General features: G+C 44.0%; 1 protein-coding gene across 2 annotated transcripts; it reads right to left on the bottom strand.

Moving 5' to 3' along the window:
• Positions 1 to 41,025: 41,025 nt before the first annotated feature.
• LOC309559218 (adenine nucleotide translocase lysine N-methyltransferase-like) lies at positions 41,026 to 114,781 on the bottom strand. Of its 2 annotated transcripts, XM_082262437.1 has the most exons (6): positions 114,731 to 114,781; positions 80,817 to 80,997; positions 75,989 to 76,093; positions 64,674 to 64,814; positions 46,707 to 46,757; positions 41,026 to 41,849 (listed from the first exon to the last, which is right to left on the bottom strand). In XM_082262437.1, the coding sequence occupies exons 2-6, from the start codon at positions 80,985 to 80,987 to the stop codon at positions 41,679 to 41,681; spliced, it is 639 nt and encodes a 212-aa protein (XP_082118563.1). In that variant the 5' UTR covers positions 80,988 to 80,997; positions 114,731 to 114,781; the 3' UTR covers positions 41,026 to 41,678. The 2 variants fall into 2 exon arrangements, with proteins under 2 accessions (XP_082118563.1, XP_082118564.1); XM_082262438.1 differs by lacking the exon at positions 64,674 to 64,814.
• Positions 114,782 to 144,179: the final 29,398 nt, after the last annotated feature.

The raw sequence follows: 144,179 nt of genomic DNA on the forward strand, positions 1-144,179 counted from the left end.
TCTGAGATCACAGCATCAACCTTTTTCAAGCTAATAAGTAAGCACTGTAACTTAAATAAAAAAGGGGTATTCCCTGGGGAAACGGTGACTATGAGTGTGTGGTTCCCACATAATTAGGGGTGGAAGCTTGCAGAAAATGGGTGTAATCTCCGAGGGACCACCCGGAAAGTGGATGTGGTCTGGGCACCTGGAAAGTGGGCGTTTTAAGTGTTTTAAACAGCAAACAACCAGCAGCGATGGGCTGAACCCACGCATCAGACCCACCATGGCCTAAAACATAACTTTTATGGCCGTCATGAGGGGGAGGAGCCTACCGGCACGCACGTAGGACGGAGGGGGAGAGGGCTATCTCCTGCTGAATGGAGGCATCAGGGATCCTGACCGCTCCCGACCCACCTCCGGCCAGACTCTGGACGCCTAAGCTCCCGGGGATGAGCGCGGGCGCTGCGAGCGGTGAACCCTGCTGACCCCCCCCCCCCACCCTCCCTGACGTCTCCCTCCACAGTCTGTAGCTACGACCTTACACTGCACCAACACTCGGAGGAACCCCGCACGCTTACAGCACACGGAGTCGGCGCTGGAGAGCCCTGTCTCCTGCACGGGAACGCAGGTGAGCAGCCATAGCGGCGACAGGAGAGACCTCCTTGCTAACCGCCAGTGCGGGGGGCCGGACACGGTCGGTAAACGTTACTAGGCGAACAGGTCCCGAGGGAGCGGACCCCAAGAGAGCTGCCAGGTCCATCTGAGTCAACCCATCTGGAGACGCTGATGTCCTGATGCCTAAGGGCTGGAAGCTAAGGAGACAAGAGAGTACACAGTCTAAAGACGAACGGAAAAAAGGAAAAAAACTTTTAAAAAAGGGACAGCCTACAAAACCGTGAGTCACAGAGGAGTAATCCCTCTTTCTATATCATACCTACTGTCATTTTACTGTTTATTAGAAGGACTTATAAAGACTTCCTAGAGACATACAACAAAGCAGTATGGTAAAATATCAATGTCAGCACACCTGAGACTGATTCAGCTGCTCCCTGTTTAAACCAGCAACCTCTTATAAAGTGTTTCTTATTGGATTAATAGCCACAACAGTCTTTCAATACCCCAAACCAGCTTATGTTTTATTCTATACGGTTCCTCAGCAACCGTGCACAGAGACTCATAAGAAGATCACAGGTATAAATAAAAACCTTGGGGCTATATATAAAATATTTAAAATGATTAACACTCTCTCTGTGGAATAATACCCGACAGTACTCAAACACCTTGCTATGACATACAGCCTGAGTTTCTCCCCCGCGCTATTGTTTTTTCTCTCTCCCACTTCTCAAACATTTAAGGTTGAGATTCACCCTAGCCTGTATAAGAACCTGAGCAGGGAGGTGGGAGGCTGGAAGTGCCCCATGCCTCATACCTTCTATAGCCGCCTGTGAACATTGATTCAAAATAGAGGCTACCCGGCTTGTCTGTGTCTCCCTCTGGCTTGAAGGTAGACAAAATCTTTTTCTGATCATTAATACGGTATACCTAATTTTGGAGCTCCATTATAGGAGGCTGCGAGACTTTATATAGGAACCGCGGAACAACTCTCTACATAATGAGGGGTAAATCCACAAGAGGAGGAGCCATTGCAAAATCACCAAGGGTATCCTCAAGCCCTAACACAATAAGGAAATTTATGACACAAGAAAATGCCTTAGAAAAAACATCCCAGGGAAAACAACAAGGAACAGACAAGAGGAAAGTAGAGAAAAATCCAAAAGCTGAAGTAGCTAAATCACCAATCAGTCCAGCAAATTCAGAATTAAGCATAAGGATTGAAAACGACGAGGAAGAAGAGGTAGAGCGGGGAGAAACAAAAGAACACGCACCCACAAAAGGTGAAATGCGAGAAATGTTCGCAGGATTGGAAAAATCTTTAAAAATCGAATTGGTTAAAATCCAAACCGGCCTAGGACGGGTCCAGATGGACCTGGGACACGCCCTGGGACGGGTAGAAGAACTAGAAAAAAAACAAGAGGACCAAAGAAAAATAATACAGGGAATGAGAAAGGAAATAAATGAGACCAAGAAAAAAGCCAGAGATCTAGCTTACAAACTAGAGGATCAAGAGAATAGAGCTAGACGAAAAAATTTGAGGATCCGAGGCATAAGAGATTCAACACAGGAAGAAAATTTAGAAGAAAAACTTCAAAAAATCCTAAACCCAGTATTAGGTAGAAGGGAAGAAGATCAATTGCTGATCGACAGAGCCCAATGCATAAGAAAACCGACAGGAGCCCCAGCAGAATCACCTAGAGATGTGATAATCAGGTTTCAAAACTACACAGATAAAGCACAAATATGGGAAAACCTAAAGAAGAATAAATCATTATTAAATGCAGTAAATACAGAAAATGACAAGATACAGATATTTACAGATCTGGCACCGGAAACACTGAGGAGGAGAAGAATTTTAAAACCCTTGACAGAAGAGATGCAAAAACAAGGAATCAGATATAATTGGGGGTTTCCTGCCAGTTTAATAGGAAAAAGAGATGGGCGATCAGCAAAACTCACTTTTCCAGAGGAAACTCAAGAATTTTGCAAAAAACTGGATATACAGGAACCAAACCTGCCTGGATGGTATGAAGGTGACAGGGAAGACGAACTAGGAAGAAACTCACAGACGGAAGAACAGCAATGGACATTAGCTAGAAAAAACAAAAGATAATATACGCGGAATACTGCCCAAATAATGCAAATCGGGAGTGAACCCCCCCCCCTTTCCCCCCCCCCCCTTTTTTTTTTTTTTTTCCCTTCTCCTGCTTTGCGGGGAGTGGCCTCTCTTACAGATGTGAACTGTGTGGGGGGACTAGGGGAGGGGGGGTCGGGGGGGTGGGGGGGAGGAGGAGGGGAGAGGGAGGGGAAGGGAGGTAAGCTATACAAAGGAAGCAGGATAGCCCCCCCCCCAAAGCCGGAACGTCCTTCCAATTGAGGAGGGAGGTATATCGTGCTAACCCACTAGAGCACCACCCCAAAGGAATGGGTATCAGGGAGAATGACCCAAAGAAACAACTAAATACCCTAAGATCAAAAATTGATCAGAAAAAAAATATCAACATGAGACGGAAGGGGACGGAGGCGGGGGGGAGGGGAGGGGGGGGGAGGGTGAGAGAGGGGGGGAAGGGTAGGGATAGTGAAACTCTCCATTGCCAAAAAAGAAAAGAAATTTTAAAAGCCTGCCAGACTAACAACATTGGTAGTATGCAGTTAGTAGAATTTAAATCGATCCGGTGCCCCCGTGTTCGAGGAGGAACTGGATCAAGTAGAAGGAAAAAAAAAAATAAAAGATGAACAACTAAAAATAATAACGTACAATGTAAGAGGATTAAACTCCCATACAAAAAGGTATAAGATATTGGAAGAGCTGAGGAGAGAAGCAGCAAATATTGCTTTTCTACAGGAAACGCACATCTCTCTTCACTCGAATTTAAAACTTTTCTCTAAACACTTTCCTAAATGGTATTACGGAGACTCACCAATAGAACGTGCAAGAGGAGTAGCAATAGGAATAGCTGGAAATACAGAATTCTCCTTAGAAGAAATGAAAACAGACCCGAATGGTCGATACATTTTCCTTAAGGGACAAATAAGGGGGATGGAGCTGACATTGGCCAATATCTATAACCCAAACAAAAAACCAAGCGAATATCTGGGGAGAATCCTGTATGACCTAGAGAGCTTTAAAAAAGGCTACCTGATAATGGCAGGAGATATAAATTTTTGTTTAGATCCAAACGTCGATAGTACATCGGGAGTAAGGACGCTAGGAGACCAAAAACTGAGGAAAATAAGGGTAAAGTTACACCAGAGCCAATTAGTAGATGCATGGAGGGTTCAACATCCAAAAAAAAGAGACTATACTTACTACTCCTCAATACACTCGATGTACTCAAGACTGGATTACTTTTTTATTGACCACCGCCTGTTGGAATTTGTAGAAACTACAGAAATAGGTACAATCACACTGTCAGACCATGCCCCCCTAACCCTAACAATCAAGACACCGACACACCACAAAAGTATGGGAACATGGAGGTTAAATGAAGAACTAATTCTAGACGAAGAAATAGGAAACAGACTAGAAAAAGAACTAGAGCTATACTTTCAAAAGAATGATACGCCAGAAATATCATCCGCTACACTCGGGGAAGCACACAAAGCGTATATCCGAGGGATATTAATAGCCAGTGCCTCAAAAAAAAAAGAAAGAGAGGTCCAACCAAATCAATATACTCATAAGAGAAATATATGATCTAGAACAAAAACATAAAAAAGAATTTAAAAAAGAAATAGAGGAAAACCTTATAATTAAAAGAGATGAATTAAAAGATCTATTGGAAGAAGAATCTAGAAATCACTTCAATAAGATAGCTAGATACAGATACAATTTTGGAAATAAACCAGGGAAATCCCTAGCAAGATTACTGAGGAAGAAAAAATTAAAAAATTATATAGAAAAAATTAAAAACAGTAAAAATGAAACAGTAAACCCAACTACAGAAATAGCTAAAGCGTTCCATGCCTTCTATAGTACGCTATATAACGTCCGGAAGAAAGAAACCTCAAAAACAAGGCAGGAAAGAATAATTAATATCCAAAAATATATTGAGGAAGCAAACTTGCCCAAGATCCCAGAAGATAAATTGGAACTTCTTGAAGCGCCAATTACTGAAAGTGAAATAAGAGAAGCATTAAAAACCATTCAAAATGGAAGGAGTCCAGGTCCAGATGGATACACAATAAAGTACTATAAAAGATTTAAAGAAATATTAATACCAAAAATGCTAGAATATCTGAATAAAATAGGGAAGGAAGAACTAAGAGAAGAATCTCTAATGGCATATATAACGGTCATACCGAAAGAAGGGAAAGATCAAACCCTATGCTCTAGTTATAGGCCAATCGCGTTGTTAAATACAGATACAAAATTATTTGCGAAAATTTTGGCAACGAGATTAAAAGATTTATTAAAAATGTGGATCCATCCGGACCAGACTGGATTCGTTCCAGGTCGAGAAGGTAAGGATAATGTTATACGCACCTTGCTACTTTTACAAAAAACAACAAAACATGAAGTCCCCTCCATCCTATTATCAATCGATGCCGAAAAGGCTTTTGATAGGGTTGACTGGGACTTCATGAAAGAAACCATAAAAAGTTTAGGGATTGGGCTAAGAATGAGGCAATGGATAGAAGCATTATATAACAACCCCACAGCAAAAATAAAAATAAACGGAAGCTTATCAGAGAAATTTGGAATGAGTAATGGGACAAGACAGGGGTGCCCCCTGTCACCCCTATTGTTCGTGTTAACCCTGGAACCATTACTGGCAAAAATTAGACAAAATGTAGACATAAAAGGAGTGAAGGTAAATCAAGAAGAACACAAAGTCGCAGCATACGCCGACGACTTGCTTTTCATTGTCACAAATCCAAGGATCACTCTCCCAAATATTCAAAAGGAGCTAAAAGATTATGGAAAGTTGTCAAACTTTAAAATAAATCCAATAAAATCAGAGATTCTCAACATAAGGTTAAATACTCAGGAAGAACAAAGTATAAAAACACACTTCCCATATACGTGGACAAAAGAAAAATTAAAATACCTAGGGATATATTTAACTCCTCAAACTGAAAAATTATATCAAGCTAATTATATACCGTTACTGAACGAAATAAAAACAGAAATAAGAAAGAAATCAAATGGTCAAATCTCATGGATTGGAAGAAACAATGTTGTTAAGATGTTTATCTTGCCAAAAATCTTATATACCTTCTCTCTATTGCCAATAAACATCCCCGCAAATTTTTTTAGGGTAATTAGAAACCTACTGACAAAGTATATATGGCAGTGGAAAAAACCCAGAGTACAGTACAAGACCCTGACAAGAAGCAAAGCACAGGGAGGATTAGCCACCCCAGACATAGAGAGGTACTATAAGGCGGTAATTATTACACGAATGGTGGACTGGACAAAAATAGAAAGGAGAGAAAAAAGATGGGTAGAGATAGAATGTACACAAAATAATAATCAGTTACACAAAACAATTTGGATTCCACCAAAATATAGGGAAACGCAGGGAGCACATGAATTGACAAAAGTAGTTTATAAAATATGGGATGGAATAAATAAACAACTGAAATGGGAATATAACTCACCAATGATAGCATTAAATGGCACTAAATATTTCCCACCCGGGGAGGAAGAACAGGGGGGAAACTGGATAGGGAACACTCAATTAAAAGATATTTTACACAAAGGGCACATAAAAACACTTCAGAAATTAAAACAAGAAAATAATAATATAAAAATAGATAATTGGAGATATCTCCAGCTGAAACATTTTGTCAGCTCATTACCACAGCCGATTAGGTCTGAAAAAAATCTTAACAATATCGAGAAATTGAGCTACTCTCCCATGCAAAGGCATGGAGTGTCTCAGATTTACAAAATGCTGACGGAATGGCACAGTATGGAGAAACCTCCATATATAGGAAAATGGGAGAAAGAAATAGGAACACATTTGCAAGGACAGGAGCTAGGGACTGTACTGGGGATGGCTGGATCCACAGCCATAGATGTCAGTACTATAGAATTAAACTATAAATGTCTATATAGGTGGTACATCACCCCAGAAGTGATATATAAATACCAACCAGGCAAGACAGATAAATGCTGGCGGGATTGCGGCAACATAGGTACAATTTATCATTTATTTTGGGATTGTCCCAAAATAAGAGACTTTTGGCTAGAGGTAAGACAACTGATTGAAGACATCACCGAAATAAAAGTGCCGGACGATCCATGGGCATGCCTATTTCACAAAACAACAATACCCTTAAAAAAATATAAAATGATCCTGGTCCCAACAATGCTGAATTCAGCAAAAGGAACCATACCAAAAAAGTGGAGAGAAAAGGAGAGCCCGAAAATAAAGGAATGGTGTAAAAAGATAAATAATAACTATAATATGGAATACCTATGTAATACACAAGAGGAGATTCCAAGAAATATGATAAGGAAATGGGGGAAATGGAAAGAATTTAAAAAATCAACTAAATACATTGAAATAAACAACTAGCATATCTACCATGGGGAGGCATTCTAGAGCGAAACGGCTGGCAAGAAGGGGAGAATCCTGGGAGGTCGGGGGAGGGTGGGAAGGGAAAAATGTATATGTATTTCTTTTGTGTGCCTTTTTGATGCATAATTTAAATTATGTAACTTGCGAATCTAAATCAAATTGGTGGAACTCTGTATATTGAGATTTTATATGCAAATAAAAATAAAGTAAAAAAAAAAAAAAAACATAACTTTTATTATGTCTATATATAAAACACCTAGTATAAAATGTATGGAGAATTCAAAAACAACTGCTGGGTGTATGACCTTACTTATTGTATAGGGAAGAATGGGTGTAGTGCAGGGGCATGGTATTATAATTCTGGTGATTGTGCATAAGTGTCTCCATCCAGAGGGAGATAACATATCACAAGCCAGCAGACGTGTTTTCTGCTGCTGTTGATGATTCCTGTTGTCTGAATGGCGCGGTGGCTGAGAAAGGGTCAGTGTATTAGCCAATCCCCACTACCTAGACACTTGGACTAGTACTAAAGGCCACTGTGGTTACTGAAAGGCTTGACTGCCTACCTGAAGCCCAACACCTCACAGTGTCCACTCCAGCCTGATAGAAGTACTATCCCAATCCTGAACTACCTCACACATCACATACATTGTTAGAAGTATTGGGACGCCTGCCTTTACACGCACATGAACTTTAATGGCATTCCAGTCTTAATCCATAGGGTTCAATATTGAGTTGGCCACCCTTTGCAGCTATAACACCTTCAACTCTTCTGGGAAGGCTGTCCACAAGGTGTAGGAGAGTGTCTATGGGAATATTTGACCATTCTCCCAGAAGCGTAATTGTGATGTCAGGCACTGATGTTGGATGAGAAGGCCTGACTCGCAGTCTCTGCTATTATTCATCCCTGAGGTGTTATTTTGGGTTGAGGTCAGGACTCTGTGCAGGCCAGTCAAGTTCCTCCACCCCAAACTTGCTCATCCTTGTCTTTATGGGCCTTGCTTTGTGCAGTGGTCCAAATCATTTGGTGGAGGAGGGATTATGGTGTGGGGTTGTTTTTCAGGGGTTGTGTTTGGCCCCTTAGTTCCAGTAAAGGAAACTCTTAATGCATCAGCATACTAAAACATTGTGGACAATTTAATGCTCCCAACTTTGTAGGAACTGTTTGGGGATGGCCCCTTCCTGTTCCAACATGGCTGCACACCAGTGCACAAATAAAAAGCCTATAAAGACAGGGATGAGCATGTTTGAGGTGGAAGAAATTGACCGTGCTGCACAGATTCCTGACCTTAACCCAATTTAACACCTTTGGGATGAATTCGAGCAGAGACTGCGAACCAGGCCTTCTCATCCAACATCAGTGCCTCACCTCACAAATGTGCTTCAGGTAGAATGGTCAAACATTCCCATAGACACACTCCTAAACCTTGTGGACAGCCTTCCCAGAAGAGTTAAAGCTGTTATAGCTGCAAAGGGTGGGCCAACTCAATATTGAACCTATGGACTAAGACTGGGATGCCATTAAAGTTCATGTGCATGTAAAGACAGGCGTTCCAATACTTTTAAAAATGTAGTGTAAGTATCATCCTTAAGTCTCCTACAGCGTAGCACAGTTTTCCCCAATGAAAAAATTGCTTGTTCAAAGTGGAAAACAAAAATAAAATATGAAAAATTAAATTATAGAAGATAGAAAATAAAAACCCTCAACCCAACATGTTTCGTCTCTGGACGAGGCCTCGATCGGGGTGTGACGTGTGATGTTGTGTTAGACAGAGTACATGGGAAATGGCCATTGGGTAATATTTAGGAAGTTATTTTATAATCCTGGACAAATATAAAGCCTAAATGAAATGTGAATAGAAATCAGACAGCCACATTCCCCAATGTGCAAAACGGTACAATGTAGATTTTTTAAAATGGAACTTGTAGAGTCAGACCACTTAAAGCGGAAATCCACCCAAAAGGGGTAGTTCAGCTCTAAGGACTTGCCCCCTCCTGCCTCCTGTCCCCCCCCCCCGCTCCTCTTGCACAATTGGCACTTTTTGAGGAGTGGGGGGAGCAGGTAAACGATTTTGACATGTACCTGCTCCCACTTCTGGCGATTAGCAACTGACGTTCTCCTCCCTCCCTCCCCCCTGCAGTCTTCTGGAACACTGACAGGTCCCAGAAGTCTGCATCCACCATTCATAATGCACCACGCAACTTGCGCATGCGCAGTGGGCACCCAGCTGTGAAGCTGCAAGCGGTCACAGCCGGGTGCCCATAGTGAAGATGCAAGCGCCACTGAGGGAGGATGGAGGATGAAAATGGCCAGGGTGAGGTCACTGCTGGACCGTGGCACAGGTGAGTGGCTGTTTTTTAAAAGTCAGCAGCTACACTTTTTGTAGCTGCTGACTTATTTTTTTGACAGGTGGCTGGAGCTCCTCCTTAACACTGCGCAGGAGCAGCGGTCTCTCTGCGGTGCTCCAACACAGCCTCTGGTCAATCACAGCTAGACCTCTCCAACCGGCAAAGGTCACACTGACTGGGGATCTCTACTGGAATAATGTAAAGTATAGCAATGTCTTTTCTTACAAATAAAAAGTTATAAGAATATGGTGAGGAGTTTTCAACTATACCAGTGAAAAGATATATAACGTGGCTAATAATTTGTTATGAAGTTCTTTAGAATTCAGTAAGCTGTATACTTTGCTGATGATAAAAGTATTTTTCTGTGAAATGTGTTGAATAAAAGATAGCAGGATACTACATGTGTATGCATACATACTTGGATTTGTAAGTGCAGTTTCCTTGGATACATAATCATTATATTTTACAGGACTTTATGAAGAGCCACTTAATGAATATGAATCATTCACATTGGAGGGACTGGTCATGCAATTTGACAGGTCAAATCACATGATAAGTTGCACCCTATTGCCAGCAATGGCACTGTTCAAAGCGGTGCGACGCCGACTTTGCGGTGCTACATCGGTTTGAATAAGTACTTCCTGCACTATTTTTGGCTATTTTGGGTGCAACTTGCTTGACTTGCATGAAGCCACACAGATGTTTTCCAAATCGCACTGACATGCGGCTTTGAAATCATGTGATTTCAGATGAAGTCGCACAATTTAAAGTCACGTTCACTGTGAATGAGTGCTTATAGGATTTCATGGTATCAGGTTTGCCTTGGTACAAAAAAAAAAAAAAAAAAAAACAGTCCTGTCAAATTATTTTCTTCAGTGTGTTGTCATCTTTTAACGAATGGTTAATAAGTAGCAAGCTGAGATGCTCGATCTATAAAATTTACAGCTTTAGAAAACTGTATTCTTGCTTTCTTCTGTTTTACGAAACCAGAACTATCCAAAGTATATGATACTTTGTTCCCTTTAGCTGACAGTGACATTCCATTGAAGCAATGTCAGACTAAATTACTTAGTAGAAACCCGTCATACCTGTTCTCATTTTTACAACCATTACAGTGATTTCATTTTTCTGTACTTTACAGTAAAACAAAACCATTTTTGTCACTGCTGGAGCGGCTTTTATTACTTTTCATCAATGTGCTAAGGTGGTAAATCACAGCCGCAGACACATTTAAAGTATAACAACCTAGTCACTAAAATCTCATATAATCCTTAACATAATATAACAATTCATTTTCAATTGTTTTAAATTTGTATCTTTTATTGAATGTGAATAAATATACTTGAATATGTATATCCCTCGCCCCTATGGGTAGGGTTAACCACTTAAGCCCCGGAGGATTTGGCTGCTAAAGGACCAGGGGTTTTTTTGCGATTTTTTACTGCGTGACTTTAACGGACAATTGCGCGGTCGTGCGACGCTGTACCTAAACGAATTTGACGTCTTTTTTTTCCCACAAACAGAGCTTTCTTTTGGTGGTATTTGATCACCTGTGCGATTTTTTGATCACGCGCTATAAACAAAAAAAGAGCGTAAATTTTGCAAAAATAACAATATTTTTCACATTTTTTTATATGAAATTCCCCCAAAAAAATGTAAAAATCAAAATTTTTTAACATTTTTCGGCCAATTTGTTTTATGCTACCTATGTTTGGTAAAAAAAAAAAATCGCAAAAAGCGTATTTTGATTGGTTTGCGCAAAAGTTATCGCGTTTACTAACAAAGGGAAAGATTTTTGTCATTTTTGGTGTTTTTTTTTAACGCGTAATGGCGGCGATCTGCGATTTTTTTTCGGTACTGCGACATTGCGGCGGACAGATCGGACCCTTGACTGACATTTTTGACACTTTTGGGGGTACCAGTGACATTACTGAAGTAATCAGTGCTATACATATGCACTGTTACTGCAAAAATGACACTGGCAGGGAAGGGGTTATCTTTATTGGACAGGGAGGGGTTAAGTGTGTCCTAGGGGCGTGATTCTAACTGTGCAGGGACATTGCTATTGGTGTAAAAGCAAAGATCAACAGTTCTACATAGTAGAATGGTCAGATCTTCACTTTTACACAGGGAGAACTGACAGGCAGCTTGTTTACACAAGCCGCTCTGTCTTTCTCCCTTCACAGGAGCGATCGTAGTGTGACTGGCGGACATCGAGTCCGCCGGTCACACGCACTGACTTGTCTGTGAACGAGCCGCGGCGGGCGCGCGCCTCGGCGGGCGCGCGCCTCGGCGGGCGCGCGCCCGCCCGCAATAGGCTCGCAAGTCAGTGACAGGCGAGTGACGTATCGATACGTCACTCTGCCTGGCCGTGGGGCTGACCGCCGCAGTATATAGTCGTGCGGCGGTCGGCAACCGGTTAAAGTATGTTCTAATAAAATAAATGAAATGAGCAATATTATAGAAATAAATAGATGATTGGAAATGCAGCTGCTATAGGGAGAGTAGGAGATAATAGGAGTAAGGCCACAATAAATTGGGGCCAACTATAGCGCTTGCTTCAGGTGAACCACTGCTGGATAATTTCTTGTCAATACAAAAAAGGTTAAAAAACGTGTGAGGTTGGTAGGCCTTAGAATATATATGGTGCATTAAACCTTAATAAAGTGCTTGGTGCTAATACCTTCAGAAGACGTTATGAAGACGTCATACGAATTGACGAAACGCGCGTAAGGTGGAACGCACGCTGCTTACGTCACGGGTGCCTGAGTGGAACGCAAGCCGTTATTCACCGTTCTCCACTCACAGGCACCATTGTGGCTGGCGGTTTTTTACTTTTTCATGTACTGTTTACCTACCAATTCTATTAAAAAACAATTTTTATGATAATACAGCTTTTTTTATCCTTCATACCCTGACCGGATCCCGTGGATCGAAGTTATCCAGGAGAGGGAAATCTACTACAAAGCCCAGCAGTGTCTACTCTGGCCCTGGTGGCCAAACAAGCGTTTACAGGTCTTAATACCATAAGGTATATAAGACCCACATCATCTGGTGAGTGTGTTCTTCTATTATCCCTCACGGTGACACCAAAAAGTACCAGCACTGGATCATTGGAGGATTCAACACAGAGCACCTGCACCTTTTTTCCCTGTTTGCACTCAAGATTTACCTGCATATTTTGCACCTGAGTCACATATGAACTACTATTTATGAACTTTTTTACCTGCATATTTGCACTTGAGTCACATATGAACTATTATTTATGAACTTTTATTGCAAACATTTTTTCACCTGTTTGATTTATTCACTTTAAATACAGCACCTTCCATCACCTTTATAATTTTAAAATTGCATTATAATATATCTAATTATCCAACCTTGTGTACCTATATTGTGTTATCTACCCTAAGCATTATTATAAGGCTATTTGTTATTCATCACACAGTGTGTATACACATACATATTCATCTTTGCACAATACTTAATTAAGGTATTAGCACCAAGCACTTTATTAAGGTTTAATGCACCATATATATTCTAAGGCCTACCAACATCACACATTTTTTAACCTTTTTTGTATTGACAAGCAATTGTCCAGCAGTGGTTCACCTGAAGCAAGCGCTATAGTTGGCCCCAATTCATTGTGGCCTTACTCCTATTATCTTTTATTGAATACCTTGTCATCTTGCTGCAAAGGTCCTTTGTCCCGGTCTCTCAGTTGTTTCCCTATAGGCAGGTGTGCCAAGGCACGCATCTGTGCAAAGTGCGCTGCAGTGCTATTCAAAAGGAATGGCAACAAAATACACCACACATCAGTTCATTACCATGCGTTTGTGGTAACCTGATAAAACCGCAGCACAATGGTGTGTGAACGGACCTTAAAGTTTAAGGCCCCTTTCACACTTGGAGTCCGTTGGCGGACTCCGTTTTTCTCAGCGAGGGATCGATTGCTGAGCAGGCGGATGGCAGCTCTGTCTCCGCGTTGTGTGCTGTCAGGTCCCCGCTGTTCTCTATGGGGGAATCGGATGAGAACGGACCGTCTGTTTGTTCCGATCCGATCCGCCAGACGGATGGAAAATAGGGTTTCCATCCGTCCGGATATGACGAACTGGATCAGATCGAATATCAGCGGACATGTCTCCGCTGCCATCCGATGCCCCATAGAGATGCATGGGGCATCCATTCAGATCAGCCTGAAAAACTGACAGGCGGATCTGAACGGTCCACAAGTGTGAAAGGGGCCTAATGGGATTGTAATTTTTTTTTTTTTAAATAAATAACATGTTAAACTTATAAAATCAAGGGGGGTATCCTGCGCTTAATGATGAATAAATAAAATATAATAAAATGACATAAAACAAATGACATAAAAATAGCAGCTAGAACACTGGATTCATAGTAATCCCATTCATATTGTGTGTCAAGTAGTGCAGCGCTATAAGCAACAAAATTAATTGTACTTAAAAAATTATATAAATTGATATACAATTAATAATGGTGCAATAAAAAATGAATCAATTGCACTAAGTCATAAGTCCATTCAGCATATAAAGATGGTGGAGAGTCCACTTAAGGGTGAAGATCCCAAGATGTGAAAAGCAATGGAAACAAACAGTCACCCGTGCGGATAGGCAAGATGGCAGCTTACCGCAATGAGTGGGCCTCCAAATTAATGGATGGGCCACTAAGAGCATAAGGTAATAACTCCTATGGACTGGGTTCTCTCCTCTGCATGAACGGACCAAGCTTCGCTAGACTGCATCAACCCCTCACTCGCTCATAGATCCAGAAACAACTCCGATATGTATGGCAATATGTAGAGGATAAAAGCATTCATAGCGTAATCCCGTTTGGCAATATAAAACAGCTTTATTTAAGGTTCTACTCACATGGCAGTAGATCAACACAAACGAGTAACAAGTAAAAAGCGGCGTCCCGCTATAGTTGATACAAAGCCGGCGTCTTGGGGGCGTGGCAAGCGCGATGTCCGGAACCTCCCGACCGGTTTCGTCAGAGTGACGTCGTCAGGGGCGTCACTCTGATGAAACCGGTCGGGAGGTTCCGGACATCGCGCTTGCCACGCCCCCAAGACGCCGGCTTTGTATCAACTATAGCGGGACGCCACTTTTTACTTGTTACTCGTTTGTGTTGATCTACTGCCATGTGAGTAGAACCTTAAATAAAGCTGTTTTATATTGCCAAACGGGATTACGCTATGAATGCTTTTATCCTCTACATATTGCCATACATATCAGAGTTGTTTCTGGATCTATGAGCGAGTGAGGGGTTGATGCAGTCTAGCGAAGCTTGGTCCGTTCATGCAGAGGAGAGAACCCAGTCCATAGGAGTTATTACCTTATGCTCTTAGTGGCCCATCCATTAATTTGGAGGCCCACTCATTGCGGTAAGCTGCCATCTTGCCTATCCGCACGGGTGACTGTTTGTTTCCATTGCTTTTCACATCTTGGGATCTTCACCCTTAAGTGGACTATCCACCATCTTTATATGCTGAATGGACTTATGACTTAGTGCAATTGATTCATTTTTTATTGCACCATTATTAATTGTATATCAATTTATATAATTTTTTAAGTACAATTAATTTTGTTGCTTATAGCGCTGCACTACTTGACACACAACATGTTAAACTTGCCTCCTCTGTGCAGTTGGTTTTGCACAGAGCAGCCTGGATCCTCCTCTTTTGGGGCCCCTCTTCTGTGATCCTGGCCCCTCCCTCCTGCCAAGTGCCCCCCTAGTAAGCAGCTTGCTGTGGGGGCACCAGAGCAGAGTCACAGCTCCCTGTGACCATTCAGACACAGAGCTGTAAACCGGCCCTTTCTACTGATTGGCTGTCTGACTATGATTGACTGCAACGGGAGCAAGTTGTGTCGCGCTGCTGTCTCAGCCAATGAGGAGGAGAGTCCCAGGCAGCTGAGAACATCGCTGCAACATCACTGGATAAAGATGGTCTCATGTAAGTATTAGAGGGGCCGCTGTACACAGATACAGCTGCAATCTATGCATTAGGATAAAAAACCTTCTGCCTTAACAATCACTTTAAATCTGCTTTAACCACTTAACCACTTAAGCCCCGGAGAATTTGGCTGCACAAAGACCAGGCCCTATTTTGCGATTCGGCACTCCATGAATTTAACGGACAATTGCGCGGTTGTGCGACACTGTACCAAAATATAATTGATGTCCTTTTTTTCCCCACAAACAGAGCTTTCTTTTGGTGGTATTTGATCACCAGTGCAATTTTTATTTTTAGCGCTATAAACAAAAAATTGCGACAATTTTGAAAAAAATTATATTTTTCACATTTTTTTATATGAAATTCTCAAAAAAAAAATGTAAAAATCTAATTTTTTTAACATTTTAGGCCAATATGTTTTCTGCTACATATTTTTGGTTAAAAAAAAAAAAAAAATCGCAATAAGCGTATTTTCATTGGTTTGCACAAAAGTTATTGCGTTTACTAACTACAGGAAAGATTTATGTAATTTTTATTGTTTTTTTTAAAACTAGTAATGGCGGCAATCTGCGATTTTTTGGGCGGGGCTGCGACATTGCGGCGGACAGATCGGGTCCCTGACTGACATTTTTGACACTTTCGGGAGTACCAGTGACATTACTACAGTAATCAGTGCTATAAATATGCACTGTTACTGTCAAAATGATACTGGCAGGGAAGGGGTTAACTTTATTGGTGATCAAGGGGTTAAGTGTGTCCATAGGGCATTCTAACTGTCAGGAGGCGTGGCTTGTTAGATCATCACAGAGACATACGATCCTACATAACAGGATCGCATAGCCTCTGTGATGATCTAAGGGAGAATGACAGACAGCTGTGTTTACATCAGCCGTCTGTCTTTCTCCCTTTCCTGAGGGAGATTGCGAGTGGCCGGCAGACATCGGAGCCGCCGGTCACACGCGCGGGGATGGCAGGGAACGAGCGGGGGTGGGAGCACGTCGGCGGTACGCGCTTGCCCCCTACAGGCTCGTGGGCAAGTGACGTACCCATACATCACTTTGCCCAGGAGAGGCTGACTGCCGCAGTATATAGTCGTGCGGCAGTCGGCAAGTGGTTAACGTCTTCCCATCTATATACAGTTGCAGCGCGGACTCACATTTTCGGGAGGCCGTCTTTATACGGCCTCCCAGAAACAGTCTCCCCGCGCGCTCCCGCGAGCGGTCGCATCGGGGAAAATCTGTGTCGGCCGTGTCCCTTGGACACAGCCGATCACAGATCGTGGTGAATGGCCAATCACAGCGGCCATTCACCACGTGATCGGACCGTCCAATGAGAGATGATCTCATATGTAAACATATGAGATCATCTCTCATCGCCAGCGCTCCTTCCTCACACGGAGCCTGCAGTGTGAGGAAGGAGGGAGAGCTGCACAGCGCCGGGGACACAGAACAAATGTAATCAGGTCACCAATCACCAGTGCCCTGATTACTAGAGGTAAAAAAAACATACACACAGTGCCCGCCATCAGTGCCCTCCATCAATGCCCACAATCAGTGCCCATAGTGCTGTCAGTCAGTGCCCATCAGTGCCTGCTCATCTAGGCATTGATGAGCACTGACTGGCAGCACTATGCGCACTGAGTGTGGGCACTGATGGTGCTGCCCATCAGTGCTCATCAGTGCCGCCCGTCAGTGTCCATCAGTGCCATCCGCCAGTGCCCATCAGTGCCGCCTCTCAGTGCCCATCAGTGCCGCCCGTCAGTGCCGCCTCTCAGTGCCCAGCAGTGCCACCTCTCAGTGCCACCTCTCAGTGCCCAGCAGTGCCACCTCTCAGTGCCCAGCAGTGCCACCTATCAGTGCTCATCAGTGCCGCCTATCAGTGCTCATCAGTGCCGCCTATCAGTGCTCATCAGTGCGGCATATTAGTACCTCCTCATCAGTGCCCATAAGTGCCACCTCATCAGTGCCCATAAGTGCCACCTCATCAGTGCAGCCTATCAGTGCCCATCAGTGCCGCCTCATCAGCGCACATCAGTGAAGGAGAAACATTTATTTTCAAAATTTACTCGCAGAAAATAAGAAAAACCTTTTTTTTTTCCAAATTTTCTGTCTTTTTTCTTTTTTTTTGTAAAAAATAAAAAACCCAGAGGTGATTACATACCACCAAAAGAAAGCTCTGTTTGTGTGAAAAAAATGATAAAAATTTCATATGGGTACAGTGTAGCATGACCGCGCAATTGTCAGTCAAAGTGTGAGAGCGCTGAAAGCTAAAAATTGGTCTTGATGGGAAGGGGGTTTAAGTGCACAGTAGGCAAGTAGTTAAGGACCAAGCCTATTTCTGACACTTGTTGCTTACATGTTAAAACCAGTATTTTTTGCTAGAAAATGACTTATGTCATTACAAAATTATATATATATATATATATACATACATACATATACATATACATATACACACACACACACAACAGTGTAAATGTGCTGTCCCCTCAATATAACACACAGCCATTAATGTCTAAACCACTGGCAACAAAAGTGAGTACACCCCCAAGTTGAAATGTCCAAATTGGGCCCAAAGTGTCAATATTTTGTGTGGCCACCATTCTTTTCCAGCACTGCCTTAACCTTCTTGGGCATGGAGTTCACCAGAGCTTCACAGGTTGCCACTGGATTCCTCTTCCACTCCTCCATGACGGCATCACAGAGCTGGTGGATGTTAGAGACCTTGCGCTCCTTCACCGTCCGTTTGAGGGTCCCCCGCAGATGCTCAATAGGGTTTAGGTCTGGAGACATGCTTGGCCAGTCTATCACCTTTACCCTCAGCTTCCTTAAAAAGGCAGTGGTCATCTTGGAGGTGTGTTTGGGGTCGTTATCATGTTGGAAAACTGCCCTTCTGCCCAATCTCTGAAGGGAGGGGATCATGCTCTGCTTCAGTATATCACAGTACATGTTGGCATTCATGGTTCCCTCCATGAACTGTAGCTCCCCAGTGCCGGCAGAACCTATGAAGCCCCAGACCATGACACTCCCACCACCATACTTGACTTTAGGCAGGACACACTTGTCTTTGTACTCCTCACCTGGTTGCCACCACACATGCTTGACACCATCTGAACCAAATATGTTTTTTTTTGTCCCATCAGACCACAGGACATGGTTCCAGTAATCCATGACTACTTGTCTTCATCAAACTGTTTGTGGGATTTCTTGTGCATCATCTTTAGAAGAGGCTTCCTTCTGGGACAACAGCCATGCAGACCAATTTGATACAGTGTGCGGCGTATGGTCTGAGCACTGACAGGCTGACCTCCCCACCCCTTCAACCTCTGCAGCAATGCTGGCAGCACTCATACGTCTATTTCTCAAAGACAACCTCTGGATATGACGCTGAGCACGTGCACTCAACTTCTTTGGTCGACCATGGCGAGGTCTGTTCCGAGTGGAACCTGTTCTAGTAAACCGCTGTATGGTCTTGGCCAACGTGCTGCAGCTCAGGTTCAGGATCTTGGCAATCTTTTTCATAGCCTAGGCCATCTCTATATAGAGCAACAATTATTTTTTGCAGATCCTCAGAGAGTTCTTTGCCATGAGGTGCCATGTTGAACTTCCAGTAACCAGTATGAGAGAGTGAGAGCAATAACACCAAATTTAACACACCTGCTCCCCATTCACACCTGAGACCTTGTAACACTAATGAGTCACATGACACAGGGGAGGGGAAATGGTTGATTGGGCCCAATTTGGACATTTTCTCTTAGGGGTGTACTCACTTTTGTTGCCAGTGTTTTACATAAAAAAGATATATTAAAATATTTACAAAAATGTGAGAATGTACTCACTTTTGTGAGATACTAATATATATATATATATATATATATATATATATATATATATATATATATATATATATATAGCAAAAACTCTAGAGAATAAAATTAGTTGGAATTTTTTTAAAATGTCACACGGTATTTGCGCAGCGGTCTTTCAAGCTCAATTCTTTCTATTCTATTCTTCACTGAATTTAAAAAAAACGAAACAGTAAAGTTGGACCTACTTTTTGTATATTGTGAAGGATAAGGTTATGCTGAGTAAATAGAACCTTAACATGTTATGGTTTGTGCACACTTGTGGAATGGCAACAAACTATGGTACCTAAAAATCTCCATAGGCGACACTTTAAAATTTTTAAAGGTTACCAGTTTAGAGTTACAGAGGAGGTCTTTGGCTAGAATTATTGCTCTTGCTCTGACAATCGCGGTGATACCGCACGTGTGCATATTCTTTGGTGCGCGAGCACGCAGGGACGCTTTCAAATTTTTAATTTTTTCTTATTTATTTTAATTTTTTTTACACTGTACCTAAAAAATAAATAAATAAAAATCACTTTTATTGCTGTCAAAAGGAATGTAAACATCCCTTGTGAGAGTAATAGGCAGTGACGGGTACTCTTTATGGAGGGATCTGGGGTCTAAAAGACCCCAAACCCTTCCACTGCACTTCAAAGTATTCAAAACGTCAAGATCGGCATTTTTGTATACTTTGTATTTTTCAAAATTGGCAATGTTTTCAGCCGAGTAAATCAGAAGTGATGTCGCTTTTGGGTTACTACATGGGAGACCTGATTGAAGCCAGTTCCACCTTTGTTCAGGACTCCGACCAGCCGACGGATGTACCAGCTGGTTGCTCGTGTCTCCCGGTGGGATAGGAGACCCGGGTGGAGCAGCGGAAGTGGGGGATGTCCCCTCCCAATGCTTGTGACAATGGCCGAGTGGCCGACCGTCCGTCCACTCTAAAAAACGGTACTGCAGCTGCAGGCTTCACCCCGGTACAACTTCTTCAACAAAGTGACATACAGGTAGAGGTCATTTTGTGGGAAGTGGTTAAAGCAAAACCTCCAAAAAACAATCTCAGGAGTCTGGCCCACATCTGTGTCCTGCCTTAATCTCAATCTTACTATTCTTTGTTTTTTTACTCTAAAAATCATGGTAATAGTATCCATGGGATGGTGACCGATTCCACAGAAGCCATCTGAAATTTGCTCAGTGGTGGCTCTGTTGTCCACCTTTCGCCTGACATCCTTCAATTGAAAAATCAAAGGAGCCAGGGGGGGAAAAAAATAGTCTGTCAAGCAGCAGCTGCATCCAATCAGATGCCGCTACTACTTTGAGATCTGCTGGAGATGGAGGAGTCCACTGATGTGGCGGTTGTATTTCTGATTGGATGCAGCTACTTTTTGGCCAATACTTTTCCACTCAGCTCTTTGGATTTTTTCAGTTGAAGAATGTTGGGCGTGAGGTGGCCAACAGGGCTGCCCACTGAGCCAATCTCAGGCCAGATCCTTTTTAAACCAATGTTTTTTCGGACAGTGTATGGCTGTCTGTAGTCACTGCTCCTCCCCACGACTGCTGATTGGACTAAAGAAAGGAAGCAGCAGCACACTGAAGACGCCATCTCTGCTCTTTTTCCTTTTGTAATCACGTCCAGAATGTTTTTATATGTTTTCATAAATATATAACTTGAATATATTAAACCAAAAGAACTTGCACCACAGAGAAATTGTTATATCTAGAAACAGTGAAGCCAGGTGTATCAGCTATTTATATGGTACATATACCATTTATCCTAATAAATGTGCACAAACAGCACTATCACCAAATGAATGCATCAAATAAAAATGTGCTAATCAATAAAAGATTAGGCAAAGAAATCTTGTGTTACTTAACCACTTGCCGACTGCCTAACGCTGATTTACATTGGCAGTCAGCCCCTCACAGGCAAAGCGACGTCGCTAGCCTGTGAGGCTCTAGGGAGCGAGCGAGCGTGCGCCGCCGGAGGTGTGCTCCCGCTCGCTCACGGACCCCACCGCACGTGTGCCCGGCGGACCCGATGTCCGCAGGGCACTCGCGATTGTCCGTTACAGCGGGAGAAAGGCAGGCGGCTAATGTAAACACAGCCGCCTGTCATTCTCCCCTGTGTAAGACTGGAGATCATACGATTCTGCTATGTAGGACCGTTGATCTCTGCTCTTACACATCAAGCCACATCCAATCACAGTTAGAAGCACGCCTCTAGGGACACACTTAACCCCTCCCTCTCAAATAAAGTTAACCCCTTCCCTGCCAGTGTCATTTTTACAGTAACAGTGCATATGTATAGCACTGATTGCTGTAGTAATGTCACTGGTAGCCCCAAAAGTGTCAAAAATGTCAGTCAAGGGTCCGATCTATCCGCCGCAATGTCCCAGTCCCGCAAAAAAAAAAAAAAAAAACGCAGATCGCCTCCATTTCTCGTTAAAAAAAAAAAAAACAACAAAAATGACAAAAATCTTTCCCTTAGTAAACGTAATAACTTTTGCGCAAACCAATCAAAATACGCTTTTTGCGATTTTTTTACCAAACATATGTAGCATAAAACAAATTGGCCTAAAATGTTAAAAAATTTTGATTTTTACATTTTTTTTGGGGAATTTCATATAAAAAAATGTGAAAAATATTGTTATTTTTGCTAAATTGACGCTCTTTTTTTGTTTATAGCGCATGATCAAAAAAAAAAAACAAATCGCACAGGTGATCAAATACCACCAAAAGAAAGCTCTGTTTGTGGGGAAAAAAAAGGACGTCAAATTCGTTTAGGTACAGCGTCGTACGACCGCGCAATTGTCCGTTAAAGTCACACAGTGCCGAATCGCAAAATAGGCCCTGGTCAGAAAGGGGGTAAAATCTTCTGGGGCTTAAGTGGTTAAATTCCATGAAAAATAAAAATCAATTCATAATACATTTTAAAAAAAGTGACTTGTGGGCTGATGCTTACTCTCTTGGGTCTCTTTTCTCTATTTTATGCCAGGAAGGCGATAGTGCTCAAGTGGAAATCAGACACAGCCCCTAATCTACCCTTCTGGGAGCGTTTAATCAATAAGGTTGTACCCCTATACAAAGCTACTTATTTGTCCCGGGTTGCCCTAGGAAATTTGGGAAGGTCTGGCACTTGTGGACAGATTCGGAGTGTACAACAGATAATCAGGAGTCCACAGACTGAATTAATTCCGCCTGATAAGGTTTAGTTTATGATATGAACATGTATTCCTCTGCAGGGAGCCACATTACCTTAGTTCAGGTAGGATTCTAAACATGAGTTAATATTCTTCCGATACATTATTCTGATGGTTGAGAGGGAACAGGAATCTCCTTATAATTCATCAATCCTTGAAGTGATTTTATAAGAGAATTACAGAGCGAGATGTATGGAAGGTGTGTTGTTTCTTTCCCTCTTTTTTTTTTTTTTGGGGTTCTATAATAGGAGGTATTATTAGTATTTCAATGTTTTATGTATTAGCCAGGGAATGCCTAAAGGCTATGTTTTGTACATATAGATCTCAATTTTTTAATAAAAATACATTTTCATTAAAAAAAAAGTGACTTGTGTTCATATGTAAATGACACGTGTGCAAATTATATGAAAATAAAATCAATTTATAATAAAATATAAAAAAAAATGTTTTGTGCTCCTTAACCACTTTACCACTAGAGCATTTTGCTGTCTTACGTCTGGGCCACTTTTTGCGATTCAGCGCTGTGCGACTTTAACTGACAATTGCGTGGTCGTGCGACGCCATACCCAAACGAAATTTACGTCCTTTTTTACCCACAAACAGAGCTTTCTTTTGGTGGTATTTGATCACCTGTGCGATTTTTACTTTTTGCGCTATAAACAAAAAAAGAGCGTAAATTTTGAAAAAACAACATTTTTCACATTTTTTTTATATGAAATTCCCCCCAAAAAAATTTAAAAATCAAAATTTTTTTTAATTTTTGGCCAATTTGTTTTCTGCTACCTATGTTTGGTAAAAAAATTCACAATAAGCATATTTTGATTGGTTTGCGCAAAAGTTATTGCGTTTACTAACAAAGGGAAAGATTTTTGTCATTTTTGGTGTTTTTTTTTTTTAACGCGTAATGGCGGCGATCTGCGATTTTTTTTGCGGGACTGCGACATTGCGGCGGACAGATCGGACCCTTGATTGACATTTTTGACACTTTTGGGGGTACCAGTGACATTACTGCAGTAATCAGTGCTATATATATGCACTGTTACTGTAAAAATGACACTGGCATGGAAGGGGTTAATTTTATTGGAGAGGGAGGGGTTAATGTATGCCTGGTGCTTACTGACGTGTGGGGGGGGAGGTGACTGTGTGAGCCAGGGACAGATCGGAGTGTTCAGCTATGCTGAACACTCCGATCTGTCACTTGGGAGATCCGCCCGCTTGTGTTTACACAGGCGGGCGGATCTCCACACTAGATCCCCGACGATCGGGGCAGAGCAGCGGCGATCGCCGCTGCTTCTCCCCTGGCCCGACTCCCGCTGTGACTGAATACAGCAGGAGCGAGCCTCTGGCGGCGCGCAGCGCCGCCCACAAGGGGGAGTGTCTGACGACGTAGGTCTACGTTGTCAGACGATAACGAGCCACTTTGCCGCAGTAGTACTACGGTACTCAGTGGCAAAGTGGTTAAATTAAGTGAAAATGGGTTCATAATGAATTCCATAATATAAAGTAGTGATCGACCGATATCGTTTTTTTTAATGCCGATACCGATATTTTGGTCATCGGATATCGGTATCGGCCAATATTTACGGACATGTAAAAAAAAATGTATTATTTTTTTTCACAGGTAATCCTTGAGGAAAGATCAAAAAGACCCCAAAACCCTCCTCGGCACTGATAAACATTCAAAACGCCAGGTTTGGCTGTTTTGAATGCTGTCAGTTTTTTTAATTTGGCGCCGAGTACCGATCAGAGCGGAATGCGGCTTTGATCGGGTCTTCGGCGGCCGAGCAGGTAAGATGCCCGGGTCTCCTGGTGGGACCGGAGACCAGGGCGAGCCGCGGAAGGGGGGGGCATCCCCTCCCGCTCCCTGTAATGACAGCCGAGAGGCTTCTCAGCTGCATCGGTTGTCATTACAAGACAGCCAACTGTCGGCTATGGACGCCGGTACCGGGGTGATGCCTCTAGCTGCAGGCATCACTCCGGTACAAGCACTTTCCCGAAATATTGGCAATATCAGTAACCTCAGGGGCCGATTCCGATATATCAGGGAAAGTGCATATCGGCCCCTGATATATCGGTGGTGCCAATAATCGGGCGATTCCTAATTTAAAATGTCCTGTGCAATAAATATTCTTCACAGATCCACATCCAAATTGAAGAAATATGAAGCAATCCCCTCTCCAAAGAAAAAAAAAAAGCAAACACTCATTCACAAAAAACACACATAGCATTCTCCACCTTCAGTGTTGAAAACCACTCACTAGATCACTTACCAGAAATAATTTCTGAGTTTGAATCAGCAATTGCACATTGGTATATACACTATATTGTCGAAAGTATTGGGACCCCTTTCTTTACATGCACTTCAATGGCATCCCAGTCTTAGTCCGTAGGGTTCAATATTGAGTTGACCCACCCTTTGCAGCTATAACAGCTTCAATTCTTCTAGGAAGGCTGTCCACAGGGTTTAGGAGTGTACCATTCTTCCAGAAGCATATTTATGAGGCCAGGCACTGATGTTTGTCAGGAAGGCCTGGCTCGCAGTTTCTACTATAATTCATCCCAAAGGTGTTTTACTGGGTTGAGCTCAAGACTCTATGCAGGCAAGTCAAGTTCCTCCACCTCAAACCCACTCATCTGTGTTCTTAAGGACCTTGCTTTGTTTACTGGTCCAAATCATTAAGTGGAGGGGGATTATGTGTGGGGTTGTTTTTCAGGGGTTGGGCTTGGCCCCCTTAGTTCCAGTGAAGGAAACTCTTAAGGCGTCAGCATACCAAGAGATTTTGTATAACTTCATGCTCCCAAATTTGTAGGAACAGTTTGGGGTGGCCCCTTCCTGTTCCAACATGACTGCACACCATTGCACAAAGCAAGGTCCTATCTATGTACCTTACCCATAAATCTATCCACTAATCCACTATACCTTATGCTTTTACTTATATCTATTTTTATTTGTTTTTGTTTTTTATTTAAAAAATATCAACTATATCTAAGGCTGCATTCACACTTGAGCATAGCGTTTTCGCGCGTTTTTTACAGCGATTTTCCCGCGATTTTTAGGCGTTTTTTTCAGGCGTTTTTGGAGGCAGGCATTGACATCTATCAAAAACGCTGGTAATCAGCCCAAAAAGAAGCTCATGTACTTTTTTCTGCTACAGGCGTTTTTCAAAACGCTCAGATGTGAACAGGGGCCATTTAAATGAATGGGGTTTTACTTGTTGGGCGTTTTGGAACGTTTTTTTTTAGCTTTTTTTGAGCTGAAAAACACTCAAAAACGCCCAGGTGTGAATGGAGCCTTAAGGTGGCCATAGAATGATCGACATTCAACCGGTTCAGCAGATACTGGCCGAATTTTGATCAGTGTGTGGCTGTCCCTGCTCAACAGAAGTCAATTGCACTGTAATAAAAGGTGTGTAAGAGGAAGTTTCCTTTAGAAAGCAGTCACAGCCTGAGTAAAAAGCCTGTCTCCTGCCAGCAATCGGTTAGGCAGTGATCTCTCTGCAAATGTCAGACACGCCTCCTACTGAGTCAGAGTTAGTGCTCTCCAATCAGCATGAAGCATGAGCTTTTGTCGGTGTGACACAGCAAGGTGTGTTAGACCTCTGCAGAAAAAAACATTGTCCAATTTTCATTGAAGGTGCGTATCAATGCATTTAAAAATAACAACTTGTACAAAAATTCTCAAATGACAAAGGCAAACGTGTACCAACGTAGTAGCAGAGGAGCTGACTCTTATAACCACATCCAACAAATATGTTTAATTATTTCCATACAATTACTGTACCCCCTTGAACGAAAATTGGATGTTATGTTATGTTAACTCACACTAAAATTTTTTAGCTTGCATTATACTAAGGAACTGATAATTGACTGTTCGTTCATCTTATGGAAATTTTTGTCTGATTTTTTTTATTTTCTCATCTTGTGTACTGGCCATAAGGATCCTTCTCTACAACATGCTGGCAGGGGACAGGCCTTTCTACTTAGGAAATTGCACATTTATACCAAGTTCAATACATTTAAATGGGTTTGGCATTATCAAAAGATCTAAAGGAATGCAAACCCAGCTTGAAGCAGGTCAAATGTACCCGTCAATAAATTGTGAATGATCGAAGAAGCATCTTAACAGAAATGGGAGTAAGTCACACATGTGCAAGTCACAAGTAAGTCTCCAGTCTTAACCTTCAAGTCTCAAGCAAGTCACAAGTTACTGTGGTGAAAAGCAAGCAAGTCAAGTTGAGTCCCTGCTAGAAGTCAAGCAAGTCAAGTCAAGTCATTTATTTTGGTCAAGTCACAAATCAAGTCAAAATACTGATCTACCCCAATTTTTACCTTTAAATCAGTTAAAAGTCTTGGCATATTAAAGAAACACTTTAAATGCCCAAACAGCTCAAAATCCTTCGTCCGGTCATGTTTCAACACCACAGACACTAAAAACTTGTTAAGTATTTCCATTGCTAAACAGTCAGTGTCCTAAAAATCAGAACACACTGAGGTGTTTTAAAGTGGCTATGGTGTCAGAAACATAACAGGCACATTCATTTTTCTTTACCACATCTTGAGAAAATGAAAATATTTAAATAACTTAAAAAAGTAAAGTCATTTCGAGTCATATGTCTCAAGTCAAAGTCAAGTCTCAAGTCATGAATACCAAGTCAAAGTCAAGTGGAGTCTTTTAATTATTTTAGTCAAGCAAGTCTCAAGTCCTCAAACTGGTGACTTAAGTCTGACTCAAGTCAAGTCATGTGACTCGAATACCCCACCTCTGCATTTTAAACTGTTAAATGCTGCCAACAACACAAGCCCAAAGCCAATGGACACAAACAGTGCTTTGCGAAAGTATTCGGCCCCCTTGAACTTTTCGACACATTTCAGGCTTCAAATCTAAAGATATAAAACTGTAATTTTTTGTGAAGAATCAACAAGTGGGACACAATCATGAAGTGGAACGAAATTTATTGGATATTTCAAAATAAAAAACTGAAAAATTGGGCGTGAAAAAATTATTTGTGGCAAATGTCCATCTAGTTCAACCAATAGAAAAAAATATTATAAAATAAATAAAATGGAAAACCTCCATCTACAGAATTCTTTACCAACCATTGAACAAGAATAAGGCAAAAATTCCCCTGTAAAGCATGGTCCAATTTGCTCAAATCTGGAGTTCCTTCCAGATCCCCTAGCAGACAATTTTTTGATCTGGGGACTATCTATATCTGGTGTATGCAGACTGGCAATCTCATTACCCCTTGGCATTGCTTTGCTCCTTTATATGCTTTTAGGTTTAACCTAAAAGCCTTGGTTGTGACTTTGCTGGAATGGCACCTGCCCTCCCCTCTGCTTGTTAATGGATAACAGTTTTAATGCTGGTACTTTGGTTGACCTAAAGTGGAGGGCTATTAAATTCTACTGATGATTATTATCTGTAAATGCTCTTATGGTACAGCTAGCAAGTTCTGAATGTTAGATATACATTCATGGCAAACCTTATAAGCCAGGTATCAGCTGAGAACAGTTTTCTGCTGTAAGTTTGATGCTGAAGTATGTGGCAACTTCCCAGCTTTAATACAATAAAAAATATATTTATGTGCCTATTTTTTTAAAATCCTAATTATGGCTCATACACATATATTATATAAAATTACACACGAATACTGTAGATATTTTTAGAAAAGTTTAACAGGGTGGAGGGCATTAGCAGGTAAAGCTAGTTATCTATGCAACTAACCAGGTGGGTCCCAAAATAACCATCCAAATCTATAATCCAAATGGGTTACACAGTACAGTTAGTATACACTTATAACCAGTAAATTAGCAACCTAATTTACTGGTTATAAGTGTATACTGACTGTGCTGTAACCCCCTTGTATTATATACAGTTTATATATATATATATATATATATATATATATATATATATATATATATATATTATAAAATGAAGCATTTTTCTCTCTTGACTTCCACAACCCTAAAACAATTAATACCAGCCACCAAAAAGTAAAGTTGAGTATCTTTCTAGTTTAGTACAATAGCAATTTTTAGCCTGCATGACAATGCCATCTAGTGGTTACCTTACAATACTACATACTTAAAAAAAAAACAGTGCTACAGATTGCAAGACACATAGGGGTTTACCAATATAATTGATTACAGCAGGTTTAGGGCTACAGATCTTTTTTCCCTCGTCCCAGAACCACTGGCGACTCTAATATCAGAATCAAAAAATGAAACAAACTTGCAATAAATGAACAGCATAAAATATACAGTCGTTTGAGCCATTTCTGGTCTAATACAACACTATGTTACATTTATCCAGAACCTGTCTGTCAAATGGAGATCTGCAACACCCACTACCTGAGGTTAAACAGTGGGAAAGCGGTATTAAACCCAAAATCAAAAAATGTAAAAATTTTGCAGATTACCAACCATTTTATGCAGTGGCTGCATTAGTTTGCTTTTTTGGCTCTTTCCCCCTTGGTTTTCTTCTGTTGATCTGGCCAGTAACACAACACCTGCTGTATTAGAGAGACATCATAGCATAGCAGACAGCAGCATTATCAGTCTGGGGGGGGGGGGGGAAAGATGAGGGGAATGGTAAATGTATTGGCAGATTTAAATAATAGCTGATCATTTTAAATCAACCCTGCCAGTGTGGAGTGCTTTGTCTCATCCATGTAAATGGATACATTCTGCGGGATAGATTGTGCTGTGAAAAACAAAACAAATACTTGCTGGCTAGATCACCAGATGCAAATAGAAGAAAATCTGAGTTTGATCTAAGATTGAGAATTAACACAGCCATCACATCTAAGAATTGGTAAGCTGTAATATAATAAATGTTTGCTTTTGGGCTTCATACTGATTTAACAGGCCAGTCCACCCAAATTCAGTTTAGTTTTAGATGGAAGCTAGCAGGCTGGGATCTCACTGCTATATTTACAGACTATTACTGCCCAACTGGCAGCTTTGTGAGTTACCAACAATCTTTACAGGAGGCAGCTCCTCCTGTTGTATTATCCATAATAATCCAAAAAAAATTATAAAAAATCAAAATGATAACCTCTCAAATCAAAGTGATATCTTCATATAATGGCACAGCAAGAATACAGACCTAGGAACTCAGGGAACTCCCCAACAGAGGTGTCCTTATAATAAAAGAGAAAGAGAGCAAGAGAAAAAAAAAAAGAGGGCGAGAGAAAGAGGGCGAAAGTGAGAGAAAGAGCGAGAAAAAGAGAGCAAGAGGGCGAGAGCGAGAGAAAGAGGGCGAGCAAGAGGAAGAACGAGAAAAAGTGAGCAAGACAGAGAAAGAGCGGAGAGAGAGCGGGAGAGCGAGAGGGGGGAGAGATGGGGAGAGGGAGAGAGAGACAGAGAGACGGAGAGAAGGAGAGAGAGAGAGAGAGAGAGAGAGAGAGAGAGAGAGAGAGAGAAAGAAAGAAAGAAAGAAAGAAAGGGAGGGGAGGGAGAGAGAGAGAGGGGGGAGGGAGAGAGAGGGGGGAGAGAGAGAGAGAGAGAGAGAGAGAGAGGGAGAGGGAGAGGGAGGGGGGAGAGAGGGAGGATGGAGAGAGAGGTGGAGGGGGAGGGGGAGGGGGAGGGGGAGAAGGGGGAGGGAGAGAGAGAGAGAGAGAGAGAGAGAGAGGGAGGGGGGGAGGGGGAGGTAAAGAAGGGGGAGAGAGAGAGAGAGAGAGAGAGAGAGAGAGAGAGAGGGGGGGGAGGGGGAGGTAGAGAAGGGGGAGGGAGAGAGAGAGAGAGAGAGAGAGAGGGAGGGGGGAGAGGGAGGGGGAGAGAGAGAGAGAGAGAGAGAGAGAGAGAGAGAGAGAGAGAGAGAGAGAGAGAAAGAGAAATGGAGGGGGGAGAGAGAGAGAGAAAGAGAAATGGAGGGGGGGAGAGAGAGAGAGAAAGAAAGAAAGGGAGAGAGAGAGGGGGAGAGAGAAAGAAGGGGGGGATGGGGGGAGAGGGAGGGAGAGAGAGAGAGAAAGGGGAAGAGCGAGAGAGAGAGAGAGAGAGAGAGAGAGAGAGAGAGAGAGAGAAGGGGGGAGAGAGAGAGAGAGAGAGAGAAGGGGGGAGAGAGAGAGAGAGACAGAGAAGGGGGAGAGGAAAGAGAGAGAGAGAGGGATGGAGAGAAAAAGAAAAAGGGAGGAGGAGAGAGGGAGGGGGAGAGAGAGAGAGAAGGGGGAGAGAGAGAAATGGGAGAGAGAGAGAGAAAGGGGAAGAGCGAGAGAGAGAGAGAGAGAGACAGAGAAGGGGGAGAGGGAAGAGAGAGAGAGAGAGAGGGATGGAGAGAAAAAGAAAAAGGGAGGAGGAGAGAGGGAGGGGGAGAGAGAGAGACTCCACCAGTACTTAACGAATTGGCCGACTTGGATGACTAAGATGGTGACTGCTAAAGTGGGTGGTAGAAAAGTCTCCTCGTGTGTGGAACAGTAGGAACCTGATCAGGAACCTACATTAGAGCAAGTATCTGAACTCCACACCATGATTACAGTATGTAATACATCATTAATTAAGCAGTAAAACCGAGGATATCACAGTCCATATAGATTTGTTCAGACAAAATCTGCAGAACATAAGAAAAAGACAGATCTCTTTCCTGGACTTTACCCTTCTATATACATTCTCCACATTCCTGTTGTCTTTATAGCTCATGTCTGACTAGAAAAAAGGATTGAGGTTGTTTGCTAAAAGACTAGAATTTGTTCACTTTATAAAGTGAATGTTAATGAGATTTGTTAATAGGGTGAAGTCGTGTTCACTGTGAAAAATCAATCTTCTGCAAAGGAAAAACTGTTTTTTTTTTTTCTTGCATAAGATTTCATAGACTGCTAAGTGAATGTTCTCTGCTCCTTCAGTTAATCAATGCAGTTCCTTCATTTTGAATACCTCTGGGTGTCTAGTCTCCGTGTATTCATCACTGGAAGTAGCCAATTGTTGATATTGCCAAAAATCTGATGAGCTGATCACTTTCTCTGCACTAAAATCTCAAGCGGTTTTATCAGCCCTGCCTAGTTCACCTCTGTGAACTACAGAATACCCCCGTGTTATGGAGACAAGGAGAGAGGGAGGTGTTCTGTAGCTCAAAATAATAGCAAGCAGCTTACGGAGTGAAATAAATATGGGGTGGTTTTGGATCTCCCCTTGTCTATTCCATATAGTTATCTAGTTTATCAAATCTCTGATAAGGTTAAGGGTGAGGATAGAACAACAATGTTAGCTATGAAAAGAAAAGCACTGCTTAAATGAGCAAGAATCTCATTTATTTAAAGCGGTTGTAAACCTAAAAAAAAAAAACCCTGCAAGACAAAGGCATAATGAGCTAGTTTGCATCACATACTAGCTCATTATGAGTTACTTACCTTAGAACGAACCCCCGACACGGACCCCCGGACACCGCTGTGGGAGCTGACATGATTCCTCGGTGTCTCTTCCGGGTTCGGCGGCTCCGGCGCTGTGATTGGTCGGAGCCGCGATGACGTCACTCCCACGCATGCGCGTGGGAGTCATTTTCCGGCAAGCTCCCGGCAAGGAAAGCCGAATGTCCGCCGGACCTTCAGAACGCATGCGCCGCTCGCGTGAGCGGCTGCATGCAGTGCAAATATCTCCTAAAGCGTGTCGGTCTTCTCCTGCCCATCTTTCCAGGAAGCATGCTGTAGTCTCCACTAGGGGCAGCATTAGTCCATGAATCACTGCTTTTGACCCAAATCATCCTCCACTAACAGCTGGCCTTTGATGCTGTTGTTACTTAGGTTTAATTTACACCTCCACCCCCCCCCCCCAGCCCACCCCCCGGGAGGTCTCAGCTTATTCTCCTCTACCCCTATAGAGGTCTATGAGAGAACATCCTGTTAGGATATGTATTCCCATTTATGACTCCTTGTTTTGAACAGCCTGATGGGTAAACTTGCTGTACTGGCATTACAAGATGACAATTTCCAACATAGGCCAAATGACTGCCTCAACCAGGCAGTGAAACTCCAGAAATATATGATATTAAAGGAGTTGTAAAGTCAGGAACGTTTTTATCTTAATGCATTCTATGCATTAAGATAAATAGCCTTCTGTGTGAAGCAGCATCCACAGCACCCCCTAATATTTACCTGTGACCCCTCTCTGTCCAGCAAGGCCCACGAGGCCCGAGTCCCTCCTGGGACTCTCCCTCTTGATTGGCTGCGATACAGCCGTGGCGCCATTGGCTCCCACGGCTGTCAATCAAATTCAGTGAGCCAATCAGGAGAGGGGGGGCGGGGCCGAATGGCAGCTCTGTGTCTGAATGGATAAACTGCAGCTCAGCTGGGGTGCCCCCATAGCAAGCTGCTTGCTGTGGGGGCATCCAATAGGAGGGAGGGGCCAGGAGCAGCAACAAGGGACCCGAGATGAGGAAGATCTGGGCTGCTCTGTGCAAAACCAACTGCACAGAGCAGGTAAGTATAACATGTTTGAAAAGTCTTTTTTTTTTTTAAAAAACAATCACATTAAACCATGTTGCCTTCCGACAGGGAGACAATGCTGCCTTCCATAGACAGAACAAAGTGAGCATTGTCATCCTAGAACAGGTTTTTTTTACTTCCAGGATCACTAGGTGAAAAACAGTCAAAGAAATGTAAAAAAAAAGAAAACTAATGCAGCCACCACCTTGCTGAGAAATATTACATTTATAAAGCTGGACTCCAGGAATTTTATTTTTTGCATACTTACATTGGGCCAGCTTGGCTCCATGCATCTATCCATAGCTGATATTTACATAGCAACAGCTTTCTCCTATAGCAACCCAAAACTCACAGCACTGTGCAGAGATTATTTGGAAGAGTCCATTTTGATTCTTTCCCAGCCTCTTTACAGTCCCCTCTCATGGAAGAGTAACCTCTGGTACATAATTCTAGCCCTCCATCACTTTTCTCATGCCTCCAGGCAACAAACAGTCTCTCGATCACATGGCCAGGCCATAGGCTTCAGGCCTTTTCGAACGCAGGGGATCTTTACACATTTACACAAGACCAAGGTTTGGCTGGGAGGACCCTGATCACTCGGCCTCCCCAAATATTTATACTCTCTCCCAGCATCCTCAGGGGCCTTGAAACGCCTACTTATTGGCTGAGAGAACCATGCATATTCATAACCTAGCTTTACCATAGCTCATCATACTAATGCCAAAAGGTAATAGTGCCACCTACTGACAAAAAGGGAGAAACCAAAGCCATGCCAGGCTTAGGAGAAAATCCAAATGAACACAAAGACTACAAATCAGCCAGGTTAACTACAACCTAGCAAAACTAAGATTTACTGGTAGCTCCTGTTTAGGACAAGGGTGCTACACTTGCATACGGCTTCCCCTCTGCACAAGGACAACAGTGGGAGGGGGTGTTGGTTTGCTTGCTCAGCACCTCCGCAATTCATAGAATATTAAATGAAAAAATAACTGTGCTTACAAAGTTACGCAGCAACAATATGTGTGACAACACAAAATAAACAATGTAAAAAAGAAAGCTGAGCTAAGTACATACAATATTATAATGTGAATTCAGTAGATATTTAATACAGTGAAAAAAAAATCCATAATCTTTAATATAAAAGACCAGTGAGGTGAAACGATATCTTCAAATGCGATCCTTCCACAAATGTGTGATTGGAAACCAATCAACCAAGTAAAATTCGCCTCTTACCAGAACAGAGAGACCTATGAAGGTCAACAACGCCTGTGGTGTAACCTCCCCGGGGTCTCAATAGGTTGAGGGGACACAAAAGGTAATCCTGAGATAGATGTCTGCACATCCGTTCTCCCGCACTTACAAAGATGTCATTCCCCATGGAAAGATAATAATAGCCACCATAGTGTAAAACTCCTTTACTTTATTTAGAAGGATTAAAAATTGCACTTACATCAAATAGGGAAAGAATGTGCATTAGAACCACATAGATGCCGGCCGTCACTTCAAAAAATGCCCGTGCTTCCAGGACACTTGCGTGCAGTGACGTCAGCACGTCGCGATCCGATGCATTTCTTCACAGATGTCATCGTCCTGGAGGTTTTACACTATGGCGGCTATTATTATCTTTGCATGGTGAATGACATCTTTGTAAGTGCAAGAGAACGGACGTGCAGACATCGATCTCAGGATTTCCTTTTATGTCCCCTCAATCCATTGAGGCCCTGGTGGGGTTATACCACAGGCGTTGTTGACCTTCATAGGTCTCTCTGTTCTCGTATGAGGCGAATTTTACTTGGTGGATGGAATTTCACTCTGGGTGACACCAATCACACATTTGTGGAAGGATCACATTTGAAGATATCATTTCACCTCACTGGTGTTTTATATTAATGGCTATGGACTATTTCTTCACTGTATTATCTATTGAATTCAGATTATAATATTGTATGTAGTTAGCGCAATTCATAGGATGCCTTGTGTTTTTTCCAAAGCATTCTCATGAAAAAGAAAGGATTGGCGGCACTCCAGATGAAGTCAAAATCCAGATTTACTAGCTGGACATCCCAACGTGACAATAGTGACAAGGTAGACGTGTTTCACACACTACACTGTGTGCCTAATCATTGGTGCTTAACTAATGATTAAGCACACAGTGTAGTGTGTGAAACGCGTCTACCTTGTCACTATTGTCACGTTGGGATGTCCAGCTAATAAATATGGATTTTGACTTCATCTGGAGTGCCGCCAATCCTTTCTTTTTCATTCGTATATCCACGGAGGCAAGCACCAGTGGGTGTCATCAGGCTTTTACACCACCTTGAGCAGTGAGTTCTTTTCCCTTCAAAGTATTCTCAGATAGTATGAGGTGGAGAGGAGGGGTGACAATGCCACAGTCCTCCCCCCACCCAATCAGAGAACCAAGTATTACAACAATGCAAAGAACAATACTCTTGTTTTAGGAGTAATCAATGTAACAGTTGTATACAGGGGCGTAGATAAGGGGGGGTCAGGGGGGTCCAAACCCCCCCCCCCCGAGCATCGGTCAATTTCACAGCAGCTAGGCTAGCCTATCAGCTGCAGGAGCCGCACTGCCACTGGGAAGACCACCTGTCTCATCCACGAGGCTGACAGGCAGGGCCCGGCTGACATTGGAGCCATGTTTTCTATTTGCTTCACTAACAGATGTGCCTGCTGGGGGTGCTGTATATATACTGTATATATACACACCACAATTTGTCACAGCGTGGCAGGCATGCAAATTATTGTTCTCTGGCTACTCAAGGCTGAAGCCCCCCAGGAAAAAATATTATCTACGGCCCTGGTTGTATGCAGACCTTACTCTTCATTTACACAAACACATACCTGCCCGTTGATTGCTGGAGGAGATATAGAAGACAAATTAGGTATACTGATTCTGTTTATTAGGAAATTCAAACTTGTGCAAACTGTATTTACCCTCCAAACACAAAGTAAATAATTAATTATATCTTATAGTGCAGTGTTTGACACTGGAGACAGATGAGATATTTCAGGATTATGTCACAATAGAAATATATAACGCCCATTGAATACATTTATTAAAGCAGATAGTTTAAATTGTAAAGAGACTCTGAGGTGGATTTACTAAAACTGGAGCACTCAGAATCTGGTGCAGCTGTGCATGGCAGCCAATCAGCTTCTAACTTCTGCGTGTTTAATTACATTTTGACATTAATACCTGGGAGTTGATTGGTTTCAGTGAAGAGCTGTTTTTAGATTTTGCACTCTTTAGTTTTAGTAAATTTCCCCCCCAGTCACAAAGTTAAATCCCTTCCCTAGAAGCCTCAGATGGAAGCTGCCATTCTCCAACGCCCAGGCTGGATACTATTTTCAGGACAATAACGACGCTTAGAAAAAACCTGCATCATTTCAGCGTGACTGCCTAAAAGTCAGAGAATATTGAATTCCATCTAAAGCTTCTTGCACATTTATTTAGCTGTGAATGGAGGTGGATCCACGTCTGATCAGCAATTACATTCAAAAATGTTAAAATACATTTTACCTTTAAAACTGCACATCTGTAGATTTTCACATTATGTTTAGCATGAAATGTATTACAAAGTAATCGAATCTAGGTTAGTGCTCTCTCTCCTGTATAATGACCAGAGATACAAAAATTCTGCACTCGCTGAGACTTTTCCCTTCAATATTCGTCACATTAAAACAAGTTTCTTCTGGACTATGGGACTATGAGGACTTTATGGGAGAGCAGAGGACGAGGTCTGGTGCAGCAGCCACAATTCCCATTAATCATTTTGTACCATAACCTTTAATTACACATTTGAACAGAATGCAGGGGTTTTCCAAACACAATGGGGGAGATTTATTAAAACTGGAGGATTATGTCACAGTAGAAATATATAGTGCTCATTAAATACATTTATTAAGGCTGATAGTTTAACCACTTTACAACCGGAGGATTTTGCTGTCTTCCGTCCAGGCCACTTTTTGCGATTCGGCGCTGTGCGACTTCAACTGACAATTGCGCGGTCGTGCGACGCCGTACCCAAACGAAATTTACGTCCTTTTTTTCCCACAAACAGAGCTTTCTTTTGGTGGTATTTGATCACCTGTGCGATTTTTACTTTTTGCGCTATAAACAAAAAAAGAGCGTTTATTTTGAAAAAATAACAATATTTTTAACATTTTTTTATATGAAATTCCCCCCAAAAAAGATGTAAAAACCAATTTTTTTAAAAATTTTTGGCCAATTTGTTTTATGCTACATATGTTTGGTAAAAAAAATCGCAATAAGCGTATTTTGATTGGTTTGCGCAAAAGTTATTGCGTTTACTAACAAAGGGAAAGATTTCTGTCATTTTTGGTGTTTTTTTTTTAACGCGTAATGGCGGCGATCTGCGATTTTTTTTGCGGGACTGCGACATTGCGGCGGACAGACCGGACCCCTGACTGACATTTTTGACACTTTTGGGGGTACCAGTGACATTACTGCAGTAATCAGTGCTATAAATATGCACTGTTACTGTAAAAATGACACTGGCAGGGAAGGGGTTAATTTTATTGGAGAGGGAGGGGTTAATGTATGCCTGGTGCTTACTGACGTGTAGGGGGGGAGGTGACTGTGTGATTCATGGACAGATCGGATGTCCAGCTATGCTGAACAGTCCGATCTGTCACTCCCTGTCACTATGGAGATCCGCCCGCTGTGTTTACACACAGCGGGCGGATCTCCAGACTCGATCCCCGACGATCGGGTAAGAGCAGCGGCGATCGCCGCTGCTCCTCCCCTGGCCCGACTCCCGCTGTGAATGAAAACAGCGGGAGCGAGCCTCCGGCGGCGCGCAAGCGCCGCCCAGAAGGGGGAGTGTCCAGTCACGTTAATACTACGTGACTGGACGATAACGAACCACTCTGCCGCAGTAGTATTACTGTGAGCGGTTGCAGAGTGGTTAATATATAAAGAGACTTTGAGGTGGGTTTATGGTAGCCAATCAGCTTCAAACTTTAGCTTGTTCAATGAAGCTTTGACAATAAAACCTGGTAGCTGATTGGTTTCAATGCAGATCAGAACCAGATGTTTAAGGCTACATTTTTTGTAAATCTACCCCCATGGGTTTAGCAAAGATTTCTAAAAAATAAAATCACTTTCATTTTTTGCAAAGAAAATGTCTGGTTCTAAGGCAGCTGATATTGTTTAAATGTTAATTGACCAAGCTGTGGCAATGCATAATTACCACGATTTTGCGCTGTTTTAGATGCGTTTCCTTTTCGAGTTGCCTGCGCCTGTGAAAAGTGGACGTGTGACTCAATAACGCACAAAAAAACTCAAATCGCGGTGCATTTTTACCACAATTTTACCGCATTTCCATTCATTTTAATGGGAAACTGGTGCGGTTTTAAAAACTGCAAAGGTGCAGCATGCAGGATTTTTCAAAACGCACTGTACCTGTAATGCAGCGGTGGGAAGAATCCCAATGGATTTAGGGCTAGTTCACACCACGTGCGTTTCAGTGCTTTTTTTTTTTTTGTTTCATCCAAAATGCATAGAAAGTAGGTTTTGGTTTTCAATGGCATAGTTCACATCAACTTGCATTCAGGTTCCAGAAAAAAAAAAAAGAAGTAGAACATGCTGCATTTTTCCTGCGCAGAACTGTACTGGAATGCAGTAAAATGCATCTACACACATCAAAAATGCACCGAACCCCAGTACAGTGTAAAAAAAAAAAGCAAGAAAACAAACATCTGGAATGCACCTGGAAGTGCCTCAAAAACGCACTGGAACACATCAAAAATGCGCATGCAGAACTGCATCCCGAACGAACATGGAGGAAGTTTTTGTAGTGTGAACTAGCCTTAAAAAAGGGAAAAAAAATTCTTGCAAGGTAAAAAACGCAGGAAAAATGTATAAGTGTGAAAGGGCCCTTTAGGTGCAACTCAACTACCCTCTGCAAGCAGAATTGTGGGAATTTTTTGTAAGTCTTTTTTTTTGTTAACATTTAGCCTCATTTCCCACCGCCATTTGAGGCTAGACCAGAATGGCATGTACCAGGTACTGCAGCCTCCTGGGATACTTACATCGCATCTCCCAAGAGGCTGCAGGATCTCACATAGATGGCAGGGTGGGACCTGCTGTGTGACACCAACGGATTCACTGAGTTGGAGAGTTTATGCTTTAAGTAGCACTACAGGTAAATGGAACAAACATGGTGGGGGGATTTGAGTACCACTTTAACCCTAAAGTGATCCTGTTACTAATTCCTAATCTTGCACTGTTCAAGAACAAATTTCCACATCTGACATATGCAGGATTGTTGAATGACCGTGTTCTCCCGATGTGTGCGGTCTTTCTTACTGTTGTGTGCTGTAGGGATGTAGGGACTAGCAGCCTAAACCTTAACAGAGAGACAAGACATCTGATACACCAGTGTCAAATGTGAACATTTTGCCAAAAGCCTTGCCTCCTGAACATAGTTTAGATACAAGGAATGGTCTTTGAGGAAGATGAATACATTAATGGTACAGAGATTTTGAATATACAGGCAGTCCCTGAGTTACATCCGACTTACATACGACTAATACTTACAAACGGAGGGAGACAACAGGAAGTGAGAGGAATCCCCCCCCCCCCAGGAAGGGAAATTCACTCCTGTAAGAGTTCTCATGGGAAAAAAGGTGTCTCCACTGAAGCTTTGTCACCAAAATTTGTTTCCACAACAACCCAAAATTTTCAAAATCCAATTGTCACAGGGACAGAAAGTGAGGTGAAATCTTCTGAACAGGGGCACAGACAACAAAACAAACGTTACAGGGGTGGTAACCCTTCCCTATGCTATCCAAAAAAACGTAAAAACAATTTTTTTGGGCTGGAGCTACACTTAAAAAATGTACCTGTTCCGACTTGCATACAAATTCAACTTAAGAACAAACCTACAGACCCCTACAAGGACTCATTTACACTTGCTTCAACTTCAGCACACATTAAAGCACCTACAGATTCAACATGCTTTCTTGATGCGTTTTAGATGTTTCTGCAAAGCTTCAACATCGCTGTATAAAGACAAGCTCAGGTAAGTATGCCTTTACAATCCCTTTAAAGCCTCTCAAAAGCTGCAGGTGCTTCAAGCAAGCTTTGCCATAGAACCAGTGGAAAAGAAAATCTCCTGTGCTCGACAGAGATGTGGTGGCGGTGGGTCTCTAGATCTCCGGGTGTAAGCACAGATATTGCTTCCCTCCTGGGGTCAGGGGAAACCCGATAGGAAAACTGTGTAAAGAGCAAAATGAGGGAGCACCGACCTTGTGCATTACCCAAATAGAGTTTATTAAAATGAATAAGAAGGAATATACTCACAAACATAAAAATGTAAAAAGTATATTGATCCACAATGGACCCAAAGTGACCAGGTCATCAGGGCAGTGTCCAGCATGCCGAAATACCTTCCAAATAGCTGATACGTCTCGAGGGGGGATCCCCTCTTCTTCAGAGCTAGTCTTCTTCTGGCTCTGAAGAAGAAAGGATCCCCCCTCAAAACGCATCAGCCATTTGAAAGGTACTCCAGTGTGCTGGACACTACCCTGATGACCTGGTCACTTTGGGTCCATTGTGGATCGATAGGCTTTTTTTACATTTTTATGTTTGTAAGCTTTGCCAAAGACTTCTATGGAGGCTTTGAAGATGCTTTGAAGCACCACTAAAGCGACATGGGGTATAATTTTTTTAAGCAAAGCACACGTAAGGTGTAAACAAGACTGTAAGCTAACCATTTTATTTAGTGACAGGGGCTTGGACAGGCGTTCAGAAAGCTTTAACAAAGCGTGTCCAAAGCAACATTTTGAAGCATGTGTAAAACGAGCCCTAGAAAGTAAGATCAAGAACACAGGAAAATGACCACAAACTAGAAGGAAGAAAGCTCATAACTAATCTTAGAAAGTATTATTTTACTGAAAAATGAGTTGTTGTTTGGAGCAGACTGTGAGTAGGTAAGTAGAGCAGTAATTGAATTTCTATATGCTTGGGACAACCAAAGACCTATATAAAAAAATAAAAAAGGAGCAGACTTGAGGGACTAGTTTTTTTTTTTTTCTGCCGTCACTCTTTAATGCTTCTAAAAGGTTTTCTTTTGTAGTCTATAGTTTCGTTTTGTGGAAAGGGATGTGGCGCTGCCACTACTGACCTCTTCTGTAAAAGTTAGTTTCCTGGCTATTATACAAAGTCATTGGGTTTTAGTAACTTCTAAGTTACTGACCAAGAACAAATAGAGAGGTCAGGAGTCTTGACTTCACTCTGACTTCAATGGTTGCATGCTTGTTCCAGCTAGAGCCAGGCAACTAACATTTTCAGATGAAGGACAAGCCATATTTCTCGCAGTATAGATTTTCATTAGCCACAGAAAGTAGACAAGATCTGACATAAGTTTGTCTGGAAATGAGACCAGAACAATTCTTCTATAGATATTGTGGTATACAGTCATTTCCAGAAAAAAAAATATCAGTTCTTGTGTCTTATTAGAGATCAGATAGTTCTGTGTTGATGTAGTGCAAGTCATGATCACCACACATTACAATCTAATTGTATATCTTCTTTAGATCTACCAACAACTGTGTAGTGCACGGGCTTGCCTGATCGGATACAAATGGATTGGATAGTTTAGGTAGGTCTTCATATTGGTTCTGGTGAATCTTAAGTTGACTGTGTAGTAAAATTGCAGCGCAAAGTGTATGGTGACCCTTAAACAAGACGGCAAATCATATCAGCTGCTGACTTTAATTGTGATCTGGACTTTTCCTTACATTGACCAGATCATATGCCCAAACTTGATCTAAACCAGCACCTTCAGTGCATGCCGGCTGCCATTGCGATAACGGGAATCTGCATACAATCACTCGGGCATCTTCAGGAAGCTCTGCAGATAACTTCTTCTCCAGCTCCTCCACCTTCAGAGACAAGGGCCAGATCACACATTGTCACAGGATCATGACAGGGAAAAGAATAAATAATGCATTATAGTAATAGGAGAGGTTTAAAGGCACATGTATAAAAAGGTGAAAAATGGCACATCAGTATCTACAGAGACAACATTCTAAACCTACAGTCAGGTCCCTAAATATTGGGACATTGACACAATTCTAATCTTTTTGGCTCTATACACCACCACAATGGATTTGAAATGAAACAAACAAGGTGTGCTTTAACTGCAGACTTTCAGCTTTAATTTGAGGGTATTTACATCCAAATCAGGTGAACGGTGTAGGAATTACAACAGTTTGTATATGTGCCTCCCACTTTTTAAAGGGACCAAAAGTAATGGGACAGAGTAACAGTCATAAATCAAACTTTCACTTTGTAATACTTGGTTGCAAATCCTTTGCAGTTAATTACAGCCTGAAGTCTGGAACGCATAGACATCACCAAACGCTGGGTTTCATCCCTGGTGATGCTCTTCCAGGCCTCTACTGCAACTGTCTTCAGATCCTGCTTGTTCTTGGGGCATTTTCCCTTCAGTTTTGTCTTCAGCAAGTGCAATGCATGCTCAATCGGATTCAGGTCAGGTGATTGACTTGGCCATTGCATAACATTACACTTCTTTCCCTTAAAAAACTCTTTGGTTGCTTTCACAGTATGCTTCGGGTCATTGTCCATCTGCACTGTGAAGCGCCGTCCAATGAGTTCTGAAGCATTTGGCTGAATATGAGCAGATAATATTGGCCGAAACACTTAATTCATCCTGCTGCTTTTGTCAGCATTTACATCATCAATAAATACAAGAGAACCAGTTCCATTGGCAGCCATACATGCCCACGCCCTGACACTACCACTGTAGCGGTCAGAGGAGTAGGGGACCGCAATGCAGAATTCAAGTGCGGTACAGCAGACAGAGAGGCTGAAGCAGATACCGGCTTTATTAACCAACAGAGTATAATGGCCGGAGAATGATGTTAACAGTAAAAACAGATTACATAGGTTTACAGCAAAGTTAACTGCAACGTGATACTTAAAATGGCGCTCCCGCCAATGCACACACAGAGATACAGGCTACTCTGTTATATGATCCTATCTGATTCCCGCTAACCGGGACACGTTGCTGCAACGCTCTGTCTACAGAAACCTGCTCTATGCCCTACCACAGGTTAGCACCGGTGCAACTCACAGTTCTGTAGGTACAGCTGCTTTATCTCAGTCTCTGTGATGGTGGATGCAGTCAGGTCTCTGGATCTGTCCCTTGCTGTCTGTAGCTGCAGTCTCTTATGCACTGGTCCGGGTTTCTTTGCAAGTAGTTTATCTTGTTCTGTCACTTGGAGGTCACTGCAGTCTGGCCCCTTGCTCTGTAATTTGCTTGAGGTGCTCTGGGATGTTCTCTCCTCTCTTTCTCTGGTTCTCAGCTACTGTCCGTTGTATCACAGTTCAGTTCTGTCTCCTCTGGCAAGATCCTGTTCTGTCCCAGGATTATACAGTCTATATCCCTCTCAAGGCCACAGCATGCAGTACCTTTCCTCAGCTCAGCACAGCCATAGAGACCCGAACACCACACACTTCCTGGAACTTCCTGCTTCCTCCCTTCACCTAAAGCAACAACAGTGACCTCTTGTGGCTGGAAGATGCATGACAGTCTGTGGGAATTTCTCAATAGAACTACAGTGTAATGGAGTTAGTCATTCAAGGGGCTGACCCCCTACACCACCACCATGCTTCACTGATGAGGTGGTATGCTTTGGATCATGAACAGTTCCTTTCCTTCTCCATACTCTTCTCTTCCCATCACTCTGGTACAAGTTGATCTTGGTCTCATCTGTCCATAGGATGTTGTTCCAGAACTGTGAAGGCTTTTTTAGATGTTACTTGGCAAACTCTAATCTGGCCTTCCTGTTTTTGAGGCTCACCAATGGTTTACATCTTGTGGTGAACCCTCTGTATTCCCTCTGGTGAAGTCTTCTCTTGATTGTTGACTTTGATACACATACACCTACCTCCTGGAGAGTGTTCTTGATCTGGCCAACTGTTGTGAAGGGTGTTTTCTTCACCAGGGAAAGAATTCTTCGGTCATCCACCACAGTTATTTTCTGTGGTCTTCCGGGTCTTTTGGTATTGCTGAGCTCACCGGTGTGATCTTTCTATTTAAGGATGTTCCAAACAGTTGATTTGGCCACTCCTAATGTTTTTGCTATCTCTCTGATAGGTTTGTTTTGTTTTTTTCAGCCTAATGATGGCTTGCTTCACTGATAGTGACAGCTCTTTTGATCTCATATTGAGAGTTGACACCAAAGATTCCAAATGCAAATAGCACACTTGAAATGAACTCTGGACCTTTTATCTGCTCCTTGTAAATGGGATAATGAGGGCATAACACACACCTGGACATGGAACAGCTGAGCAGACAATTGTCCCATTACTTTTGGTCCCTTAAAAAGTGGGAGGCACAGATACAAACTGTTGTAATTCCTACAGAGTTCCCCTGCTTTGGGTGTAAATACCCCCAAATTAAAGCTGAAATTCTGCAGTTAAAGCACATCTTGTTTGTTTCATTTCAAATCCATTGTGGTGGTGTATAGAGCCAAAAAGATTAGAATAGTGTCGATGTCCCAATATTTATGGACCTGACTGTATGTCGACCATTTAATACATAGAGGGTGGGCTTTAATATCCACAGGCCCCACATATGCATCCATGGGTGTCCGAGGTTTCTGTCCTGCAAGAACCCTCACTGCATTCCCCTAGCAAAGCGACTAAGCTGTCACACCTGCTCCTGGTCTCAAGTAAGGATCTGGCACTGGCGGGACTGACCATCAATCATGTGACCATTGTGACAGCCAATCACAGCGGTCACCTTATTGGGCAGACCTTCCTGCTCCTAGGATGTAAAGGCCCTGTTTAAAAGACCAAATGGGAAGGGGTTAAAGGAAATCATATACATGTGCAGTTCAGTTTGCATTCCTGCACAGTGCCTTTGTCTCTGCCAACGAAGAAGGCCAAAGCCCAGCACACGGAAGAAGTAGAAAATGTTGGCGAGGTAAATTGGATTTTTGAAGAAGAGTTAAGTATTGCAGACTTTAGTTCTGCATTAATAGGGTTTTTTTTTTTTATAATTTCCTTATATTTCAGTTAAATTCTATACCCCTGGCTGGCAATTCTCTGCTGCTATGCATAAGGCCAATTTATTGTTTCAGTGTATCAGGAAGTATAATCTTAGTAACAGTCTATTGTCAATCAAGGACCTTAACCGCTTGCCGACTGCCCACAGTAATAGTACTGCGGCTGTGCGGCGCCCCTGTGTCCAGTCACGTAGTACTACGTGACAGCAGTGCATGTGATTCCGGCGGCGCCGCGGGAGGAGAGGCGGCGAGTGCCGCCTTCCTCCCCCTATTGTCTGGGAAACAGAGAGAAAGACCCACCTGCTTATGTAAACAAAGCAGGTGGATCTTCTGTGAGACACGCAGGGATAGATCATCAGTTTAAGCTAAGCTGAAACTGCGATCTGTCTGTGCCTGTCACAGAACCCCCCACACAGTAAGTAAGCATATAGGCATACGTTAACCCCTTTGATCACCCACAGGGTTAACCCCTTCTCTGCCAATGGCATTATTACAGTAACAGTGCATATTTTTAGCACTGATTACTGTAGTAATGTCACTGGTACCACCAAAAGTGTCAAAAATGTCAGTTAGGGGTCCAATCTGTCCGCCACAATGTTGCAGTCCCGCAAAAAATCTCAGATCGCCGCCATTACTAGTAAAAAAAAAAAAAAAAAACAACAACAACACAATAAAAATGACATAAATCTTTCCCGTAGTTAGTAGACGCGATAACTTTTGCGCAAACCAATCAAAATATGTTTATTGCGATTTTTTTTTACCAAAAACATGTAGCAGAAAACAAATTGGCCTAAAATGTTAAAAAATTTTGATTTTTAAATTTTTTTGGGGGGAATGTCCTATAGCAGAATGTGAAAAATATTGTTTTTTTTTTCCACAATTGTCGCTATTTTTGTGTTTATAGCTCAAAAGATAAAAATCGCACAGGTGATCAAATACCACCAAAAGAAAGCTCTATTTGTGGGAAAAAAAAGGACGTCAATTTTGTTTCGGTACAGCATTGCACGACCGCGCATTTGTCCGTAAAATAAAGCAGTGCCGAATCGCAAAATAGGGCCTGGTCAGAAGGGGGTAAAACCTTCCGGGGCTGAAGTGGTTAAAAAGAATGTGTTTTCATCGGGCAGTTGGCAGAAGACATTCATTTTCTTACTTTAAACGAACAAACAACAAGAAAAAAATATTATACAATATATTGTGCCCTAAACATAATTATGTAGTATGAGTTCTCCTTTAGAAATTAAACTGATTGCGGGTAGCTGTTCCAAGCATTCTCTATTGCTTTGCACGTACATTATTCTGTGCAGAGTAATACATTTCAAGAATGAACAACATGCTGGATATGAAACAATAATGTAATTGCATTTCCAAAGTTAAGTGGAGGGCTTGTTTTGTGCTTGTAAATGACCTGGTACACACATTAAAGCACAATTAGAATATTCGGTGCAGGACATAAAGTTAACGAAGGATAGAAGTGAACGTTTCATGCACATACCAATGTGGATGGAATAGATTGGAGGTAATGAAAAATAATGTCATGCTAGGCCAGACCACAGGTCACTTTGTAATAAGAACACGAGTTGTATAGGCCTTGCTTACATGCTCTAATATTGTAATTTTCCTCCAGGAGGGGTTAATTGAGGACACAAGTGTTTTTTTTTTTTTTTTTTTTTTTAGTTTGTTTTCAAACAAAAGGGTGGTACTCACCACATTCGGGGCCAGGAACACCATCACATTATTGTACTTTGAAAGGTCAGCCTACAAAATAAATGTTTAGCATTTATTAATTTGTGAAGAGGACCGGTAACCATTGTAGTCATAAATCTTCAAGAGGATCATGAAGGAATGACTAGAACAAGGCACCCTATAAAATTATAGACAATCTCAAGGCACCCTATAAAATTATAGACAATCTCAAGGCACCCTATAAAATTACGAACACCCCATTCTAAAATGTAAAAAATGACTCTAATAGCTTTACACAATGCAACAACATCCACACATAGGACACCCAACGTTTGAGGTGAAATATTCTTCCAAAGCAAATACACATTTTCAGGCAGGTACTAGTATTCCAATGTTTCTTTTCTCCCTCAATTTCTCTCCATCAGGCAGCTAATGTGACCCCAGTGCTGAGGGAGATTGACACAGGAGGGTTAAACAAGGATGCCATGGAGGCAACAGACATCCTCCTTATTAACATCCATTTTGTGTAGGTGATCACATTCCCTTTGTTCTCAGCTGCATAAGAGCTGGGGGAGGAAAAGCAGAAGCACACTGAGCTTCACAGTGAATGGCCGTGCAGCGGGGGCAGGTCAGGACAAGTCTGATCATTGGAGGAGAATTCACAGAGTTCCCAGCATAGCTAGAGAACAGACCACAGTGTGCTCTCCTGCCTAGTGTGGTCAGTTTTTAATAGGAAAGCAGAGGGACTGGCAGGAACACCAGGGATTTCACACAAAGGAAGCAATAGAAAGAGAACAGGATACTTTCTCATTCAAGTACATGGTACAGCAGACACATATCAGGAATATGAAGTGTTGGGGTAACAAATGCTTTAAAGCGGATTTCCGGGCACAGAAATTATTTTTTACTGAACATACCCCCGGGACAGTCAGGGCTAGCACATTCCACAATGGCTAGCCTCTGATCTGTCCCAGTTCGCACTTACCTTTTAGAAGAAATACTTACTTTGAAAATTTCTTCCACAGCGTTTCCATCTCTCTTGTGGGCATCTGAAGCCGGCGCGGTCCTCTTCGGTGTCTTCTTCCGCGTCTTCTTCTCCCAGAATGCGCCGCACCGGCCCCTCTCGTCACTTCCGGTGCGGCGCCGCATTCCTAAACAGCTTCTGGGCATGCCCAGAAGCTGTTTAGCAGGGGAATGCGGCGTCGCCCGGGAGTGACGTGCGGGGCCGGTGCCGTCGCATTGATTCCTGGGAGCGATGACGTTCAGCTCCCAGGAATCATTGCGAGGCAGGAAGTGACGGGGTGAGCCTCGGCGCTGGAGGAGGAAGTACCCTGAGGTGAGTATTTACGATCTTCAATTACAAGGTGAGTATACAAAAAAAAAAAATAATAACTATCCAATTCCTTTTCAGGTTATGTGTAGCTAGCGGAGGGGCACAACAAAAAAAAATACCGATTTTGTGCCCGGAACTCCGCTTTAAGTTTGTAAACAGTGAAATTAGGACTGTCCAAACCTATTGTGAGGGATTAGCTCGGTGGCGGGTGTGGATGACCCCTTTGGGGGTGCGTTTTCACAGAGAGATAGCCGAGCAGAGGTTGAAAACAAGACTGATTTATTCATGCAATTTACTTCACACAATTGCAAGCGTCAAAACAGCCAAAATAAAATAAAAGACAAAATAAATCCTTGCCTCTGTGGGCGGCTACCTTCTCACGCTGGAACCTACCTAAGAAGTCTTTCCAACCTACTGTTGGGCCGACACTGCTGATCCTACAGCAGACACTCAAATGTCCATTTGTTTGCTTTTCACACAGCACAAACATTGTCCATTGAACATGTCCCTTTGTTTCTTTCACATCAACACATGTTCATTTATAACAGGATCCTTTACTCTTCAGATTCTTCACATTGAACACAGTTCATTTAACAGGTCCCTTTACTCTTCACACTCTTCACATGGAACACTTTGTCTTCTCACCTTTGAGACGTCTTCACTCGTGGTTACCCTCCTTAGCTTCACATCGCTGTAGGGGGTCTTCTCCCATGCTCACCAGCTTGTCGGGAGGCACACATCCGACTGTCCTCCTCTCCCAGCCTACACGGCGACAGGCGGCAGCAGTCCTTCTCCCATGCCCACCAGCTTCGGGAGGTACACGTATGTCTGTCCTCCTCTCCCAGCCTACACGGCGACAGGAGGCAGCACTCAATAGATTTTCTCTGGACAAATTATAGAGGCCTTGATCTCCTCATTCTGAACAGCTGAAGGCCTTTCAACTTCCTGCTGGCTAGCTCTGTAGCCAACACCCTAAATTAATTAATGGACTTTCTAAGTCAGCTGGAAATGTATCTCCTTCCTGTGACTACATTCCCAGATTTAGCTGACTTCCTGTTACATACCCCCCCCTCTTGTTTCAACCCTAGGGTTGGGACACAGATTTCCAGGCACGCATGTGTCAAGCACTGCTGACTCACTGATAAGCCTCCTATTATCCTCAAGCTTCCGGATGAAACTGTTTTGTCATCTTCATTGACGGATTTCTCATAAATGCCACACAGTTTGTCTCTCATCTCATATACACATTCTTCAACTGCATTTTTGGCATCATTTTGCTCCTTCTCGTTTCTGTCATCTTCATTGACAGCTTTCTCATAAATGTCAGACAGCTTGTCCCTCATAACCGTCTGTCCAATCCACCATGGAGGACCGTGATCCATAGGCAACTCAATTGGGCTAGTCTTAATGTCTTCAACATTCTTAAGACGCCTCTCTCTGCAATCCATAAATGTTTTCCACAAAACTTTGAGAACCTTTGCTTCACTAAGCTTTGTTCCAAGTAGGGACTCTTGACATCCCTCTGTGACTTGAGTTGCCTCTCCATACATCTGTACACAATCATTGACTTTTTGTTGTAAAAGGGAATGATCTTCCTTCTTGAGCTTTGCTTGCTCTAAGATGCTGTGCAGAGGATTTTCCAATTGAGACAACAGGCTGTCACACATTTCTTCAAAGTGACCCCTGTTCCTTTTCCCAGAGATATCAATATCATTCAAACATTTCATATTCATAGGCAGATCTGAAGCATTTGCACTCATCAACTTCTTAAACTTTTCGCCCTCCTGAACGAGTCGCAGTAAAGGCCTACTATTTGATTTGATATTCAGTTTATATTTCTTGCCAAACTCTTCACAGAAGAAGCCAACCAGAACATCATCAACTTTCCTTCCACCAACATAGGGGTCAAAGGCAACAACACAGTTGAACCCAGCGATCTGGGTGGTATCCATTATAGACCTCCTCTCTGCATCAGTGAAGAAGCATGGAACTGCAACACATTCTTTTACAGGTTTCTTCAATGCACTTTCTGCTGAACTATTTGACCGCTCAAGGTCACCTAGTTCCTTTTCTCTATCTGACTTCCACATGGAATGTATCTCAAGATCACGATCAAACTTCTGCCACCCGTCTTTCACCAGTTCCATTTTGGAAACACTCCCTGAAAGGCACTTATTCATTTGCTTCACGTTTTCACCAACAGCCTTAGTTTTCTCCACTAGGTGGCGTTTGCTTTTTTCTCCCAGATTTATATCACTTGCTTTAGTTTTCTCCGCTTTAGTTTTCTCCACTAGGTTTTCAGCCTGAACTGAGAAATCATCACATTTCTTACACAACTCCTTTATTTGCTGAAGTTCTACTGATACATTTTCCAATGCTTGAAGTTTTTGAAGGAACGGTTTATTCCAAAGGGGTGATTCAAGCCACGTGTCATCACATTTCTGAGGCTCACTCAGGACAGACCCCAAAACACTGATCCTTTTAAAAACTGCATCAGGCACACTATCCCCTCTTTGGGACAGACCCTCTGTTGCCTGGAATTCCTCTTCCAGTTCCTGCAACGGAATCTTCATCTCTTCTACTTGCTGTTCTAAGGCTCGTTTAGACTTTTCTAGCTCCTGAACGCTTTTCACAACATCATCCTTGGAGCTGACCAATTCTTCCATTTCTGTACGCAGCTGTTTGTTAACACTTTCTAGTTCAGCCTTACACTCTAGAACTTCCTCCAAAGAGCGAGCCAAGAACAGGGCTTTGCTCTCGTTATCACGCGCCTCCGTTTTTGCACGGTCGCGTTCTTCTGCATATTTTGCAGACACAGTCTTCTCTTCACCAAGCATCTGATCAAACTTCTTTTTCACATCTTCAACACACTGTAATGAACCAACGCTTTCTTCCATGCGTTTTTTCATATCCGCTATCTGAGCTTGCAATGTTGCGACTTGCTCTGATAGGTTTTTCTTTACTTCCGCCTCCTCTTTTAATTGTTCCAGGAAGCCATTTTTCTCATCTTCCATTTGTTTGAGCTTTGTGCTAAAACTCAGCCTTTGACACCTCTCTTCCTGTAAGAGTTCCTGCGTGTCTTGCAGCTGCGATTCCAAGATAGAAAAATCTTCCGCAATTTCTCTAGATTTGCTGTCTGCTTGAGAAAGCTGATTTGTAACATTGTCCAACTCAACCTGCAGTCGGTTTGCCTTCTCTGACAGCTTAGCACACAATCGGTCACCTTCTGACACCTTCACTTGCGATTCCAGAAGCTGTGCCTCTACTTTTTCCCTCTTATGTTCACAATCTCCTTTTCCCTGCATAAGAGCCTTCACCTCATTGGCTAGCATCTGGGAATAAGAATGTAATTCTGCCACACAGGCTTCTTTCTCCTTTAACTGCTGCTGGACACGTTGGGCTTCCCCTTTCCAACTTTCACAGTCCGCACGCCATTCATTTACCACATTGCTCAAAGTAGTGAGCTCATACACAGTACTCAGTAATTTAGCCTCTCTTTCACTTTTCTCGTTGTCGCTGAGAGACAATGTCGTTTTCAGAGCGACATTCTGTTCCTGCGACTCCTGCAGGTCTATTTTTGTAACTTCCAAACACTGAAGACTTTTTTCCAGCTGATTACGCAACTCCAACATTTCACACATGCTTTGCTTCTGCAAAGTCTGAATTTCACTTTCCTTTTCCATGAGGATGGTATCTTTCTCCATTATAGTCTCTCTGCGTTTTTGCAACTCGACCAAAAGAAGAGCAGTGGATTCTTCCCACTGTAACACATGAGACTTGAGTAGTTCATTCATTTCCTGCAAGTTTCTATGCTCCATTTTAAGCAATTCCAAGGCTTGTTCCTTTTCTTCCATTTTCCGTTGCAAGGCATCCAACTCAGCCCTGCACACATACTCGGTTTCCTCCAAACCGATGGCCTCCATTGGCTGCTGGCGTCTCTGTTTCCAGCCTGCCATGCTCTCTTGATGAGCCTTTTGTTGAGCTGCAAAGCTCCGTTGTTTCAGCATCTCCCCCATTTTGGGTTTACTTTTCATCTGAGCACACTGCGTCTCCATAGCAGTTTCATCAGTGTTGCTAGGGACAACACCCTTCCTCTTTAGTAGACTCTCTTTAGGCATGGATGGGGCTGGTTCAGACGGTAACATCCCCTCCATCCATAGAATCCGGTCTCTCATTTCATCTATCTTTGCATTTTTCAGGCGTTTGGATCGCCCCATCTTCAATAACTCCACAAACAAATTTTTCACAGTCCAGCAAAAATTTTTCAGACCACTGTCTCTTTAACACATGTAGTTTTTCTCTCTCTCTTGCAAGATCTCTTTTCCTGCGCACACAGTTTGTGCAGTCACTTGCACCAGACACAACAAAGTTCATCAAAAAATTTTGAGACCGCTGTCTCTTTAAAACACTTTTTTTTTTCTGTCAGGATCTTCTCTCCTGCACACATAGATTGTGCAATCTCATGCACCAGATAAAGTTCATCAAACATTTGCACTTCCTTGCAGGGATCTCTGCTTATGCCCACTGCATACCTCCACCATATGTGAGGGATTAGCTCGGTGGCGGGTGTGGATGACCCCTTTGGGGGTGCGTTTTCACAGAGAGATAGCCGAGCAGAGGTTGAAAACAAGACTGATTTATTCATGCAATTTACTTCACACAATTGCAAGCGTCAAAACAGCCAAAATAAAATAAAAGACAAAATAAATCCTTGCCTCTGTGGGCGGCTACCTTCTCACGCTGGAACCTACCTAAGAAGTCTTTCCAACCTACTGTTGGGCCGACACTGCTGATCCTACAGCAGACACTCAAATGTCCATTTGTTTGCTTTTCACACAGCACAAACATTGTCCATTGAACATGTCCCTTTGTTTCTTTCACATCAACACATGTTCATTTATAACAGGATCCTTTACTCTTCAGATTCTTCACATTGAACACAGTTCATTTAACAGGTCCCTTTACTCTTCACACTCTTCACATGGAACACTTTGTCTTCTCACCTTTGAGACGTCTTCACTCGTGGTTACCCTCCTTAGCTTCACATCGCTGTAGGGGGTCTTCTCCCATGCTCACCAGCTTGTCGGGAGGCACACATCCGACTGTCCTCCTCTCCCAGCCTACACGGCGACAGGCGGCAGCAGTCCTTCTCCCATGCCCACCAGCTTCGGGAGGTACACGTATGTCTGTCCTCCTCTCCCAGCCTACACGGCGACAGGAGGCAGCACTCAATAGATTTTCTCTGGACAAATTATAGAGGCCTTGATCTCCTCATTCTGAACAGCTGAAGGCCTTTCAACTTCCTGCTGGCTAGCTCTGTAGCCAACACCCTAAATTAATTAATGGACTTTCTAAGTCAGCTGGAAATGTATCTCCTTCCTGTGACTACATTCCCAGATTTAGCTGACTTCCTGTTACACTATGGACTCACTTCCTGCGTGTAAATCACTTTGAGAGCATTAAAAAGTTGGGTTAAGAAAGAGGTAAGAAGAACGAACTGGTGATCTGCTGAGAATGTAGGCCAACAAAGTAAAAGTTGTAAAAACGATTCATGAAAAGCTAAAAAGAAACAAGTGAAAAGGAAAGATTGGCCATTTCTTGGGGGTGGTAGGGATAGCCAATGAGTGCAACTGCCTCACACACCTTCATCCCCTTCTAGCATATGAAGTATTCTAGTGATGTTAAGTTACTGCAGATAAATGTGGTCAAACAGAAAGAGGTTTTGTATTGGACCACCAAACCTATTAATCTGAAAAGGCAGATATTAAAAAAAGACATAAAGGAATATGTAACTGTATTTATCACGGTGACCCAAATGTAAAAGCTATAGGTGCCGCTCAGGATAGGAGCCCATTCTGGTTCCAAGCTTCAGCAAGGCAGAAAATGTGTCTATGAGCCGCACGTCAAAGCAAACCCGTGTGAAAGACTGAGTGACAACCTCAGTCCAGGTTCCGCCAAACCATGGCTCCAATGTGTTTTGTTCCCCCCCCTGAGCCTAATCATGGGGATCAATGATTTAGCTCCAGGGGCAGAATGAAATGCGTTAGGGGCATTGCCTGGACGGAGTCCAGACTGAAGCTGCCACTCATTCTTTTACATGGGTGTGCTTTGTGATGTGCGGCTCATGGACACAATTTTCTGCCTTGCTTTATTTATCAAGTGACAGCAATAGCAGAGGAATTAGGATTGACTTCAGACTTCGAGAGTACAAGAGTATTTATTAACCCTCACCTGTGCAACATTACATTTCCTACAAAAGGGACGACAGATCCACTTTAGGCTTGTATGCCTGCAGTGGACCTCTCCCTAACTGGCTTCCTTGCGAGTGCGCACCTTTTACCTTACGTAAATACTTTGAGGTATTTCATTTACAGCCACTAGTCTATTGAGTTTCTTTGTTCATGATAAAAACAAATTATTCCTATGAGTACCAAGAGCCTGGGAGGGAGTATATACTGGCACAATTATCGAAAAGCAAAGTCATCAGTACAAAAGAGAACTGCAGGCAATGTACACAAAAAGGCAGAAAAATGATTAGCTATTTACCTGTGGCTGGGTTCCATAATATACTGGTTGGAAAAAAAAATGAAACAATCAGTAGCACCCTGGTGTCATGGACCTTGGAATGCGGAAGTGTTCCCCCTTGAAATCTGTTACAGTGGGGGGTCTTCTGCCCTGTCTTTAGGCTCCAGACGGCTCCATTGTTCTGCGTCTGGCTATTGTGTACATTGATTGCCCCCTGGGGCTTCTGTCTCATTACACATAACAGTCCTTCTAATCAAGCTATCGGACCAATCCCTGCTGACTCATTTTCAAGTCCTCATTTGCATGGCTAAGGAGGACCTGAAGGAGGACTACATGTACTTTACAATTGACCAATAGGAAAGCGGTTGTTGGGGGCTGGATGTTCCAAATTCTGTATAAAAGTGTGTTGTGTACTTCCAATAAAAGTTCTTCCTGTTTGAACTTACATACAGCCTGCCTAGTGTTTGTTCTAATGGATTCCGAACGGCACATAGCTGTAGTTCGGATCCCGGAGTCTTGGATGAGCGAACCATCAGATGTTGCGATCTGCAAGCTGACTCACTAGTAGCAGAGGAGTGTCGGGAGAGTGGAAGCGAGCGAGCAAGGGTCTCGTTACATTGGTTGGCAGCGGTGAGATTTGCTCTCCAGTTACTGGGACACTTCAAACCACCACAGTCAATGACCAGCTATGCAGCATGAAGGAGAGCCACGCTGAAAAGACTTACTTGAGAGCCGTGGAGGGACCGGTGGGACAAAGAACAAGGCCACTCTGATCAGTGAGCTAGCCGACATGGATCAGAGGGATGGTGATGCAGGACCCCGGTCAGTTGAAGGCTTGTTTCAGCAACGAGTTTGAGAGCGGTTGGCATTATATGGTGCTAACCCATCAGAGAACACCATACAGAATGCCATTAGAGACATCCAGCTGCAGGATGAGCGACAAAAGAAAGAACGAGAGCGGCAGCATGAGCAGAGAATGGCAGAAATACGGCAATCGGAGAAAACGCCTAAAGATGCAGCGACTTTCCGTAAGTTGCCCTTTCAGGCGTTCAAACTATTTAAGGAAGGAAAGGTGGAAATTGAAGCATTTCTGCAGGACTTTGAGAGACTATGCCAGATACATGAAGTACTGTCCCAAGATTGGGTCGTCTTACTGGCGAGAAATTTAACTGGCAGAGCGGCAGATGCATATCGGGCCCTGGATGACGAGGACGCTAAAGACTACAACCGGGTAAAAGAAGCTTTGCTAGCCCGATTTGCCATTACACCCGAAGCCAGCCGGATTAAGTTTCGAGAATCCCGGAAACAACATACGTGGAGTGGGCACATCGTCTGCAGCGGAACCTTAAGCTGGTTCCAGGGAAGCCACACTCATACCATAGAGGACATCACCCAGCTGGTACTATTAGAACAGTTCTTTAACCACACCCCTCCGGTAGTACAGGATTGGGTGCGAGAAAAACAACCACGGACGGTACAGCAAGAGGTTACTTTGGCCGATGAATATCTGGACTCTCGAAGGTCAGGCAAAAACGAGCGCTATCCACTATCTCACCCCAGTTTACCAGCCTCTAAGCCAACTTCAGTACCTCAGTGGTCCGCCTCTAGACCCCCAGCCCGACCCAACCCTCCTACAGGACCTAAGTGCTATACCTGTAACCGAACCGGTCATCTGCAACGATATTGTCCAACCCAATCCACGAGGTATCAAGGACTACTTGAATATTAGTAATTATAATATTGCACTACTTTTGGACTTGGCCCCCTCCTTTTTTTTTTTTTTTTTTTTTTTTTTTTTTTTTTTTTTTGGAACTGATTGACTGACTGATAGGTTGGACTGGTCCTTTAAGGCCCTATGGTTATTTTTTGGCCCCTTATGTTTCGGTTTAGACGAACAGAGGTCAACCATAGCGTTTTTTTTTTTTTTTTTTTTTTTTTGGGGCTATTTTGAAGATACAGAGAGAGAAAAAGTGATAATTTGATAAATTTTGCAGCTACCTGGCGAAGTCCCGCGGAGGGGCTCCGGATTTTTCAGGGTTATTATCTCTGACTGGTTCTGCCTTGACCCCCCTCTCGCTGCTCACCCCTCCCAAACTCTTGAGCGGAGCTCGGCTTTCCCTCACCTGCGTCTCCCGCCAGGTAGCGGGTCTCCAGGTGGGACCGCGGCTGAGGGATCACCGTTTTTCCGCTCTTTGGTGAGTGTTCCTCACCGACATACTGTCGCTATGGCGACAACCTTTTTCCTTCTATTCCCTGTTGTTTTTTTTTTTTTTTTTTTTTTTTTTTCTTTTTTTTTTTTTTACTGTTCCTTTCCCCCCTTGGTGTACACCAGTCTATATGTGGATATTGGTATATATCCGGTTTAGATTTCAATGTCAAAAGTGACATATTTATCCTATAATATAAGGGGGCTTCATACTCCAGCTAAACGGCATTGTCTATATAGGGAACTGAATGCGCTGAAAGGAGAAGTAGTGTTCCTGCAGGAGACTCATATTACCCACACTTCAAATCTTAAATTGACCACTCCCACGTACCCTACTTGGTACTATAGCCTTTCGGATATTCGTAACTCCAAGGGAGTCGCCATAGGGTTCCGTAAAGGCTCACCCTTTAAACTCATACAAATGGTAGCTGATAGATTTGGGCGTTATTTGTTCCTGAAGGGCACCCTGGGTAGCACTGTTGTTTCTTTTGCAAATGTTTATGCCCCTAATCAAGATCAAGTGTCTTATTTAACGACCACCCTGCGTAGGTTCCATGAATTTGCTGACGGAATATCAGTGGTGGCAGGCGATTTCAACGTCACTATGGACCCCCTGCTGGATACCTCCTCTGGTAAGTCTTATATCTCATATAAACGGTTAAACTATTTGCGTACACAATTGCATGAATTTCAATTAATAGATGCTTGGCGTGTTTTCCACCCTTCAGATAGGGATTACTCGTATTTTTCCAAAACACATAATTCATATTCAAGACTTGACTATTTCTTGGTGGACCATTTCCACCTCGAACTAGTTGACTCTGTCACTATTGCTTCATCTTCTATTTCGGATCATTCCCCTATTTGTCTGACTTTGAAGATTCCTTCTCTCCTTTATAAAAAATCCACATGGAAGTTAAATGATTCCCTAATTCTGAGCCCCCCGGACAAACAAAATATAGGTAAAGAACTAGATAATTTTTTTGTTGACAACTCCTTGCCGGAGGTCAATACTGCTGTTCGCTGGGAGGCCCATAAAGCCTATATTAGGGGTAAACTAATAGAATTAGGAGCAAGGAAGAAGAAAGAGCGCGTATCATGTCAAAGAACTCTTGTTGCTGAAATACAGGTTCTTGAACGCTCTCATAAGGCCTCCCTTGCTGTCTCTACCCTACAGTTACTGACTAAAAAACGGGAGGAGCTTAAGGCCCTATTTCATGCACAAAACAAGGCCATATATCGCAAGGTGTCCCAAAGGATATACGAATGGGGTGATAAACCTGGCCGACACCTGGCACGGTCTTTGCAACAACAAAAAGTAGCCTCCTATATTCCTAAAATCAAGCGACACGATGACTCTTTGGCGCACGATTCCACCTCTATCGCGGCCGAATTTCATAAATTCTATTTAAATCTCTATTCTGTTCCGAAAGCTATCTCGGATCCAGAAAAGCGTAGATCATTGATGTCAGAATATCTTGCTAGTGCCAATCTCTCTTCTATCCCACCAGAGAAAGTTAATTCTCTGGAGGATGAAATTTCGGTGGAAGAACTCAGAGCCGCTTTAATCTCTACCCCAATGGGGAAGGCCCCGGGCCCTGACGGCTTTTCGGCCTTTTACTATAAACAATACACCGAAACCTTGCTCCCTCACCTGGCCTCCTATGCTAACTCTATTCTGGAAGACTCTTCTTTGCGTCCGGAGACTTTGCATGCATATGTTACGTTAATCCCGAAAGAGGGTAAAGACCCCTCTTTATGTTCTAGCTATCGTCCCATTTCTTTGTTAAATGTCGATGTTAAACTATATGCCAAGGTAATCGCCAACAGATTGCTCCCCTTTTTACCCGCTAGTATCGCTAACAGTCAAACTGGTTTCATTCCTGGTCGTGAGGTGAGGGACAATGTGTCACGCACAATTTCACTTTTATCTTTTGTTCGCCGGCGCTCCCAGCCCACCCTGTTGCTTTCCACGGATGCTGAAAAAGCGTTCGACAGGGTGGACTGGGAGTTCCTGATGGCGACACTACAGGCGTTTGGTCTAGGCCCCCGCCTGTGTCGTTTGATTAATGCGTTATATAAATCCCCTACTGCTCAGATTAAGATTAACGGTATCCTTAGCGAATCAATCAAGCTCTCTAATGGGACCAGACAGGGCTGCCCGCTCTCCCCTATACTTTTTGTTTTATCCTTGGAACCTTTTCTGGCTAGAATTCAAGCAAACCCCTCGATTCACGGTATCACGGTCGGGTCTATGTCACAGAAATACGCGGCTTATGCGGACGATGTTCTTTTTTATGTACAACAACCCATGATATCTCTGCCTAATCTCCTTTCTGAATTTGATAGATATAGTGCTTTGTCTAATTTTAAAATCAATTTAACGAAGTCGGAAATCTTAAACGTTACAATTGCCCCGGCAATGGCACATGATATCAGCCCAGCATTTCCCTTTATATGGCAACCTTATTCTTTTAAATACTTAGGGGTACATATTACTGCCCAGGTGGAGGATCTAGCACGAGCAAATTATATTCCTTTACTTAACACAATTAGAGCTAACTTTGCGAATTGGCATCATTTAGCCACCTCTTGGATGGGGAGGGTGAATGTTGTCAAGATGAATGTGCTGCCCAGGGTGCTCTTCATGTTTCAAATGCTTCCGTTTAACATACCCGTCAATTTGGTGAGGACCTTAAATTCTTTGGTTAGAGCATATGTTTGGCGCCGCTCACAGCCTCGGCTTGCGCTCTCGCTACTTTCGCGGGGCAAAAGCCGGGGGGGGTTGGCGGTGCCGGACTTCGGGAGATATCTGAATGCCATCTCCCTGGTTCGGATAGCCGATTGGAAATTTCATACAGAGGAAAAGCTCTGGGTACAGCTGGAGCAGAAGCTGGCAAATACATCATTATATACTCAACTTTGGATACCGCCGGAGACTAGAAATCTTGCTGACACTATTTCGCCTTTAACCAGTTCGGTTTTCCGCGTCTGGGATCGGCTTCATAGGCTCCATAAAATTCCATACAACTCACCGCTTATGCCGATTTTAGGCCATAGCCTTTTCCCGCCTGGTTATAAAGATCACTGTTTCTCCCAGTGGCTACCACAGGCCAATGCTACGCTGCTGCATCATATAACGGGGACGGAAGGAATACTTCCATTCTCTAAAATATGCCAGGCCTCACCAAAGACATTTATGGATTGTTGGAAATACCACCAACTCCAGCAATTTGTAAAAAAACTGCCTTACCCCTTACGCAACATACACTCCCTGAACCCGATTGAACAAATCCTAGCACGCCCTGAATCAGGTAAAGGTTTATTATCAAAGTTTTATAAGGCATTGGACGCACTAAGCCCCAACTCCACCCCACATTTTTTGAAACAGTGGCAACTAGATTTTAAATGTACTTTTTCGCCGACACAGGAGGAGGTTATTCTTCAATTGTCTCATAGTTCAGGAACATCGGCGCGGACAGCAGAAGCCAATTATAAGTTTCTCACTAGATGGCACTACTCCCCCGTTAAGCTACAGAGGATGACACCATCTCTCTCGGCTGCCTGTTGGAGAGGCTGTGGGCTTAGAGCTACGCACGCACATATATGGTGGTTCTGCCCAGCAATCCGACCCTTTTGGACTAGCGTACTATCTTTAATTGAAGAGATTCAGGGTTTACCTATTGCTAGGGATCCGTTGTCTGTCTTATTCCATGACACTAAACTTCCTCCGGCCCAGTATCAAAAGTCTATTACCCCTCACCTTTTAAATGCAGCCAAAGCATTAATCCCAAAATATTGGAAACAGTCTACAGTCCCCTCGATACCTCAATGGTTGCGGGCAGTCGACCGTACTTACTACCTGGAAGACATGACATTGGATCTTCGTGGTCAGGCATCTCTGGCACGTAAGATTTGGTCATGTTGGTTAACATTTACCCACACTAACATATACGCTTCATATATGGCTGAGGCCTCTCTAGGTTAGAACGTCAAGACTGGTGAAACACCAAGGGACCCCCTTCCTTTTTTTTTTTTTTTTTTTTCCCCTCCCCAGCTTTCTTTTTTTCCATCTTTCTCCTCTCTTTTCTTTCTCTCCTCTCTTTAGTGGAGAGCCCCCGCTTAAACAAATGGACTAAAATGCTTAACAATCCCAGAAATATTGATTTTTGTAGGTATATTAAACCGTATGTTTTCTGCATTGGTTCTAGTTATGACGAGCAGGGACTGCCTAACTGTATATAATCTGGGGAGACCCCCCTTTTTCTTTTCTTTTTTTTTCATGCTTGTATAATCTGTATAAAACTCAATAAAAAACATATTAAAAAGGAAAAAAAAAAAAAAAAAAAAAAAAATCAAGGACTAATCCCTAATGCTCCGGCAAATCGATACCATAGGCACAATGGAGTGCAGTGCCATTTGTGCAAGAAATTTGGGCACTATCAGAGAGACTGCACTCAGAAATGGAACCACGCTTCAGGGATTCGAACCGGGCCACCTTCCCCAGCGCAAGCAGCAGTTCACTACTACCACACCCACAGGCAGACACCCAGATACCTGTCCCGCAGTGGGGTACAATACCACAGGTGCAAGCATTTTGGGCACTATCAACGAGACTGTACCCAGAGCAGGAACCAAGCTGCATGGATCCGACCAGGGTCACCCCCTTCAGCACAGACAATGGTCCCCCACTATCCCGCAGAGGTTTCCCCAGTCGTATCCAGGTTTGAACCCACTGAGGAGCAATTGGGTACCCTTCACAAGGCTAACCCAGTGCAAGCAGCTGAGGACAACAGGGCTCACCACAGGCAGACGGTGAGACTAAATGGACAAGAAGCCAGGGGACTAAGAGACACTGGAGCCACCATAACCCTGGTACAACCGCACAGGGTTAAACCCTCACATCACACTGGGCGTGCTGTGGCTGTAAGAGTGGCAGGGGGAGCCATCCACAAGTTACCCGCCGCCAGGGTGCATATTGATTGGGGCACCGGGGCTAAGTCAGTGGAAGTGGCCATCATGCCAGATTTACCAGCTGAGGTCTTGTTGGGGAATGACTTAGGGTGTTTAACCTCACAATGTATACCCCCGACTTCGGAAAGAGCACTCCCAGTCACCACCAGACAGACCTGGAACCTTAAGACTACTTTTCCAACATCCTCGAGTTGACCCGTTCGGGGTCCCACTGTGGCTGTTGGACTGTTTCCCAGGGGAAGTATTCTCATGCAGACATGGGAGTAAGTCACACATGTGCAAGTCACAAGCAAGTCTCAAGTCTTAACCTTCAAGTCTCAAGCAAGTCCCAAGTTACCGTGGCGAAAAGCAAGCAAGTCAAGTCGAGTCCCTGCTAGAAGTCAAGCAAGTCAAGTCAAGTCATTTGTTTTGGTTAAGTCACAAATCAAGTCAAAATACTGATCTACCCCAATTTTCACCTTTAAATCAGTTAGAAGTCAGTGGTCAGGAAAGGTTTTGTTTTATTTTCAATATTAACAAAACTGTTAGTGCTTTTTTCTTGGCATATTAAAGAAACAGTTTGAATGCCCAAACAGCTCAAAATCCTTGTCCGGTCATGTTTCAACATCACACTCACTAAAAACATGTTAAGTATTTCCATTGTTAAACAGCCAGTGTCCTAAAATCAGAACACACTGAGGTGTTTTAAGTGACTGTGGTGTCAGAAACATAACAGGCACTTTCATTTTGCTTTAACACATCTTGAGAAAATGCAAATATTTAAAAACTTAAAAAACTAAAGTCATTTCAAGTCATATGTCTCAAGTCAAAGTCAAGTCGAGTCTTTTATTAATTTTAGTCAAGCAAGTCTCAAGTCCTCAAACTGGTGACTTAAGTCTGACTTAAGTCAAGTCATGTGACTCAAGTCCCCCACCTCTGTTCTCATGGACCTTGGAATGCGGAAGTGTTCCTCCTTGAAATCTGTTACACAGTGGGGGGGTCTTCTACACTGTCTTAAGGCTCCAGACGGCTCCATTGTTCTGTGTCTGGCTATTGTGTACATTGATTGCCCCCTGGGGCTTCTGTCTCATTACACATAACAGTCCTTCTAATCAAGCTATCGGACCAATCCCTGCTGACTCATTTTCAAGTCCTCATTTGCATGGTTAAGGAGGACCTGAAGGAGGACTACATGTACTTTACATTTGACCAATAGGAAAGCGGTTGTTGGGGGTGGGGTGTTCCAAATTCTGTATAAAAGTGTGCTGTGTACTTCCAATAAAAGTTCTTCCTGTTTGAACTTACATACAGCCTGCCTGGTGTTTGTTCTAATGGATTCCGAATGGCACATAGCTGTAGTTCAGATCCCGGAGCCTTGGATGAGCGAACCATCAGATGGTGCGATCTGCAAGCTGACTCACTAGTAGCAGAGGAGTGTCAGGAGAGCGGAAGCGAGCGAGCAAGGGTAATTTACAGCCACTAGTCTATTGAGTTTCTTTGTTCATGATAAAAACAAATTATTCCTATGGGTACCATGAGCCTGGGAGGGAGTATATACTGGCACAATTATCGAAAAGCAAAGTCATCAGTACAAAAGAGAACTGCAGGCAATGCACACAAAAAGGCAGAAAAATGATTAGCTATTTACCTGTGGCTGGGTTCCATAATATACTGGTTGGAAAAAAAAAATGAAACAAACAATCAGTAGCACCCTGGTATCCTCCCCAGTAAGAGGGCTGGGAATACGTAGATTCCCCATGTCATTGCTAGCCCCATTGCCCTTCTCCATCAGGCAGATGCATTATTTTTAGCATATTTACTCACTTGGTGAATAAGGTGTTGTACCATTTAAAATAATGCTTTTTTTTTTTTTTTAACTTCATGACAGTCAAATAGGTAAACCTTTATGAGTTCAATTAGCCAGGAGTCTTAACCATGTTCCCCTCGCTTGCATGTAGGGTGCACATAAATCCACCTCCTGCATTCCCACACTAGAGGTTCTCTTGGGTACCAGTGTTGTAAAGCACCAGCGTAATGCTAAAGGGCACATTGGGCTAGTATGGCAAGCTGAAGGCCCACATGTTTGTTCATCCTAGTTCACTTGGATGTTTTTATTTATTGCAGGTAATGATGCAATTCATCACCAAATAAAAGAAGCACAGAATGCACATGACATGATATGATATATATTATGCTTTTTCATCCTTAAAGCAGCTCTCAATGAACACATCAAAGCAGAACTGTGTACTGTGAACTATGTACTATTCTAATGATTAATGGGATCATTTTCCTCTCACTGTAACACAACGAACTGCTCCCAATTTGTCTGCATGGAGATCACATCTGCAGTCTTGTTGCAGGTATTCCATAGTTATCTTCTGCATTGCTGGAATGCTAGAGTGGAGGAATGCGGAGATGGTGTAGACCAGACTTTCTCAACTTTTTTAACATGGAGGAACCCTTGAAATAACTTCCAGGGCTAATGGAACTTACTATTTCTACAACTCATGGTTACAAATGACTAAAGAGATCATTGCTGTCAGTAGTTAGGTATCAGACAACAACCTCTGGAGGAAACCTAAGGTTCCATGGAACCCTCATTGAGAGAGACTGGTGTAGACAATCACTTCAACAGCAGCACATCTATGATGCCACAATAAATCCTTGGTGAACAGATACACAAATGTCCAAATTCCATGGTACCATCATTAGATGGTATTGCTATTGATGAAAGTGGATCACTGTCAAGGTTCAGATTATAGGGGGACAATAAGTAACAGTGGTAAGTGTGGTAGGCAATGTGAACTATATATAGCCAATTTTTTTTTCTGGTTTGTGCATTTATTCACAGTTATAATTTTAAACTATGATTAGTGCAATACAGTTCTGCTTTGATAAGTATGTACAGTTACTCCTCTGTATGCAGTTCCCCTAAAAGCGCTGCATACTAGACAAAGAGCTTTTTCCTTACCGACCAAAAATCTTCCCTGAGGAAAGTGACCTGGTCTTTAGAGAAGCCTTTCCACCAAGCCTTAGCTCTTGCCCAATTTGTCAATATGGGATTCAACTCATAACCTGTACCTTGAAATCCCAAGGATGCAGCTGCAAGAACCTGTAATAATAAAAACTACTTAAGAAGTGGTCCCCTGCATTGGACTAATTAGTAGTATAACAATACTGTAAGTCGACAAATTATGCTAATCTTGTCTAATACACTTTCTACATTGATTATACCATTTTATATGAAACCTCCTGATGGAGAAAATTAATTTCTCCATTAATTGTGACTCACTAATGTATAAGAAAGTCTCCAAATCCTGATTAAAGGATACGTTTACCTTTGGGAACATGTTACATATTCCATCTGATTTTAGGATGGAACATGTAACATGTTCCCAGTGCTGCAGTCGCTGCCCTCTCCCTGTGGCAGCAGTACAGGGAGAAGTTCCCCACACTAGCTGCCACTATTTCAAAGCAGCTCCGCTCACATGGCCGCATCATTCAGACACACAGCTTTGTGATCCTTAGCGGCTGTCGGCTTGTAGTTCTCAGTTAACTACCACGGCACTGTGGTAGTTCATTGAGCCTTCCTGTCAGGGAGTCTCAGCTTACCCATACGGGATGTACAGGCAAGGCAATATGCTAACAGTGTGCAGGAGACCTGCATGGCGTCAGCAATCTGCTGATCGCTGGTACAATGCTTTCCAGGCTCCTGCAACAAAAAATATTAAATGCACAATTTTTTACCTGCAAAAAAATTGTACATTTATTTATTTCTAAAAGGCGAACTTATCTTTTAAGGGGCCATATAATGACATAATTAAGGCTTTATCTCAACTGACCTAATGCTTCAGGAATGTCATTGTACATGGACTATATGGCCGAGCCAACTATCTTCCCTAGAGAGAGTGAGATCACTCTCCATACAATTAAAATTGGTAATTTACTCACACACCAGTCCTGTATATACTATAGCTAAAACTTGTAATAAGGAGTCTCTTCTCAGAGGTGCTATTATGGATACATCTGCTTTGATCGTCTGTGCCACACCACAAAGACATGGGACTCTGTGGTGAAAAGGCATTTTATAGCAAAGTATGCTTGTTACAATTTCTGATATCAATATTTGTTATCTGTCATTACATAATTAAATGTTATACATGTAAGGGTTTGTGTGTTGGACTACTTAGTAATAGCATAACATTACTATAAGTTGATATATATATATCTTCTGTAATTAGTAGTCAATTAATTCTTCATGAATCTTCAGGTCCATACATCCGCAGTGAGTAATCCCTTCACAATGAAAAACATGTTCTTCAGGTGAGATCTGCACAGCTTCTGAAGAAGTACTACATGTGATTTTACGGAGCAATTAACATTAAAAATATGTATCATTGTCTAACTCGGTGGGTTGGCTGTCTACAACTTCAAATTCTAAACCATACAATGCAGTTTAGCTACAATGAGGTAGGATGCAAACGACCAAATGAAATGTTTTCATACAGGGAAACTCTTGGTTTTCGTTGAAATGGTTATCAATCATTCCAAAATCAAATCAAAGTGCAAAGGACTACTGAAGGCTTTGGGAATTACAGTACTCCATGAAGCTAACACCATATAATGCCATTCTAAGTTCAGAGAAAGGGCCAAACTACGGTATATTTTATGATATTTATAGTATGTATTGAATTCCATCTATATTTTTTCTGTGAAATAAGTATTAAAGTAGAACTAAAGGCAAAACTTTTTTTCCATTTTTGACAGAGACAATTGAGTACTGTCCGTGATACTTTTTTTATTTGCACTAACATACAATATTTCATTTTTCCATTTTTGACAAAGTTATAACCCCTGTCTTTTTTTTTTTGCCAACTGTGTCCCCTTTGGGGAAATTTCTTTTCACTTGCTGTCTCAAAGCAAAAGCAGGAAGTTATAGGAAATCCCTCCAAATGAGGGAACCCCTACTTGTCACCAGTGTTAATTTTGGCATTACATTTGGGTTTAGTTTTAGTCATAGTCTTAAATAAATTACCATTTTAGATTTACTCATATTCTAGTCATCTGAATGGTTTTAGTTGTATTTTAGTCAACTTAAATCTCCGTTACATTTTAGTCAACTAAAATCAAATGGGTTTAGTTAAATTGTAATGCCTTATTTAAGCATTTCTCTAAAATGTTCAACCTGATTATATACTCCTGGAGTAAATATCGAACAACATGTTGTGGCAATGGGGAAGTAAATGGGAGTGAGTGAGTGCACAGGGTGGAGAACTAGTCTGGGGAGGCTGTTTTTTTACACAGTACTAAGCACTGCTACCTTCCTGGGAGGGTAAACACCCGCCACCTGGTTTTCCGGGCATTTTTCCACAACTCCCAGCAGCAGGCAGACAGAGGGAGCCTACATCTCTTGGCCAATACAGCTTTGTCAGGGGGCTTTAACAGAGAGCGGAGCTCCGAAGAAAGCTGAAGTTCAGGTGGGTAAACGTCCCTCCCTTACATTTTACTTAAGTTTTAGTTAGTTCTTTAAATCTTCCAATTTTCGTTACAGTTTTTATCAATTGACTGAATTCAAATTTTATTTTCGTTTAGTTTTTGTCACTGAAAACTAACAGCTGACGAAAAAAAATTGACGAAAATTTTTTCTTCCACGAAATTAACACGGCTTGACACCAGGTTCACCAGAACTAGTGTTCGCATTATTATTCTGGGGACAACCCAAAATTTTGGCATTTATTTCCAGTTTCACTCTTAGTGATAATGGTCACCATAGGATAAATCTCCCTAACGGGGACAGAGATCGCAATAAAAAAAGGTTTTGCCTTTAGTTACACTTTGGTAATCATTCTAATCATAATTTTTAATCCCTGCTAAATGTAATACTCCACTGTCCCCTGTTTCACTTACCTTTTAGAAGAAATACTTACCTTGAAAATGTCTTGTCCAGCGCTGCCATCTCAGGTGTGGGCAGCTGAAGCCGGAGCGTCCTCTTCGGTGACGTCGGAGTCCCAGAATGCCCTGCACCGGCCCTGCTCATCACTTCCGGTGCCCAGAAGCTGTTTAGCAGGGATTGACGTGCCTGCGCCGGAAGTGACGAGCAGGGCCGGTGCAGGTGCATTGACTCCTGGGAGCGAGGGCATTCATTAGAGATGGCCTTGCAGTTCGCCCGGCGGTTGGTTCGCAGGAAATTTTGCTTGTTCGCTAGCCGCCGAATTTGCAAACACATGGCGTTGTTCGCGGCTGCCATAGTTTACATTGGGGAGAACTTTGACCCATGACACAGCCGTCAGGTGGAACGGGACAGCCAATTAAAAAACTTCAGCACATGGACATGCCCCCTACCCTATAAATAGACCTGAGCTTTCGGCCATTTCACATTCTGCTTTTTGCCAGCGTAGGGAGAGGTCTGCTGTATGCATCAGGGAGAGATTGCCAGACACAAATAGCTCTGTAAGATCCACAAAAGTCATTTTCAGGGCTGGTATTTCGGTATAGGTCTACTAGTATCTTTTCAGGCTAGGGGCAGGTATCCAGTCGGTGCTTTAGGGGCAGTTAGAGATCGGCAGTCACACAAATCGCTCTGTTAATGTCCACAAAAGTAATTTAAAGGGCTGCAATTTTTTTGGTATTGCTGTGCAGTGCACTATATGGGGGGGGGGGGGGGGTAATCCACAGTATAATATACTTTGTAGAAAGCATATTATAGTGGATTAGTATTATTATTGTGCACTGTGCAGCATTGTGACAGGTGTGGTGACTATGCGTTGCTGCAGCAATACTACAAACAGTGACAAAAGCACTTATAATGTATTATAACTGGTGTGATAGACCAATGCCCCCCCCCAATACCACATATTGAAGTGGGGTGTTCTCTGAGTATACTTTTACAAGTGTATTTGTGTCCTGCAACAATATTGCCTCTTTTGCTGGGTTAAGTCTGGTACACACAGTGCCAAACCAGTGGCCCCCCCAATACCACATATTGAAGTGGGGTGTTATTTAACAGTATAATTTTCTAAGAGTGTATTTTAGTCCTGCAAAAAATTGGCCTCTTGCTGTGTTAACTGTGCTACACACAGTGACAACAGTTACTGGCCAATTATTTGTAGAACTGTTGTAATAAACCTGTGGCTCCCCAATACCACATATTGAAGTGGGGTGTTGTCTGAGTATACTTTCATAAGTGTATTTGTGTCCTGCAACAATATTGCCTCTTTTAATGAGTTAAGTCTGGTACACACAGTGCCAAACCAGTGGCCCCCCCAATACCACAGATTGAAGTGGGGTGTTGTTTAACAGTATAATTTTCTAAAAGTGTATTTTAGTGCTGCAAAATTTGGCCTCTCTTGCTGTGTTAACTGTGCTACACACAGAAACAGTAACTGGCCAATTATTTGTAGAACTGTTGTAATAAACCTGTGGCCCCCCAATACCACATATTGAAGTGGGGTGCTATTTAACAGTATAATTTTCTAAGAGTGTATTTTAGTGCTGCAAAAATTTGGCCTTTCTTGCTGTGTTAACTGTGCTACACACAGTAACAACAGTTACTGGCCAATTATTTGTAGAACTGTTGTAATAAACATGTGGCCCCCCAATACCACAGATTGAAGCGGGGTGTTATCTGAGTATACTTTTACAAGTGTATTTGTGTCCTGCAACAATATTGCCTCTTTTGCTGAGTTAAGTCTGGTACACACAGTGCCAAACTCACTGGCCAATTTTTTGAACAACTGGTGTGATAGACAAGTGGCCCCCCAATACCACATATTGAAGTGGGGTGTTATTTAACAGTATCATTTTCTAAGAGTGTATTTTAGTCCTGCAAAGATTTGGCCTCTTTTGCCGTGTTAACTGTGCTACACACAGTGAAAACAGTTACTGGCCATAAATTTGTAAAAACTGATGTGATAAACCTGTGGCCCCCCAATACCACAGATTGAAGTGAGGTGTTATTGAACAGTATATTTTTCTAAGATTGTATTTTAGTCTATTTTGCTGTGTTAACTGTGCTACACACAGTGACAACAGTTACTGGCCAATTATTTGTAGAACTGGCGGACTGACAGACCGGAAGATAGGGAGGAGAGGCAGGCGGAACTTGAATTGCATAAGAGGTACAAAGCAGACTGCAAATGTATCAGGAGCGAGCCATCAACTATGTACAGTCACATCTGGTGCTCCCAGGACGCCGGCACATGGCTCCGCAGTGTGGGCTTTTTTTAATGTGTACGTTGCTGACAACAGTGTTGCCATCTGCAGCCTTTGCAGTTAACGAATAAGTTGCGGTAAGCCCAACACTCCCCTAGGGACAACCGCCTTAAGAAGGCACCTGAAATCCCATCACCGAGCCCAGTGGGAGCAACACCGTCAGAACCCACAAAGCCACACTCCAGGCTCTCACCGTCCAGCCTCTTCTCCTTCTCCTCACATTTGTCCTCCACGCCACCTTCCATGATGCCGTCGTCACGTTGTTCTGGAAAAAGGCAGGCTTCTGTGGCCCAAATGTTGGAGCGTAAAAAAAGGTGTCAGACAGGTGTCCGACTATATCGGGTTAACGGCCGATGTGAACGCTCTGAGGAGTGATGAACCCCTGGACTACTGGGTGGGCAGGCTTGACCTCTGGCCAGTGCTTGCACAATTAGCAATGGAACTGTTGGCTTGCCCCCCGTCCAGTGTCCTGTCTGAAAGGACGTTCAGCGCAGCAGGGGGGATCGTGACCGATAAGCGCACTCGCCTAGCTCATGACAGTGTAGACTACCTCACATTTATAAAAATGAATGAGGCATGGATCTCTGAGGAATTCAACACGTGACCAGTAGACCATGTTTCATTGAAATTCCTCATGCCAGGGCACAAATATCCGCCAGACCGCCATCCACCCACAGCAATTCCTGGTCCTTGGCTTTGCTACATACAGTGGCATAAAAGGCATTTCATGTCCACTGAATGGCTAATTTTTGGGGCCTATACAGGCCGACACTTACTTCTGTATCCTGTGTGAATGCCTAATGTACCTACAGCCACCAAATACTACGTTCTTAGCTGTCAGTTAAACCCATGTGGGCTAATTTTTGGGGCCTATACAGGCCGACACTTACTTCTGTATACTGTGAATGCCTAATGTACAGTACCTCCAGCCATCAAATACTACATTCTTTGCTGTCAGTTAAACCCATGTGAGCTAATTTTTGGGGCCTATACAGGCCGACACTTACTTCTGTATACTGTGAATGCCTAATGTACCTCTAGCCATCAAATACACTACGTTCTTAGCTGTCAGTTAAACCCATGTGGGCTAATTTTTGGGGCCTATACAGGCCGACACTTACTTCTGTATACTGTGAATGCCTAATGTACCTCTAGCCATCAAATACTACGTTCTTAGCTGTCAGTTAAACCCATGTGGGCTAATTTTTGGGGCCTATACTGGCCGACACTTACTTCTGTATCCTGTGAATGCCTAATGTACCTTCAGCCACAGAATACTACGTTCTTAGCTGTCAGGTAAACGCACGTGGGCTAATTTTTGGGGCCTTTTATGGCCGACACTTACTTCTGTATACTGTGAATGCCTAATGTACCTCCAGCCATCAAATACTACGTTCTTTGTTGTCAGTAAAATCCATGTGAGCTAACTTTTGGGGCCTATACAGGGCGACGCTTACTTCTGTATACTGTGAATGCCTTATGTACCTCCAGCCATCAAATACTACGTTCTTTGCTGTCAGTTAAACCCATGTGAGCCAATTTTTGGGGCCTATACAGGCCGGCACTTACTTCTGTATACTGTGAATGCCTAATGTACCTTTAGCCATCAAACACTACGTTCTTTGCTGTCAGTTAAACCCATGTGAGCTAATTTTTGGGGCCTATACTGGCCGACACTTACTTCTATATCCTGTGTGAATGCCTAATGTACCTCTAGCCATCAAATACACTACGTTCTTAGCTGTCAGTTAAACCCATGTGGGCTAATTTTTGGGGCCTATACAGGTCGACACTTACTTCTGTATACTGTGAATGCCTAATGTACCTCTAGCCATCAAATACTACGTTCTTAGCTGTCAGTTAAACCCATGTGGGCTAATTTTTTGGGGGCCTATACTGGCCGACACTTACTTCTGTATCCTGTGAATGCCTAATGTACCTTCAGCCACAGAATACTACGTTCTTAGCTGTCAGGTAAACGCATGTGGGCTAATTTTTGGGGCCTTTTATGGCCGACACTTACTTCTGTATACTGTGAATGCCTAATGTACCTCCAGCCATCAAATACTACGTTCTTTGCTGTCAGTAAAATCCATGTGAGCTAACTTTTGGGGCCTATACAGGGCGACGCTTACTTCTGTATACTGTGAATGCCTAATGTACCTCCAGCCATCAAATACTACGTTCTTTGCTGTCAGTTAAACCCATGTGAGCTAATTTTTGGGGCCTATACAGGCCGGCACTTACTTCTGTATACTGTGAATGCCTAATGTACCTCTAGCCATCAAACACTACGTTCTTTGCTGTCAGTTAAACCCATGTGAGCTAATTTTTGGGGCCTATACTGGCCGACACTTACTTCTATATCCTGTGTGAATGCCTAATGTACCTCCAGCCACCAAATACTACGTTCTTAGCTGTCAGTTAAACCCATGTGGGCTAATTTTTGGGGCCTATACACGCCGACACTTATTTCTGTATCCTGTGTGAATGCCTAATGTACCTCTAGCCATCAAATACACTACGTCCTTAGCTGTCAGTTAAACCCATGTGGGCTAATTTTTGGGGCCTATACAGGCCGACACTTACTTCTGTATCCTGTGTGAATGCCTAATGTACCTCCAGCCACCAAATACTACATTCTTAGCTGTCAGTTAAACCCATGTGGGCTAATTTTTGGGGCCTATACAGGCCAACACTTACTTCTGTATACTGTGAATTCCTAATGTACCTCTAGCCATCAAATACTACATTCTCAGCTGTCAGGTGAACCCTTGTGGGCTAATTCTTGGGGCCTATACTGGCCGGCACTTACTTCTGTATCATGTGAATGCCTAATGTACCTTCAGCCAGAGAATACTACATTCTTAGCTGTCAGGTAAACGCATGTGGGCTAATTTTTGGGGCCTTTTATGGCCGACACTTCTGTATCATGTGAATGCCTAATGTACCTCTAGCCATCAAATACACTACGTTCTTTGCTGTCAGTTAAACCCATGTGGGCTAATTTTTGGGGCCTATACAGGCCGACACTTACTTCTGTATACTGTGAATGCCTAATGTACCTCCAGCCATCAAATACTACGTTCTTTGCTGTCAGTTGAATCCATGTGAGCTAATTTTTGGGGCCAATACTGGCTGACACTTACTTCTGTATCATGTGAATGCCTAATGTACCTTCAGCCACAGAATACTACGTTCTTAGCTGTCAGGTAAACGCATGTGGGCTAATTTTTGGGGCCTGGAATGGCCGACACTTACTTTTGTATCCTGTGAATGCCTAATTTTTCAGACTGGAAATGAAAAACAATGGGTCTGTAAAGGTTCCGCCAAATTGTGGAATGGATGCGGACCCATTTTACAGATGTGTGAATGGACCCTATATGTATTAGACAATGTATTTACCGGCTGCTGTCAGTTCTGGCTGATTTATAAAAAAAAAAAAATGTTTTTGCTGTAAAAAAAAATAAATACATTTAGGGCAACTTTTTCAATTGCAATAATTCTGTTATGACATTGTCCATGTGCTGGGACTATTTGTGCACAGCTAGTACGTCTTTTGTGGCTGCAAATATGACCTAAAGATTTTTAAAGTTCGCCTCCCATTAAAGTCAATGGGGCCCGGCACAAACTTGCGGTTCGTGGACTTTCGAGAAAATTTGCGGCTGGCGTTCACGAACCGCCCCGGCCGATGTTCGTCCATCACTAACGTTCATCTCCTAGCAGTCAATGCAAGCAACAAGTGAGGTTGTGCGCCGTGTCTGCAGAGGAAGAGGAAGGAAGGTAAGTATATTTTCCTCAAAAAGAAGGTAAGTGAAACAAAAAATAAATTTTAATTATCCAATTCTTTATCAGGTAGATTCAAGCAAGTGGATGGTGAAAAGTTGATTTTGAGGGTGGAACTCTACTTTAAAGCAAAAGGATTTTTAACAAAATACTGACACAAGGGGGTGATCCTGTTTCCAACTCATTGATTTTACTTTTTTTTTTTTTTCTGACATGTGGTGTTTAATCCTTCGCTTAAATGTTATAAGTTGCACTGAGTAAATACAGCTGGATAAAACAAAAACTCTGTCTGTTATCATTCCAGGCTGTGATGTGATTATTTTAGGAGGTTATTCTTTTTTATACCATGTGTGCATTTTTTTTCCTTGTGTGTGTTTTCACCTGATAATACCCATGGTTGTCAACAAAGTTGAAATGTAACCACTTGCTGACCCCCCTGCCGCAGATTTACTGCCGCAGGCTGGCTCGGCTGCGCGAAACCCTCCCAAACTAAGCTGCGGGGATGCCGATCCATGGAACCGGCGGCCGCAATTGCTGCTGGGCACCCGCGATCGCTCCCCGCTGAGAGAGAAGAACGGTTAGCTGTTGTAAACCCAGCTGACCGTTGTTCTCTCTGAAATGATCACAGAGCGCCTGTGATCCTTCTATATAGGATCACAGGTCTCTATGATCATTTCACAAGTCCCTCCCTCCACAGTTAGAAAACACCCCCTAGGCTCACAATTAATCCTTTGATCACCCCTAGGTTAACCCCTTCCCGCTAGTGTCATTATTACAGTAACAGTGCATATTTTTAGAACTGATAACTGTAGTAATGTCTCTGGTCCCCCCAAAACTGTCAAAAATTTCAGTTAGGGGTCCGATCTTTCTGCTGCAATGTTACAGTCCTGCTAAAAATTGCAGATCGCCGCCATTACGAGTAGAAAAAAAAAATTAAAAAATAAAATTTTCTGTTAAAGGAATGCAGTGCCGCAAAAAATGGCCTGGCCATTAACCACTTGCCGACTGCCTAACGCAGATCTACGTCGGCAGTCAGCCCCTCACAGGCAAAGCGACGTGAGGGAGAGGGAGAGGGAGAAAGTCAGGCGGCTTGTGTAAACAAGCTGCCTGTCATTCTCCCCGGTGTATGAAGGATGATCATACGGTTCTACTATGTAGAACCGTCGATCACACTTCATACATCTGAAGCCACAGCCAATCACAGTAGAAAGCACGCCCCTAGGGACACACACAGCCCCTCCCTCTCAAATAAAGTTAACCCCTTCACTACCAGTGTATTTTTACAGTAATAGTGCATATGTATAGCACTGATTACTGTAGAAATGTCACTGGTAACCCCAAAAGTGTCAAAAATGTCAGTCAAGGGTCCGATCTGTCCGCCGCAATGTCGCAGTACCGCAAAAAAAAAAAAAAAAATCGCAGATCGCCGCCATTACGCGTTAAAAAAAAAACAACAAAAATGACAAAAATCTTTCCCTTTGTTAGTAAACGCGATAACTTTTGCGCAAACCAATCAAAATACGCTTTTTGCGATTTTTTTTACCAAACAGAGGGAGCATAAAACAAATTGGCCGAAAATGTTAAAAAATTTTGATTTTTACATTTTTTTGGGGGGGAATTTCATATAAAAAAATGTGAAAAATATTGCTATTTTTGCAAAATTGATGCTCTTTTTTTGTTTACAGCGCGTGATCAAAAAATCGCACAGGTGATCAAATACCACCAAAAGAAAGCTCTGTTTGTGGAAAAAAAAGGACGCCAAATTCGTTTAGGTACAGCGTCGCACGACCGCGCAATTGTCCGTTAAAATTACGCAGTGCCGAATCGCAAAATACCCCCTGGTCAGGAAGGGGGTAAAATCTTCCGGGGCTTAAGTGGTTAAGGGGGTAAATCCTTCCAGCCCAGAACTGGTTAAACATGGCTTCCTCTCTTCATGTCTATTATATGTGTTGTGGGTTGGATTAGTAGTTTACTGAAAGAAGATAGGTTTGCATTTTCAGTTTCGCTCACAGGAATTTTCTGTACTTGCTGAAAATGTTCTTAGACTAAAAAATTTAAATAAATGCAGCCACCACATGAAAAGACCAGTAAGCTGCAATATAAAACATTTTTGTTCATGGGTTTAGATATTATTTAAATGTGTAGTGCAGTACAGCCTTATCTCTCAGCCCATTTTCAAGAAAACTGTATAATCTCACAGCTTCATCTTGCATCTCAGATAGTTTGTGCTTATTCCACGGATGTGCAGCACTATTAACTAATCCTATAGAACAAAAAACCATACTTAACCAATCTCCCATCTCCTGATCCCAGGTCAACCAATCGGCCTTTCCGACCTTGCAAAAGTTTCATCACGTTAGCGGTCTGAGCTTTTCCAGAAGGTAGGTATGGAACCTGGGTACAAAAGCAGGAAAATTACAAAAAAGGGTTAACGTCTATCCCTAAATTCACAGGGTATCCAGTCAAACCTTTGGTTAAAAAATAAAAAAAAAAACTCTCAGAACTTGAAATAAGCTCTGTGGTGCCAAGCAGCTTTGCTGTTACTATAATTTTGGGAATGGCTTGGTTCTCTTTGGCATGGTACAGATGAGACCATGCCTGTGGCCCATGGAGCCCTTTGATGTGGCCCACACCCTCAAACCAGGGAAGTGCATGCCCATGCTCTGGGATAGTGATTTGGTGGGCCCAGATTATGATCAACAGGTTGCTGACCCACCTTCCCAGAGCATCACTGTGCAGGGGGCCAGCACTGACAGCAGAGAAAGCAGGCAGCCGCAGAGGGAGCAGGAGCCGCATAAGCCGATGTTTCCTCTATAGCGCCGGCTCCTGTCCCAGGCAGAGTGATACCAAATTCACTTTGCCTGGAACCTTTCTAGCAGCCTGGAGAGTGATGGCAGCAGAAGCTGGAAGAGGAAAAGGTCAGTGGGGTACTAAAACTAGAGAGTGCAAAATATCGTGCAGCTCTGCATTGAAACCAATCAGCTTATAGGTTTTTTTTTCAAAGCTTAATTAAACAAGCTAAAAACCCAACTGAAATACACATCTTATCCATTGGTAGTAATTTTCATAGAGTTAATCAACCATGCATGGTTGACTGTTCAGGGCTGCAAGATACCAGCTCAAAATACCTGCTCTCAGTTCAGCTTTCTTCCAACCCACACCTGCATAAACCCTGGATCAGTTAAGCCCCCAACACATGTTGGCTATATTTTTTATTCTTTTGAAGTGGTCTCTCAACCATATATCTGGTGTGCTCTTCACAGCTGCAGCCACTGATTAGTGTATTTTGACAGTCTCACTGCCAGTATTTATTAGCATACTTATTCATCAATGACCATTCAGGACTGGCTATCCATTGGGACCCTTGATATAATGCCACCTGCTGAACGTTTTTGGTATATGGCCTGTTGCTTTACTTACTACATGAGTGTCTTCTTATCATTTATCTTTTTATTTAATAAATAATACTACACATAGAGTAGCCCGCTTTTCCTTTGGTTTGTGTTTTTTGTCAACGTATGTTTATATTTATCGCTGAGACCATCCGCCAGAAGCAACTGCCTATGCACCCTCCATATATCTCCAGAGTACCATTAGAAGGACGCCACCTGCTGGATACCTTGAGAAATGCCTGTGTTACACAATCTTTATGTGAGTGTCTCATTCAATTTTTTTAATACATTTGCCTCTTATTAATACTACACAGAGTGGTGCAGAGGTCACCTCTCTCCTCTTTCTTATCGTTTTATATCCATCTCAGTGTTCTTAAAAAGCTGCTCTTGGTTGAGGTCTCCACTGTATATTAATACACTGTTTTATCCATGTGTATGTGAGTGCAATACTTATCCAGTTTGTTATTGATTTTCCTATCAGTACTACGCTTAGACAGCGGTGCTCTCTTTCTCCCCTTCCCAGTTTTCTATTTTTACAGTCTCTGAACAGGCAATGGAGATCTGTATATTTCCAGGAGCCTCTCTGGGGGTTTTTGCTACATAAAGATGAACTGTAGACATCACTTTTCGAATAGCTTCAGAGCTGTTAGTAGCGGATTACTTCTGACACAGTGCATACTTTCTTCATACAGCTTAAAAACAGGGATTTTAGTTACTTCCACTCTATCTCCACCATACCTCACTGACACCAGCACGGCAGGTATGATGGACCCCAGTACTGTGACTGAGCCTGTCAAAGCTGTGGCAATCCATTTGTGACAAGACAAGCATAGATGGAGACAAAACTCCAGTGCCTGTCTTGGTGACAACCTCAACCCCTCATTTCTTGTATAGATGTCAAAGGGACAGAAAGTGAAAAAAAAAATCTCCCCAATGAGAAAAAAAAAAGACAGAAAAAAAAAAAAAAAAGACCGAAAATGTATTTCCCACACTATGGGGGGAATAGACTGAAGTTAGACTTTACCCACTGAGTACCAGCCTGAAATCATCTTCATTACCAGTCCATTTTTCAGTGCTGTGATACTCACAATTACTCGCTCATGTAACACTGTACCCATAATAATTTTATTAAAATTTTTTGAGACATATAGAGCTTTCTTTTAGTAGTATTAACCATTTTTTTATTATAAAAAGGGAAAAAACACAAAGTAATACAAAACTTTTTCACTTTTACTAAATATTAAAATAACAAAATGCCAGGACAGTAGGACATCCCGAAAAATAACCCCTTTTTGGACGGAGCTTGGGAATGATACATTGAATGTATATGTCATACACGGAGGGATCGGGAGGAGAATAGGTTAATATACTGGTCACATACAGTGGCAGGATGGAGGTGAAGGGGTTAATGTTCAAATGTGCAGGATAAAGGGGGTGAGGGGTTAATATCCAGTTCACTAGAAACAGCCTGAAGATAATTTGTGTAGGAGAGAAGGGGGGGGGGGGCATCAAAGTTAAAACAAAAAAAAAAAAAAAAAAAAAAAAAACCACACACACACAAGGTCTGCAACTGCTGATATTGTCATTCTTTCCCCATTCATGAGTTCGATGATCTCTCGCCTTCTTCTGTTGTAAGAGGAAGGGGAGGGATGAACAGTGTAAACAATAACATGATCGCTGTGATGACCAGTCAAAGTAATCACATGGTACCCAGCCCCCGCCACCCCCCCCCCCCGGATCAGATCAGTAGAGTGTCTCTGTGTAGCGGGCCACCTAATGACGACAGTGATTACCAGGTGCAATGGCTGCCCAGCAGCTATTTATCTAGTGTGGTTTATAAATGTCACTAGGTAAATAACAGGGCGCTGATCTGCCATTTAAAGTAATTGTAAAGGTAATTTTTTTACCATACAAAACATACCATACCTACCTGCTTTTTTTAAATGGTTTTGCAGAAAGCAGCCCTCCCCTTCAGGGGTCCCCTGCCTGTGCTCCTGGCCCCCCCCCTTCCGAATGCCCCTGTAGCAAGCCGCTTGCTAGGGGGGGTTCTTGTGTGAGCTTGATCCCAAGCCGCGCTTCCTGCGTTCATAGACACAGCTTGGCTCTGCCCAGGGCCGGCGCTACCTGTAAGGTGACCCAGGCAGCTGCCCAGGGCACAACTCAGCAGGGGGCGCCAGCATCCTGCCTGCTGCACCCGGAATCAGTATGGACCGGCGGGTGCGGGCAGTGCCCCTTATGCTGTGCCTGTGCCGCCTGAGCACTCATGTTGTTTGTGAGGGCTCCAGCATCACTGAAATCTTCAAAGGATAGCATTGAATAATGCTTTCCTATGGGTAGGTCTAATGCACATGCGCGGCCATTGCCGCACATGCGCATTAGGTTTTCCCTACTGACGTCAGCCGGTGGGGGAGACCTAATGCGCATGCTCGACAAAGGGGAGCAGGAGAGCCGGACCCAGCGCCGACTCCACCGAGGTAAGTCCTTGAAGGGGTTTTAACTCCTTCAGCAACTTGGGATGGGGGTGGGAGCACTGGGAGGGAGAGAGCGGCACTTAAGCCTTAATTAACCACTTTAGCCCCAGAAGATTTGGCTGCTCAAAGACCAGGCCCTATTTTGCGTTTTGGCAGTGCGTGATTTTAACGGACAATTGCGCGGTCGTGCAAAGCTGTACCCAAACAAAATTGACGTCTTTTTTCCCCCACAAACAGAGCTTTCTTTTGGTGGTATTTGATCACCTGTGCGATTTTTATTCATTTTTCAAATTTTTTTGCAACACCCCCCGTTACATGGTCTGACTGTAAAGTATTAATGCACAAAAACAATTAAACTCTCTAAGGCTCTTCTGTTACCACTACTTTTCCTTTATGGCCCAATTCACACTATGCTTTGCCGCATGCATTTTTGTATGTTGAGGTATGTTGTTTTAAGGTGGCTCTTTTATTGTGAATGAGCTGTGAATGTACTTCAGTGCATGAAAAAAGTACCTGTTCTGTTTAGCTACACACTCACATTGTGGGCCGAGCATATGGGGGGGGCGGTAATTTCTATTTTGCCTGGGGCGGCAACAATCCTTGCACTGGCCCTGGCTCTGCCCCTGCTCTCTCACAAGCTGTGATTGACAGTAGCAGGAACCAATGGTTCCCACTGCAGCCTCCATGGCCAGTGAGGAGAGAGAGGAGAGCCTCTGCTCTCTGGCTCAGTGCTGGATTGAGATCAGGTTTAGATAAGTAATTAAGAGTGAGGCTGACCATGAAAGTTTTTGAACTTAATGCAGAGAATGCATTAAGGTAAAAACCTTTACTCCTAAATCCACTTAAAGATGTACTCCAGTAGAAAAGGATTTAAAGTGCTTCTTATGCTGTACTTACCCGAGCCAGGTTTCGATCCAGCTCTTGCATGAGAGCAGCGCTCCTCTCTGCTCTCTCCCTTCTCATAGGGAAGATTAATAGTAGTGGGAGCCATTGGCTTCTGTCAATCAAATTCTATGTTGAGGGAGTAGGGGGTCGGGGCTGAACTGACACACATAGGGTGGCTCAGGAGCAAGTCTGCACAAGTGCTCCCATAGAAAGTGGCTTTCTATGGGGGCACTTGATGGGGGGGGGGGGGGGGGGAACCAGAAGCACCGACAGGGGACCTCCGAAGAGGAGGATCGGGGCTACTTTGTATACAGAACAGTTAAGTAATAAGCTTTACAATCAGAGACCCTTCAAGAAAACAGCACATACCTTTAGTTTCCAGGGAACTTTTCGGAAGCCTGGTAAGACAAACATAGTCCATACTGCATACACTCCAGCCGTCATACTGGCTGCAGACCACGGCAACTTGGAGTTATACTTGTCACTGAACACAAACTCGGTTGACTTGTGGAATAAAATCATATCAATATTATCTTCCATTTTATAGATACTGTCAGGGGAAAATAAAAAGAAGAAAGAATCCACTTAACCACTGGGCACATAAACCCCCTTCCTAACCAGACCAATTTTCAGCTTTCAGTGCGCTCACATTTTGAATAACAACAATTACTCAGTCATGCAACACTGTACCCACCTGAAATTATTGTCCTTTTTTTCACACAAACAGAGCTTTCTTTTGGTGTTATTTGATCATCATTGGGTATTTTTTGCGCTATAAATGAAAAAAGACTGATAATTTTGTAAAAAAAATGCATTTTTCTTCATTTCGGTTTTAAAATTTTGCAAATTTTGTCATTTTTCTTCATAAATTTCAGCCAAAATTTATACTAGGACATATCTTTAGTAAAAATAACTCAAATAAGTATACATTTTTTGGTCTTTGTGAAGGTTATAGAGTCTACAAGCTATGATGCCCATCATTGAAAATTGATCACACCTGATGTACTGACGGCCTATGGGTCTTTTCACACGAACGATCCAATCTGATCGGATGCTCCATGCATCTCTATGTAGCAGCGGATGTCAGGGGAGACATGTCCGCTGACCCCCTCTGCCATCCGCATCCGATCCTATCCGTGAAATCCGGACAGATGGAAACCCTAATTTCCATCCGTCCAAGGGATCGGATGGGATCGGATGAGAGCAGACAGGTGGTCCGCTCTCATCCGATTCCCCCATAGAGAGCAGCGGGGCTCTGACGCCTCCCTCTCCGCACACAGAGCGGAGACGGAGCTGTCATCTGCCTACTTAGCGGGGATCGGCGGATCGATCCCCCCGCTGAGCAGCACGGAGTCCGCCGACGGAGGCAGACCGTGTCTCATTTCTTGAGACCCTAACAAGCCAGGAAAGTACAAATACCCCCCAAATTACCCCTTTATGGAAAGCAGACATTCCAAGGTATTTAGTAAGAAGCATGGTGAGTTTTTAGAAGTTAAAATTTTTTTCAACAATTCTTTGCAAAATGAAGATTTTTTTTTTTTTTTTTTTAACGAAAAGGTCATATTACAAATATATTTCCCACACACTTTATTGGCATATTGGCATACTTGCAACTACACCCCAAAATACATTCTGCTGCTCCTCCTGAGTATGGTGATACCACATGTGTGGGACTATTTCACAGCATGACCACATACAGAGGTCCAACATCCAAGTAGCACCTCCAGGTGTTCTAGGAGCAAAAATGACACATATAATTTTCTGACAACCTATTACACTTTTGAAGGTCCTGGAGCACCAGGACAATGGAAACGCCCACAAAATGACCCCATTTTTGGAAAGCAAACACCCCAACACATAATCTAGGAAGCAGAATGCGTCTTTTAAACATGTCATATTTTTTTCCACAAGTTTTTGGAAATGTGGAAAGAAAATGAAAACACATTTTTTTTTTTTTTTTTACACAAAGTTGTCCATTTATAAGATATTTCTAACACATAGCATGTACATAGCAAAACGGACACCCCAAAATACATTCTGCTACTTCTCCTGAGTATAGCGATACCACGTGTGACACTTTTACACAGCCTGGCCACAACACATACAGAGGCCAACATGCAGGGAGCACCTTCATTTCCCATTACAATTTTATGAGGCACTGTAGGGCACTGATAAGCACTGTAGTGGCACTGATGTGGCATGGATGTGGCACGGATGAGCAATGATGTGCCATGGATGTGGCATGGATAAGCACTGATGAGCACTGACGTGGCATGGATGAGCACTGATGTGGCACAGATGAGCGCTGATGTGGCATGGATACGGCACGGATGAGCACTGACATGGCAAAGATGTGACACGGATGAGCACTGACATGGCATGGATGTGACACGGATGAGCACTGACGTGGCATGGATGTGGCACGGATGAGCACTGACGTGGCATGGATGAGGAACAGATGAGCATTGACGTGGCATGGATGTGGCATGGTTGACCACTGAGGTCGCATCGATGTTTTGCACGGATGAGCACTGATGTGGCATGGATGAGCACGGACGTGGCATGAATGTAGCACAGATGAGCACTGACGTGGCACGGATGTGCACTGACGTGGCATGAATGAGGCACGGGTGAGCACTGATGTGGCATTGATGAGCACTGATGTGGCATGTATGTGGCACGGTGAGCACTGGCGTGTCATGTATGAGCACTGATGTGGTATGGATGAGCACGGATATGGCATAGATGAGCCATGGATGAGCACTGAGGTAGCATGGGTGGGCACAGATGTGGCATGGATGTGGCAGGTATGAGGCATGGATGCAGCACGGATGGGCATATTTGAGGTATGGAGAAGGCAGAGGATGGGTGCAGCTTGTAATGTTCTGGTACCTCTTGTACCCTTGTCTCCATATTTCTCCTTTCCTAATTGCGTCCCATCTTGTGTAACAAGGGACGCATATACCTTTAAGACCGGATGACATCATTGCCGAGCGCCGCTATGAGCGGCTATTTCAATCGCCGGTTTGCTCTCACTCATGGCTCGTTCAACCGCCATGGTTGGAGCGTCCCGCTGTCTGAAGTCAGCATACCAGTTCGACACGTTCCTGTATCTCGCTACCTGAACCCGTTTTCGGATCCTGTGTCTCGCCATCCGATCACCCCTGGCATGCTGTCTTCACCTTCACCGCATGTTCACCGCACCTACTCCTGTGAAGTCGGAGCTGCTGACATTCTCCCTTGCTGAACTGAAGCCGGAAACCTCGCTGGTGATCCGTATCTCGCTACGGGATCACCCCTCTCCAATGGACACTGTTACTCCTAAACCTATCTAAGTGATAAGTACCCCGCAGGGGATTCTTACTAACCAATCTCCTACTGTCATCTACTGCAATTACCAAGACTATCTGTATCTATCTATTCACTATCATCTGCATAAGACTGTTAGCTCTTGGGACTACCTTCAACTATCCTTGCACTAGGTTACTCTGTCTAAGTATACTCCATCTGTGTCCTCTTACCATCTGCACTATACTTGACATCAGAACCTATCTGCTTTACCATCACCTGCAACTCTCCTAATACTACTTCTAGTGCTCACCATACAATAGCCTGTCTCTCATCTATATATCCTCATATATTCTATCCCTCCATTAACATCTATTAATATATATATGGTATATAACAGGCTGTACACGGTGATGAAGTCCTGAGAGTTGGATATGTTTGTTCAACAGATTCTCTACAAGGCTACTGAGTGTAATAATTCTGCAGCTGTAAATCCATCCACTAACAAAAACGCATGAACGTTACAGATTGAACGAGCCATTAAAAAAAATATGGCAGTAGGAGCAGTTCTCTCACAACGACCAACAAACACCTCACCTCTTCACCCAGTTGCTTTCTTTTCAAAGTCATTAAGTAGCCCCGAGGTGAACTACCCAGTAGGTGAGAAGGAGTTATTAGCAATAAAACTGGCGTTAGAGAATTGGCGACATCTACTTGAGGGCACTCAATTGCCAATTCTGATATATACTGATCACAAAAACCTTCAATACCTTCAGACTAATAGAACTCTTTCCCACCGGCAGGTACGGTGGTCGTTATTCTTTCTGAGATTTAATTTTTTAGTGACTTACACGCCCGCAGACAAAAATAAAAAAGCGGATGCACTCTCACGACTAGCCGAGAAAGATTGTACTGAGGTTCCCTAAGTGATACCACTTGAACGTATTATCGGAGTCGTTCGCTCCCTGAAGGAGGAGATTTTGCACAGCATAGGATTGGATTCACCTCCACCACAACTAACTACTGACGCAGAAGGCTTCCTCTACTACAACGATAAATTATACATACCCCCTACTATGCGAACCAAGATCTTAGAATTGTCGCATGATGTACCTATGGCAGGACATATGGGTATGACTAAAACTCTCAGTCTACTCACTAGGCAATTTTGGTGGCCAGACATGAAGACAACCGTAAAAAAGTTCTTTTCATCTTGTGATATCTGTGCAAGGTCTAAAATTGACAACACGAAACCATCGGGGCTACTTTGTAGTTTACCGATACCCCAGGTTCTGTGGGAAGTGGTATCCTTAGACTTCATAGTGGAACTACCACCTTCCAAAGGATTCAACACCATCTTGGTGTCAGTGGACCATCTGACCAAGATGGCACATTTCACTCCTATTCGAAAACTACCTTCATCCAAACAAACAGCGGAATTACTTGTGAAACATGTCTTTAAGTTACATGGTATTCCAAAAACACTGCTGTCTGACCGTGGTTCACAATTCATCTCAAAGTTTTGGCTAGCTCTATGTCAGATACTGCGAATAGAGCGTAGCCTTACTTCTCCCTACCACCCTCAGACCAACGGACAGACAGAGAGAGTTAACCAGTGCATTGAACAGTACCTGCGTTGCTATACTTCGTATCTACAGGACGATTGGGCAGATCTCCTCCCGCTGGCGGAATTCGCCTATAACAACGCTACTCATAGCACTACTAAGCAAAGTCCGTTTTACCTGAATTATGGGTTTCATCCCACACTCCTTCCTCCACGTATCTTGCCATCAAGTAATCCAGTGGCATCTGATTATCTTGCCCAGATAAAGGATTCTCTGGGATTACTCAACAATACCATATCCCATGCTCATAGCCAACAAAAAAAGTACTACGACCTCCGCAGGAAACCCTCTCCCCAATATGCCATTGGGGATCTTGTTTGGCTTTCTACAAAAAATCTGAGACTAAAAATCCCTAGTAAAAAACTTGGACCTCTATTTCTGGGACCTTTTCCAATAGAGAAGCTTATTGGAAAAGCTGCAGTACAACTCACATTGCCAGTAGACCTCAAGATACATCCTGTCTTCCATGTGTCTCTACTGAAGCCCCATGTTCCTAACCAAGGAATAAGGCCTACTATCTCACCTCCACCTCCTGTACAAGTGGAAGGCGGAGAAGAATTTGAGATAAAAGAAATTTTGGATTCCCGTTTCAATAGAAGAAGACTCCAGTATCTTGTACGATGGAAGAACTATGGGCCCCAAGATGACACCTGGCTGGATACCTCCGATATACATGCCCCTAGACTGATTCGCAATTTCCACTCAAAATATCCGGAAAAACCAGTTCTAGAGGCCTTCCGGAGCCGGCCTTAAGGGGGGGTACTGTAATGTTCTGGTACCTCTGGTACCCTTGTCTCCATATTTCTCCTTTCCTAATTGCGTCCCATCTTGTGTAACAAGGGACGCATATACCTTTAAGACCGGATGACATCATTGCCGAGCGCCGCTATGAGCGGCTATTTCAATTGCCGGTTTGCTCTCACTCATGGCTCGTTCAACCGCCATGGTTGGAGCGTCCCGCTGTCTGAAGTCAGCATACCAGTTCGACACGTTCCTGTATCTCGCTACCTGAACCTGTTTTCGGATCCTGTGTCTCGCCACCCGATCACCCCTGGCATGTGGTCTTCACCTTCACCGCATGTTCACCGCACCTACTCCTGTGAAGTCGGAGCTGCTGACATTCTCCCTTGCTGAACTGAAGCCGGAAACCTCGCTGGTGATCCGTATCTCGCTACGGGATCACCCCTCTCCAATGGACACTGTTACTCCTAAACCTATCTAAGTGATAAGTACCCCGCAGGGGATTCTTACTAACCAATCTCCTACTGTCATCTACTGCAATTACCAAGACTATCTGTATCTATCTATTCACTATCATCTGCATAAGACTGTTAGCTCTTGGGACTACCTTCAACTATTCTTGCACTAGGTTACTCTGTCTAAGTATACTCCATCTGTGTCCTCTTACCATCTGCACTATACTTGACATCAGAACCTATCTGCTTTACCATCACCTGCAACTCTCCTAATACTACTTCTAGTGCTCACCATACAATAGCCTGTCTCTCATCTATATATCCTCATATTCTATCCCTCCATTAACATCTATTAATATATATATGGTATATAACAGGCTGTACACGGTGATGAAGTCCTGAGAGTTGGATATGTTTGTTCAACAGATTCTCTACAAGGCTACTGAGTGTAATAATTCTGCAGCTGTAAATCCATCCACTAACAAAAACGCATGAACGTTACACAGCTGCAGTTTCTCTCCTCTGCTTGCACACTGTACAGATCGTTGTATACAGTGTGCGAGGAGAGGAGAGAGATGAACCGGACAAGCGCCGGTTTGTTGACAAGTGATCGCTCCGTCATTGGATGGAGAGATCACGTGGTAAAGGGTCGCTGTCATATGCCATGGTCCGTGATCCGTGTGTGCGCCCCAGGGGGCATGCGGGAAGCGCGATTCTGGGAGGACGTCATTGTACTGCATCCAAAGTCAATTTTTTTTTTCAGTTTCAGATCACTGGAACTAAGGGGCCAAGCCCAACCCCTGAAAAACAACCCACACCATATTGCCCCTCCACCAAATGATTTGGACCAGTGCATAAAGCAAGGTCCATAAAGACATAGATGAGCGAGTTTGGGGTGGGGGAACTTGATTTGCTTTCACAAGGTTCTGACCTCAACCCGATAGACCTCTGGTATGAATTAGAGTGGAGACTGCAAGCCAGGCCTTCTCATCCAACATCAGTGCCTGACTACACAAATGCCCTTCTGGAAGAATGGCCAAACATTCCCATAGACACACTCCTAAACCTTGTGGACAGCCTTCCCAGAAGAGTTGAAGCTGTTATAGCTGCAAAGGATGGGCCAACTCAATAATAAACCCTAAGGACTAAGACTGGGATGCTATTTTAAGTTCATGTGCGTGTAAAGGCAGGCGTCCCAATACTTTTGGTAACATAGTACATATAGTGTATATATATAGCAAGCAATTGACACTTTGCAAGACTGCTTTGAGCACGCTGAGTGGCAGGAGTTTAGGGAAGCAGCTACCACAGGCAATCAGCTTAATGTAGATGAGTAATTCTCTGTGGTAATGGGCCTGGCATATGTGAGTGTACAGAAGACGTAGCAACTGTAAAGAGAATTAAGCACTTTCTTAATCAGAAACCATGGATGGACAGGGAGATGAGGACACTGGTTAGTGACAGCAATACTGTCTTTAGATCAGATGATAGGGAGGCATACCATATACAATATATAGGGAGGCAAGCAGTGTTAATTTTGGCATCAAATTTTGATTTAGTTTTAGTTATAGTCTTTTGACTAAAATGCCATTTAAGTTTTAGTCCCATTTTAGTCATCATATTTTAGTCGACTAAAATCTCCAGTACATTTTAGTCAAATAAAATAATTTTAGCCAACTAAAATCTAATATGTTTAATTAAATTGTAATGCATTATTTAAGTATTTCTATAGAATTCCCAACCTCATTATATATTCCTGGAGTAAAAAAAAAAAAAAAAAAAAAAAAAAAAAAAAAAAAATCGATATTATTTATTGTATTAAGGTTTGAGCAAACTCACAGATACAGATTTAGCCTCTCTGGATGGTCTGAGGAGGCCTGTTATGCTGCACGGTGCCCTGGACAGAGGTCTGAGGAGGCCTGTTATGTTGCACAGTGCCCTGGACAGAGGTCTGAGGAGGCCTGTTATACTGCACGGTGCCCTGGACAGAGGTCTGAGGAGGCCTGTTATACTGCACGGTGCCCTGGACAGAGGTCTGAGGAGGCCTATTATGTTGCACAGTGCCCTGGACAGAGGTCTGAGGAGGCCTATTATGTTGCACAGTGCCCTGGACAGAGGTCTGAGGAGGCCTGTTATACTGCACGGTGCCCTGGACAGAGGTCTGAGGAGGCCTGTTTTTCTGCATAGTGACGTTGTCTGAGGAGGCCCGTTATGCTGCACGGTGCCCTGGACAAAGGTTTGAGGAGGCCTGTTATGCTGCATAGTGACGTGGTCTGAGGAGGCCTGTAATGCTGCATGGTGCCCTGGACAGAGGTCGGAGGAGGCCTGTTTTTCTGCATAGTGACGTGGTCGGAGGAGGCCTGTTATACTGCACGGTGCCCTGGACGGAGATCTGAGAGGGCCTGTTATGCTGCATAGTGACGTGGTCTGAGGAGGCCTGTAATGCTGCATAGCGCTGGATGGTGGTCTCAGGTCTGAGGGATGGCCTGTTGCACAGTGCTCTGGATTCCACTGCAGTGGTGAGAGGAGGCCTGTAATAACGCACACACAATGTTCTGGACAGACAGTGGTCTGGCGGGAGGCCTCAGGCCTGCTGGAATTGTAATGTACACTAGTACTACACACTCTCAGTCTGCTCTCTGCTCTGAACATGGGCGGTCATCTTTTGAGTGGGTACTTGGGAGTGGGACAGTCTCGTCAGGACTCAGGAGGTCTGTCTGTAATGCACAATAATGGTCTGGTCTCTGGCAGTCGTCTCGGGCGGTGCATACAGTTGCTTTAACTCTCTTGCTTGCTGGGAGCGGAAGCAGGCAGAGCTCTGTGAAAACCGGAAGTTAGTTCACAAGGGTAAATGTCTGCCTGCCTCACATTTACGTCCAGTTTTCATTCGTTAACGAAAACGGATTTGATTTTCATCACAGTTTTCATCAGTGGACGAAAATTTGCCGTACTTTTAGTTTTATTTTCTTCACTGTAAAAATGCCGCTGACGAAAAACATTTTCGTTGATGAAATTAACACTGGAGGCAAGGAGAAGGTTAAGCGTAGGGATTAAGTAGGCCCAGTGGCGTAGCGTGGGTTGTCAGCACCAGGGGCAAGGCAAGTAATTTGCGCCCCCTAACCCGCAGGATTTTAGCACTCGAGTCTCTTCCACTAGATTAGTTAAAGAAACCTTTACCCCCTAAGCACATGTATTGTTTGCTATGAAAATACTGATGTAATTAAAGTAAAATGCATCTAAATACAAGTTTTAATGACCAGCGTGCCCCCTTTCAATGCAGAATGACCAGCGTGCCCCCTTTCAATGCAGAGACACCAGTGTGCCCCCTTTCAATGCAGAATGACCAGCGTGCCCCCTTTCAATGCAGAGAGACCTGCGTGCCCCCTTTCAATGTAGAATGACCAGCGTACCCCCTTTCAATGCAGAATGACCAGCGTGCCCCCTTTCAATGCAGAATGACCAGCGTGCCCCCTTTCAATGCAGAGACACCAGTGTGCCCCCTTTCAATGCAGAATGACCAGCGTGCCCCCTTTCAATGCAGAGAGACCAGCGTGCCCCCTTTCAATGTAGAATGACCAGCGTACCCCCTTTCAATGCAGAATGACCAGCGTGCCCCCTTTCAATGCAGAATGACCAGCGTGCCCCCTTTCAAAGCAGAGAGACCAGTGTGCCCCCTTTCAATGCAGAATGACCAGCATGCCCCCTTTCAATGCAGAATGACCAGCGTGTCCTCTTTCAATGCAGAGAGATCATCGTGCCCCCCTTCAATGCAGAGAGACCAGCGTGCCCCCTTTTAATGCAGAGAGACCAGCGTGCCCCCTTCAATGCAGAGAGACTTACCAGCAGCGGCGGCTTCTCCTCAGTTCCCCGGGTCTCGGACCCTCTTCCTGATTGGCCAGGAGGAGGATCTGTGTGACAATAGCAAATTTTCATTCGCTATTGTCATGCAATGGGTGGGCTCAGGGCGTACTACTCTGCGCCCCAGGTCCACCCTTTTTTGAAGCCTATTAGAGCCTCTGGCTCTAATCAGGTGATTAAAAAAAAAAACCCACTCCGTGACAGCGCCAGGCTGCTGACTCACTCGCTGCTAAACTGGCGGGGCTTGGCTTGCAATGCCACCCCATACTACACCAATGGACAGGTGAGGCACAGTCCAGCCCCGACCCGCCATTTTCAGCCATAGGGCGGCCGCGCTGGACATCTCCCAGCCTAACGATGGAGGCAGCCGCAGACAGTGTGTGAACTGTGTATGTCAGAGCCAGACAGACAGAGTGACACTGCGGATGCGCCCCCCCAGATTTTGCGCCCGGTGCAGCCGGCCCCCCCTGCACCCCCCACGCTACGCCACTGAGTAGGCCAAGTAAAGGTATAAATTAAGATTATAAGCAAAAAAAAATCAGCGCTAGACTCTAAATGAGGTGGACCACTCTATCTGCCTTCAACAATCAATACCCAATGACCTTAAAGGCTGTAGATAACCCAGGAATCCAATGATAAATAAATATATAAATGTGTTTGTGAATTTCTCAAATCAAATGTAATAATACGTGATGATAAGACAATAAAAAGAATGTCCTCAAGTGATAATCCCACAGTAAATGGTCTGCTTAGTCCTCTCTGCTTCTTAAAAACAAAAGTGGCTGACAGAGAAAAACAAATAATGTGTGAATAGTGTCTACTCAATAAAATGACAGCAAAAAATGAACAAAAATTAATGTGCGAATAGCAGCAATCGGTGAGGAGGTTAATACAAACATACATAAGGTGTCACCAAACGGACTGAATGTCAAAAAGTGCAGCAGTGCCAAACTTAAGGTGCATAAATGTCCACAAAATGGCTTATATCAGTCCAATACGATAATTAAAGTGCAAAGTGCCACAAAAAGCTACGGGTGTTCGTAGCACAACGCGTCAGGGACAAGCCGTATTGACGTCACTTCCGGTCTTCGGCCAAGACCGGAAGCCTCGGAGCTCACCACATCGGCGGTTGTATTGGAGAATTTCTGCTTTGTATTAGCTTCATTTGTGTAAGTAGTTCGCAACTTTTATTCAATAAATGTATACCCCATGTACTGCACCATGAGAGCCTCTCTTGTTTAAGAGCTAGATAGATGGATTGAGAGAGACCTGCGTGGACCCATTCTAAATCACTTAGCCTATAACAGCTGAAGGGCAATAAGCGTATGTCCGAAGAGGGCGAGGAGCTTGGATAACAGTACTTAACGCTCTCTTTGAGTGTTGTGGAGGTGAGCGGCCACTGCATTTAGTGTTGGATTGCAAGCTCACTGGGACACATCCACTTTGCTGTGTTTGGAAGCGTGACCTCACCTGTAGATTGCACTGGAATTGATCACTCAATTTTGTGGCACTTTGCACTTTAATTATCGTATTGGACTGATATAAGCCATTTTGTGGACATTTATGCACCTTAAAGCGGAGTTCCACCCTCTAATTTTTTTTTTTTTTTTAAATACCCCCGGGACAGTCAGGGCTAGTGCATTCCACAATGGCTAGCCTCTGATCTGTCCCGGGTTGCACTTACCTGTTAGGACAAATACTTACCTTGAAACCTTCTTGTCCAGCGCTGCCATCTCAGATGTGGGCAGCTTGAAGCCAGCGAGATCCTCTTCTGCGTCCTCTTCCACCTTCTTCGGTCCCTCGATGCCCTGCGCCGGCCCCGACGTCACTTCCGGCGCGCGCGCGTCATCCCTCCACAGCTTCTGGGCATGCCCAGAAGCTGTTTAGAAGGGGATGACGCGCGCGCCCCGGAACTGACGTCGGGGCCGGTGCAGGCGCAATGATTCCTGGGAGCTATGACGTTCAGCTCCCAGGAATCATTGCAGAGCCAGGAAGTGACGACGGGCCGCGGCCGAGGAAGGAGGAAGAAGGAAGTAAGGTAAGTATATTTTCTTCGCTACGAGGTAAGTAAAAAAAAAAAAAATATGTGATTATCCATTTCTTTTTCAGGTGACCCGGAGCGAGAAGATGGAGGTAAGTATTAAAATAGGGTGGAACTCCACTTTAAGTTTGGCACTGCTGCACTTTTTGACATTCAGTCCGTTTGGTGACACCTTATGTATGTTTGTATTAACCTCATCACCGATTGCTGCTATTCGCACATTAATTTTTGTTCATTTTTTGCTGTCATTTTATTGAGTAGACACTATTCACACATTATTTGTTTTTCTCTGTCAGCCACTTTTGTTTTTAAGAAGCACAGAGGACTAAGCAGACCATTTACTGTGGGATTATCACTTGAGGACATTCTTTTTATTGTCTTATCATCACTTATTATTACATTTGATTTGAGAAATTCACAAACACATTTATATATTTATTTATCATTGGATTCCTGGGTTATCTACAGCCTTTAAGACCATTGGGTATTGATTGTTGAAGGCAGATAGAGTGGTCCACCTCATTTAGAGTCTAGCGCTGATTTTTTTTGCTTATATTACTATTGCGATACGTGGGGTACACTATCAAATTAGATGCTTGCTCGGAGGAGTTCCACGTCCGATTATAGTTTCCATCTTGAGCTTTCATAGTGTCGCTTACCTTCATTATGCCATATAAATTAAGATTAGAGATAGATCTGGGATGCGCTAGTGCTAGGACCATGTGGAAGACTATTCAGTCAGGTACAGATTATAAAAATAAGACAAGCTGACACCGGGAACATGAGGCCTCTTTACCAGAAGAGTTGAATCCGTTTTGCCCGTTTCGATCATCAAGATAAGGATATTATTGTTAGGTTCTCTATGCTATCTGGGGATATTCCTGTTAAAGTCTCTGCTCAGGATGTGCTTTTGGGGTTGTTGAGGATTAATGAGCAGAAAGCTGCAGGGCTGATAGCATCCAAGGGATTGTTGAAAAGAGATGTGCCTTTTAAATGGCAGATGTCTTTGCAGACATCCTTAATGTTTCTTTAGAGCAGGAGGTGGTGCCCTCCTGCTTGAAATCATCAATAATTCTTCCAATCCCAAAGAAATCAAGTATTACCTGCCTGAGGGCCGGTTCACGCAGGTCTGAAATGCACTCCGACTTCTAGAGCACAAGTCGCATTGACAAAATCAATGGTCCCCTATGAGAGCCATTTTACATGGTCTGACTTGTCGGTCTGACTTATTGACTTATAGAGCCATGGGGCGTGGCCATCCAGGAACATCACCCAGACCCAGTTCTGAATAATATATATAGCACCCTCCTAGGTAGGTGCTAGGAAAATGCATCGGAAAATACATTAAGTGGCTCTTTCTGCTTATCAGGAGAGCCTGATCTGTTAGTTTTGCCTGTCACATGTTTCCAGGTGTGATTTATTGGGTCTAAGGGAGTATCCCCAATGTGTCCAATGAGGGAGCTTGTTGGACAGTGGAGGAAACCTAACCAATAGCACACCAGGGTTTATGGCTGTCTCAGTGGGCGGGCATTCTCGCAATGCATCCTGGGATTGGTTATATATCCTCAGGGAGCATGTGACAGGGCATCTTTTGGCGGGAGCAAAGTCCCAGGAGGAGGTGGACGGCTGTCTCTCCTCCTGCAGGTGTGAGGAAGGTGGTTCAGGCAGCCGGCCTAACCAGGAGTGTGGAGCTGAGCTGCAGAGGATCCAGAGTGCTGACAGTGGAGCTGCTGGCAGAATCATCATGGGAAAAACAATATCGTGAGTACCAGGAGATCTGCCTAAGGGTCTGTCTAGGAGAGGGGACCACTCCAGAGGAGTCAGGGGTTCAAGGAGCTTGCTCACACCAGGAGTGTATCAGTAAAGGGGGTGCCGTGTAGTTGACCCTGAAGATTAGGAACAAAGGGGGTGCCAGAAAGGGCCCTGAAGTTGTTCAGCAGTGCAGTGCAGTTTACCTCAGGATACAGTTTACCTCAGGAAGCTCAATTATTCTACTTCACAACCAAGCGCAAAGTGAAACAGCAGCCTAGCCATGACTACTGTTACTCAGCATTGCTCAGCGTTACTCAAGTCATCCCAGCCGATTGTGCATATGCATAGTGTATCAAGTTGGAGTATCCCACTCATTCCCTTCTCCCATCCAAGTCCTAAATAAAAACACAAAAACCAAAGCTACTGGACTGTTTGCTGACTGAGCTAAAACACTTGGGAAAATGTCAGACTATCATGTTGTTGCTAATAGTAACCCAGGGGAACCCATAACCAGCAGCTCCCAAGGGAATAGTGAAATATATATAACACACTATATTACCAAAAGTATTGGGATGGCTGGCTTTACACGCACATGAACTCCCAGTCTTAGTCCGCAGGGTTCAATATTAAGTTGGCCTACTCTTTGCAACTATAACAGCTTCAACTCTTCTGAGAAGGCTGTCCACAATGTTTAGGAGTGTGTCTATGGGAATGTTTGATCATTCTTCCAGAAGTGCATTTGTGAGGTCAGGCACTGATGTGGACGAGAAGGCCCGGCTCAAAGTCTCCACTTTAATTCACCCCAAAGGTGTGCAATTGGGTTGAGGTCAGGACTCTGTGCAGGCCAGTCAAGTTCCCCCACCCCAAACTCCCTCATCCATGTCTTTATAGACCTTGCTTGTGCACTGGTGTGCAGTCATGTTGGAACAGGAAGGGGCCATCCCCAAACTGTTCCAACAATGTTAGGAGCATAAAATTGTCCAAAATGTCTTGGTATGCACACAGCAAAAATGACCACACAGTGGTTGGAGGAGAAAAAAAGGAGAAAAAAAAAAGTTAAAGCATGGCCTACTCAGAGCCAAGGCTTAAACCCCAATGAAAATCTGTGGAACGACTTAAAGACTGCAGCCCACAAACGGTCACCATCAAATTTAACTGAACTTGAGCAGTTCTGCAAGCAGTGCAGTGGGCGAATATTGCAGTTTAGATGTGCAAAGTTAGTAGAGACATATCCCAACAGACTAAAGGCTGTAATTAAGCAAAGAAGTGTGGTCCAACAAAATACTGACATAAAGGGGGGGGGGGGGGGTGATCCTTTTTCAAAAATACTGTGTTTGAATTTGTAAAACATTTTTATGGCATGTTGGTGTTAGACCTTTCATTTGGATATAAGTTATAAGTTGCATGGAGTAAACAAAGCTGGATAAAACAAGAACAGGCTGCAAAGCAACAAAATGTGATAGACATTATATATATATGTATATATATATATATATATATATACATATACACAGTATATATATATATATATATATATATATATATATATATATATATATATATATATATATATATATATATATATATATATATATATATATATACACACACACACACACACACACACACACACACACACATACATACACATAAAATAATATATCACACATATACACAGTATCTCACAAAAGTGAGTACACCCCTCACATTTTTGTAAATATTTTATTATATCGTTTTATGTGTCAACACTGAAGAAATTACACTTTGCTACAATATAAAGTAGTGAGTGTACAGCTTGTATAACAGTGTAAATTTGCTGTCCCCTAAAAATAACTCAACACACAGCCATTAATATCTAAACCGCTGGCAACAAAATTGAGTACACCCCCAAGTGAAAATGTCCACATTGGGCCCAAAGTGTCAATATTTTGTGTGGCCACCATTATTTTCCAGCACTGCCTTAACCCTCTTGGGCATGGAGTTCACCAGAGTTTCACAGGTTGCCACTGGAGTCCTCTTCTACTCCTCCATGATGACATCACAGAGCTGGTGGATGTTAGAGACCTTGTGCTCCTCCACTTTCCATTTGAGGATGCTCCACAGATGCTCAATAGGGTTTAGGTCTGGAGACATGCTTGGCCAGTCCATCACTTTTACTCTCAGCTTCTTTATCAAGGTAGTGGTCGTCTTGGCGTTGTGTTTGGGGTCGTTATCTTGTTGGAAAACCCAGTCTCAGAATGGAGGGGGATCATGCTCTGCTTCAGTATGTCACAGTACATGTTGGCATTCATGGTTCGTTCAATGAACTGTAGCTCCCCAGTGCCAGCAGCACTCATGCAGCCCTAGACCATGACACTCCCACCACCATGCTTGATTGTAGGCAAGACACACTTGTCTTTGTACTCCTCACCTGGTTGCCGCCACACACGATTAACACCATCTGAACCAATAAGTTTATCTTGGTCTCATCAGACCACAGGACATGGTTCCAGTAATCAATGTCTGCTTCTCTTCAGAAAACGGTTTGTGGGCTTTCTTGTGCATCATCTTTAGAAGAGGCTTCCTTCTGGGACAACAGCCATGTAGACAAGTTTGATGCAGTGTGCAGTGTATGGTCTATGCACTGACAGGCTGACCTCCCCACCCCTTCAACCTCTGCAGCAATGCTGGCAGCACTTATACGTCTATTTTCCAAATACAACCTCTGGATATGATGCTGAGCATGTGCTATCATCTTCTTTGGTCGACCATGGCGAGGCCTGTTCTGAGTGGAACCTGTCCTGTTAAACTGCTGTATGGTCTTGGCCACAAATCTTTTTTTCAGATCCTCAGAGAGTTCTTTGCCATGAGGTGCCATGTTGAACTTCCATTGACCAGTACGAGAGTGATAACACCAAATTTAACACACCTGCTCCCCATTCACACCTGAGACCTTGTAACACTAATGAATCACATGAGGGAGGGAAAATGGCTAACTGGGGCCAATTTGGACATTTTCACTTGGGGGTGTACCCACTCTTGTTGCCAGCAGTTTAGACATGAATGGCTGTGTGTTGAGTTATTTTGAGGGGACAGCAAATTTACACTGTTATACAAGCTGTACACTCACTACTTTACATTGTAGCAAAGTGTCATTTCTTCAGTGTAGTCACATAAAAAGATATAATAAAATATTTACAAAAATGTGAGGGGTGTACTCACTTCTGTGAGATACTGTGTATATGTATATATATACACACACACACACACACACACATTATATATATATATATATATATATATTGTACAGGACGCCAAGGTTGGGTCCTGGACAGTTGCTATATATCTCCTATATTTGGGTTATGGTCCATTTAAGGGAAGTTTGTTAATGTTCAGGGGGTCACCCAGGACGGGTGAAAAATTCCTGGGAATAGTAAAAATCAGGAGGACTGACTCGCAGTTCTCTCTGTATAGTAAAGAGAGATATTTGGGACCCGGAATTTGGGGGGCTCTGTAATGATATTCGGGTGGGAAGGAGCCCCCACCCCTGACCAAAAGGGATTCCAGCACACACAGGGTTAAGACCCAGGAGAAGCAGACCTTAAGAGACAGGAAGCAGCAATAGGTGAGTGTGGGGGAGGAGTAGTTTGGTGGTTGCACCTGTCTGAAGGAGCTGCAAGTTTGCTGGAAGCTGCTGAGAGGTCTATTAAGGACTGTTACAAACCTTGGGGTGAAGACCCATCCACAAAACCGTATGTGCCTTTTTTCTTACTTTATTCCTTTGTGCTGAAGAAAAGCGGACTTTATTTTGTGTTTGATTTATGCACTGCTGGAAGCCTGTTTAAGTTTGCTGAAATAAAGCCTTTTTGTTTATGTTTTAAACGGTTGTGCACTCAATCCGGTGGAGCTAGAACCCCCAAACTTTACAATATATATATATATATTATATACACCCACACACTATACTAGCAAAAGTATTGGGACGTCTTGACACGCACATGAGCTCTAATGGCAGCCCAGTCCTAGTCCGTAGAGTTCAGTGTTGAGTTGGCCACCCTTTGCAGCTATAACAGCTTCAACTCTTCTGGGAAGGCTGTCCACAAGGTTTATGAGTTTGTCTATGGGAATGTTTGACCATTCTTCCAGAAGCACATTTGTGAGGTCAGGCACTGATGTGGACTAGAAGGCTTGGCTCACAGTCTATGCTCTAATTCATCCCAAAAGGTGTTCTCTGTGCAGGCCAGTCAAATTCACCACCCCAAAAACTCACTCATCCATGTCTGCATGGACCTTGTTTGTGCACTGGTCCAAACCATTTGGTGGAGGGGGATTATGGAGAGGGGCCTGCACAGAGTCCTGACCTTAATCCGATAGAACACCTTTGGGATGAATTAGAGTGGAGACTGTGAGGCTCTCTCATCCACATCAGTGCCTGACCTTACAGATGCGCTTCTGGAAGTGTGTGTATAATATAAGGGAACGACCGATATTGGTTTTTCATTGAAGATACCGATATTTTGGCCATTGCATATCGGTATCGGCCGATATGGGCCGATATTTTGTACATTTAAAGTTTTGCAAAATAAACACAATTTTCAACACATGTTAAAGTTTTCTTTAACATTTTTAACATTAAGGGCTTGTTCTTCACACCGCACTTGCAGGGACATCAGTTTCACATCATCGGATTGTGAATGATGCATAAACTGCTGCAGTACTGCACTCACTGCAATAGTTTTAAATCACTACTGCAGTGCAGTCAGTGCAAAACTGCTAGAAAAAAAAGCTAGACAAAAGCTAGACAGTGGAATAGATTGAAGTGGAGTGGACACTTGTACTGTACTACTACACTTTCAATACTCCCAGTTAAGTAAAACAATATTATAGTGCAGAAAGCATAACATTTCAGCATGTTCACCAGTTAAATTGCTGTCACTTCACTAAAATACGCTCACTTGGTACCGAGGAAGGAGGAGCAGAAAGGTATCTTCTAGCATGAGAAGCAAGTCTTTTGTAGCATGCCTTGTTTTCTTTCCACCACTGTAGAGGATCACCACTTCTGTCAATTACTGGTTCCTCATCCAGGCATTATTGCACATTCAGAAGAATCCTCCACATGAGGCCCCAATAAAACACTGAACATGGCATCTATTCAACCACAATGAAGTTTCTCTTCTGTCCGTTGTCTTTTTGGACATTTTTCTCTCTTTGAAACCTGCTCTTCTTGACTTTTCTTTTCGGCAGGAACCTCCTACACCTGTTGAATATCATCTATCAGCCATTGTTTTGCCTTGGCCAATACATCATCAGAAGGAAAAGGATGGTTCTTGTATTGAGGATGCAAAAGACATGCAAGCACAACATTTTTATTCTCTTCATGCTTCTCAAAACGTTTGGCGAGGCTGTCCCTCATGACTTGCCGACATGTTTTAGTGCCACGTGTATTGGGTCCTTCAGTCTCTTGAATAAGCATCTTCAGCACTCTCACACATGGGATGACAGATGACACAGATGAGTCATAATGACTCACCTCTAGTGTTACTTCCTCTATGGGGAGGAGGGTCTCAATGACATTGGCTACAATGTCCCACTGATCAGCAGTAGGACAAGAATATCCTCCATATTCACTTGAATATATGGTAAGAGCTCGCTTCTGATCCAGCATTCTTTGCAGCATGTGAAGTGTTGAGTTCCATCGTGTTGGAACAGCGTTAATCAAGTTGTTTTTGGGTAGGCGAAGGTCTTCCTGAATGCACCTCAGTCGCTGCTTGGCAAGGATTGAATGGTGGAAATGGCCTGCACACTTCTTCAGCATGCTAATTATGTCAAGCAAAGCTCTCTGGTTTGACAGACCATCATTTACCACAAGTTGGAGGATGTGTGCCATGCAACTGAGGTCTGACACTTCAGCAAGTCTCATTCCTTTCACCATGTTCGCTCCGCTGTCTCAAAGCACAAGCATCACTTGGTCTTTAGTGTAAAAAAGGGGAAGTGATTGGCGCTGCCAATGAGGAGTGTATCAAAAGTGTGTAGAATGAAATTCTAGATAATTAAGTGTTGACTATTCAGTCTGGTGTGTGGACTGAACTCGCACTAATGTGGGTAAAAGTGACTTGTGCAATATATACATATATAGGTATCACGTCACTTAAAATTATTATTCAATACAGCATAAATCAACAATAGAAAACATACGCATTAAAATTAAAAATTAATTTCTTGTGCAAAATGTGCCAAGTAGTGAATATGTGACACACTGGGAAAATAAAATGGCCAAAGAAAGTGCTATGTGCTAGTGAAGATTTGATCACCCTGATCGGTTATAATAAGGGATGTATATGGGTAAATAAATAGATAAAACTAATCAAACCACCCGCAGTGCAAAAAACCTCACACAATCATGTGTGTGAACACGTTATTTAAATAGAAAAAAAATGTAATTCAAGGCAAGAATAAATATATATGGCCGCAAATAAATACACACTAAATACAGGATCAATTCAGTGCAAAATAAAGTCCAAAGGTATAAAAAATATGTAAAAACTAGAATAGTGAAAAAGCTGTATAAAGTGCAGAAGAAAATATCCAAATTTGAAAAAAAAAAAAAAATAAATACAATGTGCAAAAAAAATGTCCCAAATAATATTAAATAAGTGCAAAATCCACAAAATCGTTAAGGTGCTCTTTTTTGGAGTGACACGGAGTGGATATATAGGTGAGGGGTCAGGTGCTCCCCTTCCAATAGGTCCCGCACTTACCAGAACTGGGTACCCCTACAGGGGTAGATCGCAGGTCGATAATTACTAATCGCCCTTTGGTCTGACAGCTTGGGACGCATATCCGGCGGTTGGAACGCACGCCGTTCCGAGCACACACCGCGAGAGAGGAAGTTGCGGCTCCTAAGCCAGACGAATACGCTTGTTTTACCCGATCAATGTGAGTACCTGTTTATGCTAATAAAGGATTTTTGAAAACGATACTTCACTATAAGAGGCATTCTTTTCATACATGTCCTGGGATTGTCCTTGATACTTTTCCCTTGGAGTATTGATGTCGATGCAAGCCCCTTATTACTTCTTTGGAGTGTGACCAGGTCAAGTGGAACCAGTTAGAGAGGAACAGGGACCAGACCCCTGCTGCATGGGAGCGATCCCTAATTATCGACCTGCGATCTACCCCTGTAGGGGTACCCAGTTCTGGTAAGCGCGGGACCTATTGGAAGGGGAGCACCTGACCCCTCACCTATATATCCACTCTGTGTCACTCCAAAAAAGAGCACCTTAACGATTTTGTGGATTTTGCACTTATTTAATATTATTTGGGACATTTTTTTGCACATTGTATTTATATATTTTTTTTCAACTTTGGATATTTTCTTCTGCACTTTTTACAGCTTTTTTACTATTCTAGTTTTTACATATTTTTTATACCTTTGGACTTTATTTTGCACTGAATTGATCCTGTATTTAGTGTGTATATTTGCAGCCATATATATGTATTCTTGCCTTGAATGAAATTTTTTTCTATTTAAATAACGTGTTCACACACATGATTGTGTGAAGTGTTTTGCACTGCGGGTGGTTTGATCCGTTTTATCTATTTATTTACCCATATACATCCCTTATTATAACCGATCAGGGTGATCAAATCTCCACTAGCACATAGCACTTTCTTTGGCCATTTTATTTTCCCAGTGTGTCACATATTCACTACATTTTGCACAAGAAATTAATTTTTAATTTTAATGCATAGGTTTTCTATTGTTGATTTATGCTGTATTGAATAATAATTTTAAGTGACGTGATACCTATATATGTATATATTGCACAAGTCACTTTTACCCACATTAGTGTGAGTTCAGTCCACACACCAGACTGAATAGTCAACACTTAATTCTCTAGAATTTAATTCTACACACTTTTGATACACTCCTCATTGGCAGCGCCAATCACTTCTCCTTTTTTACACTTATTACTATATAACCCCTTCCAGGGTTATATTTTTGAAGTGGGCTGCAGCCAATCTTTGGTTTCTTATCCTAAGCGCGGGTTTTTCTTTATTATTTTTTATCTATCACTTGGTCTTTGGTGATTCCCCATTCTTCTAGCATGCCTAGAAACCTCTCTCTAATGTACTCCCCAGTGTGGGATCCTTGCATCACTTTTGTATTCAACACCAAATGCCTTCTTGTCCATCCACTGTCAATTAAGTGGCATGTAAGACTCATTAGTGATTCTGTTTCTCCTGACTAGCAATCAGTCATGAATGAGAGTGAGTTGCCAGCATTCTCTGGTTTCAGCATAGCCTTTACTTTCTCAAGGACCTTTTGGTGAATCTTTCCCAGCATTTCGGTTCGATAATATTTGTCACTCTGCAGTGTGAACCTTGGCTCAACTATGGACATCAACCGCTTATATCCAGAGTCAGACACCATTGTAAATGGCTGGTTATCAGTGACCATCATCTCTGTGATTACTCTGTCCAGCAGTTGTGATCTTCCATCAGATTTTAGCCACCTGTTTTATTTCTGAAACATCTTTTATTGTTGCCTGGGATAGTGATGTTTCACCTTGTGATTCATTTTGTTTTTTCTGTGCTGCATGATATAATTCAACATGATGAACTCTTAGATGGGCCCAAAGATTTGACGTATTTTTGGTTTTTGCAGTTATTGATCCCATGCTTACATTGTTTGTGCATGTGTTGCACACTGCTGCTGCTTTTCCTGGAATTGGAGAGGAGAAATAGTCCCAGACCACACTTTTAATTTTTCTATATGCATCCATCTCCATCGAAATTTGAAAAACACTACTGAAATTGAATATAGGCTTAAAACAAACTGTCTGGCTGGTACAGGCAGGGCCTGTGGCTGGCTAGCTGGTACAGGTCTGCGGGCGTGTGGGTGGCTGGCTGGCTGGCACCAGCTAGCCACCCACATGGGCAGCTGTGGGTGGGTGTATGTATGTGGCGGCTGTGTTAAACGCACTGTGTGCACTGTACACTCACTGTCCAGAGACTCCCCGACTCCAGAAAAGGCTGAGATAGGTGGCCTAAGAAGGCAGAAGCTGTCCCAGTGCGCAGAGGCGCATGGCACAACATACGCAATGACGTCACGACAATATCAATAACCTCCAAGGCCGATTCCAATATATTGGGGAAAGTGCATATTGGCCCCCGATATATCGGCCTTGCCAATAATCGGTCGATCCCTAATATATATATATATATATATATACACATTTTTTTTTTTTTTTATATATATATATATGGATTTTTCCTACAACTTACCTCTTCTTACCTCTCCACTTCTTGGAGTACATCACGGGACACAGAGCAGCCATATTAATTACTCTATGGGTTATACGCCACCTATAGGTGAATGGACACTGGCAACCAATCAGACAGGAAGTCCCCCCATATAACCCCTCCCATACAGGAAGTACCTAGTTTTGTAGCAATCAAAAAACATCCCAGACAATAGGGGAGGGCCCTCTGTGTCCCGTGATGTACTCCAAGAAAAAGATTTTACAGGTAAGTTGTAGAGAAATCCATATTTCTTTATAGTACATCATGGGGAACAGACCAGCCATATTCTTTACTATATGGGACGTCCCAAAGCAATGCACTTGAGGGGAGGTGGGACACCAAAAAATACCACCATCAGACCACAGAATATCTACATAGCTGCCTACAGAACACTGCGGCCAAATGCAGACTTCTCCTGAGTCCTAATATCCACTTGGTAGAATCTAGTGAATGTATGCACTGACAACCAAGTCGCGGCTTTGCAAATTTGAGCCATAGAAGCTTGATGGCAAACTGCCCGCCTACTCTTCTGGTAGAGTGTGCCTTTACCAGAAAAGGTGGAACCTTCCCTTTAAACCATACGCCTGGATAATAACCTGGGGAATAAATTGAGAAATAGTAGATTTAGATGCTGCCTGCCCTTTCCTGGGCCCTTCCGGCAGCACGAACAAAAAGTCGGTCTTACGAATCTAAGCTGACCTTTTCAAATAAATCTTGAATGCATGTACTACATCAAGAGAATGTAATAACTTTTCCTCAGCTGTTTGAGGATTTGGAAAGAAGGAAGGCAATATAATGTCCTGATTCAAATGAAAAGTGGACACCACCTTGGGCTAAAAATCTGGGTGTGGACATAGAATCTCCCTATCTTGTTGTAATATCAAGAATGGCTCTTTACAAGAAAGAACTGCTAATTCGGATACTCTTCTGGCTGAAATTACTGCAACCAAAAAGACCCATTTTCTGGTCAACAGAACCAGAGGGATTTGCCACATGGGCTCAAAAGGCTGTTTTTTTTAAACTGCCAGCACCAAATTTCTATCCCAAGGACACAATGGTGGCTCCACTGGTGGAAGCATACGTAGCACCCCTTGAACGAAGGCTTGGACTAAGGAATGTGAAGCAATAGGTCTCTGAAAAAAGACAGATAAGGCTGAAGTTTGACCTTTAATAGTGCCTAAGGCTAATTACATATCTATCCCTGCTTGCAAGAAGGCTAGAAATCTCCTGTTCATATAATTGCAGGGATGCCATTTCCTGGCCTCACACTAGGAAATGTAAGATTTCCAGACTCTGTAATAAATGCCTCTAGAGACTGGTTTTCTAGCATTTATCAGGGTAGAGACTGCATGGCCAGATATACACCGCTCTTTCAAGATCAAGGCTTCAATTGCCAAGCCGTCAAATTTCGAGACTGTAAAGCAGGGTGGAATATCAGATCTTGAGAGAGCAGGTCCAGACGTAGTGGAAGAACCCTGCCACTGCCAATTTTAGAATTTGTGCATACCAAAACCTCCTGGGCCATGCTGGAGCCACCAGGATTACTGGTTTCCCCTCTACCTGGATTCTGCGTCGAATATGCGGCAGCATCTGCACCGGAGGAAAGGCATAGATCAGGGAAAACTCCTCCCACGGAGTCACCAAGGCATCCACTGCGAGTGGATCCCTGGTCCTGGACACAAATCTTTTCAACTTGTTGAACCTGGATGCCAACAGATCCACATCTGGGATCCCTCAGCGTTGGCAGATCAATGCAAGGATCTCAGGGTGTAAGGACCATTCCCCCGGAAAAATCTGTGGACGACACAAAATCTGCCTGTCAGTTTTCTATTCCTAGTCACTACATTCCTTTCTCACTACTGGAAGAAAGGATTCCCCTTTTTCCAAATTTCTGGTTAACAACCACCAACTTAGACTCGGACATACTTCTGGTATCAGAGACATGCACCTATCTAGGGACTGGACCTTTCTGGTCCATGCTGACAGAATGTTGTTCTGTAAAGGTCTGGCATGGAATTGAGCATTGGAAACCACTGTGAACAAGGACACTATTGGAACCGTGACCCACACTGTGCTCGTGGACTTCTGTCAGTATACCGCTTCCTCCGAGTCTTGAACATAGATATTATATATCCTAGCCACCCCCATACAAAGCTAGCCGACAACATAGCTTGTACAAGTTCTGGAACCTTCTCACACTGATCAGAAGGGGGATGTCCATGCTGTATATAATCGGATTACACCCTACCCCCCCCCCCCCCCCCGGTCAGGTGCCTGATTACATCATATGCAGATTAAATTGTGTACAAATATAGAATTAACCTGAACTAATTATCTAGCTATCTGGACAGAAACAACATGCGAGTTCATTACCAATTAACAATGGGACAGACCGGCTTAACAGAAAACACGTCACACCTTATTACACAGACAATAGGAAGAGACCACCAGTAACAGACTGCCCATCTCTGACATTGAAGTACAATACACATCATAAGTGTAAACACAGAACCCATTGTAGATAACAGGTGGGTAACTCAGCATATTCAACGATGTGTGGAAGACAGGTGGTTGAGCTGATGAGATTAGCATCTGCTATGAGTCTTACTGTCTTGGGGAGACATGGACTTGAATCCAAAGTAACATTCCCCACATATAGTGTCAGTCTTTCATTCCCAGTGGCGTCACATATCTTCTCCCCCAAAAGGTAGACTAACCAGGTACCAGACCTCCAATCAGTCTGTGCCTGAGTTAGTCGGATAACAAGTCCCAAAGATTCAATCCATCCTGGCAGCCTCCTTGACAAAGTTCCACATAATTTGTACGTTTGTCCCAGCAGGGCGCATGGAGCTCTAATAGCTGATCAGTCTGTGGACATCTGGTTTGGGCAGGCCAGACTGGGCTTCTTGGTCACCCTGTGTCCCTAATAGACAAAGGGTGACTTAAACATAAAAGAGTGGCCTAGGGGGCTGAGAGAGGGATTTCCCAACCTCTCTAAGGTAAGCTGTGTTCCACGGGCCCCCCCAACCAAAGTGACTCTCTCCTTTCGGAAGGAGACTAACATAGGAGAGGACCCCAAACGGGTTGACTTTGAAGTTAGTCTGTAGGTCCAGTCCCCCAATGTCTGTACCCACACAGTACCCCAAACAAATTGTCCTGACCAGAGCATTACTCACTCAGCCAACCTCTGCCTCTCTCATAGAACATACCCCCTGCGGGGAAGAAGCGTGGACTGGCCCTTCTCCCTGGAGTCCTTTCAGCTGCTTGAGAGAAGACAGGGTGGCTGAGCTCACTCCCTCATGCTATTGGGGACCTGGGGTGACTGCCCAGCATCCCTGGGATATAGAGGTGAAGACCGCAGTCCCATCCACTACCACAGGAACTCCCATATTTTTTGTTAGTGGAGGGCAGAGGCCAGCCGCACTCTGCTCTGTTGCCAGCTCTTCTGCTGGGTTGGTATCATCATTCTGGGGTGCCGTCTGCTCCTGGGAAGGAGAGTCAGCTGCTCCCTCTTTCTTACCCTCATCTGGCTGTCAGGACAACCTTTATCTGGTATTGTCTCCCAGGTGTACAGATCCTGCCTGGGAAGAGAAGACAGTTTCCTCTGCTCTGACTGTTGGGGAGGGAGGACAACATCCTCCTCTCCCTTCTCACCCTGGGCCTCTGAAACTGCTGCAGGTGTGGGGCTGAGATCTTGGACCCTCTGTCTAGTTGTCAGCGCTTCAGCTGGAGAAGTATCTTGTACCTCCACAGATGCTTCTGGCAGGAAATCCCATGTCCCTGTCAGTGGTGTAGCAGAAAGGCCAGCTGCCTCTTCTCTCAGGGAGGCTGAAGCTGCTGCATGTGTTGGGCAGAGCTCAGTGATGTTAGGCCCTGATGCCAGCTGTTCCGCAGGGAAGTAAACTGAAAAGTCAGTGGCCTTGCACACATATTCCTGGGTCACCAATTGTTGCAGGCAGAGGTCAGCAGCGCTATGCCTGGATGCCCGCTCTTCTGCTGTAGGCTCACTGGGATTTTCCTCCTCAGCAGAAAAGTCTATTAAATCTCCAGTCTCTGTCATTGCTGAAAGTCCAGGGCAGGCCTGGGTGCACTTGGGTCCAGTGCCAACACTTTGGCGGGTGATTTATCATCCATATCATCCTCCGATGGAAAGTCAACTAATCCTGTGATCCGTGGTTGAGGAATGAGGATGGCTTCCTCTTCTCCCATACCTTTATCCAGCGGCTGGACAGACGCATTCCTCCATCCAAGCTTGTCCTGCAGAAACAGGTTCGTCAAGGTGAGTCAACACTTGCAGCATCCACCATAAGACCTCCGCATCCAAAACCGTGGGTGCAGGTGAGCAAAGCACACTATTACTGTGCCACATTGCCGACTCTTCAGCCAGAATTTCCGGAGAGTCAGCTGGTACTTCTGGATATTCTCAGGCAAGGAGAGCCAAGCCCTGGCACTGAGCAGAGTCTAGCAGCCGTCTGTAGGCGATCTCCAGCTTCCATTCCTGATTGGCTAGAAATTCCAAATCTTCCAGTGCCCAGTGCACTTCTAAGACATTCAGCATCTGTTCTCTGTATTCTAAGATTTCCTCCAAACGCCACTCCAAATTGCTCCCAAAGTCGGGGTCCTCAGACAGCCTCTCTAATAACAGCCCCAGGCCGCCATAGCAAAAGCCTTCCGTTGGGCTGTCTTCTGCTGTCCATGGGCACACTTGGGTTACATACCAGCGGAGGGCTCTATAGCTCTCGTCCAACGGCATCTCTGCCTGGACCAGCTTGCTTAACTCAGCTTTCCATTCCTTGTGCGGTTGCCTCCCCAAAAACACCATTCACACTTCATACTACGACCAGTACCTTTCCTGGAAGGAGGGGAGGATTTTTCCCTGGTGACGCTGCTCACAGGCTAGCGCTTCTTTCCAGAGTTCCAAGCATATTGAAACATACCATCATAGCAGGACCTGCTCTGACACTGGTCCCCCGTGCTGTATCCGCATCTCTCGCAACCTCTTTCCAAATTCCTCTTCCATGGCGGCTGGTATCTATACCTCTCCTCTCCTGCTATCCGGACCTTGGATCCCGGTGGAGGTTTGGATCTCCCAGACTGCAGGAAGCATTCCACCTCTTGCCACTAATGTAACAGAACCGCGACCCACACTGTGCTTGTGGAACTTACGTCAGTATACTGCTTCCTCCCAGTCTTGAACATCGATATCAAATATCCTAGCCGCCCCCATACAAAGCTAGCCGACAAGTGCTTAGCTTGTACAAGTTCTGGAACCTTCTCCTTTATTGAACAACTCACACAAATTATATACAGCATGGACATCCCCCTCCTGATCAGATTACCCCCCCCCCCCAGGTCAGGTGCCTGATTACATTATCATATGCACATGAAATTGTGTACAGAAATAGAATTAACCTGAACTAATTATCTAGCCATCTGGACAGAAACAACATTTGTTGTTAAGGTCATTACCAATTAACAATGGGACAGACCAGATTAACAGAAAAGAGCTGAGAGGCACGGTCCCCTTTACAGTAACTTCCATGCAGGCTGAGCTGAGAGAGAGCGGCATCGGAAGGGTTACTGTACCGCGTGGGAAAGCATGCGCTGGAAAGTTCTGCCTAGCAGGAGGAGCCATCGCCAATCTGGAGTTGTGGGCGAAGACACCGCTCACGCACAGCCAATCTGGAGCAGGAAGGAAACTCTATAAATTACTTCCGCCTCCGGGTGGGGCTCAGAGGGAGACACGTGTGTGGAGGAGCAAGATGGCGAGTACCGGAGTGAGCGGGAGTGCAGAGGCTATCCCACGTGTTGGCGGAGAACCTGTGGAGCAGACCAGAGAGCCAAAGACATCCAGCCTGTGGGATACAGGGGTGCGGATGGTGCACGACAGGAGACTGGCATTGTACACCTGAGGAGGCATGGAGCATTTGGGCCTGGTATGTCTTCAGTGTCTGAATTTGACCATGCATATGCAGGTGTGAGACCAGTGTGGGCATTGTGACAATCTACTGCTGTGGGCGGAAGAGAGTGGAGGTAGGCCCAGAAAGTTGAATGTGTCTTGGGAGACCGGGGTCACTCACACCCTGTCGGGCTGCGGAAAGGCCTTGGAAGAGGAGTGCTGCGGTTCCTAATGCAGCTGGAGTCCATGCAACCTGTCAGTGGTCCAGGGAGCAAGTGGAGAAGCCCGAACATCTGAGCTGGGGTGCATGCAGGTAGTGCGGGCCGGGGAGCGGGCACCTGGTGCATCAAAAGCTGCAGCGGCAGAGAAAAAGTCTGATCAGACACAGACAGAGGGGAGAAGATAGCAAGCGGTGACCGGGGCTGCTAGTATGAGTGTGAGCAGCGAGGAAGAGGCCGGGGTCATTGATGTGGGGTCTCCCAGCTTCCAGAATCAGTTCGGATCCTTGGAGGAGGGATTGGATGTTTGGAAGTCAGAGGAAGAGGGTGAATGGGACTGGGGGTCCGAGGATCGGAGCAGTCCAGCCAGTCTTGGCCTTCCTGAACCTAATGAAGAGGTTAGTGATTCCGTGGTGCGAGGACAGTGCGCCAGGAATCTGGGGTTCTATGAGGCCTGCGCTAATCGGGTCCCAGACCTATCCCCACCTAGAAACTATGCCCGGGATCAAAATGAGGCCTACGCCTCCCCTTTATCAAAAGAGAGGTGACTCCATATTCCCCAGTTGGGAGAGGTAATCGGGAGACCCTCCCCAGATTTTCCAGGATGCAGAGGTGGATACAAAGGAAGGTGGCCTTAGAGTATGGGTGTGACTATCCCTATGCTCCACGGGAGGTCATGCTGGAGATAGAGACCAAAAGAGTCCTGGTGTGATGAAGCTTTATGGGACTTCCTTTGTCCCCATGCCATATCGTATCCAGGGCCGGCGCTCCTGCTAGGCAAACTAGGCAGCCGCCTAAGGCGGCACTGTTGCCTAGGGTAGGGTGACTAGTCACCCGTTTTTCCCCCGCTTTGCAGAGCTGATCCTGGGAGGGTGCACCCTGAGCTGGGGCAGAGGGGGGTGGCCAGCCTTGCCATAGGTTCCTTGTGCTTCCTTCGGAAGGGAAGGGGGCGAGGACGAGCGCCGCATGAATAAACAGAGCAGGGTTCTTCCGCTTACCCGGCGCGGCCGCTGTAATGTGAAGTCCCGCCTCCAGGACCACCGCCAACCTATGATAGACAGCACACTGATGACGTCTATCATAGGAGCCAGTCCAGGAGGCGGGACTTCATATTTCAGCGGCCACGCCAGGTAAGCAGAAGAACCCTGCTCTGTTAAATCATGCGGCGCGCTAATCCCTATGCACTGGTCACTCTGGTCACTGGACACTCTGCACTAATGGGGGGCACACTGGACACTCTGCACTAATGGGGGGCACACTGGACACTCTGCACTCTAAATTGATGGGGGCACACTGGTCACTCTGCATTGATGGGGGCACACTGGTCACTGGACACTGCATTGATGGGGGCACACTGGTCACTGGACACTGCATTTATGAGGGAACACTGGTCACTGGACACTGCCCTGATGGGGGCACACTGGTCACTGGACACTGCATTGATGGGGGCACACTGGTCACTCTGCATTGATGGCGGCACTGGTCACTCTGCATTGATGGGGGCACTGGTCACTCTGCATTGATGGGGGCACTGGTCACCCTCTCTGACACACTGCTCCCCCCCGACACACTGTGAGTGATGCAAGTATAGGTAGGAGTGAGTATGGGGAATGCAAGGAGTTTGCTGCGAGTATAGGGACATTTTGAAGTTTTTTTTTTTTTATTTATGGGGTGGGCGCAAGTAGCTGGTCTTGCCTAGGGCACAGAATAGTCTACCACCGGCCCTGATCGTAACCAGTCCAGGATGAATTTGTGCAAGACCTATCAGTAAAAGCACAGTGGAACCATGGGCGGGCTATCTACTTGGACGGGGGTAGAGGTCTGCCACCCAGATGGATCTGGCCAGGCATTGTCGATCCGAATCCAGAAAAGGGAGGGGAAGACTGTGTGGATCCCCCATCACGATTTCTATTGCTAAGGAGAGCATATAGAGTTCAATTGAGGCTGGCTAGCCTATGTCTGCTGACTGAAAAAAAAAAACAGAGACACAGTGGATGAAAATTCAAGTCCAGTTGTTGTTGGGGCTTATGCCCTCTTTCCACTACCCCCTCCCCTTCTATCCTTGCAGAAGGGGTTAAGGAAATCACCAGATGCCACTGGCTAGTGGACTTATACTAGAGGGTCTCAGGAGAAATTAAGGACTGTTATCTGCTACTGGACTGATAACTAGATAGTCAGTGACAGGGTTTAGGATTGCCTTTGAGGAGCGGTACTGAGCGGCGTGTCAAGACTGATGAGCCAATGCCTGATAGGCTGTTCAGTGAGGGATGCTGGATGAGAAGGCCGCCCTCATGGGGAGGGTCTTCTTACCAGAAAAATGAGCTAGACTTATATTGTTTGAATGTGTATATGCATAAGTGCCTAACCTTTTCTCTTTTTCCCTTTTCAGGATGTCTAAAGTACTGTAGATAGTTAGGATGCTGTGGTTAACCACCAGAGGAAAGTGTGCTTGGTGGGGGGTGCATTGTTTCAAATGCACCCCAAAATTGGATTAAATTTGTACAAACAAAGTGCCTATATATTTCTACATAATTTATTCTGTACATTAGTTTTCCCTTTTCCAGGTTTGTGGGATACTCCTTGAAAATTTTGTAGAATTTTTGAAGGGGGACATGGCTCATTTTGGTGGGGGGTGGATAAAGCACCCTCCTAGACAGGTGATAGTTAGAGTGGATAGATTGCTCTGCCTGCTTACCAGGGGAGTAGCAGGTAAACTGTAGTCTGCTCCATCTGCTTATCAGGGGAGCCTGATCAGTAGTTAGGCCTGTTACATGTGTCCATGTGTGATTCACTTGGTCTGAGGGAGTGTCCTCACTGTATCCAATAGGGGAGCCAGTTGGACAGTGGAGGAAACCCAGCCAGTGACACACAGGCTTTTGTAACTATCCCAGTGGGTTGGCACAAACAGTGGTGCATCCTGGGATATGTTATAAAAGCCAGGGGCATATGTGACAGGGTGTCTTTGGGCAGGAAACCAGGTCCCAGGAGGAGGGTGATGGCTGTCTCTCCTCCTGTCTGTATGGAAGGTGGTCACAGGCGGTCAGCCTAGTAGACCAGAAGTGTGGTGCTCAGCCCGGAGGTCTAGTGGATGCTGACAAGCGGAGTTGAAGCCAGAGCAACCTAGGGAAAAACAGTGTCCATGAGTACCAGGAAGCTTGCCAGGGGTCTGCCCAGGAAGGGGGACCACTCCAGGGAGAGTCAGTGGACAGGAGCTAGCACATACAGCAAGTGAAAAAGGGGGTGCCAAGCTAGGACCCTGAAGAGAAACAAAATCAGGATCCTATTCTTTATCTTCACTTCAGTGGCAAGGTGAAGCAGCGGCCTTGCCGCACACACTACAGCTAGTGGTCCTCAAGTTGTGCATAGTTCATAGAAGGAGTATCCCACTCTTCCCTTCTTCCATCCCAGTTCTAAATAAAATACAAAAAACAACATCCCTTGGACTGTTCATTGTCTGAGCCACGGATTTAAAGTGATAAGTTCCATAGACTGTTGCTGCGTGTAACCCAGGGGGAATCCAGAAAGTGAAATTCTCAGCAGCTCTCTAGGGGGCAGTACTACATGTATGTATGTATGTATGTATGTACAGATTTTACAAAATGCAGGTGTCAAGAATATGTAACTTACACAGTGTAGTTTCAGGAGTATGTACTGTATAGTTTGCCGGAGTCAGGGGTACATACATAGTGCAGGGTTCAGGAGTAGGGAGCTACCGATTATCGGCAAAGCCGATGTGTCGAGGGCCGATCTGTACTTTCCCCGATATATCGGAATCGGCCCCTGAGGTTACCGATATTGCCGATATTTTGGGAAAGTGCTGTAGCGGAGTGATGCCTGCAGCTAGATGCATCACCCCGATACCGGCGTCAATAGCCGACGGTCGGCTGTCTTATAATGACAACCGATGCGGCTGAGAAGCCATTACAAGGAGCGGAAGGGTACGTCCGCCCCCTTCCCGCGGCTAGGTGGCACAGGAGACCCGGGCATCCTACCTGCAAGGCCGCTGAAGAGAAGACCTGATCAAAGCAGCAATCGGCTCTGATCTGATCGGGTCTCCATGTGAAAAACCCGGAAGTGATGTCATGACATCACTTCCGGGTACTCAGTGCCAAATTCAAAAAAATGACAGCATTCAAAACAGCTAAACTTGGCATTTTAAATGCTTTTAAGTGCAGAAGAGGGGTTTGAGGGTCTTTTAGACCCCCAGGTCCCTCCACAACCGTACCTGTAAAAAAAAATAAAGAAATAAAAATTTTTTAAATGTCCAAAAATATCGGCCGATACTGATATGCGATGACCCAAATACCGGTATCAGCAATAAAAAAACGATATCGGTCAATCACTAGTCAGGAGTGTTTAACTATACAGAGTGCAGAGGTCAGGAGTGGGGAATACATAGAATACAGGGGTCTAGAAAATCTAATATACACAGAGTGCAGTGGTTAGGAGGGGGTAATGCATAGAATACAGGGGTATAGAGTGCAGTGGTTAGGAGGGGGTAATTGGCAAAGGCAGCAAATAAGGGTAAAAAAAAAACATTTATCATTTTCCTTTCACTTCACAATTATTTGCCACTTTGTGTTGGTCGATCACATAAAATCCCAATAAAATACATTTACGTTTTTGGTTGGAACATGACAAAATGTGTAAAATTTCATGGGGTATGAATACTTTTTCAAGGCACTGTACATAAAAAAAAAAAGGTCCAAGGTTCACAGAAGGAAAAAGGACGACGACCCCATACAATGTCTCTCATGCCAGCAATAATATTCAGTACACAAACGTTGGGAGAAATAGTGTGAGATAGGGGGACAAAACTAGCGCAAACTAAGCAAGCTGATAGATTAACCTATAAGACGAGACTATTTACAGCATTCTCTAACGTGAAAATATTTTCTCCAACAATGCCACAAGAATGTGACATAATCCACAGGAACAGCTTACTGGCCAGATCACCAGGTGAAAATAAAGGAAAGAAAGCCTAAAAAGAAAACGAATGCAGCCATCATATCTAACAATTGGTAAGCTGCAATAAAATAAACATTTGCTTTTGGGTTTAATACCTTTTTAAACACGCTGCAATAACAGAAGACTAGTCCGTGTCATAGAGATAAAAGGTACCTCTGACAAACGTTACTCCTCAGTTCAAACTGCTATTCACAACAACTCCCCCCCTCCTCCTCTCTGCGCCATGGGATTTCTCCTTCCCTATCCAAGCCTCGCTCCCAGTTCAGCCTCTTCCCAGGCCTCGCTCTCACGCCCGTCCTCCACTCCTTCCCTGCACACACACACTCATGGATTGTTCTATTAACCATTCATTAACTGGAGAAATTGTTCCTTTTTTTTTTTTTTACACACGCATTAAAACCTGAATCTTTGGCTAGAATATGACTTAGAACCCCCCTAAAAACATAAAATATTTCTGAATGTAGAGGCCCTGTAGAATAAAAAGATGGCAGTTTAGAGTTAACTATAAGGCCCCTTTCACACTTGTGCCACTTGTCCTGCGACTTGGGACTGGAAAGTCGCATGACAAGTCGTACTCCATGATTTCCAATGAGTACCGTTCATATCTGTGCAACTTCAAGTCGCCACGACTTCAAAGTAGTCCCTGCACTACTTTGGTCCGACTTTGATGCGTTTTGAGATCCAGAGACCTCAAGATTACACAGGCATTGCTTCAAGTCCAGGCAAAATCAAGTCCAGGCATAGGTCGCACAAGTGTGAAAGGGGTCTAAATGAGGGTTTTAGTATTACTTTTCTCACTCCAATGCGCACCCAATATGTGTTGAGCAATCGCTGCTAAGCATGCATTTAACATTCATATGTGTGTGACCAAGATGAGTCGGGTGCTTTTAATTATTTTTTATTATAGTTTAAATTTTTTAGCCTTTTTTCCACCCAATTTATTGCTGTTATAAGGGGGCTAACAAACCCCTTATTTAATAGCATTGGGGAGGTGACAGATACTCTTTACGGGGACATCTAGGATCTATATGACCCCTAATGTCTACCCTGTCTTCTGCTTAAGCAGATAAATCACAGCCGGCAGGGTGACACCTTGGCACATAAGGGCTTGTTCATGTAAACGGCCAGGGGTAGTAAAGCCAAGTGGATGAATTGTGGTTTCACCGCCCCCCCTGACTGCCAATCTGTACACATGCTATTTCTACAATGCTGTGCTGTACTTTACAAGCATGGTAAAAAATTAACCGCTTGCCGACCTCCCGCCAGTTGTAAGGCGGCAGTCTGGCGCTCCCAGGCAAAGTGCCGTACATGTATGGTGCTAGCCTGGGAGGAGATATGGGGGCGATCACGTGCCGCCGGAGGCGCGCTCCCGCCCATCAGCTGGGGAGTCAGTGTCAGTGCGTGTGACCGGCGACTCCGATGGCCACCGGCCACTCGCGATCTCCCGCTGCAGTGAGAGGACAGACGGCTGATGTCATTCTCACTAAAGTAATCACAGAGGCTATGCGATCCTGCTATGGAGGATCCCATGTCTCTGTGATTATATCACAAGCCATGCCCCTCCACAGTTAGAATAACGCCCGTAGGGACACACTTAACCCATTGATCACCAGTAAAGTTAACCCCTTCCCTGCAAGGTGCTTTGAGGTGGGGGGTGCAGAGCTCCCCCTGCCCCAAAGCACCAACACCCCCCCATGTTAAGGGCATGTGGCCTGGTATGGTCCAGGGGGTGTGGGGCTGCTCGCTTGTCCCCTCCCCCTTCCTGCCCTACCAGGCTGCGTGCTCGGATTAGGGTCTGGTATGGATTTTGGGGGGGCTACCCTCAAATTCCATACCAGACCCGAAGGGCCTGCTTTGGAACCTGGGGGGGACCCCCACGCAGTTTTTTCCCCATTTTTGGCGTGGAGTTCCCCCTCAAGATTCTCACAGTGCAAGTCGCGCCGCAAGTCGGATCATCCTGATCCAACTTGCGGTGCGACTTCCATTCAAATCAATAGGCTCCCATAGGGAAACATTGATTTTGAATGGAGGCAGAAAAAACGCTGCTAAAAGCAACGTGGCCAAACGTGCAATAACGCAAATGGAAAAAGCTACTGAAAGCGCGTTTAACAGCTGCTTTTTCCTGGCGTCAGAACTAGCTTTGCAGGAAGTTTTTTCTAACGTCCCGTGTACATGGAGCCTAATGCCCCATACACACGTGCAGATTATCTGCAGACTTTTGTCTGCAGACTTACCAAAACCATATAATATGAGGTCAAACCTAAACACTTTCAAATTGTATGCAATCCGGCAGGCCCTTGCACTACATAGAAAAGGTAAGTCTGCAGACAAAAGTCTGCAGATAATCTGCACGTGTGTACGGGGCATAAAGCCCCGTACACACGTACCGATCGTCGTCATACAAACGTCGGCGGACGAAAGATCTGCCGATTGTACGCTTGTTAGTATGGTGCCTCCGACAGCTGTCTGCGCACATTCTGCGGACAAGAGTCTTTCTTGCAAACATGAAAATTTTTGTATGCCGACACCAGAACGGACGATTGTTCGCCAGTCAGTACAGAATTCTGCCGAAAGACCGCAGATTTGCAAGACTGGGCATGCTCAGAAAAGAAAAAACACAGGGAAAGTTAACCATTACATGACATCACTTCTGCAGTCGGCTGTAGTCGGCGGACAAAATTCTTGGGCAGTCTTTGCACTTTTCAACAGACACCGACATCCCGGGGAGAAAAGACGAACGGTACGTGTGTACGGGGCTTTAGGCTCAGTTCACACCTATGCTTTTTACAGAAACGGACTACAGTCCATTTAACATTTTCCTACTGGACAGGTTCACATCTTTGCTTTTTTCAGGAAAGCATGTAGTGTGTTTTGCCACAATTTGAATTTTTTAATCCACCCAACAACAAGTTTAAAAAAAAAAGGCATTAAAAAAGCAAAATGCATAAAAAAAACATGAATATTGTGTCAAAAATTCAAATGCAAAAACTCAAAACGCACTGCAAAAAGCACTGCAGAAAAAGATCAAGCAAACAGATTAAGCAAACTGCATAGGTGTGAATCAAGCCAGTTTGCTGTCCTTCAGGCTTTTAGAGGGCCGGACTATGACCATTGGGAGTAGAAAAGGTCCTGAAGTCAGTGGGAAAAAACAATGCCCCATTGTTGGCATCATTGGGAGGAATTGTGCCCTATCGTTGGTATCATTGGGAAGAATTATACCCTATCATTGGGAAGAACTATGCCCTATCATTGGTGTCATCATTGGGAGGAATTTTGCCCAATTCTCAGTGTCATTGGGAGAAATTGTGCCCCTTCATTGGGGTCAGTAGAGGAGGGGGGAAATATTCCCCATTGTTTCATTGTTGGTATCAGTGGATGAAAAAGTGCCCCAAGGGCCAGATAAAAGCAAGCAAAGGGCCACATCTGGCCCCCGGGCCACAGTTTGGAGACCACTGCTATAGAGCAACGAGAGCAGAGTCCCTTCACAAAGAACTAGATAGACTAAGCTTTCCAGAACACCAGCCGATGTTCCCTTTAGAGAAAAACACAGCACACTTTCTAGCACAGAAGGGGTGGCAGCAGCCTAAAAGTTTCTTTAGAAGGGTTTGCGAATCTCTAAGTAGCCAAAGGAGTACGTATTTGCCTCCGTCCCTTATATGTAAATATAATCTTACAAACCCCAAAAGTTTCTAAGATCTCTCACAGTACTCTGTTCTCACAGAATGACCAGTGGCAGTTGGTTGCCTACTTCCAAGTGACATCTATCGCCACTGATACCAGACTAGATCTTTAGCAGACAGCCCCTCAGTCAGCTCTCTGTAGCTTCATCATCAAGACCCCCAGTTCAACCACATGAGGCCTCTAAAACATCAAGCACATGGCAGCAATGCCCCGGAGGGCAACAAGCCCTGAGCTCAGTGTGCTCAGATAATTTATACAGACTCCCAGCATGCCCTTTGTACCCTGCTCCCTGGGATTGGCCAAAAAATATTTATACTACCATCTACATTGCGTCACACCTATGTTCCAGAGAGTCCTCACGGTTCTCTGGGAAGCAGAGGGAGCTCAGCTATCAGACTGCCAGCGGCTGAGAACACTGAATTTACCTAATAATTCAGCTGCACTGGTAACAGTCAGTAGAACTAAATTTACCTAATATAATAACTACAGCCACACTGGTTACACACACCCAGCCCCACTAAACACAGTGAGCCAGCACTAAATCTAACTAATCCTAGCACCTATCTAGGAGGGTGCTACAGAAGTAAGAACCATTCCTAAGAAGCTTCTCTGACTGGGGGTAAGTACTGTACATCAGACTTTGTCCACTCCTGCCCACAGAGGATAAAGTCACATAGTCTGGTCCAAAAGCAGAGGGCCTCAGTATGTTCCAATGCAGACACCTTAAATAAATAGGGGGGGGGGGGGTTTGGATTCTCCCTATTTAAATGATAAATATGTATTATCTTGCTCTTTCTTATAATTAGCTAATCTATCAAGGTTTGGATAGTATTCACGGTGATGATATAATGACAATATTAGTGTAGCAGGTTTTCTGTAGCTTGATAGAAGTGCTGGATCCTCGACAATAAGTTCAGAAGACCAAAGACTGTGAATTGTAGAATTACTGACACTGCTGTACTGCAAAGTCACTGAATACTCCCCTCCCGCCTTGCACTGGCTTGAGGTCGTACGCTGAAGATTTCTGTAAAGCTGCAGCTCTCAACTGTCACACTCTGTCCAATTCAGGGCCCATATACAGGTGCCCCCTTTAACCTTGAACTCTTCGGGTTCACTATGTACCCCCCCTCTGTAACTTTAGGGTCCTCAACCCAGGTACCCCTTTCAGCTAGCTGGCACTGGATCCCAGAACCTCTTTCAGAGTGGTCCCCTCTGACTCTGGCAGACCCCCAGGGGCAATCCGCAGTACTCACGACCTGTGTAGGCTTTCCTGGGACTGGACACCTCTCACGCTCCGCAGTCTCTCGGCACACCGGATCCCCTCAGCTCAGCTCAACACTCTCTGGATTCTCAGGCCACACCCCGAGACATCCACCTTCCTCAGACAGGAGGAGAGAAAGCCTTATGCCCCATACACACGTGCAGATTATCTGCAGAATTTTGTCTGCAGACTTACCAAAACCATATAATATGAGGTCAAACCTAAACACTTTCAATTTGTATGCAATCCGGCAGGCCCTTGCACTACATAGAAAAGGTAAGTCTGCAGACAAAAGTCTGCAGATAATCTGCACGTGTGTATGGGGCATTACTCTCCCTCCTGGGACTCTGCTCCCGCCAAAGACACCCTGTCACTTCCCCCAAACTTATACCCACTCCCACAATCCTTTGCAGCATAATCTGCCTTCTGGGGTAGTTACAAGCTTAGCTTGGATGTGTCCCCTGATTGGGCTTCCCACACTTCCCTATGAGAAGCCTCTCACAGGAGCCAGTGGGGATACTTCTCCACTCAGCAGGCACATCTGGAAGCCCTGACACTCTAACTAAATAAATCACAGCCCTGCTGTTAGGCAGACAAGGCCCACTATACATTTACCTAGCACCTACCTGTAGGGTGCTACACCAGCTATAAAAATGAACACAATGCTCAAAGAAGCAAAGGTCTTATTTATTTACAAAGAAAGTAAAACACTAACTTAACATTTAGGGATAGTAATGCAGAGCATATAAGACAAAAGAGTATAGATGATACATTACGTAAGTCCTTCTTCAGGCTTTTGTATCTTTGCTGGGCTCCAGGAGAAAGAGAGAGAGGGGATCTTCATCATTGACCCTCACATTTTAAAGCACTTAACACAGACGCGACCCACACAAACACTCTCTGCCCACCCGTGTAGTCCTCTGTCCAATGAGAAACTATAAGGGGCTGTTCTTCCTAATCACCAGGAAGTACCATTACCCCCGAACATCCTCCAGGAAATATGTAACTGTCTTCCACAAGGGGGCAGCATTACTCTGTTAACACCTGCCTTGACCCAGGTCAACATCCGTTCATGAGTGGAGACCCCAACCACATTAGAAGAGCTCATTTAACTAGCCATCCAACTTGACAGACGCCTGCGGGAGCGATGGTCTGAACGTGCGCAATCCTTCCAGCCTTAGTGGATGCTGCCTAAGGTTCCACCTACTCCTGCACCAGCTACTCCAGTCACTTCTGAAGAGACTATGCAAATTGGCGTGGTTCACTCTGCTCTGACCTCGGACGAAAGACTTTGTTGCCAGCAGGCCAACCTTTGCCTCTACTGTGGGAGGACCAGACACTTTTTTCACAACTAGTAAGTTCTCTCCCCACAGCTCCTTGCACCTCCAGACCCTGGGACCTTCCCCATCTCACCTTGTCCTTCATGTCTGGTTACAGGTGGTGGAAGGGGAGGTCAAACTTCCAGCAATCATTGATTCTGGGTCACGCAGTTGCTTTATGGACAATACTTTAGCAAGAGACTTTCAGATTTCTCTTTAAACCAAGAGACAAAAGCTTGAAATTAATTTGGCTGATGATACCACCCCTAGATCCGGGCCTGTTACACAAGACACTTTATCAACACTTACCTTAACTGGCTCGGGCCATCAAGCATTTCATTGTTTCGATGTCTTTTGCTCACCTATGTTTCCTGTGATTCTGGGAATTGTGGGCACACAATCCACAGAAAGACTGGAACAAAGGGGAGACTTACTGTCTTCAGCATTTCATTGTGCCTAAATCTGTGTCACCTACCAGCTTTCTCACCACCCAGCCTGTTTCCAACACTGGCAAGATGTCCCTGCAGTCTACCAAAACTTCCTGAACATTTTTGATAAGAAGAAAGCAGAGACATTACCACCTCATCGTCCTTACGATTGTCCAATCGAGCTGTTATCTGGTGTGGAAATTCCTTTTCTAAGAATATTCCTTCAGAGACTGAGCTTGAGGCCTTACTTCAACATATTGATGAGAACCTTAAAAAGGGGTTAATTTGTCCTTCATCTTCTCCAGCGGGTGCTGGAATCTTCTTTGTGGCGAAAAAAGACCATACCCCCGGGACCTGTGTAGATTACTGAAAACTTACCAGGATCACCATCAAAAACCATTATTCTCCCTCTCTCGTTCCCGAGCTCTTCCAGAGATTTCACGCCGCTCAAGTCCTTACCAAGCTGGACTTACGGGGCGCTTACAATCTGGTGCACATTCGTGAGGGCGATAAATAGAAGACAGCCTTTTGAACTCGCTTTGGGCACTTTGAATATCTTGTTAATAATTTCCCCTAGATGGGGTGGCCATGGATCCCCAGGTGTGTGCTATCCTGGAGTGGCCTGCCCCCATCAATAAGAAGGGCATTAAAAGGTTTGTGGGGTTCGCAAACCTCTATTGAAGGTTCATTAAAGACTTTTCCAGCATTATTGCCCCAATTACTCAGATGACCCGCTAGCACACCCATTTCCAGTGGTCTCAGGAAGCCCAAACTGCTTTTGATAAACTAAAGTCTTTGTTAACCTTAGGTCCTGTGCTGCAACACCCAGACCCAGCTTAACCCTATGTCCTGGAAGTTGATGCATCAGAAGTTGCACTGGAGCTGTCCTGTCCCAATGGACCCAAAGCACAGCTACACCCAGCAGCTTTCTTATCCTGAAAACTGAGCCAGCCCGAGAGGAATTATGATATGGGGGAATCGGGAACTGCTGGCCATGAAGGTCACGCTAGAAGAGTGGAGTGTAACGCTCCGGCGTTTGTTTAGTGAACTGGATATGCAGCTGCAGAATTTCCACTCAGTAGTCGTGCAGAGATGTGTTAAATCACCATATCCAACTCTCCAGACTCATCATTGTGGCCCAGCCTGCCTCAGCATGCAAATATACAGGCACTCAGTTAAGATGTTCCTGGAGTGATAGGTTGTATACGATAGTTCTGAAAGGACAGGCGTGAGTAGTGATAGCAATGATAGGCACTCAATAGTAATGTTCAGGAGTGTTTAGCAGATGGTGATAGATAGTATGCAGATAGGTTAGCAATCATGTACATTTAACAGGTGGTAGGGGACAGCAGATGAAGTGTACAGGAATTGCTAACTCAGTGCAAGGATATAGATGGTAGTAGACTCAAGAGCTAGCAATCTATGTAACAGTGCAGATGATAGAAATGGTAATGCATAGATAGCAACAGTCTTTAGTATACAAGAATAGATAGTGCAAGTTGATAGGAAGGAATCCCCTGCGGGGTACTTATCACTAGTTGGTTTTAGAGAGATGAGGGGTCCGGTAATGAGGAGAAGGATCGGTAGCGAGATACAGGATCCGTAGCGAGATACAGGAAATAGCTGGAGGCTTTGGCAGCGTCAGACAAGGCTGTGTAACAAGCGGTTTGTACGAACACCTTGTGAGTGAAAACCGGCGATTGAAATAGCCGCTCAGAGCGGCGCCCAGTGATGACATCACGAGATTTAAAGGGACAGGTAGCTATATGCGGAAGAATTGGGCTGGAAGGGTACCGAAGGTACCAGAATCTTACAGTACCCCCCCCTAAGGCCGGCTCCGGAAGGCCTATAGCACTGGTCTCTCCGGGTATTTGGAGTGGAACCTTCGTATAAGCCTGGGAGCGTGAACGTCAGAAGTATCCAACCAGGTGTCGTCTTGGGGTCCATAGTTTTTCCATCTTATGAGATATTGGAGTTTCCCTCTGTGGATACGAGAATCCAAAATCTCCTTAATCTCAAATTCTTCTCCGCCTTCAACTTGTACTGGAGGTGGAGGCGAGATGGTAGGTCTTATTCCTTGGTTGGGAACATGTGGTTTCAGTAGCGACACGTGAAAGATGGGGTGTATTTTAAGATCTGCCGGTAAGGTGAGTTGAACTGCAGCTCTCCCAATGAGCTTCTCAATTGGGAAAGGTCCTAGAAACAAAGGCCCAAGCTTTTTACTGGGGATCTTTAACCTTAAGTTTTTCGTAGATAGCCAAACGAGATCCCCAATAGCATATTGAGGAGAAGGTCTTCTACGAAATTTCTGTACAGACGTCTTCATTCCAGGCCACCAAAATTGCCTGGTGAGTAAATTAAATGTCTTAGTCATACCCATATGTCCTGCCATAGGTACGTCATGTGATAGTTCTAAAATTTTAGTACGCATACCAGGAGGTATGTAGAGTTTGTTGTCAAAGTAGAGGAAGCCTTCTGCATCAGCACTTAATTGTGGTGGTGGTGAATCCAGTCCTAGACTGTGCAGAATCTCTTCCTTTAAGGAACAAACAACACCAATAATACGATCATGGGGTATTATAGGAAGTGAAGGGATTTGAGAAAGTTCATCCTGAGATAGAGGATAAACATGTCCGAAAGGTAGTTTACTGTTAGGGAGTAGATTGATACAACAATCATAGTCCCTATGGGGAGGCAATACTTGAGCTTTTTTCTCAAGGAAGACTTCAGACAAGTCCTGATAGCATGGTGGTGGTGTGATTTCATCCGACACCATGGACATGATTTTTTTATAAGATTGGAGGTTACACGTGGTCTCGCAATAGTGAGAGGGGAAGGTTAAAGTCCGTGTTTTCCAATCAATGATTGGTTGATGTATGTGTAACCAGGGAAGTCCCAAAATAATGGGAAAATGGGGTGAAGGTAATACATCAAAAGTGGTGGTCTCAGCGTGAGACTCATTAGCAGTAGCAAGGAGTGCTTGTGTCTGATTGGTAATTGGACCAGAAGATAACGGAATACCGTTAATAAAACTAACAGAGACAGGTTTAGATTTTGAAATAATAGGTATTTTATTTAAAGCAACAAAACTAGTGTCAATGTAGTTCCCACAAGATCCTGTGTCGATCATAGCCTTGGTGGTGATCCTATTGTGGTCCCACTGTAAGGTCAAATGAATAAAAAGATAGGGATTAGAAAAAGAAGTCGTTAATCCCCCCAGTAATGCATGTGAACCCTCACCCTCTTTTTTGAGGACAAGGGGACAGACGTTTATCAGATGATAAGCGGATGCACAGTACATGCAGAGATTTTGAGATTTTCTCCTAGCTCGTTCGACAGACGACAGTGGTGGATGTATAATTCCTACCTCCATAGGAGTAGGGTCGGAGGACAAAAATCGAGAAGGATTGGGTAATGGTACTCCCATTTTCTCAGCCGAAAATCGAGAAGGATTGGGTAATGGTAATCCCATTTTCTCAGCCTTCCTTTCTCGTAACCGTCTGTCGATATTACAACTCAGCATCAATAAGGCATCCAAAGTGCCAGGTAAATCCGCTCGGGCGAGCTCGTCTTGTACGGCTTCGGATAACCCGAGCCTGAACTGGGTTCGTAGAGATGCGTCATTCCACCCTGAATCTAGGGTCCATCTCTTGAACTCTGCTACGAAGTTTTCAACAGGTCTCTTTCCCTGTTTTAAAGCCCTCAATTGGGTGTCAGCAGTACTCTGCCTGTTTGGGTCTTCATACAGGCTAGAAAGTTCTGCTAGGAACGCAGGATAGGAGTTGAGAAGAGGGTCGTTTTTCTCAAAGAAGGAGTCTGCCCAAGCCCGTGGATCACCTGACATATATGATATAGTGGTACAGACTTTAATTTGGTCTGTAGTGTAAGTACGAGGTTTTAAAATAAAAAGCAATTGACATGCGTTTTTAAATTCACTAAATTTTTTCCGATCACCTGTAAACACTTGTGGAGGGTTTTTTTTGGGCTCACGAGGTTGAGCAGCAGTGAGCTGTGATACACGGGCTATCTGCTGTCTCAAAATCTGATTTTCTTTTTGCACTTCGGTAAGAGAAACAAGTAATGCATCTACCTTTTGTGTTAGGTGCATCACATGAGTGGCTAATTCTGCTGAATCCATTTTTTTTTTTCGGGTTCGTACAATCTGTAACGCTCCGGCGTTTGTTTAGTGAACTGGATATGCAGCTGCAGAATTTCCACTCAGTAGTCGTGCAGAGATGTGTTGAATCACCATATCCAACTCTCCAGACTCATCATTGTGGCCCAGCCTGCCTCAGCATGCAAATATACAGGCACTCAGTTAAGATGTTCCTGGAGTGATAGGTTGTATACAATAGTATAGAGATGATGTGCTGAAAGGACAGGCGTGAGTAGTGATAGCAATGATAGGCACTCAATAGTAATGTTCAGGAGTGTTTAGCAGATGGTGATAGATAGTATGCAGATAGGTTAGCAATCATGTACATTTAACAGGTGGTAGGGGACAGCAGATGAAGTGTTCAGGAATTGCTAACTCAGTGCAAGGATATAGATGGTAGTAGACTCAAGAGCTAGCAATCTATGTAACAGTGCAGATGATAGAAATAGTAATGCATAGATAGCAACAGTCTTTAGTATACAAGAATAGATAGTGCAAGTTGATAGGAAGGAATCCCCTGCGGGGTACTTATCACTAGTTGGTTTTAGAGAGATGAGGGGTCCGGTAATGAGGAGAAGGATCGGTAGCGAGATACAGGATCCGTAGCGAGATACAGGAAATAGCTGGAGGCTTCGGCAGCGTCAGACAAGGCTGTGTAACAAGCGGTTTGTACGAACACCTTGTGAGTGAAAACCGACGATTGAAATAGCCGCTCAGAGCGGCGCCCAGTGATGACGTCACGAGATTTAAAGGGACAGGTAGCTATATGCGGAAGAATTGGGCTGGAAGGGTACCGAAGGTACCAGAATCTTACATGGAGATACCTATTAGAAGGCGCAGCCCATATCATCATGATATTCACAGATCATAAAAACCTGGAGTATCTCAGATAAGCCAGACCTCTAAGACTACCGCAAGCCAGGTGGGCTTTGTTTTATTCAAGATTTAATTTTCACCTCACATACCGCCCAGGGTCAAAGAACGGGAAAGCAGATGCTCTCGTGCACATGTTCCCAGAGACCTCTGAGGTTGCCGTTCTCAGCACTATCTTGTCCCCTCAGAATTTCCTTTTGATCCAACCTGATCTAAAGACAGTTCTTGAAAAGACCTCAGCCCAATTCTCAGAAACAGAGACTTCTACATTCAGAAGACAAAAAGGACTTTTATGGCACAGAGACAAGATTTTTGTACCCAAAGAAGCCAGACTTCAGATCCCCAAAACCTCCCACGACCACCAGCTGACCAGCTACTTCGGGGTCCACAAGACTCAAACATATTCAGCGATCATACTGGTGGCCCCATCCAAGGCAGAACTGCAAGGATTACGTGGGTTCCTGTACAACCTGTCTTCAAAATAAGGGCAGCCATACTTAAGCTTGGGGTCTGTTAAGACCACTACCTGTCCAGGACCACCCGTGGAAGATGTTATTCATGGTCTTCATAGTGGATTTGCCTCCCTCGGAGGGATTCTCTACTATTCTGGTGGTGGTTGAATCGAAAATGGCCCACTTTTTGCCCCTGGTGGGTACTTCTTTAGCCATGGATACAGCGCACATCTTTATTAAAAGAGATTGTAAGGTTGCATGGTCTACCAAACTGCCTTGTTTCTGACAGAGGGGTGCAATTCCCCTCCAGGTTCTAGAGGGCTCTCTGCAAAGCTTTGAACATTGATGTCTGCTTGTCTTATGCCTATCGCTTGCAGAGTAATGGCCAAACGGAGAGGACAAATCAGACTTTAGAGCAATATCTCCATTGCTTTTCAACTTTTGCTCAAGATCATTGTGAGCGAACTATGGATTCCATCCATCAATTCTGCCTAATACCATTCTGGAAGCCGCAGCATCTGCCGTACAAAATAGAATAACCTTCATCCAGGAAAATTTTCAGGTTCTACAGGAAACAATGCGAAAAGCACAGGAGGACTACAAGAAACATTATGACAAAAGGAAGAAAGGAAATCCAGTTCTGAAGGTAGGAGACAAAGTGTGGCTCTCTACAGCGAACCTTAAACTGTCTTGCCCTTCCAGAAAGCTGGGTCGAAGGTTTATCTGCCCCTTTGCGTTCAAGTAAGAGATTAACCCTGTGGCCTTCCAATTGTCCCTGCCAAGTACTTATAGGATTCACCCTGTCTTCCATGTTTCTCTGCTCAAACTAGCCACGTCTAGCCCCTTTTCTGGAAGGGAAGATCAGCCTCCACCTCCAATCGCGATAGGTGAAGAAACAGAGTTTGAGGTGAAAGCCATCCTGGATTGCCGAAAAATGGGAAGACAGGTCCAATACCTGATAAAATGGAAAGGTCATTTACCTGAAGAGAGCTCTTGGGAACCTGCAAGCAATGTACACGACCTCAGACTTCTTCGTGAGTTTTTCAATAAGTACCCTGAAAATCAACTCACTTGGGAATGCAGAGGCTGCCCCTTGGGGGGGGGGGGTCACTTTCAGAGAACAAACCGCAGAAGAACTGGCATATCTGTCAATGGCCAGCAGAATTGCACATTGGCGAACGGAAATTCGCCAGTGCTAATGCACGTGCACACATGGGCAAGAAAATACATAATGCATGACAGATTCTTGTGCCCAGTGGCCTATTTGAAGACAGAAGCAGCAACCACTAATTGCTGGATGATTGTCCGCCTCCCCGTGTTCCTGTTCCTTGTGTATCCTGATCTTGGACCTCCTGTTACCGACCCGGTTTGCCTTTTGACCTGAATCACCTTGATTCCTGGCTCTGACCCTTGGCTTGAACTTCTGACTTGTTCTGCTTGATCAACTGTGCTTGACCTCGGCTTGGCTCACTGACTCTGCTATTACCTGTTTACCTGTGTATGACCCTGGCTTGTTCCAGTTTATGCTACCTGCCTATGCTACTGACTGATCCACTGTGTATGACCCCTGGCCTGGCTTCTGGTTCTGCTTCCTGCTTTGCCCTGCTGCCAAGCTCGGAACTGCTAAGAACCCCTGCCCTACAGTGAATCCTGCCTGTTCCTGCTACCATCTAGTGATCAGGTCTGCAGACAACAACTGGCAACCTCTGCTTCTTTAGGCACTGCATTCCCTGTACTGCCAGGGGTGTTCTACACTTAGCCGCAAGGTGAGCCCTCTCAGCACTTTGGCCTCTGACCAGCAGTGATGGTAGTAACTGCATTTAAGTAAACGGCGTTACTTAACGCAGTTACTTTTGAGGGTAACGAGTAATCTAACTGAATACTCGTTCCCTCAATGTAATGCAGTTGCCGCTACTTTCGGCTGCCTTACTGCAATTACATCTACCGCCACTAGATGGCAGTAGATGTAATTGTAATTCCCCCTCTCCTCTATGACCGCAGTCTGCGGTACTGCAGAGAGAAGAGGAGGAGACGACTCAGACAAGAGTGTGGCAGTGAAGGATTTTCCCGGATCCGCCCCGCCCCGTTGCTCATGGTTGAGGCCGGAAGGGACAGTGATCGGCATGTCCCAGAGCAGTGTGCTGTGTGTGGAGGAACAGAAAATATCAGCAGTACAACGGCCAGCCAGGGGCAGGTTTAATGGCATATCATTTGACCCTGAAGACTGAGGACATCTTGTGGCAGAAAGTACTTACTACTGGGGACAGGGGCTCAGAGGAGATTGTTGCCTTTGATATGCGTCTGCACAGCGGAGGACCCACATTAGCCTGGACAGTGGAGGAGATCTGTGACCTCTTGCCTCAGGGAGTCCATCATCCATTCATCCTGAGAGAGGATTGTTAGAGCCTTTTGGATTACACACACGAACTCTTTGGTGTGTGTTGAGGTAAGCGGCCACTACATATATATTGATTTGGATGTTGTCACGCTTATTATGGATTCACATTGTTTGGTATACAGCACTATTTGATTTGAACCATTTTCAGCTATATCAACAGCAGTTTTACATTGGGTTCATATACACAATTGGATTTAAGTGATCTTTAGTTTTTTCAGCAGTTCTTTAATTGTGTTGTTTTTTTCACTAGCACGTTTCATTCTACACCTCACTTACTTGAATCAGCGCCGATCTTGTTCACTACACAGAGAGCACAGCGCGCCCAGAAGAGAGAGAGGCACAGACAGTCAGGCCTGAGGCCTGGAGGAGGATGGAGCCAGACGGACCCAGACAGTGTGCCAGTGCCTGCCAGGCCACACCACCACCAGCAGCCAGCAGGTACGAAAAAAAAACCTCACAGTCAGTCACAGACAGTCAGGACTCTCACAACCACCACCACCAGTGTTCCACACCACCACCACCACCACCAGTGTGCCACACCACCACCACCAGTGTTCCACACCACCACCACGTGTGCCACACCGCCACCACCAGTGTGCCACACCACCAGTGTGCCACGCCGCCACACCACACCACCACCACCAGTGTGCCACACCGCCACCACCAGTGTGCCACACCACCAGTGTGCCACACCGCCACCACCAGTGTGCCACACCGCCACCACCAGTGTTCCACACCGCCACCACCAGTGTGCCCCACCGCCACCACCAGTGTGCCCCACCACCACCAGTGTGCAACACCGCCACCACCAGTGTGCCACACCACCAGTGTGCCACACCGCCACCACCAGTGTTCCACACCGCCACCACCAGTGTGCCTCACCGCCACCACCAGTGTGCCACACCGCCACCACCAGTGTGCCCCACCACCACCAGTGTGCAACACCGCCACCACCAGTGTGCCACACCGCCACCACCAGTGTGCCACGTTACCAACAGTGTGGCACACCACCAGTGTGCCAGTCCCACCCATGCCACCACCAGTATGCCACGCCACCACCAGTGTGCCACCCCCGCCGCCACCAGTGTGCCACGCCACCACCAGCCAGGCAGCCACCACCAGCAGCAGCCGGTGTTGGGTTCAAATAAATACCAAATATTCTAAATTACTGTATATAGTGTTTTTATTCTTCAATCAGTTAATATAAACATCTTTGCTATTAAAGATGTTATAGAACGTAATTGCATTTTGGAATATTAAAAGAAAAAGTCGCAGTTACTTTGCTGAGTAACTAATTACTTTTTCAATGTGGTAACTGAGTCAGTAACTCAATTACTTTTTGGGAGAAGAAATTTGTAACTGTAACTAATTACTTTTTTAAACTAAGATAAGCAACACTGCTGACCAGGTACGTGACACACCTATTTTTTAGTTGTCCTTTGAATACTGGCTCAGGCCTTTCTAGCAATCAGTCCTAAGCAGGGGCTACTAGTTAAATTTAGTGCTGCTGAGTGGTAGACGACCTAGCGGATTTATAGTCTATTTCTTCATTTGGTTTTTCCCTTAAATTCAGTGGAACTGCAGTTTCTCCCTTCTGCCAGTAGGTGTCACTGGAACCTGTGGAATTAGTATGAGAAACTACAGTAAAACTAACTTATGAAAATTCATACTTCCCTAAGCCAGCCGGCCAAATGATTGATCAATAGATCAACTTGTGTACAACCAGGGTGCTTATACATGGGTTGAAATTTTCAATCGATGAATGGCTGGCTTAAGTAATATACACCCTGATGTGAAATGTTAGCTCATTCTGTCCCCTGGGGTTACCACCATGTTTCGAGGGGTCATGGGCATGCTACAAGTCCATAGGCACCTGGCCACACCGCTCAAACATGAAGAAAAAAAAAAAAGAGTATGCCTTGTTGCTCTTTTAACCGTGTTGTTGTAGTGCTATGCTACATCTCTCCCATATTGTGTCCAACAATCCCTGTGCTTTTGTTCCACAGTGTCCAGCAGGGTTTGGTTGAAGCACTCAATGCATGAATCCCTTGTAGATGGTACGGAGCAATGCATGATTTCCTAATCCTACCAATGGACACCTTTGCTGCCATGGTGCTATATGCTTGGTTTCCAGTGCGTCCCTTTGCCTTTAAGGGGGGCTCCCTCCAGGCTCATTATAATGCATGTGCTTCCATTGTGGAGACTCTCAAAATTTAGAGTTAGGGCTACAGAGAATATTGGAGTGCCTTGACGGGGCTCTGTAGTTTACACATGTATTTGCAAATGTGTGCAGACTAAACCCCTGTTTTTAACGCATACTGTTAGACAGAATAATTTGGTTGTTTGCAGGCTGGTCAGTAAGTTGAGCTGGGAATTTCTTTGGTTTTGTTTTGTATGCATTGTCCTTCCATGAGCTCCTTGCTGCAAAGGCCAGTTATAGGTGAGGGCGGTGGTCATTTGTTTGTCCTATCTACTCCCCCTGTCTTGGCCTCCTCTGGGAGCTGTAGTCCATTGAGTAATAGAGACTCACAATAATTCTCCCTGCTTGGACTTTAACTCCCATCTTCCACTGCGGTCAGCATCACAGTTGATTGGGTGCTGCAGACACTTCCAATCCCCCCGCTGACAGAAATCAGTAGTGCATTAAAGTCTAGCTTATTTTTTTTGTTCTCAATACACTGCAGATAATGTCATGGCCTACTCCTTGGGTACAAAAACATCAAGCTTTATTTTTGCACACACACACACACAGTCAGCATCCAGAATCAGGTGGCTTTTTTCCACCTCCTTCAAAAAGCAGGAAGGTAATCTCCCCTCACCCCAGCCGGTACAGCATGAGGGCCCAAAGATGAAGCTGATACCTTCACTGGAGACCTCATTACCAACTGTGGGTCAGCAGAGAAATGTCCAGAGCCATGGCGAGGGCTGCAAGAAATTTTCTTCACACAATGTATACACCTTCCCAACATCACCCAGACAATGTCTACCCTCTTACCTTCTATATTTACCATGTTCTTTATGGTCTTGTCTCAGCTCCCTGTCACTTTGGCTGCTCTGCCAGGTCTTATAAATGAAGCAGAAAAATAACAAGCTTACTGGCTGAATCACAAAACATTAAAACTTTATAAGGCCCCTTGTACATGGAGCTTTATAGAAGTTTGTGGCTGGACAGGGCTGAATGTTCTAATACTTCCCGAACATACAAAATAGAAAAATAAAAGTTTTGACTCTACATACACAATAGATTGTCTGCTGTTTAAGAACTCACCAGCAGAGGGCTCCTTGTCTTAAAAATTTCCAGTTTCAGCACAAAGGACAGCTCTGTAATAATTATGTCAGCTGATATGTTCCTGAGTTTTATTTTAACATGCACAGCTGGAGGAAAAACTAACATTGTCTACATTTTTAGTTGTACCCCTAATTAACTATTACATGCAATGCTATTCCAGGTTGCAGTAAACCCTCCCTTTCCCTGGATTGCCTTTGTGTCACAATTCAATGGGGGCTGCCCTGCAATCTTTAGGTACTGCTCAATCTCACAAACAAAACAAATACCCAGCACAAATACTTTATTCTTTAGTTTTTCCAATAATGTATGTTCTTTAACAGAAATTTATAGGCAAATGAAATGACCATTTCAAAAAATGAAAAGCCAGCCATTTTGTTTTTTTTTTTAATTGTCTTTTTTTTTTTCTTTTTCAAACATAGATTTTTGGCCTAGTAAAACTTCACAACTCCGGGGCTTCTGTGTGTATGCTCAGGACTCGCTACTGGGCTCTCCTGTATGTATGCTTAGGACATCGCTACTGGGGGTCCAGGACTCCACTACTAAGGCTTCTGTCATTATGCTGAGGATCCCCTACTACTGGAGACTTTTGTGTGCATGCTTATGACCCTGCTACTGAGGCTTCTCTGAGTATGCACAGGGCCTAGCTACTGAGGCTTCTCTGAGTATGCACAGGGCCCAGCTACTGAGGCTTCTCTGAGTATGCACAGGGCCCTGCTACTGAGGCTTCTCTGAGTATGCACAGGGCCCAGCTACTGAGACTTCTCTGAGTATGCACAGGGCCCAGCTACTGAGGCTTCTCTGAGTATGCACAGGGCCCTTCTACTGAGGCTTCTCTGAGTATGCACAGGGCCTAGCTACTGAGGCTTCTCTGAGTATGCACAGGGCCCTGCTACTGAGGCTTCTCTGAGTATGCACAGGGCCCGGCTACTGAGACTTCTCTGAGTATGCACAGGGCCTAGCTACTGAGGCTTCTCTGAGTATGCACAGGGCCCTGCTACTGAGGCTTCTCTGAGTATGCACAGGGCCCAGCTACTGAGGCTTCTCTGAGTATGCACAGGGCCCAGCTACTGAGGCTTCTCTGAGAACACACAGGGCCCTGCTACTGAGGCTTCTCTGAGTATGCACAGGACCCAGTTACTGAAGCTTCTCTGAGTATGCACAGAGCCCTGCTACTGAGGCCTCTCTGAGAACACACAGGGCCCTGCTACTGAGGCTTCCCTGAGTATGCACAGGGCCCTGCTACTGAGGCTTCTCTGAGTATGCACAGGGCCCTGCTACTGAGGCTTCTCTGGGTTCACACAGGACCCAGCTACTGAGGCTTCTCTGAGTACGCACAGGATCCAGCTACTGAGGCTTCTCTGAGTACCCACAGGACCCAGTTAATGAGGCTTCTCTGAGTATGCACAGGATCCAGCTACTGAGGCTTCTCTGAGTACCCACAGGACCCAGTTAATGAGGCTTCTCTGAGTATGCACAGGGCCCTGCTACTAAGGCTTCTTTAAATATGCACAGGGCCCCGCTACTGAGGCTTCTCTGAGTATGCACAGGGCCCTGCTACTGAGGCTTCTCTGAGTATGCACAGGGCCCAGCTACTGAGGCTTATCTGAGTATGCACAGGACCCAGCTACTGAGGCTTCTCTGAGTATGCACAGGGCCCTTCTACTGAGGCGTCTCTGAGTATGCACATGGCCCAGCTACTGAGGCTTCTCTGAGTATGCACAGGACCCAGCTACTAAGGCTTCTCTGAGTATGCATAGGGCCCAGCTACTGAGGCTTCTCTGAGTATGCACATGGCCCAGCTACTGAGGCTTCTCTGAGTATGCATAGGGCCCAGCTACTGAGGCTTCTCTGAGTATGCACATGGCCCAGCTACTGAGGCTTCTCTGAGTATGCACAGGGCCCTGCTACTGAGGCTTCTCTGAGTATTCACATGGCCCTGCTACTGAGGCTTCTCTGAGTACGCACAGGATCCAGCTACTGAGGCTTCTCTGAGTACCCACAGGACCCAGTTAATGAGGCTTCTCTGAGTATGCACAGGATCCAGCTACTGAGGCTTCTCTGAGTACCCACAGGACCCAGTTAATGAGGCTTCTCTGAGTATGCACAGGGCCCTGCTACTAAGGCTTCTTTAAATATGCACAGGGCCCTGCTACTGAGGCTTCTCTGAGTATGCACAGGGCCCTGCTACTGAGGCTTCTCTGAGTATGCACAGGGCCCTTCTACTGAGGCTTCTCTGAGTATGCACAGGGCCCAGCTACTGAGGCTTATCTGAGTATGCACAGGACCCAGCTACTGAGGCTTCTCTGAGTATGCACATGGCCCAGCTACTGAGGCTTCTCTGAGTATGCACAGGACCCAGCTACTAAGGCTTCTCTGAGTATGCATAGGGCCCAGCTACTGAGGCTTCTCTGAGTATGCACATGGCCCAGCTACTGAGGCTTCTCTGAGTATGCATAGGGCCCAGCTACTGAGGCTTCTCTGAGTATGCACATGGCCCAGCTACTGAGGCTTCTCTGAGTATGCACAGGGCCCTGCTACTGAGGCTTCTCTGAGTATTCACATGGCCCAGCTACTGAGGCTTCTCTGAGTATGCACAGGACCCAGCTACTGAGGCTTCTCTGAGTATGCACAGGGCCCTGCTACTGAGGCTTCTCTGAGTATGCACAGGGCCCAGCTACTGAGGCTTCTCTGAGTATGCACAGGGCCCTGCTACTGAGGTTTCTCTAAATATGCACAGGGCTCTGTTACTGGAGGCTTCTGTGTGTATTTCCAGCAGTAAAGCGCAACCACTGTGTTGCAATATAAAAACAGCAAACAAAGCCTGTATAGAAGGAGAAAGATTATGGTCCTATATACATACAGAATATCTGTACAACATTATACAAATATCCAAGGTTTTTAAAGTCATAGCATACAATGATAATAGTAAATAAATTAATATGATCTTTTTTACATGCATATCTTAAATTCATTTAAAAAAAAAACTCCACAATCTCTTTAGGCGGAATTACCAGTGCATTGATGTTCATTGCATTAAGACAACCTCTTCATTTTTAACAGGCTTTTACCACAGTGTAACTTGGTGTTTCAAAATGCATGTGCATTGTACTGGGCAAAATAAATCCTGCCTTGAGGAGCACCTGAGCTGTAAAAGCTGGGCCCAAAAAAAGCAAGCAGAGAGCAAAGTTCTAGCGGACCAGTATTGCCTGTGATCATTCTGCAGCTGATCTTTCCCCCATTACTGACTTGTCACGCTTTTTTTGCTCTGTGTTTCTGCATGGAGGCAGCCAGTAAAGGAAGCACTCTATATCTTTGTGTCAGAACTATTTCTTTATGGCTGGTGATCTGATAACCAAGAAGTAGCAGGCGAGGACACAAAAGCATAGATCCACAGAATTAATGAAACAGCAACAGGGAAATATTTGCACTGCAGGTCCTTAGGTACAGCTTTCTCTCCAGCAGGGAGAACAGTAAGAAAAACAATAGTCAAATTACCATATCTCACTCCAACTCTTGTCAGACTAGCAGCCAGAGGGAGCAGTGCTTTAGATCAGGATTTCTCAACCAGGGTACCATTTGGGTTTCCCTGTGATGCCACAAACAAAGGAAATAGCTTGCCTGGCCACCAGCACCATAACAACCTATAAAGCTCTAAGACCAGGACACTCAGTGCCATTTGTTGCTATGGTGCTGGCCCACCTGAACCATGGCAACTCCTAGAACTGATTCAGGCAGCAGGCATTTAGGAGAAGATGGAAGCGCGCCCAGTGCAGATCTTCTCTGCCTCTAATCCTCTGCCCATGCAGCTGGAACTGTAAGGTTGATGGTATAGAGCAGTGGTCTCTAAACTGTAGTCCAGGGGCCAAATGTAGCCCTTTGCTTGCCTTTATCTGGCCCTTGGGGCACTATTCCACCAACGGACACCAATGATGGGGCACCCTTCCACCTACTAACACCATAAATAGAGCATAATACATCTCATTGATCTCAACAATGGGGCACTATTCCCCCCCATTAGAACCAACGATAGGGCAGTGATGCCGGGGCATTTTCCATTCCCACTGGCCACAGTCTGGCCCCCCTAACGCCTGAAGGACACTAAACTGGACCTTTTCTTACAAAGTTTTGAGTCCCCCTAATCATATGATGTATGGTGGTGACTATTATGTAATGGGAGTATTCTATTATGAGGGGACCGTGATGTAATGAGAGAATTCTGTGATGCAGGGACTCAAAAGTGATGAGGAGGCACTATGAATGGGGAGTCTCATGTGATGGGAAGTTCTCAGGTATTGGGGGCAGGGGGACGACGACGACTCTGATTTGATGGGAAGACTTTTTTTGTCTAAAAACTTTTATTGAAAGTGTTTCGGTACAAAACATACAATGCATAATAAAACATCCATAAATCATATATAAAGTTTTGTAATATACATATAAAAATATAAATCCAAAAAAAATAAAAAAATAAATGTTCTCTTCTTCTTTTTAGAAAAACCAACTGTAATATCCTCAGTCATAGCAAGATATTTAAGTATATCAATAGGATTCAGAAATATACATATGGTATAATGAGGTAAAGGTTAATGCAAACATATAGTATTAGGGATTGACTGGAGGTGCAACAATTTGTGAAGCTTTATACGTGAGCCAAGGGTTCCATTTTAGGTCATATATGTGTTTGGTGTTAGTAATTGAGTGTTGTAAATACTCCATATGTCTTATTTCCTCAACTCTACTAAGAACCTGTGGTAAGGGGACAAAATCTTTTTTCCATTGTAGAGCGATTGTCCAGTGGGTAGCTACACAGAACGTATGAACAAGTTGTTGGAATTGGGAGGGTGTATCGTGTATGCTCTGGAAAAATATGCAGTGGAAGTGTGTCAGTTCAAGACTCTTACCGGCCATCTTGTCCACAATCTTGAACAGTTCAGACCATACTTGTTTGACCCTGTCACATTCCCAGAATATATGTAAGAGTGTTCCAAGGTTTGAACAACCACGGAAACATAGAGGGGAGGTGTCTGGAAAGAATACATTCAATTGAACCGGCGTGTAGTACCACCTGGTGAATAGCTTAACCGCTGTCTCTCTAATAGAGAGAGATCTGGTGCATTTGCGCAAGTTTGACCACATTTGAGTCCATTCATCAACCGAGTACACCTTATCAAGGTCTGTCTCCCACTTCATCATATATGATAGTTTAACATCCAAGTGTTGAGAGTTAAGATCATTGTATATGATAGAGATGAGACCTCTGCCCCCAGGTGTTGTAGAGCAGGTATGTTCGAAGAGTGTTACCGGAGAGCCGGAGGGTTTAGGTAGAGATGATTCAAAGAATTGCCTAATTCGTAGATAGTTTGATTCCTCAGAGTCTGGCATGTTGTATGAGTTAGAAAAATGGGTAAAAGGAAGAAATACTCCTCCATGGTAGAAATCTGAGAGTTTAACTATATTTCTATCTATCCATTGTGAAAAATCCGAAGGGGAGACAAAAGCTTCCACAAATCTGGGGTCTCCTAGGAATGAAGCTCCCGGAGGAGGGTTGGAGGTCAGAGATCCCTCCTTTTTAAACTTATTCCAAAGTTTTAAGGAGTCTGAAACTATAGTATTTCGCGGAGCAATCCGACTCACCCAATTACCTGTGGACCACAGTATACTCAGGAGATGAAAGGGGGCTACTGACTGCTCCTCAAATCTAATCCAAGTGGCGGTAGGAGAATGGATATTCCATTGGGTTAGTTGGGATAATCTGCATGAGACATAATAGTACCACAACTGCGGGAAGCCCAGGCCTCCCAGCCTGTGAGATCGATAAAGTATGGCTTTATTATATCTAGGCTTCCTGCCGTTCCAGACAAACTTATTTATGATTGATTGGATCTTAGAGATGTAACCCTTCGAAAGGGCAATTGGAAGAGATCTAAACAGGTAAAGGATTTTAGGGAGTATGGTCATTTTAATGGCGGTGATTTTTCCAAGGAAGGAAAGGGAGTATGAGGACCACATTTGTAGGGTGCTTCGGATTTTGTTTATTAATGGGGGAAAGTTGCTTTGAAAAAGAGAATCGTAAGACCTAGTTAGTTGAATTCCTAGGTAAAGAATTGAGTCAGAGGGCCACGTAAATGGGAACTGATTTCTCAGAGATTCTACCTCCAACTGTGTAAAATTGATCGGAAGGGCCGTTGATTTAGATATGTTAATGTGAAGACCTGAGAGGGCGTCAAATGAGTTAAGTAATTGTAGCAAGTTCGGAATCGATGTGCAGGGGTTCGAAAGAAATAGAAGGGTGTCATCTGCATATAGATTAAGTTTGAATGTTTCATTAGAACCCCTCTCGATCGCTATTTTACAAAACCCAAACATTATGGGATACGACAAAGGGATGGGAAGACTTTGATACGATGGGGAGCCCTGATGTGGAAATAGCTTCTCATGTATAGTACCAGTTGTGTGCATCGTCCCAGGCTCAGGCTTCCCATTGATATGCAACATTTATTTTTTTTACATTTTAGAATCTAGAGTGCCTCAAGATTTTGCATACTTCTATATGGTTTTGTGACTGAAAAAAGGTTGAGCAGCGCTGGCCTAGATGATCTTGCACTGCAGATACACAGCTATGAGGATTGCTTAGGTGTCATCACATTTGAGGAAGTGCACTACTCTTTTTCTTGATGAACTCAAGAGAAAAGGTAAATCTCTGAGTTCTGCTTAGTCTTCAGGTCCAATTTAATGTCTTCAGGCAAAAAAAGGTCACATGTAGTAATTCAGGGGCATAGCCTTCTTTAGCCTGATAACCAGCTGATATTGAGTTGTACTCATTGTTATTTACCCATGTCAATATTGGTATTGCTTTTATCCTCTTCGATTTTGGCCACGACTGCACATGTACAATGTATTATATTACATGATTTATAAGTTATATGGGATACATGTTTTTGCTTTATGTACTGTATATATCAGATTGTATTAGATATATTTCATTTGACAGCTGGGCTAGGAATGTCTGTAAACACTGTAGCCTGGAGCATAGAGCGATTGTCTTGACCTTTTCTTGCTGACTTTTCTTCTGTCCTCCTTATAGCTGTCCAGACATTGACAGGAAATGGATGAATTGTGATTACTATGCTAAGGTAGAAGTGAACTTTGGCTTTCGGCTGTCTTGTTAGAAAATGCCACAACGCTGCAAAGTCTACATGATGTTCTATGTACTGCAAGTATAATATACATGCGAATTTAGATTTTGCGCCATAACAAAACAAAAAAAACACTTGTCATATTAAAAAAAAGATATAATAAAATGAGGGGCCATGCTATAGAAAAGTGTTTATACTCACCTCTCAAGCAGCCGTTCTCTTCTACCTTCATTCCAGGACACAGAACTAACAGCGGTCAATGGATGGAACCATGGCACACAGCGGGAAACGCAGACATCCAGCACTTCCCGGAGAGTTTAGCAGAATGTGAAAAATATTGTTCATTTTTCAAAATTGTCGCCTTTTTTTTGTTTATAGAGCAAAAAATAAAAATTGCACAGGTGATCAAATACCACCAAAAGAAAGGTCTATTTGTGGGTAAAAAAAAAAAAAGACATAAATTTAGTTTGGGTACAGTGTTGCACGATGTCCGACGTTGTGCAATTGTCCGTTAAAGTAACGCAGTGCCGAATCGCAAAGGGCCTGGTCATTAAGGGGGCAAATCCTTCCGGTCCAGAAGCAGTTAATGATTTCAACATCCCATTTTAAAAAAAGATTATTTTTGTTTATTACCCTGGAGTTCTAATATGTTTGTATAACGCCTTCTACATTGCTGGATGTCTTACGGCTGTATGTGCATTTATCATCTGGTCCTGGGTATGATGGTTTCTACATGTTGGCATACAATAAGCATATTCTGTTTCTATATTTTCCTGATGGCTGGTGTGAAAATAATTTCTAGGCTGATTTTAATGACAAGTAATTCAATAGTAGTTGTTTCTACGCTTTGTCAATCAAACACAGAATATAAAGAAAACATTGTGCAGTGCTAATGTGTCATATGAACACTAAACCAACCAATATTGGTATGTGAAAAGTTAGCCAACAATTAATCAAAAAGAAAATACCTAAGGCGTTTTTGGGGAGTTTTTCTGCTCTAGGATCAGCTCTCAAAACGCCCAACAAGACAAATCCTATTCATTTCAATGGCCCCTGTTCACATCTGAGCGTTTTGACGCTGTGAGCAAAACGCCCAACGCTCAAAAAAGTACATGAGCTTCTTTTTGGGCAGATTACAGGCGTTTTCCATTGGTCTCTATTCAATCTAAAAACGCCTGCACAAAAAACGCCTGTAAAAACGCCTGTAAATCGCGGTAAAAAAACGCGCAAATACGCTACGCTACGGTGTGAATGTAGCCTAAAGAGTGCCTGTGCATAAATAAATAATACAATTCATCAAAAAAAACCTTAGATTCGGTGATAGCCAATAAAGTGCTAGTGCCAAAAATTGATTAAACAGGATGTGAATATATTGTAAGTCCCAATAACAAATATAGAGAATGAAGATACAGTGCCTTGAAAAAGTATTCATACCCCTCAAAATTTTCCACATTTTGTCATGTTACAATCAAAGACGTAAATGTGTTTTATTGGGATTTATGTTTGTAATAGACCAACACAAAGTGGCACATAATTGTGAAGTGCAAGGGAAATGATAAATGGTTTTCAACATTTTTTTACAAATAAAATATGTGAAATGTGTCACATGCATTTGTATTCAGCCCCCTTTGCGCTGATACCCTTAACTAAAATATAGTGGAGCCAATTGCCGTTAGAAGTCACCCAATTAGTAAATAGAGTCCACCTTTGAGAAATATCATCTCAGTATAAATACAGCTGTTCTGTAAAGCCCTCAGAGGTTTGTTAGAGAACCTTAGTAAACAAACAGCATCGTGAAGGGCAAGGAACACACCAGACAGGTAAGGGATAAAGTTGTGGAGAAGTTTAAAGCAGGGTTAGGTTATAAAATAATATCCCACGCTTTGAACATCTCACAGAGCACTGTTCAATCCATCAGCTGAAAATGGAAAGAGTATGGCACATCTGCAAACCTACCAAGACATGACCATCCACCTAAACTGACAGGTGGGGCAAGGACAGCATTAATCAGAGAAGCAGCCAAGAGGCCCATGGTAACTCGGGAGGCGCTGCAGAGATCCACAGCTCAGGTGGGAGAATCTGTCCACAGGACAACTATAAGGCCCCTTTCACACAGGGAGACCGTTCAGATCCGTCTGTCCATTTTTCAGGCGGATCTGAACGGATGCCCCATGTATCTCTATGGGGCATTGGATGTCAGCGGAGACATGTCCGCTGACATCCAATCAGTCAAAACCGAACGGATGGAAACCCTATTTTCCATCCGTCCGGCGGATCGGATCAGATGAGAACAGACAGATGGTCAGTTCTCATCCGATTCCCCCATAGAGATGCATGGGGACCTGACAGCTTTGTCTCCGCACACAGCGCAGAGACAGAGCTGCCATCCTCCTGCACAGCGGGGGATCGATCCCCCGCTGAGAGAAACTCATCTCCCTGTGTGAAAGGGGCCTTAGTCATGCACTCCACAAATATGGCCTTTATGGAAGAGAGGCAAGAAGAAAGCCATACGAAGTCCTGTTTGCAGTTTGTGAGAAGCCATGTGGGGGGACACTGCAAACGCGGAAGAAGGTGCTCTGGACAGATGAGACCAAAACTGAACTTTTTGGCCTAAAAAGCAAAACACTATTTGTAGCGGAAAACTAACACTGCACATCACCCTGAACACACCATCCCCACTATGAAACACAGTGGTGGCAACATCGTGTTGTGGGGATGCTTTTCTTCAGCAGGGACAGGGAAGATGGTCAGAGTTGATGGGAAGATGGATGGAGCGTTTATGACCCACATGCAGTATTGCTTCGATGTCCTTGCAGTCTGGTAAGTGGAATCATCCTAAGGGAGTGGAACTGCACAAGATTGTACTTTATTTGCACAGATTGGCACTGATCTGCATATTAAGGAGCACAGAGCACATTGTACTTTTTTCTTCACTGGCTACCTGCAAATTAGATTCTTCTATATTGGTGGAATTTGGACTGTTGGGAGTCATAAGAAAAGACTTGTTTTCATATTTATTTAGTTATATATTTCTTTATATTTGTTGTATATTTATACACTTATGCATTGCTGGGAATTAGCACTTATTGCACTTTAGTTCGACCAACTATGTTAGATTATTTATTAATTTAAGGTTGATGGTCCAATATTTATGCACTTTATTGAAACCAGATCACATAGCACTTTTTTTCATTTCTACACATTCAGTAACAAATTTTTTATTCTTGCATTTTTTTGCACTTTCCCAAGGCACACCCATTCTTGCGTTGTTTACAATTCTATAATAGCTTAAGATCGCAAGATTTTGAACAGCGGCATTTATAGGCTTGGTTATTTTCCTTAGCGCAGGACACACACATTTTTTATATAAGATTTGAAAATTGCTGTTCACAGACGCTCTCCATCCAATCTGACAGAGCTTGAGCTATTTTGCAAAGAGGAATGGGCAAAAAGTTCACTCTCTAGATGTGCAAAGCTGGTAGAGACATTCCCAAAAAGACTTGCAGCTGTAATTGCAGTGAAAGGTGGCTCTACAAAGTATTGACTCAAGGGGGCTGAATACAAATGCACACCACACTTTTCACATATTTATTTGTAAAAAATGTTGAAAACCATTTATAATTTTCCTTCCACTTCACAATTATGTGCCGCTTTTTGTTGGTCTATCACATAAAATCCCAATAAAATACATTTATGTTTTTGGTTGTAACATGACAAAACGTGGAAAATATCAAGGGGTATGAATACTTTCATAAGGCACTGTAGACATAAAAAGGACTCCAAACATAAACGAGTTCAGAAAAATGTAGGGGTGGTGTCTCCAGCAGAAGGAAATAGAAGATGTCCAGAAATTAAAGATCACTCCAGCCTAGCGTGACAAAAAGGGATGCTTACCAGAAGCTTTTGACCCCGGTCAATATGGGCCTTGGAAAGTGTAATCCACCATTTATCAATTCAGATACAGGTGTCTCATCCCACGAAGGAACCTTCACAGCATATGCAGCTCGCCAGGGTGAACACAGCTTCCAGGATAAACACAGCTTCCAAATCAGCCTATCAAGCTCCCACATTATATGCATGAAATTAAAATAAAATCGACCATAGTGAAGCTCCGCTTAAAACTTAAACATTTATTCAGATAAATATTGCACTTACAAATCTAAAATGTATACCAGGCATATCCACAGCTCCGCTTATAGAAGGAATACCTCGAGATGCCAATTACCAAGATGGCCGTGATAGGGCTGTGCATGTGAAGTAACCTCGCGCGTCATAAGTCCTAGCTCCGCCCTATGCATTACTTTATATATGACATCATCAGGGGTCAAGGTCAAACACAGAAGCAGGCTTTTAATGAGTAATATAGAAATCCACCTGTAATTTAGCCAACTCAGTAAATATTTAGGCAAAGCTGCCAGCAGAAACTATGCACTGGTTTTTCTTTGGATAATGTACTATCAGACTTCCAGCCTCTTTGATTACTTTGCTCAGCCTGCTTTAGATAACATGGCCGCTCATTGAGGCCCCATTTACACCTCAGCATTTTATAGCTTGAAGCTCGAAGCTCCAAAAGATGCGGTAGAAAAAAAAAAAAAAACACTTATTCTCT

Source organism: Pelophylax lessonae (genome assembly GCF_965119305.1).
Source record: "Pelophylax lessonae genome assembly, chromosome: 1".
Lineage (NCBI taxonomy): Eukaryota > Metazoa > Chordata > Amphibia > Anura > Ranidae > Pelophylax > Pelophylax lessonae.

Bases quoted from the DNA above. Each gene is read 5' to 3' on its own strand.
- LOC309559218 (XM_082262437.1), bottom strand. From the start codon at position 80,987: ATGGAAGATAATATTGATATGATTTTATTCCACAAGTCAACCGAGTTT. The intron at 76,094-80,816 runs GTATGTGCTGTT...TTTTGTACCCAG, and splicing joins AAGTTCCCTGGAAACTAAAG to GTTCCATACCTACCTTCTGG. The intron at 41,850-46,706 runs GTGAGTACCACC...TTGTCTCTGAAG, and splicing joins TGTTCCTGGCCCCGAATGTG to GTGGAGGAGCTGGAGAAGAA.